The sequence below is a fragment of the Cheilinus undulatus genome, linkage group 7 (genome assembly GCF_018320785.1).
Source record: "Cheilinus undulatus linkage group 7, ASM1832078v1, whole genome shotgun sequence".
Classification (NCBI taxonomy): domain Eukaryota; kingdom Metazoa; phylum Chordata; class Actinopteri; order Labriformes; family Labridae; genus Cheilinus; species Cheilinus undulatus.
Genome location: NC_054871.1, coordinates 2,447,025 through 2,591,203, shown reverse-complemented (window position 1 = coordinate 2,591,203; position 144,179 = coordinate 2,447,025). Strand labels below are relative to the sequence as shown.

At 40.2% G+C, this 144,179-nt stretch overlaps 6 protein-coding genes and 1 long non-coding RNA gene across 7 annotated transcripts in view; 3 read left to right on the top strand and 4 right to left on the bottom strand.

Annotated features, from left to right (window-relative positions):
- The window catches only part of diras1a (DIRAS family, GTP-binding RAS-like 1a), an 18,496-nt gene extending 2,787 nt beyond the window's left edge, over positions 1–15,709 (bottom strand). The window contains exons 1-3 of the mRNA XM_041792163.1: positions 15,045–15,709; positions 3,001–3,181; positions 1,431–1,601 (exon numbers count right to left, since the gene is read on the bottom strand). Coding sequence (XP_041648097.1) covers positions 1,431–1,601; positions 3,001–3,138 — 309 coding nt within the window. The 5' untranslated portion in view covers positions 3,139–3,181; positions 15,045–15,709. The remainder of the gene's footprint in view (positions 1–1,430; positions 1,602–3,000; positions 3,182–15,044) is intronic.
- A 3,972-nt stretch (positions 15,710–19,681) lies between these two features.
- Positions 19,682–21,615, top strand: LOC121512575. The gene is made up of 3 exons (XR_005992122.1): positions 19,682–19,990; positions 20,527–20,717; positions 20,838–21,615. It is a non-coding gene; the product is annotated as an uncharacterized LOC121512575 (long non-coding RNA).
- A 19,198-nt stretch (positions 21,616–40,813) lies between these two features.
- Positions 40,814–79,368, top strand: apc2 (APC regulator of WNT signaling pathway 2). The gene is made up of 13 exons (XM_041791620.1): positions 40,814–40,981; positions 42,119–42,209; positions 43,051–43,396; positions 45,603–45,711; positions 46,191–46,304; positions 46,501–46,575; positions 64,691–64,789; positions 65,133–65,544; positions 66,836–66,934; positions 67,012–67,151; positions 67,259–67,453; positions 67,577–67,791; positions 68,824–79,368. Exons 1-13 carry the CDS (start codon positions 40,841–40,843, stop codon positions 74,369–74,371), a joined length of 7,584 nt encoding a protein of 2,527 aa, XP_041647554.1. The 5' UTR covers positions 40,814–40,840; the 3' UTR covers positions 74,372–79,368.
- Positions 79,369–79,952: 584 nt separating this feature from the next.
- On the bottom strand, positions 79,953–86,604 carry c7h19orf25 (chromosome 7 C19orf25 homolog). The gene is made up of 4 exons (XM_041791636.1): positions 86,439–86,604; positions 83,768–83,934; positions 82,385–82,545; positions 79,953–80,071 (listed from the first exon to the last, which is right to left on the bottom strand). Exons 2-4 carry the CDS (start codon positions 83,907–83,909, stop codon positions 80,030–80,032), a joined length of 345 nt encoding a protein of 114 aa, XP_041647570.1. The 5' UTR covers positions 83,910–83,934; positions 86,439–86,604; the 3' UTR covers positions 79,953–80,029.
- Positions 86,605–94,933: 8,329 nt separating this feature from the next.
- reep6 (receptor accessory protein 6) lies at positions 94,934–106,535 on the bottom strand. Its single transcript, XM_041791336.1, has 5 exons — positions 106,403–106,535; positions 97,179–97,272; positions 96,709–96,847; positions 95,155–95,323; positions 94,934–95,076 (listed from the first exon to the last, which is right to left on the bottom strand). Exons 1-5 carry the CDS (start codon positions 106,533–106,535, stop codon positions 94,934–94,936), a joined length of 678 nt encoding a protein of 225 aa, XP_041647270.1.
- Positions 106,536–109,044: 2,509 nt separating this feature from the next.
- On the top strand, positions 109,045–124,293 carry zgc:113223 (uncharacterized protein LOC541424 homolog). The gene is made up of 8 exons (XM_041792168.1): positions 109,045–109,101; positions 112,875–112,932; positions 115,335–115,459; positions 115,552–115,626; positions 115,717–115,812; positions 115,888–116,016; positions 120,130–120,291; positions 124,079–124,293. Exons 1-8 carry the CDS (start codon positions 109,045–109,047, stop codon positions 124,220–124,222), a joined length of 846 nt encoding a protein of 281 aa, XP_041648102.1. The 3' UTR covers positions 124,223–124,293.
- A 9,946-nt stretch (positions 124,294–134,239) lies between these two features.
- Positions 134,240–144,179, bottom strand: part of LOC121512184 (excitatory amino acid transporter 5-like) — a 48,832-nt gene continuing 38,892 nt past the window's right edge. The window contains exons 10-14 of the mRNA XM_041791335.1: positions 142,900–143,133; positions 142,619–142,813; positions 139,035–139,169; positions 138,277–138,379; positions 134,240–134,410 (exon numbers count right to left, since the gene is read on the bottom strand). Of these exons, the coding sequence (XP_041647269.1) occupies positions 134,240–134,410; positions 138,277–138,379; positions 139,035–139,169; positions 142,619–142,813; positions 142,900–143,133 (838 nt within the window). The remainder of the gene's footprint in view (positions 134,411–138,276; positions 138,380–139,034; positions 139,170–142,618; positions 142,814–142,899; positions 143,134–144,179) is intronic.

The window sequence follows — 144,179 nt, the reverse complement described above, 5'->3', positions numbered from 1 at the left end:
TTTCAAATAAAGACATAAAAGAGCCACACGGTGAGTATCACTGCTCTCGAGTATTTTCTACTACAACTCATTTTTAAAAAAGCTGGACTCCAAAAGATTTGAGTGAACAGAGAGATTTTCCAAAATCTTGGAAGGATATGCATACTAAGATTTTTCACTTCTCTCTTTTTACAACCTCAGTTGCAAAAATTTGGGGCGCTGCGTAAAATGTAAAGAAAAAGAAGTCTGTCAAATCTCCTAAACCCATATTTTATTCATAATAGAACATAAACAACACATCATATGTTCAAACTGAGACTTTTTGTCTTTTCATGAAAAATAATTAGCTCATTTTTACTTTGATGGCAGCAACACTTCTCAAAAATATTAGGGACGAGGCATAAAAAGGCTGAATAAGTAAGAGGTACTGATGAAAAACAGCTGGAGGAGAATCTTGACACTAATTAGGATAACTAGCAACAGGTCTGTGACATGACTGGGTATAAAAGGAGCATTTTAGAGAGGCAGAGTCTCTCAGAAGTAAAGACGTTCTCCCTCCATCTAGGAAACCACAGACCCTGTGTCCTGTGGGCTTAAGAGGAGAGGGAGCATCCAGCTTGTTCTCCTGGCTCAGGTCTAAAGCCTGCATCTCTGATGGTATGGGGTTGCATTAGTGCCTATGGCGTGGGCAGCTCTAACATCTGGAAAGGAACTATCAATGCTGAACAGTAGAGAGAGCTTTTAGAGCAACATATGCTCCCATCCAGACAACGTCAGCAGGACAATGCTAAACCACATACCACATCCATCACAACAGCATGGCTTCACAAAAGAAGAGTACAGGTCCTGAACTGGCCTGCCTGCGGTCCAGACCTTTCACCAACAGAAAACATTTGGAGCATCAGAGAAGGAAGAGGACCCAGGACTGTTGAGCTGCAAGATCATACAGAACTCCAGTAACTGGTCTCCTCACCTCCCCTACACCTACAGACTGTTGTTAAAAGAAGAGGGGATGCTACGCAGTGGTAAACACAACCCTGCCCCCACCTTGTTGAGATGTGTTGCTGCCATCAAATTCAAAATGAGCTAATATTTTCATTAAAAATATCTGGTTTATGAGGTCTGAACATTGACTTCTGTTTTCCTTCTCATTGTACACAGCACCCCAACTGTTTTGGAATTGGGAATGTACCATGATAAAAATAGATTTTGGTCCTTTTTCAGTTTTTTTTTTTTTTTTGTCACAGTCTTAAGAAATAAAGACATGCTCAGGGGAAACCAGCTTTCAAAATATTTCCAACCAAGACAGCAGGATAAATTCAAGAAAAAAAGAATTTACTCCTTATCCAATAAAACAGTTTAACCCAGCCTCAAGCCGCTGAAATATTGAACCAACTAGCAATACTGCATCCAAACCACACTGGTATGTAAAAGCCTAAAAGGCCTGTAACCTGTTGGTAAATGGGTTTGAGCTCCTCCAGCGACTGTCGGCTGGTGATGGAGTAAACCAGGATGAAGGCGTGTCCTTTGGAGATGGAGAGACGCTGCATGGCGGGGAACTGATGACTTCCTGTTGTGTCTGTGATCTGCAGCGTGCAGACGCTTTTATCACAGCTGATCACCTGCAGAGAGGATGGATGCTGATCAGTGACTGAACATGGCACCAGGAGTTTAAACACTGATATGACTCTAGTAAAATCCAAACACAGTGAAACCGGTCACAGTCACCAAAATTAAAGGAGTAGTCACTCAATATTTCAGTATTTAGTGCAATTTTGACAAAATTGCAACAATTTGGTAATAAAATATAGAAAATGTTTCTTTTTTGCACTTTAATTGGTGTGCAGGATTGTGCTATTTCTTAATGAATCCAGTCTTCTCCTACACCCCCGTCCTATTAAACAGGTTTAGTCTTCTGAAGCTTTGGTACTTTTTGATCCTACTGATTATTAAAAGAGCAAAATATTGTTTTTAAATACGATATTAAAAAGTACTGGTATCAGAAAATCTACCTCCTTTATCTGAACAGGTAAACTGTGAATGTCTCATTAGACCAGTGATACTCAACCTGTGGCTCTTTTGTGATGATTTGTAGCTCTTTTATATCTTCATTTTAAATATTATTCCCCAGAAAACTTTTTGCCATTTTCACAATTTTTGCCACTTTCCACCCATTTAAGCTATCTTTTGCCACTAAATGCCCCTTTCCCCCCTATTTTTTGCCCATTTTGCAACTTCTTTATGCCCCTTTTATCCCGTTTCTGCCCATTTTTTTTAACCATTTCTGCTACTTTTTGTCCAAATAAGCTACATTTTGCCATTAAATACCACTTGTTTCCCTTTTTCCCAAATTTTTTGCCTCTTCTTTTTGCCAATTTTTTGCCCAGTTTTGCCCTTTTTCACCATTTTTTTGCAACATGTTGCCCATTTAAGCTGCCTTTTGCCATTAAATACCACTTCTTTGCCCATTTTGACACTTCTTTTCATCTTTTACCTATTTTTGCCACTTTTATCCAATATTTGCCCTTTTTCACCATTTTTTTCTCCCCATTTTCACCCATCTAAGATACCTTTTGTAATTAACCTCTACTTTTTTCCAACTTTTTTGCCACTTTTTTTCAATTTTCCATAACATACCACTTGTTTCCTATTTTTTGGCCTATTTTTGCCACACTCGACTGCTTTTTGCCCATTTTAGTCACTTTTCACTCATTTCTTTTGCCATGTTTTTGCCACTTGTGGACCATTTTTGCCACCTGTAACTCATTATTTTGTCACTTCTCACCCATTTTTGCTACTTTCTTACCATTTTTCCACTTGTTCTCCCCTTTTTCACTCACTTTTGCTGCATTTTGACCATTTTTGCCACCCTTAACTTATTTTTATTGCTACTTCAAGCCGTTTTTGCCACTTTTCACCACTTAGATTGTGGCTCTCTCTAAGGTATTTTTCAACACTTTGGCTCTTTGGTTGAGCAGGGCTGAGTAACACTTGTTTAGACAGTGTTTGTCCTCGTCTCACCTGTCTGTAGGTGTCCTCCACTGTGGGGATGTAGGTGTCTCTGAAGGTGCCTTTCACAAACCGAAGGACCAGCGAGCTCTTCCCCACGCCTCCGGCTCCAAACACCACCACCCGGTAGTCGTTACTCTGCTCGGGCATGCTGGGAGTTTGAGTCCGCCTGCTGCTCTGGATGCTCTGAAAACTGAAGAAGGAGCAGAAAGTAAAACATGGGAAAAGTCAGGAAGAAATAAAATAGATACCTCTGCACAGCAATTAAATTAGATCGGACTAGAGAGCTGTAAGAAGTACTGAATGATTTTCATCCAAACACACTTTACTTTCACCAGGACTGAAACACTTCTGGACTATTTAGTTTGCACATTTTATGTGAAGTTTACATCAAATTTTATTAGGGGCCACATTTTTTAATTTTAGTTAGAAGAGACTTAAAGAGAGGGGAACAATTGTTTATTTTACAAACTTTTATGAAAGAGAAATGGAAAATTTTCTTGGTGATTAGACTCCAGCATGATGACTTCATGACAGCATTACTCAACCAAAGAGCCAAACTGTTGAAAAATACCTTCGCAAGAGCCACAATCTAAGTGGTGAAAAGTGGCAAAATCGACTTGAAGTAGCAATAAAAATAAGTTAAAGGTGGCAAAAAATGGTCAAAATGCAGCAGAAATGGGTGAAAAGAGGCGAAAATGGGGAGAAAAGTGGAAAAAATGGTCAGAAAGTAGAAAAAATGGGTGAGAAGTGACCAAAAAAATGAATTACAGGTGGCAAAAAAATGTGGAAAAAAATTAGTGAAAAGTGACTAAAATGGACAAAAAAACAGTCAAGAGTGGCAAAAATGGGCAAAAAAAGGAAACAAGTGGTGTTTAACTGGCAAAAGGTAGCTTAAATGGGCGAAATGTGGCAAAAAATGGTGAAAAACTGCAAAACTGGGCAAAAAAGTGGCAAAAGGGAGAGGCAAAAATTTGTGAAAAAAGGAAACAAGTGGTATTTAATGGAAAAAGGTAGCTTATTTGGACAAAAAGTTTCAAAAAATGGTAAGAAAAAAGGGGCAAAAATTGGATGAAAATGGCAAAAAAAAAGGAAAAAAAGGAGTGTTTAATGGCAGAAGATAGCTTCAGTGAGCAAAAAGTTGCAAAGTATTGTGAAAAAGGGCAAAAATGGGATAAAAGTGGAAAAAATAGGGAAAAGGTGGCAAAAAGAAGTCGCAAAATGGCTAAAAAATAGGAAAAAAGGGGTTTTTAATGGGAAAAGAGCATAAATTGGTGGAAAGTGGCAAAAATGGTGAAAATGGCAAAAGTTTCCCCTTTTCAAGGTTTTTTGGGGAATAATATTTAAAATTAAGACATAAAAAGCCACAAATAATCACAAAAGAACGTTGAGTATCACTGCTTAATGTATTTGAAGATAGGCCGACACTAGGAACAGGGTACCCCCTCTGGAGTCTAGATACTGGTGGCAGGGTTGATGGGGGATGATTAGGAGAGGATTTTTGAGAAGCTAGGACGCCAACGATGGCTTGGAGGAGGATAAGAAGCAGGGTAAGATGAGAAGAAGACCTGTGAGGATCTGGACCCGATGCTGATGAATTACATGGAGTTAGCTGGGGTGGAGGAGTGTTGTATCGTCCACACTGAAACAACTGGTTGATTTTTAAAGAGGATGACCAAAAATATATATGTTAGCTTAAAAATATTGGCTTAGTACTTAGGAGAGTGAACGCCCATAATCAGCTGATCACCAGAGAAAGAATGGAAGAAGAGAGAGAGATACGAACAGGTGGTGACCAATGAATGAGTAGAGACAGTCTCTCTGCTTGAACCTTCACTGAGCCCCATTAAAATAAGAGCAACGAGCCACACTGAGAGGTGTTCCTGACCATAAAGATGAGATCTCTCTTCTCCTGACTTGCATCAGCATAAGTTTGCGATGGTCACAGGTGGTGTTTCGTTGTACTGCCATGCAGTTTTATCACATTTCTTCATTAAAACAACAACAAATAGCAGCACTGAAAGCTTGTCTTGGTAGAGTTTTATCCACCAATAAGCTCAGCTGATCATAAACTCTGGCAGCGCTAGCCTGTAAAGCTCAGGTTGGCAGGGGCGTAGCTAGGGATTGTGGGCCCCCGGATAGAATATTACACAGGGCCACCCTGAACCAGCAAGCCATGCAACAAATGTTGTGTCATTTTAACAAATATCTATGCATTTAAATGCATTTTGAACCATAATTTCTGGATTTATGAGCAATATTTTTTTACAATGTTTAAATAAATTTGCTTGCATTATTTCACAGCACTGGGCTATACCATTTGGACATTTTTTAGGGAGGAACAGGCCCCCTCCAGCATTTTATTTCACTCTGTTTGATACAAATTTGTGTCTGTTGCTTTTGATTCAATAATGACACTAATTAATAATAAGAACAAACTAGAAAAGCACTCAGAGAGTGCAGACCTCAACCATAAGCCCTATTTCCCAATAGTAAAGAATCCTTTAAAAATCTTCAGTATCACCCAAACTTTGTGATGGGAGTAAAGCATTGGCTTTGCTACGTAGGGACTGTCATGGTGAAAGCATTGCCTGCCCATGCCAACAGATGCACTGACAGACTCACCCATTGTCTCACCAGACGACTGAAAGTCATGGCAGAGGGTGAATATTCCTCTATTCCTCCCAGCATTGTGAGTATACTCGCAACAATTCGCTGTCTTTCTCTCTGTTACGCTCCAACTCGTCTCCTCGGCCAGGCGCCCGTCTTTCAAAGTCTATAAACTCCAAAACTTTGAATAGAAACACACCTGTTACGGCTGTGGCCGTATTTTGTTGAGTTTTTGTATCGCTGTGTTTTGTAGTTTGTTCTGTTTTTTGGTGTAGGAGTGAGTGCTCTGTTGCTGTGTGGATCTTTGTCTTGTTTCGTGTGAGAGTGAGTCTTCTGTTCGCCCCATGTGTTCGTGAGTGTGTGGTCTGTCGTGTGAGTGGATCTTTGTTGTCTACAGGTGGTGATGCGTAATTGGTCGCTAGGGTGGCGGTAAAGAGACGCGGCGCCGATTGGCTCTCCACTCTTTAAAATACGGCGGCCTGCAGCTGACGAGGAGCCTGACTGACAGCAGCATCCCCTTGTTTGCTCCCAGCCTCCAAAACCTTAGAGTTAACTGTGTTTTTGCATTTCAGAATAGTTTAGCAGTAGCTTTGATTGTGTTTTGTATTCTTAGTTAGTTCCTTCTGGTAACTGTGTTATTTTTTTGGATACATTTTACTTCTGAGTGCTAGATCGCCTCCTTAGTTTGAATCCAGTCTTTTGTTTGGATTTATAGCCTATTGAGTGGCCTGTTTAATTTAAAATATTGTAAATAAAAATTGTAAAACTTCTTTAGGTTCTGACTGTTAGTTTGGGGACTGGGAAGAAACATTTACTTTTTCTACTTATATTATGTTAGGTACCTTCCCCCTAGACGGGTGCGTAGACGGGTGCTGCTGGGATTGGAGTTACTCATGTCCGCCATCTCCTGGTGTAAAGTGGTAACAGCGCAGACCTCCGCCATTAGCCCTATCTCCCAATAGTAAAGAATCCTTTCAAAAATTCCTGGATCCAGACAGTAATCTGGATCACTCCCAAAATCTAATCAGCTCTTACTTATGCCATTTCTGACATTTCCTGAAAATTTCATCAAAATCCGTCCAGAACGTTTTGAGTTATGTTGCTAAGAAACTAACGATCACATAACCTCCTTGGCGGGGTAATAAATAAAAAATAAATAAAACACTTTCTATTGCAGGCTTCCAAAGGGCCCCTTCCTATTGTAGGCCCAGGTAATCAGTACCCTTTTCCCCCCTGTGCTACGCCCGTGCAGGTTGGTGCTGCACATGCTGACCTCATTCCCATCATGAATGTCACAGATGAAACATTCGCCCAAACATCTTCCCAAGAATTTCTAGAAAAGTCCTGCTCTTCTTAAACACTTTGCATGGGAACTTTCCCAGATAAATGAAATACATCCGTGAAGTGGAGGTTTGAAACAATCTCTGGTTAGAAAATTCTCACCAGAGCCCAAAACGTCTGTGAAATCAATGCAAATCCTTCAGTGCCTGAGAGTCTAATTCTGATGTCTGCTCACAGACAGATGTGAAGACATGTTCATGAATAAAAGATGGAGGGAAACCTCGAGGAGTTTCCCATCATGCCGAGCCGTATCCCCCCTCAGGACCAGCATCGATTAGAGCTTTACATCCTGCTGAAGAGGAAACACCGCAGACACTTTCCACAGGAGACCACAGGAGTCTGGTTTTATATTCTGACAGGGATTAAAACCTTCAGTCTGCAGCAGATTTTAAAGGTTTCTCATGAGTAAACTTTCTACTTTAAACCCCTCAGATCTGACTCATGCACAGATCTTCAGTAATGCATACATGCATTCTTCTTCCTTCCATCCACCTCTACTTTAGCTCTGATTTCAACTCTCGTTAAAATTCTGTGCTTTCACTCTCCTTCAGCTTCTGTTCACTGACGTCAGCGCTCCTTATCTCACCACAGATTTAGAGCGGTGACTAATCAGCCGCTCGTTAATCAATCTGCCTCCTGATAGCATCCATTGTGTGAGTTTCCATGGTGACGCCTGCATGGGCTGTGTGTGCGGTTACGATGGCGACAGCGCTCGGAGGAGAGAGAGACGGACAGCAGAGTTTTGTACGCTCAGAGGGGAGCGCAAACATGGCATCATCAGTGGGGACGTTGTCATGGAAACATGACCGCCCACACTGTATGACATCACTTCCTGTGCGTAGGCGTGCGGCGGGGGAAACACCACGGAGGGTCCATGTAGTCTCAGAGGAGCAGGGATGCATCGATAAAGCCAAATGTACACGGAGTTCCAGAACACCGCAGGAGAACAGGAGAACAATTTTTAGATTAAAACAAACTTTAAATCTAAGCGTCAGGATTTTAAGTTAGCCTCTTTACAGACTAGACCCACTATCTGGTGGTTACCACCTCCACAAGGTCTGCAAAAACCAGACAGAGTGCAGCAGGGGGTAAAAAAGAAGGGCAGGGATTCACAGGGGTGTAGCTCGGGAATGTGGGCCCCCAGAAAGAATATTACACAGGCCCTCTTAACTGGCTAGCCAGGCAACAAATGTTGCATCATTTTTTACAAATATATTTGCATGTTAATGTGTTTTTGAAGCATAATTTCCCCATTTATGAGCAATATTTTTATGGTTAAATTGAATTTACTTGCATTGTTTCCCAGCGCGGGGCTATACCATTTGGACCAGTGATACTCAACGTGTGGCTCATTTGTGATGATTTGTTGCCACTTGTAACTCATTTTTGTTGTCACTTCTCACCCATTTTTGCTACTTTCTGACCATTTTTCACTTTTTCTCAACATTTTCGCCCCTTTTCTCCCATTTCGCTGCATTTTGACCATTTTTATTGCTACTTCAAGACGTTTTTGTCACCTTTACCTTATTTTTAGTGCCACTTTAATCAGTTTTTGCCACTTTTCATCACTTAGATTGTGGCTCTTGCAAAGGTGTTTTTCAACAGTTTGGCTCTTTGGTTGAGCGGGGTTGAACACTGGTCTAGAGTGATTACTGAACATTTTTAAATAGATGACAACATCAAGTTTTCAACATTAAAATGTAACACAATGTACAAAAAAGAGGCTTTTTACAGGTAGGAATGGGAGTGTAAGGGGTCTGCCTGTAATCTGGCGCCTTTTTCATCACTTGATGACTATTGCATAGGTCTGTGGAAAGCCTTGATATGGTCTTTGAAACAAGAAGGTTCATAACATGGAGCGCCCAGGACTTCTATTTTTGCCTCCATGGTATCAGACAGGTCTGAATGCCCTCTGAGTTTTATAAAAACCGTGTTAAAGTCTAGAATTCTAGTCTTGTGACAAACAGCGCCCAGAAATAAAGTGTTCAAATGAGTTTTTGTACAGTGTTTGTTTTCTGACATGTTAATGTTCTAAAGATGCTCCGCTCTCTAATTAACAGGCAGGAAATAATCACAGGCTAAAATAAGACGGAGCCGACTTCACACCATCAGAGCGAGAGCAGACATCACACACACACTGCAGTTTCACACCTTCAAACGTCACATTTCTCTCACTCACAGTTTGTGCTGAACATTTTCTCATTAAAATTCACCGACTAAAGTCACAAGACTTTTCTGCTGCAGCTTCAGCCTCATCCACCAGAAACAGACATGTTAGGTGGTTTCAGAATAAGTAAATACCAGCTATGTAAATGGATCACAAAGCTGAAACACAGTATAACTGAGACAGGAAGTAGCCACAATCTAGATTAATGTGTTTCTGCTATGGTCACTGACCGGAGCAGCATGGTCAACCACTTCATTAGGTACACCTAGTCATAACTGCTCATTATCACAAATATCTAAGCAGCCAATCACATGGCAGCAGCCAGTGCAGCAAGACAAGATAAGCCGATGTGCTGAAGGTCCAACTGAGCACCAGAATGAGGAAGACGCCATGGTTGTAGGTGGTGTTCTACCTCTCTCTCTAGACCAGTGTAACTCAACCCTGCTCAACCAAAGAGCAAAACTGCCAAAAAATACCTTTGAAAGAGCCACAATCTAAGTGAACAGTGGCAAAAACTGATTAAAGTGGCACTATAAATACGTTAAAGGTCGCAAAATGGTCAAAATGCAGCGAAAACGGGAAATAAGGGGTGAAATTGGGGACAAAAAGCAGAAAGGGGTCAGAAAGCTGCAGAAATGAGTGAGAAGTGACAAAAAATGAGCTACAAGTGGCAAAAAATAGTCCAAAAAAGGGCAAAAACATGGCAAAAAATGAGTGAAAAGTGACTAAAATGGGCAAAAAGCAGTCAAGAGTGTCAAAAATGGGCAAAAAAATAGGAAATAAGTGGTATCTAATGGCAAAACGTAGCTTAAATAGGCAAAATTTGACAAAAAAAATTGTAAAAAAAGGGAAAAAAAAAGTGGCAAAAAGAAGAGGCAAAAATTTGGGAAAAATAGGAAATAAGTAGTATTTAATGGCAAAAGATAGCTTAAATGGACAAAAAGTAGCAAAAAATGGTTCAAAAAAAGGGGGCAAAATGGGCCAAAAACAGGACACAAGTTATATTTAATGGAAAAGGGTAGCTTAAATGGGCAAAGTCTGACAAAAAATGGTAAAAAAGTGCAAAAATGAGCAAAAAAAGTGGCAAAAAAGAGGCAAAAAATTCGGAAAAAAGGAAACAAGTGGTATTAATGGCAAAAGGTAGCTTAAATAGATGGAAAGTGGCAAAAATGGTGAAAAAGGGCAAAAAAAGTGTCAAAAAGGAGTTGCAAAAATAGAGAAAAAAGGGGTATTTAATGGCAAAAGGTAGCTTAAATGGATGGAAAGTGGCAAAAATGGTGAATAAGGGCAAAAATAGTATAAAAGCGGAAAGAATAGGGAAAAGGTGGCAAAACTAATGTTCTAAATGGCCAAAAAAATATGGAAAAAGGGGTTATGTAATGGCAAAAGACAGCTTAAATGGGTGGAAAGTGGCAAAAATGGTGAAAATGGCAAAAAGTTTCCGATTTTTAAGATTTTCTGGGGGAATAATGTTTAAAATTAAGACCTAAAAGAGCCACAAATAATCACAAAAGAGCTACATGTGGCTCCAGAGCCACAGGTTGATTATCACTGGTCTATATGTATAACAGCTGCTGCGTTTAACTGTAAATCATTGAAGGCGGTGATGGGTTGTGGCTGTCCACCAGGTCTTGGCTGTGGCTTGGTGGTTCTAGGTGCTGGGTCTATGGGGGTCTTTGTCTAACTTAAACACTTTCCCTGGTAGGTTGGCACGACAGTTGTGTTCATTGGCTGTTTCCTCAGGAACTCCGATGATTCATGTTTCATCCCACTGATTCAAGGTCTTCATGCTTGTTTTCCAGCTCTACCCTCAAATTCCACATACTCTGTCTGTACAGCCACCTGCATGCAAAGTGAACTTCAAAGTGAACCCTTTCTAGTCTTTGCAGATCCCCGGTCTGGTCACACTCTGATCCATCTCTGGAACGTGCCAGACACAACACTCTGCTCTGCCCAAACTACATGTTACGTCTATTTAAATATAAATCTCATCACTGTATTGATTCTCCTCATTACTCAGCCAGTTTGTGAATGGCTCCCTGACATACTCTGATAAAGTGCTCCTCTTCCATCACAGCTACTTTGCTGTCTTGTTCCCACACCTCAAGCTTCTCCCACACAGAGACGTCACATTATCGGCTGTACAGATCTGTGCAAATTTTATTATCGGCCGATACCGTTATACTGCTGATAATATCGTGCATCCCTACAGAATATGACCACATTTCTTTACTAAAATAAGTGCTAAGAGCCAAACTGAAAGCTTGCCTTGGCAGAGAAGATGTTTCTGCATGTCTCATGACTGCCTACAGCTTTAATTATTCACTAAGAGACTTAAGCAGTGTTAGCTTGTAGCGTTCAGGGTAGTAGAGCTGTGCATGTCTGCTACCTCACGTTGTCCTGTTGCTCTGATTGGCCCATAATCATTGGCCGTTTTCGAATTCTCCTACCATACTAGCAGTGCGAACTGATTTGCTCAAAATGTAGTATGCAGTATGCAAACAAATGCGAAAGTTGCAGTATGCCAAAAATACCTGGATGACGTACTGATTCGGGAAAATTTTACAGTATTCATCGGACCATTCTGCTTTGCCTACTGTTACCCACAATGCAAAGTGCCAGGTCAGAGTTCATAATGGCAGAGAGTGGCGAAACTTTCACCAGAGCGACTGACAGTTACAAAAAGTTCCATTACCTTTTATCTTTACCGTTTTAACATGTACTATAGTGAAATAAGTTGTAATAAGGTCACTGTTGTTTTTGTTTAGCCGTTACGGCCAGAAAGATGCTGTCAAGTGTGTCCTTTCACTGCACTATACATGCTAAGCTAAAAACAACAGCTATAAAAATCCAGAAAAACCAAATAAAAACACTTCCCAGATTTTTTCTGTATGTAAATGGATGGAAAACACTGTAGCGTCATTTAATATTGACCAGGGTATGACGTATTCTGTACACCGGAAACCAGCTAAACCGGGCCAAGCATACTACACAATAACGCAGTACGCAGTGCGCAATACATTCTGCATACTGCATTTGGCAGGAGTATGCAGTAGGCCAATTCGAAAACAGCCAATGTGACAGACAGAAAGTTCTTCCAATAGGCTTCCAAACATTTCTGAAAAGTCCTGCTATTCTCAAATGCTTCGCATGGAAGCTTTCCCAGTTGAATGAGAAATATATCCATGCAGTGGAGATACTGTATTTCTTCTCATTTGGATTTCTTCACTGTAACGCGACATCATCTGCAAACAACCTCAAGATTTATGTGACTTACAGTTGGTCAATGGTTCCTCTTTAAACGTATTTTTCTGGGGGATTTCTTATTTATTTTTTTAGGGGGGCTTAAAAGAGGAACATGCAGCTCTGGCGCCATGTTGAGCACCACAGCTTTAAAGTGAAGGGATTTAGCCAAAGAGACGGGAACCACTGGCGCCCTGGAGCATACTGACAAGTCTCCACTGGGAGCTCTGACCACGGACAGTCCGCTACAGCAGGAACGGTCAGCAGTGCAGTAATTAATGCAATAAGAAGCCCTGACCAAGGACTGAGGGTATCAATAAACACACTTTTCAGAGGTTAAACACTTCTATGTAATAAACCCTTTCTATGTTTAATCTTATGAGATATTTTAGTTTACCCTCGCTCCCTTGTAATTTTTAGCATGGTTGAGGCCAGTATGTCCAGAAGTTGGACAAGCAGATAAGTGTTAATAAAATAATCATTTTTCAACATTTTTTTTTTACTTTCACTGCTTCAAATCTCTTCAACAACTTCAACCCTGACCACTAAAAAAAAAATGAATAAAAAATTCAATGTTACACCCTTTTTATGCCAGTTATTGTACACCATGTCACTGTTATTTTTTATGGTAAAACACAAAAACACCATATTTCCCATATTAAATGGTCTAGAAAGAAAAACTTTTTAAATGAATACAGTCTGGGCCATGTCAATGATGAGTAGTAAAATTGATTTTGATGCATTGAAATTTTTTTTTGTAGTGCCAAATTATTATTTTTAATATTTTAGCTCCATCTGTCCTTGTTTGTCCATATTCTGGGCATACAGAATACCGTTAATAAAACACTCTTTTTTTCAATTTTCTTTTTTAACTTTCACTGACTCAATTCTCTTCCACAACTTCAACCCTGACCACTAAAAAAAAAAAATAATAATGTTACCACCTTTTTATGCCAGTTATTGTCCACTATGCCTGTGACTTGGATTCAGTGAGATGGCGTCCATGCTAAACAGATGAGTCTATCAGAGCCAAAAACACAACAGTTTTACCAACCTTTTCTCAAGCCTCCTCCTCTACCAAAACATATGCGAGCAAATGCATTTGTTCATGTTAGGTTTATTTTATGTGCAGGCATAAAAAAATCAGAGGAAATATGTAGGATATGAATCACTAACACACGCATTTCCACCTCTAACCAAAATGTGACCACGTTTATCCTCATTACCCACATATATAAATTTACTGCATATTTGAGATATGATATATTCCCTCCTATTGATCGAAAGGGCCTGTGCATCCTCATGCATGTCCATCCACTTGCTATGAAGTGAGGGCAAAGTTGAAATTGTCCAAATGTTTCCCTTTCTTAGTCCCAGACTGCAGAACCCGGAGTAGCATTTTCGACTGTAAACACTCCACTTACGGCATGTCCTGCTGTAAACATAGACGCAGATTCACACCCGAGCACACACGTAGGAGCACACAAACTTTTCCTTACACATGTAGCCCACTCTCAGACATCCATATCTAGTGGCACGAATCGTTTCATTTAATTCTGATGATGTTTAGTGGGTGAAATAGAGCTTCAAACACTCTGACTCCATGGAAGAAGTCCTGCATGTGAAAGGGTTGAAATGATGCGCTGGCACTATTAGCTGGATCACTGTGGAATGGTGAAATTTAGAGCCCTGGTGATCGACTGACTGCATAGAAAAGGTTGCTATATGTTGTTCTGGTGCCATAGACACACAGTCAAAAAACGTGTTTATAATGGAAGTCTATTGTCCAGATTTTGGACCAGCAAGGATAGATGGAGCTATTTGGAGTCAGTAGAGTTCTATGGGCAACACTTTTTTTGTTTTTTCTTTTTTTTAATATATGAAAAAAAAAAAACTTTGGCCAAATTTGATGCCTCAATCTATAAAAATGTGACTATCACCTCAAAAAAATGATAATGTCCTCAAAATGGACACAGTAGGATCCAAGGGTTGGTTGATTTAGATTTTCATAAGCTGTAAGCATCAAGATTTAAACAAAAAAGGCTCAAACTATATAACCGTATGTGTTATGCATTCTCTTATATGGTAGCTTTCACTCTTTGAATTAAATAACGAGAAAAAAATCACAATATTCACATTTTTGGGAGATTCACATCTAATAATTTCATCATTTGTGATATTTTATAACTGAAATATATTAAACAGTTACTGTTTTTGCAGTTTAATTTGTAATTGAGCGTATTTATAATCAGTAAAATGCTAGAAATGACAAATACTAGATAACTAGTATTTATACTGATGGATTCAGTGATAGTAGTAGTACTCCTGTAATATTTCTATGATGATGTCTCATGGCTGTGATACAGTCTCGTGCTCTCTCGTCACGACACATAACATACTTACACAACACACACGCACGCACGCGCATGCACGCTCCGCTGACCTGCTGCTTTGATCTTCTATCAGACTCATTATCTCCTCTCATTACGGTAATCAGTCTGACTCCCTGCACGGCTGTACAGGCGCACAGCCTACCGGTGCGCGTGCAGACGCCGTCTTTGATGCTATAATACACAGACACGTTTATACGCTGGCGTGGGAATCAGACCGGATGTGGAGCTCTGCCCCCGGGCTGCTGTCTGCGCGCTGCCCCGCCGAGGGTGCGTGAGTGTCGGCGTGATGTCTGCGGACTCACCGTGTCTCCGCGGAGCCTCGGTCCTCTGTGTGCGGGCTGCCTTCACTCCAGAGCGGCTGTGAGCATCCTGAACCCCCGCTCTCTGACTCACAGCATCACCATCACCACCCTCATCCTCATCATCGTCACCATCATCATCAGACCTGCTGCTGATCGGCACACATCAGCCCTCCTCTTCCTCCTCCTCCTCCTCCTCCCCTCATCATCATCATCATCATCTCCTCCTTCAACTCACAGGAAAAACGGAGAAATAGACTCATGTTCCGGGACTTCTCTTCGGTTTTTCAAAGTAAAAGCCTTTATTTTATTAACCTGCAGATGTGAAAGCCTGGACTGCATGGTGTCTCAGTGGTTAACACTGTCACCTCATTGGGTGTAGGTTTCTGTGTGATGCTTGTGCATGTGTGTGTTAAAGGCATTCTCCTTAGGTTTATGGTTGGTTGGAGAGTAGCTCTGACTGAAACTGGTCCGTCTGCTAAACGTGTGTCTGAACCAGTGGCTTAATGGTTGTTTGCATGGTTGAGTACAGGACAAACTGGTCTAAAAAGAAAGTTTTAAATGAACAACAGTCTGAATCACTCAGTCACCCACTCTCTCTTATTAAATACCCTATAACAGGGGTGTCAAACTCAAGGCCCGGGGGCCAAATCTGGCCCGTGGTGCAGTCATACCCGGCCCACCAGATCATATCATATTTGTATTCTAACTGTCCCACCAGTCTGAGGTCTGCAGATTTCCTCCAGTACAAAAATGTGAACTTAACCTTGATGATTTATAATCTCCCTGATGAGGCATAAAAATTAAATAGTAAAGAGTAGAAATAATTTGATTAAAAGTCAGGAACATGGAAAAGAAATTTGTTTTCATTTCATATTTTCAGTGTTGTATCTCACAGTTATTACTCAAAGTTATGATTTTAACTTTCTGTCTTATTTTTTGACCTCTTAGAATCACAGTTTTAAATTTTGAGTAAAAGTTTGATCTTTTAAACACATAATTTTTTATTTTATCTCACATTTTGACCATGAAAACTCATGGTTTTGAATTTTGTCCCATATTTTGACCTTTTCATCCCATAATTTTGACTTTTTGTCTTGTATTTTGACCTTTCAGATCAACAGTTTTAAATTTTGAATAATATTTCGACTTTCAAAATTCATAATTGTGAATTTTATCTCCATATTTTGACCTTTTAAACTCATGATTTTTACTTATTCCTTACATTTTGACATTTTCAACTCCTAACTTTGACTTTTATACCATTCTATTATCTGTAAAACTAATGATTAAGAATTGTATCTTATTGTTTTGACCTTGAAAACTCAGATTTGCAATTTTTTCTTATTTTCTTTAGCTTTAAAACACACAATTTTGAATTTCATCCCATATTTGACCTTTTAAACTCATGATTTTGACTTTTATCTCACATTTTACCATCAAAAATTATGATATCAACTTTCTATCTCATATATTTGCCTTTTAAATACATTATTTTGACTTTAAATGTCATGTTTTTACCTTTTAAACCAATAAGTTTGACTTTTTCATCCCAGATTTTGAGCCTTTAGACTTATCATGTTGACTTTTTAAATATCAGAATTAATCATTCGTAATTCATTTCTGGGGAAAATAAGGTTGACATTTTATGGTTAAATCTTGACCCTGTTAGGCCCTCAGGTTAGACCTGAATCCAGGTGGTAAACTAGCCCACAGGTGAACCCTGCCTCTCATCCAGTGACACCTGGGACGGACCCCAAGCCCGGGGAAATGTTAAAACCAAAAGGCTGTGACACAGATGCAAAAAAAGTAGAATAAAATGTAAAAACCATTGGCTTTATGAGAATTTTGGTTGTTTTGTTTTTATGGCCTAAAACTGTAATTTTTGATGTCTGTTAAAAATGAAATACATAATGAAGAAGCCATAAACACAAGATAAAAGTCTAAGTTTATCTCCCTCTCTTTTAACGTCAAAGTGCAAATATGTATGACTATGAATTGAATTATTAAATATTTTGTATTGTTCTAAAATTTCTACTGTTTTCAGAGATAACAATGCTTTTATTATGTGAAACATACCAGCCTTTAATTTGTATTTAGTTTTTTAGGTGTGTATCATTATGATATTTATTTTATAAGTTAAAAATATAATCTGCCATAAACATTTCCCTGACTATAGTATTGGGTTTATATTGATCAGGAAGCTGGATAATTATAAAATCAACCTTTAAACGGCCCACTTCGTCCCACTCCTCTTACTGATTTTAGGAGAATCTTGTATTGTGCTGTCGCTATGCCTTTATGTGATACTGATTTCTGTATCACTATTATACATTACTTCACTTTTACAATTCGATTCAGTAAAAGCGAAAAATGAAAACGGTGGTAAAAATAATTGGAATCCTTTGATTTTATTTTGAAGGCTTTTGTCATCAAACCGGAAGTTCAGTGGCCAGCCCCCTCCATGGCACCTCCTCCTCCAAAATAAAAATACATTTTTCCTCCACACCTTCACGTCCATCGGCGTCACTCAGTGACGTCATCAGAAAAGAACAAAGAAAAATAGAAACCATTTAGAGTCCACTGGAAACACGCAGACTGTAATCATGAAGAAAACTGGGTTAATTCAGTTATCTGATATTTTAGAGAGTAGTCTGAACGTGGTGGAGTTGTTTTTATGAGGCTTCAATGATTATTTAAATAGCTTAAACAATGCCACTGTGTCATTAAGTCTTTTTTTTCTAATGGTACAGACACAAATGATTCAGTGTGAGGAAAAAGTGAAAAAATCGACATGTCTGTAAAGACAATAGCAGAAAATGGGGCAGGTTATTATCAATAGATAGAAAATACATTTTAAATAAACAGAAAAATAAAAGCTTTTTAATCAGAACCTTCTGAATGAAATGATCCAAATAATCAAACATTTCCAGTCATTCAAAGTCAACTTAGCGGAGGAAACTGCATTTGTAAGGAGCAGAGAAAAGTATTAAATCCTGAATGTGTGGTAAAATCCTGCTGTGGGTTGTAAATAATCTGAGTTTAGTTTATTTATCCTCTTTAATCCAGAAATCTGATCTAATCTGGCTCATTCCAGTGACTCAGGGAGGAAGCTGAGCTCTGCAGCAGTGGCTCCATCTAGTGGCGACAGGAGGTAAAAACAGGAAACTACAAGAGGCAAACATGGGGCAATAAACTAAAAATAACAAGAAAAACAAGAAGATGAGGTGTATCATTAGAATTTATGCTCTTTGCCATATTTTGTCCTATCACTGCACATCAAATTCTTATTTTACATGTCTCACATTTTCAGCTCCTCTAGGTGCTGTTTATGTATAAGATCATATTTTTACATTATGAGCCACTTTATATGGAGTCCTAAAACTTTAATAACACGCACTTTTGCATATCAGTACATGTTTAAATGTGAAACAATTACACTGTTGTTTGAGAGTAAAATATTAATATAATTTATGTTGACATTTAAAGGGAAAGAACAAAATGTTGAAAAACCTAAAAGATTTATTTTACATACTTATTACTACACGTTTTATTCCAACCCAATCTTTAAATAAGAAAGCTTGTAAAAAATAGCATTTTTTACTATTATAAATGTACACATAAAGATGATCAAGACTTTTTTCCAGTTTATAATTTCATATAAAATAATTTGTTGATCAGGATATACACGTACACAGCTTAATCAAAATAAAATTAAATATATGACTAATATACTGTCTCCTCATTGTTAAATATTGATTAATAGATATTAAGCATTAACCTAAAAGAAACAGTGATTTGGGTTTTTTCCTAAACAAGACAGGAAATCATAGTGATAGGTTTTATATAATTAAATTGTTCAATATTATAAATAAATTGATATTTTAAATACACATGTTTAATTTAGTATATATATATTACACGTGAGGTTATTGCATCATGTTATTACATCAATTCAATTTAACATCCAAATGAAGTTTTGGATGGTCAGGGAGTATTATAAAAATATAAATATATATATTTGTTTATATTTTTATGTTTTAGATACTATTTTTGACTTAAACAGAATATTAGCTACTTTTCCTGAGTAGGTACACAGATGCACAAAATAAAATAAAATAAAATAAGAATAAGAAAAAGAGAGAGGGAGAGAGAGAGAGCATGTCAAACCAAACTAATAACAATAATAATAACAAGATTAATTAAAAAATAATAATAACAATAATAACAACAACAACAATAATAATAAAAATGTTATAATAATAATAATAATAATAATAACAACAACAACAACAACAACAATAATAAAAATGTTAAAATAATAATAATAAAAAAATAATAATGTTAAAATAATAATAATAATAAAAAAAAAATAATAATAATAACAATGTTAAAATAAAAAGAATACTAATAATGTTAAAATAATAATAATCATGATTATACTCTTTCTGTTGTGTATTTCATTATTCTAAGTAGCCTCATTTGTGGTGTTTTCTGTTATTCTGGTTTTATTTTGACACTTCCGGTTCCTGTTTATGGTGATCTTGGCTAACTTCACTGTGTTTCCTCTGAGGCTGCTCCCTTCTCCGGAGCGCTAAGGATTGATTGGACTCACCTGTCTCTGATTGGTCATCATGCTCCCTTTAGGAAGCCGGCAGAGACTCTCCTCGGCGCCAGAGGATTGCCAGCTACCCCTTGTGGTAACATTGGTTCTCGGCTCTCAGAAATTGTACAAAAGGTCACCCACTTTCAGCATCTCCAGTGCAGACTGTGCCTCAGTCAGTCATCATTCTCGTGCACGTGAACAGCCCATGCCAATCACCCCTCTTTCTGGACCAATCACTGACCTCAGCCCCTCCGTGTGGAGTACCATAGCAGAGCAGGCGGCTGCACGTTTCCCCTCATTCTCAGGACTGTTGTTGTTCGTTATTCTGTGCGTCCACGAGAACGTAAGTGAATATCTCTTGTTCTGTGAAGTTTGTATTTTACTACAGTAATGCCGTAGTTCGCTCTGACATGTTTCTTTACTTCGTGTATAGCGTGCACACAGACAGCCGTCTGGATTCTGCTGATCTGTGACTGACTTATGCTAGTTCTTAGCTTGTTTATGAACCTTTATATATTCTTTCACATATAGTGATGCCTTATCTTTCAGTTTGTCATCACGTTTGTTGTATATTTAAGCTCCATTAGTTTTATTTATGTCGGAAAATTGAGCTTCCACTCGCACCAGGATAGGGACCGTTGTCAAATTACTTGACTCTCCCTGTGTGTGCACTTTGTGAAACAGCATACATACAGCTTGGAATTAGTAAATTGATGACACTCCCTTAAAGTTTAGAGGCTCTTCTGTGTGTTAGAGTCATCCTGTTGTTTATTTGTTGTTTAATAATTTCATATGTGAGAAATAGAATGAAGTATTTGTCCTTCATTCAAACTTAAGATTTAATCTGCTTTGTTTCTTTTCTGTATTCTTTATTTGTAGAAACCACACACATCCTAACATCACAGAACAAATATCAATGTGCACCATCCTCTGGCTTCATCTGAGTGAATAAGCAATAAGTGTGACTGGAGTAATTTCTTCATCTTCCTGTTCTAACCGGACAACCTGTGGCGTCTGCAGATATATTAACCAAATATTCCAAGTCATTCATCACTGAGGTCACAAGAGTGGTATTCAGCAACCATCACCTCCTTCACAGAAATCCTTTTTGTGAACATTTTCTTGAAGTTATTCTCCAGTGCTTTTTGTCACCTCCTGATTAACCCTGCCTTGTGTCTCTTCTTTTCCAGTGCCTCACTCATCCGCCTCACCACAGCCCAGCCTGAGCACTCTCTCACAGGACCCCCCCCCCCCACATAATTCTTATTTATCCAATGCTTGATTAGTTTTGTCCTTTAATATAAACTGATGTAAAGGAGGTTGATTTAATAATATCTAATCTTTTGTTGATAAATTCTCAAACATTTCAGTGCATGACACCAAACAGAATAATCAAAGGTGTTAACCATCCAAAGAATCATACATGCAGTTTAATGTAGATATTTACCATGATGATAAAGACTTTAAGAATTAAATAATTCCTCTGTTGTCAGTAAGATGAAAGTTTTTTAAATAGTTTCAACGTTAACAGACTACTTTCACATAAAAAGACTTGAAGATGACGTTTAAATAAGACAGTAATTCAAACAGGAGTCTTGAGCCTGCATTCTATAAAATGTCCAGCAGGGGGCGACAATGTATTCTTACAAATAGAAGCTTCAAAGGAATAAGGATCAGTTAACAGCAGACTGTAAAACTAAGGGATGGTTTTGATTAAGAACAGTTTAAAGAAAACTAGAAGACTTTATTTTGAATAGTTTAAAATATGTTTAGAAGAAATGTGGGGATAAACATGTTTACTCTGGGTTCTGCCTGTTAAAGGCAGTGTTTTTTTTGTTTGTTTGTTTCTGGAAACATTTGTTCTTATTCTGAACTGCCTGATTTACTGACTGACTTATTAATGTTTCTATAATGTAGCATTTACTGGACGTTTAAAAGACTATTACTAATAAAAGGTCATATACTGTATATTTGTCTGTACCACTCATTCAGAGTATTCAGACCCCCCTTCACCTTTTTGTTTTTATTATGTTGCAGGCTGATGCTAAAACTATTCAAATTCATTTTTATTGTTACTAATCTCACTCAGCACCTCATTTAAACTAAGCGAAAACAGAATTTTATTTATTCAGTTTCTTTATTTTTTTTTTGCAAATTTCTGGACTATGACAGAAGTATTCAGAGCCTCTCTAACACCTTTAAATGTAGCTCAGTTTCCTCTGTGTCTCTGATCCTTGCTGAGATGTTTCTGCACCTTGATTGGAGTCCACCTGTGCTAAATTAACCTGATTGGACATGATTCTCCCTCTCTACAGAAGGCCTCACAGCTGATAGTGATATTAGCGCAGAAACCAAGCAGCCACATGTTGATGTGTCCTCTCACAGGACAAAAAGACCCCACTGTGCTCCCACAGCTTCATCGTGCTGTATAAATGTGTATGATTGTATTTAAATGAGAATACTGGTGGTCAGTTCTCCATTTAAAGCTCTCTGCCATCAGTGTGTGAATAGTTGGGGTTTGAGCTGTGGTGCAAAAGTGCTTCAAGTAGTCAGAAAAATATGAAAACTGTAAAAAAAAAAAAACTTTTTTACAAAAAAACAACCATGACTTCTTGTAGTCAAACTAACAAAAAGCATGAAAGTAATAAAATAAAATATGTGGCAGTTTTGATCAGAAATGAAGTTGCCTGAAAGCTTTAGCCAAAGAAGTGGGAAAATCTGAAATATTTTTATAGCAGCAAAAGGAAGTGGACATTTTTGCCCATATATGCCTTATTATTAACCTGGCACTGGAAAATCACTGATAGACAGCGTTTGGGAAAGGGCAGAGCCTTCAGAAAAACTCGGAGGGTGATTGGATGAACGTTCTGTCTCACATCTTTTCAGGCCAATTAGAGCAGCAAAACACGTGACATAGCCCCGACCCAGCTGTACGCCTGTGCCCCCATAGACACGTATACTATGTCTATGGTTGTTGTCGAACTGGCTTACTGCATACTCCCTCCAAACATGCAGTATGTACTGTGTACTGCGTACTGCGTTCTACTATGACTGCCAGTCGGATGTCATTGTGTAGTATGCTTGGCCCGGTTTAGCTGGTTTCCGGTATACAGAAGTAGGTAATACCCTGGTCAATATTAAACGAGGCTACTGTGTTTTCCATCCATTTACGTACAGAAAAAATCTGGGAAGTGTTTTCATTTGATTTTTAGGGATTTTAATAGCCGTTGTTTTTAGCTTAGCATGTATAGTGCAGTGAAAGGACACACATGACAGCACCTTTCCGGCCGTTACGAGCCTTAACGGCTAAACAAGAACAACAGTTACCTTATTACAACTTATTTCACTATAGTACATGTTAAAAAGGTAAAGATAAAAGGTAATGGCACTTTTGGTAACCGTCAGCCGCTGCTCCCTCCCTTATTACAAACTGTGACCCAGTGCTTTGCATTGTGGGTAACAGTAGGTGAAGCAGACTGGTCGGATGCATACTGTGAAATATTCCCGAATCGGTACGTCATCTGGGTATTTTTGGCATACTGCAACTTTTGCACTTGTTCACATACTGCATACTACATTTTGAGCAAATCAGAACGCACTGCTAGTGTAGTAGGAGAATTCAAAAAAGGCCTATGTGTACCCCTACCAAAGGAGTGAACTCCATAAAGAACTTCATAACTCCGTGAACCACGGTCACTCTACATGTCAGTGTATGACTTTTGTTGTTTTTGAAAAAAACAAAAAAAAGCCTCTTCTTTAAACGAAGACATGTCCTGAAGTTCTGATAAAATTGGCGCTTTGATAGTATCCACATTTTTTTTAAATAGAAATTTTATGGAATACTTTTAACAAGCAGCATCCACGCTATCCTCTTCCGCCATAAATGCACCTACGTCACGACTCTGTCACGCCCGAAAGTACTGCCGCTCGACGCTGATTGGTCCTGTCTCTTTCTAACCGGCCCAAACGCTTCAGACGGGAACTTTGCAAGATGGATTCGCCAGTGAGAAAAAAGGAAATGGGCGTATCCATCTGCCTTGCAAGGTTAGCTTATCATGGAACCAAATGTTAAATCTTACACTACTAAAGTCAAGGGATCAACATCAGTACTGCTGCTATTTGACAAATACAGGACAATGCTTGATGAAAATAAAATACAAAAATAAAAATTAAACTACAAAAATAGTTTTGTGAATATTTTAATTACAGTGGGCTTCTGATACAGAACGGCTTATTATCGTAGTGTGTTTGAATGAGAAACAATAAAGAAGACGAAAATCAGCGTCAAATAAATAAAAAAGGGGACTGGTCCAGCCCCGCCTCTCTCTCTCTCCTTCTCTCTCTCTCTCTCTCTCCCTCTCCTTCTCTCTCTCTCTCAGTGATCTTCAGCTCTGCTCGGAGTCATGAGGTAAGCACCGATTTCTCCGTCTTTTTTTGCCTTTCAACCACATTTATCTCGTCTTTAATCCTCTCTAACCCGGTTTCACCGCTAAACCTGGTCCTGTTAACCGTTCTTGGCTCGACTCGGCTCGGCTCTGTTGTTGAATAAAGACAAAAGAGGCTAAATGGGCTGATTAGCGCAGAGGAGACGGGAGGAGGCTGCTTTCTAACCTGCAGTTACATTACAGCTTTAAACACCACTTTCAGGCTTCAGTCGCAGTATCAGGACTTTAATTCGCTTCTGGAAGCTTGTTTCTGTCACCTCTGCGTCGATTTATTCATCTTTGGAGCTGTTTTTTGGGGGGGTGCGTCCTGTTTTCTTTTTTGTCCTCCCTGATGCAGGCAGAGGATGGAGATGGAGGATGGAGGAGCTGATGAATCATAGATGTCGTCAGAAAAAAGCAGCATCCTTAAACCGCGTTTTAGAGGTCAAAAATGAGAATAAAGGCAGAAAAGGGACAGATTTGGGTCTCCAGGTTCTACACGAGTCTCTCACATCCTCCTGTGCTTGTTAGAAATTCATTCAGCTTTTTATTTATTTTTTTATTTATTTATTTTTTTTACATTAAATGGAGTATCTGAGCTGTTTAATGTTATTTAGTTGTTAAATGTGGATGTTTGAGGGTCAGATTGTGTATTTTATATCTTCTTGGGGATTTTTTTGGCCTTGATCGTCTCCTGCAGTCTCTCCCAGTCTGTGCTGGTTTCACTGGTGTGTGCTGCTGGGAGGCTTCAGCTCTTTAATATTCATTTATTCTGTTTGTCTCTCTGACAGAAGCCTTTTGATTCTCTGCTGATCTCATCCATGCGTTTTTAGGAGGGGTTATGTGCGTTCCATGGATTTGTTTTGGTATTCCTCTTCTCTCTATTGATGGAAAAATATTGATATGAAATTATGAGCTGACAAACAACGTTAGAGCACATCCCGTCTGATCGCTTTGGCTTTGAATCCTCTGATTCAGAGACATTTATTGGCCTTTTAATCACTGAAATAATGAGGAAACAGAGCATTCATCATCATTATAAGAAGAGATGAGTTTAAAAAGATCACTGCTGATGTTCATGCTCATTCACACACTGTTTACTTACACTTAATCACACATATATATATTCATGCTGCCCTAAACACTCACCCAAGCACCAAATATGGATTCATCCGCTGCTGAAAATAGTCCCAACAAGGCTTCTTCTCTGCTGCTTTTTAAAAAGTCTCATTTTAAATCGAAAAGGTCAAAGTTGAGAGCATCAGTGAGGCAGTAAGGCTTCAGAGTGGCTCAAATATCATCTGTCAGAGTGGTGTCAGAGTAATCCACTTGTTTTATCATTTTTTGTTTTATTTGATTATTTTTTATTATTAAGTTTATTATTGAGGGACAAGGCAAGGTTATCAGTAGTCATCCATGTTTGTTTTCTTCTGAAGTCCCGTTTGATCACGTGAGATTCTGTGAGATCCCGTGTGTGTGGGAATCTTCACCGTGAGGTCGTCGGCAGGTCTTCAGGTGTGCAGTCTGGTCTAATGTGTGTGTTCAGAGGATTGAAGATGAAAAATCATTGGGAACTCTCTTTATGTCTGTGTTCTCCCACATTTTTAAAACTGTCTTGTGCAGGGATGTCAGACTCAATTACAGCAGGGGCCGAACTGTGAATTTGGGTCTAAGCTGAGGGCCTAACTGGGTCAAAATTTCCCACAAATTGTAAACCTCATCTTCACTACGGGAGAATTATAGGGAAAAAAAACAAGCGACAACCTCCAGTCCTGAAAAATGAAGCCAATGCGGCTTGTTGTATGACAGGTGGCTGTGTTATGAACCCCTAAATCAAATTTCAGTCAAATAAACATCTCTAAGTTTATGAATTTAAGCTTCAAAATCATGAAAAACTAGAAAAGCACTCGGAGAGAGCAGACCTCCACCATTAGCCCTATCTCCCAATAGTGAAGAATCCTTCAAAAAATCATCAGTATGACCCAAACTTTGTGATGGGAGTAAATTTACTCATCTAATTTGCATATTCTGACATCACCAGGCGGACTCCACCACCATTGGTTGTGCATTTTCTCCCATGGCGTCTTCTCTAGGCTTCTATTTGCGATGTTTTGATCCCACCCCAAAGACACCCCCCACTACGTCTCCATGTGCCCCCCACCACGGCATTCGCCGATTACTCCATCCCCGGTGGGGGGGAAGCACATTGAGGCAAAGCATTGGTTTTTCTCTGTGTGGACTGTCATGGTGGAAGCATTGCCTGCCCGTGCCAACAGATGCACTGACAGTCTCACCCAAGACGACTGAAAGTCCTGGCAGAGGGTGAATATTCCTCTATTCCTCCCAGCATTGTGAGCAACAATTCTCTGTCTTTCTCTCTGTTACGCTCCGACTCGTCTCCTCCACCAGGCGTGCGTCTTTCAAACTCTATTAACTCCAAAACATTGAATAGAAACACACCAACAAATGCTGCTGAAGTTGAAGTTACTCATCTCACCCTGCAGTCTAGTCCAGCATTCAGGCCAAAACCCTGAAGTCTAGTCTAGCATTCAGGCCAAAACCCTGAAGTCTAGTCCAGCACTCAGGCCAAAACCCTGCAGTCTTGTCCAGCACTCAGGCCAAAACCCTGCAGTCTAGTCCAGCATTCAGGCCAAAACCCTGCAGTCTAGTCCAGCATTCAGGCCAAAACCCTGCAGTCTAGTCCAGCATTCAGGCCAAAACCCTGCAGTCTAGTCCAGCATTCAGGCCAAAACCCTGCAGTCTTGTCCAGCACTCAGGCCAAAACCCTGCAGTCTAGTCCAGCACTCAGGCCAAAACCCTGCAGTCTAGTCCAGCATTCAGGCCAAAACCCTGCAGTCTAGTCCAGCATTCAGGCCAAAACCCTGCAGTCTTGTCCAGCACTCAGGCCAAAACCCTGCAGTCTAGTCCAGCACTCAGGCCAAAACCCTGCAGTCTAGTCCAGCATTCAGGCCAAAACCCTGCAGTCTAGTCCAGCATTCAGGCCAAAACCCTGCAGTCTAGTCCAGCATTCAGGCTCACGGCTGTGATTGTTTTAGTCCTGTTATCTGTGCTGATGGTTGTGGAGCGGTTTCTGACAAGTTTATAACACAGTAGCATCTTTAGACCTTATTCAAGAAACTCCTGTGTGATCATGGGGGGAGTCAAAGCTTGTTTGAAAGCAGGAACATTTTAACTCTTCGTTGCAGGGAGTTTTTAGCAAAATATTCGCGCCCAGGCAAATCTCGTATTCTGGGTTAAGTGTTTGTATGAGATTTTTTAAATCCTGGCTTGTAAACAACATTGGGCTCGTGTCTTTAGCGATGTGTTGTGTTACTGCCGCCGTTATCTTGGATTTTAACGATTACCATGTGAGTTTGACCCCTTCCTTTTTAAAGTTGAACGGCTGCTCAACGCTGCAGATACAGCGCTGCTTCTCGTACGTATGTGAACGCAGCTCTCCGCTAACTCGCCACGCTGCTCTGTTTACCTTCCTCTCTCTTGCTTCTCTTGCCGTTGATACAAAAGCGCGCATGTGCGGATGGGAGAGAGAGAGAGAGTGCTCTGCTGTGAGAGATGTGTTCAGGGACAAAGGGGGAAGCAAAACACTACTAAAATTCATGCTGACAGCTCAAAACTTCCACATAATTTGTAATCGATGTTCGCGATATAGTCATTTTATACATCGTGCGTGGCAAAAGCCACGATACATCGAGTATACTCGATGTGTCGGCCAGCCCTAGTCTGAATCTAAAATTCAGTCACACGTAGATCTCAGTGTTTACACATTTTAACTGCAACCATATTCCAACATGTCTATAGTGTTAAGACAAAAACTTTGGATTTCACTTTACAGGGTCTTTGAGTCCTCCTATGCACATTCCCTTCTGAGTGACTGATTCGGCTAGTGAACCTCCGTGCCAATCAGCCTTCCCTGGCGCAGGTGGCAGAATCAGTGAAATCAGCTCCTGCTGCAGCGGCAACCTGAGAGCTGCAGTGGCAGACACACACACACACACACACAGCGCTCACACACTCGGAGAGGGAGGTAAAGTCTCCAGAATACGGCGTTGGCCGTAACAAAGTGAAATAGTGGCACTGTTTTAAACTTCAAGTCCTTTCTGCAGGCGTTTTTGTAAACCTCTGCAGTACAACTGAATATAATAATTGCAGGCTTTTATGCCGTTCTGTAATTGGACATGGTGCAGCACTGTTGGAAAGTTTAAATAAAGATCTTTAGGTGTGGTCCATTCTATTGGAGATTTATCAGTAAAAATCCTTCAGCATTGCATGAATCTCCATCACAGTATCCACAGTCACAGATCAGACTAAAACCTCAGCTGTTAGATTTTTAGTTTGAGTATAAATTTGTTTAAAAAAGTCACTTTTATCTCCAAACCAACACATTAAAGTGTATTTTTACACATTTACCAACAGTGTTAATGTGAGCGTGATTATGTCCACTCACATTAGACACTCAGAGCCTGTTGTTCTGAATCAAGGTGGTTTCTGCCCTGTCTGTGAGTCACGGCCAGCCTCAGGGACAGGAAGTCCTTTTCTGATGGTGGCTCTGATGCCTCCTTACATAACAGCAAATTTGGGATGCTGATAGATTTCCGTCGTCTCTTTGACCCTTGTCCTGTCAGGGGTTTTGGTGTTGTCGACTGCCGGTGGAGAGTTTTACCTCCATGTTTGTTTCAGTCAGACGCTTCATGTTTTTGATGGTTTACTGCAGCAGCAGGATGAAGTTTGAGTGAGTGTCCAGGCCCTGGTCTCATCACGCCTCGCTGATTTGTTTGACTTAAACTCCACCTGAGCCTGCAGGTGGGTGCTGGGGTGATTTAAAGTAAGGGCGGAGTACTGATGCAGGCAGACCTGGTGAATACAGAGCAGAGAGAGGACGGGGACTCTACAGCTTAAACGGACCACCGGTCAGGAGGATGTTTGTCAGGTGATAATGATGCACGCCAGGTGTGAAATTAATGCAGCTTGAGTCGTCTGCTGAACCACCTCACAGGTGTCTCCACTCACTGACATCTTCCTTCCTTCTTTAATGTGATGACCACATAATGCAAAAATTCTGCGTACCATAGCTGAAGTCTGTTTCGATCTGTGCACGTGAGACGCACATTTGGCAGCAACATGGCTTTATTTTTATTTTGGTTTCCATGTCAACAAGTCAGAGCATCAGACTGCATGGACAGTATGCCTCATGTCCAGAGAATCTAGAGAATAGAAGGCTCGCCTTCATCTTTTATGCAAGCCGTGCACATCTCCCAGATGAGCAGTAGACTTCTGAGAAGCTGGACCAGAAATGAGGTGGCTTGGAGGAGGAGACTGAGGTATGCAGGATGAGGATCTGGACTAGATGCTGAAGGACTGAGGGGAGGTGGCTGGGGGTGGAGGAGGGTTGCACCGTCTGCACAGAACCAACAGGCTGGGTGTAAAGGAATGAATGACAGATTTAAAGTATGACAGGTGCATGATGATTGGTCGAATAAGGTTGTGGAAGAATCTGATTGGCTGAGTACTTTAAAAAGTGAACGCCCACCAATCACTAATGAGGGATAGAAACAGTCCTTCTGCTTTAACTGTCACTGAGCTCCATTAAATGTGGGTCATTTTCACTGTGGGAGGGACGGTCAAAAGAGCTTCAGCTTTTCATTTTTTTTTAAATGCATTCAATTTTACTACTTTTTCAGCTATGAAAGTAGCAGCAGACAAAAATCAAGACTTCAGGGATTCATTTATTATATTATCATTAATTTTATTATTATTATTATTATTATTATTATAAGTTTTACTATGATGATGATAATAATAATAATTATTATTATTATTATATTTTATAATAATAATAATAATAATAATAATAATAATTATTATTATTATTATTATTATTATAAGTTTTACTATGATGATGATGATTATGATTATTATTATTTTTACTTTTAATATGATTACTATTATTGTTATTATTATTATAGTTATTATTAATAATATTAAATACTACTATTATTATCACTTATATTATTATGATTATAATTGTTTTTTATCAGTATTATTATCATCATTATTATTAATAATAATTCTAGTATTACTGTTATTATTATTGTTATTACTATTATTTTTGTTGTCATTGTTTTTGTTGTTATTATTGTTACTATTATTATTTTTTAATGATTATTATTATCATTTTTGTAACTATATTATTATTAATAATGATTTACTATTACTATTACTATTATTTTATTATTATTGTTGTCATTATCTATAATAATAATAATAATGATAATGATAATTATCATGATAATAATAATAATCACAATGATAATCATTTAACCTAGGAAAGAAAACAGTCTAAAATAAAATATAATCATGATTATCTGCAGTCTTTCTGCACTTTAAAGAGCAAAAACACAGATATTAAAAAGTCTGTGATGAATGAAAGCTTACTTTGCTTCATTTGTGCTGGTTTGATGGTCTAAACTCTCTACACCTGTTTAATTTAGGAGTTATTTAGGACTGAAGATGAGTCTTTTTTTATCCTTAGGAAAATTAGAGTATACATAAAAAATCAGGCAACACAAGGGTTAACAAAGTTCTTCTTGCAAGCCAACACTCAGTTATTCAACAATGTGTAAAAGAAAGTCAAGAAAGCCTAAGAATAAGAAGGACTTCAAATACTGTTTGGTCACAGAAAGTCTACCTGTCTACACCTTCATGAAGAAGAAGAGCTTGGGCTTACCATGAGGACTAAGGACCTTGACCTTTAACCTTCAAAATCCAGACAGTTCATTCTTCAAAGACAGAAAACATCTAGAAAATCTCTCAAAGCATTTTAGAGATAAACTGCATTTTCCAGAACATGCTGGACAGACGAACAGACGGACTGTATCAAAGCATAGCGTCTTTGGCCTCAGCTATCGCCATCATGAACCTATTAAAACACTCACAATCATGGGCGGAGTCAAAACCTCCACTTACTGAAGACTCCTTTAGGTTTTGGAGGTTTTAAGTGACTCTGACTTCAATAGTTTTGACCAAATTGAGACGTGAAGTTGTTCCTTTGACTTCAAACCAGAATTAAAAATCTGATCTTATCTAGATAATAAAAGAGCATGAAGGAGCTTGAGATTTGGGGTAGAAAATCAGCTGATAAAAATATGATTACATGGCTTTAAATGGAGGTCACTGTGGAGTATTTTGCCCTGGTTTATGTCTGCAGGTTTGACTTCTGTTAAAACAAGACACAACATCACAGTGTCTCAGCCTCTGTCATTAGGTTAGCTTCGAGCATCCGTGACTGTTTAAGGAAGTGTTTAATCATCTCAGTCAGTTTCTAATCATAATCTGATAATCTGGATTAAATTAATCTCTCCTTCACACTTTCTCAGACGATCCTGTTAAGCATCCTCACATACTGTCTGAACATTCTGTTTGTGAAAACCTGACACACAGATGAAGAGAAGGAGAAGCTTCTGGATGTCTGATTGACTCCATTTTCTCCTGCCCGACTCTCTGCCTGAAGGATGCGGTTACCACGGTAACCAGACAGTCCCAGAGGGGCGTGAGGGAGAAAGAGATGCATGCTGGGAGGCAAAGTGGGGGAGGGGCGGGAGGTGGAGGTGATCGATGGATGCTCTCTTTGTTTAGGAATCAGGCTGGTTTGACAGCTTTCTGCTTTTATCAGCTAATTCATAATTAACTGATTATTTTATTTTTATCTCTTTAATGAATTAGTTACTTTATTTATGGCTGTGACTCATGATCGGTTAGTTATTTGAGCCCTCTTTTCCATCCATCTCTGATCATGTGCTTCACTTGTTTTTTCCATCACTGCATCTCTCTCTCTCTCTCTCTCTCTCTCTCTCTCTCTCTGTTTCATCCCCTCCTCGTCTTCGTCGTCTCATATTGGGTCACACGCTTCAGAACGGTCGTCTCCATAGCAACAGCAGGTTAACGGGCTCTGTTAAGGCTCATTAAGTCTCTCTCTGATCCACGGAGCTCCCACATTTTTCTTACCCATCATGCTTTGCTGTGACTGCAGCAGGAGAGTGATGTTTGTGTGTAGGGGGTGAGTAGATGAATCAATATGTCAGGGTGTTTTTTCTTTGTTTTTTTTTTTTTTGTTTGTTTGTTTTTTTTGATGGGACACTCACCAGCTGAGGTGTGCAGAATCAATGAGACCTTCACTCAGGTTCGTTCCTCTCAGTGATTCTGGAACTTAAAAGCCCCTGATCGTGTTTACATTTAACAATAAACCAGTGCTGGTCATCAGAGACCGGGCTGACTTTAGCTCCATACTCTACTCGTGCCTTGTACAGAGCAATCCCCCCTATACCTAATGACTGGTTGTTCCATCCTTGGCAGCAACAACTGAAGCAAGCATTTGTGATTACTGTCAGTGAGTCTTTACATCACTGTGGAGGAATGTTGTCCCACTCTTCTCTGCAGAATTGTTTAAAGTCAGCCACACAGGAGGGTTTTAAGGTCATACCACAGCATCTCAATTAGATCTAAGTCCAAACTTTGACTAGACCACTCCAGAACCTTCATTTAGTTTTTAGTCCATTCAGACGTGGACTTGCTGGTGTGTTTGGGATCATTGTCCTGCTGCCCAAGAGTGCTTGATCTTGAGGTCATGAACTGATGCCGGACATTCTCCTTTCTCCTTTAAGATTTTCTGCTAGAGAGCAGAATTCATGGTTCTAGTGGTCCAGGTCCTGGTCCAGACCATCACACTACTACCACCATGCCTGACTGTTGGTATGAATGAATGTCATCCTTTGAAGATGATGTCATCCTTTGAAGACGATGTCATCCTTTGAAGACGATGTCATCCTTTGAAGATAATGTCATCCTTTGAAAATGATGTCATCCTTTGAAGATAATGTCATCCTTTGAAAATGATGTCATCCTTTGAAGATGATGTCATCCTTTGAAGACGATGTCATCCTTTGAAGACGATGTCATCCTTTGAATACGATGACATTCTTTAACAACTTGAAGGCTTGAAGGATGACATCATCAAAGGAAAATGATTGAATGTTACATTGTGAGGGATTTTTTTTCCCTTTTTGCCAATTAGTCGGCCATAGTTGATTATTTTTTAAAAGTGGGTGAAACTGTCGAGGGTTAGGATTCCAGAAAGTTCCTCTTCTGTCTTGTCAGTCCACAGAATTTTTTCCCAGAAGTCTTGGTGATCAGCAGGTTTTTTTTAGTCAAATGTGAGACAAGCCTCTGTGTTCTTTTTGGTCAGCAGTGGTTTTGGCCTTGAAACTCTCCCATGTTTGCCCAGTCTCTGTCTGATTGTTGAGTCATGAACTCTGACCTTAACAGAGTCAGTGAGGCCTGCAGGTCTTAAAATGTTGTTCTGGGTTCTTTTGTGACCTCCTGGATGAGTCGTGCATGTGCTTGGAACGTTCACTACTGTTCCAAGTTTTCCCCATTTGTGGGTAATGGCTCTCAGCGTGGTTGTCTGGAGTCCCACACCCTTAGAAATTACTTTGTAATCCCCCAGACTCATAGATGTCAGTGACTTTGTTCCTCATCTGTTCTTGAATTTCTTTTGATGGCTCCATGATGTGTTGGACATCTTTTAGTCTACTTCACTGTCAGACAGGTTCTGTTAAAGGGGTTTCTGGATTCAGCAGGATCAACAGGTTGTCTACAGTGGCGGCATGCTCACCTTTTACATTAAAAAATCAGCCTGTGCATGATTTCCTTGTCATCTTCTGCCATCAGTGGCTCTCTGTAGTCTGCAGATGTGTTAGGCTTCAGTAGGTGCACAACACAAGATAATAATTCTGATAGTAAACCAAAGTCAGCGAGAGCCTGCTGATATCATGGTTTTAGTAATGATCTTACCAGATTTCTCTGTGATGTCAGGTTTGTTTGGGGTAATTTAACCCTTCTGATCTGTTTGAAAGATGATCAGTGCCACTCTGGCTTGAAATTTTTAATGTTTAATATTCACAATGAGAAATCCTGTTGAGTTGGGGGAACACTGAGGATAGCCAAGCAGGCGTTCTTAGCTGGTAGGATTCTTACTTAGAATGGAACCAATCAAACAGGAAGCAGGTTGACCAAAGGAGGAAGCACAACAAACACAGTCATGGAGACAACAGTACCCAGACAGCAGCTGAGCTGGATTAACCTAGCATTTACCTAGCATAGAGCCTCTGCACCAAAAAGGCTGGAATCATCAGAATGACAGTCATTGATAGTTTAGGACAGTGGTACTCAACGTGCAGCTCTGGAGCCACATGAGGCTCATTTGTGACTATCAGTGGCTCTTTTATGTCTTAATTTTAAATATGGGTCTCCCAGAAAACCTTAAAAGGAAACTTTTTTGCCACTTTTCACAATTTTGTGCCACTTTTTGCACATTTTGGCTACCTTTTACCATTTTATACTACCTGTTTCCTATTTTTTGCCCATTATTGCCACTTCTTTTTGCAACTTTTTTCCATTTTATGCCACTTTTATCCAGTTTTTTCCCTTTTTTTTGCCACTTTTCTCCCATTTGACTTACCTTTTGCCATTAAATACTACTTATTTACTATTTTTTTGCCCATTTCTGCCTCTTATTTTGCTATTTTTTTGCCCATTTTTCCCCTTTTCTTCCACTTTTCACCAATTTTTTGCCATTAAATACCACTTGTTTTCTATTTTTTTACCCATTTTTTGCCACGTCTTTTTGCCACTTTTATACTATTTTTGCCCTTTTTCACATTTTTTTTTTACCCAAAATGGCTGTTGACTTCTTTTTTGCCCCTTTTAGTAAATTTCCTTTTTTTTTTTTTGCAATCTTTTTGCCACTTTTGGACCATTTTTGCCACCTGTAACTCATTTTTTTTGTGACTTCTCATGCTCCTTCCACTTTTCTCCATATTTATACCCCTTTTCACATATTTTTGCTGCATTTTGACCATTTTGCCACCTTTCATTTATTTTCAAGGCTACTTAAGCTGTCCTTGCTACTTTTCACCACTTAGATTGTGGCTCTCTGCAAAGGTATTTTTTAACAGTTTGGCTCTTTGGTTGAGCAGCGTTGAGTAACAGGAGCTGATACAGGGCAGTCCTCGCAGACCAGACAGGCTCCACCCACATGGCAAAGACATTCAGCCTAGATCGATCTCGCTTACCAGAAACTCACAAGTATATGTGGCGAGGGCACTACTGCCCTGGTTTCAGGCTCTCAGGGGGCTTTTCCACTACACTGAGGGGCTCAGCTCTACTTGGTTTACTCCGCACGGCAGCCTGGCGCAGCAGGGGATTTGCTTTGTCACCACAAGGTATTTCTAAGTCTGGTGCAGCAGTTGCTTCTTAAACTTGTCTTGGAGGCGTCCCTGAATGATGAATCTCTGTGACGTCACTGCAGCGCTTTTGGAGGCAGGACAGGCGCACAAATTCTGGACGTGGCTCAGCGTAGTCCTGCAGCCAAACTGGTGATAGAAAAGTACATCAGCACAGCTTGGTCTGGATCCCATGGCCAAAAGTCAGAGTAGAATTTTCCCATCAGGCTTACTGTGGCCTTTGTCCAGCCTTGGTTGTCATTTCAGTCTAACCAACACTCTACAACATCTCCTTATTAATCTGTCTTTGTCTGCTTTGAGTGCATGTTTATGATAAAAATGAGGGAGAAAAGCTGTTAAAAAGTTTCAGGGCCAGCCTTTAAGCTCATGTCTCTGCATCCCAGCATGCCAAGTGCAGAGACGCTGCTTGTGATGAAGATAAAGGAGGGCAGCGGAGCATCTTAAAGCATTTTAAATGTTCTGATTCAGAGCAGAGCTTCATATTTCATCCAACGTCTCATTTCCCTCAGCTGTTGTATCCTGATAAAGTGCTTTAATGAGATTGTAGCAGGGCTTCAGCTCTGCTTTATGCTCTGTAACCTGAGCACTCCTCCACTATAAATCCACTCTATCCTGATCCTGTTTCTCCTCTCAGACCCCTCCCCCTCCTCCTCTGACCCACAGTCCTCCAGGGTGGTCAGCTCCTCATTATGAATGCAGCAGTGACATTTGCTGCACTGACCGCCCACTGACTTTAAATCTGCTGCACCAGGCAGAAAAAAAGGCGACATTAGAGACAGAAAATCATCAGAAAAATGAAAACAGAAACGGGGATGTTTTCATTTATTCAACGTCTGAAACAGACGTTGGCGTCTCTGCAGCGTCACGGTGCTCACCATGTCTGCAGTGAAGGTCACTCTCTGATTCTGACTCACTGAGCATGCTCAGAGCCAACCATATGACCTCACTGTGCCCGTCTCAGGTCCACTTATTGATTGATTATCAGTTCATTTCCTCTTTAATGTGCAGCTGCAGGACTCAATAAGTGAACAATGAAGCGTTGTTGGCCGTGTCGCTGATCATGTTGGTGTTTCTAACGCTGATGTTGACGTTGCTGAATCGATTGCTTGCTTGATGTTGCTCCCTTTATTGAGAGTAGACGGCAGGAAGCTGCAGAGCCCCGGGCGTGGAGGGGGTGTTGATTGGCCAGGGTCCAAATTTCAACATTTGAGCACAATTTATGTGAATTCTGTTTTTTGCATTAGAAATATCCTCAGTGGCTGCCCTTGATGGGATGGATGATAACATTCGTTTTGCCTTGAATGTTTTGCGAGGTGGCAAATTTAAATAAGTCTCTAATCCAGGGGTGTCAAACTCAAGGCCCGGGGGCCAAATCAGGCCAGTGGTGCAGTCATACCCGGCCCACCAGATCATATCATACTTTTATTAGAACTGGCCCACCAGTATGAGCTCTGAAGATTTCCTCCAGTACAAAAATGTAAACTAAACCTTGATGATTTATAAAATCCTTGTTGAGTAATAAAAACTAGAAAAAGTAAAAATAATTTGATAAAAAGTCAGGAACATGGGGAAGAAATTCATGTTTTCTCTATATTTTCAATTTTGCATCTGACAGTTATGACTAAAAGTTATGGTTTTGACTTTTTATTTCATATTTTCCCCTTTTAGATCAATAATTTTAAATTTTAAATCCCATTTAGACCTCTTGAAGTCATTATTTTGACTTTGATCTCACGTTTTGACCTTTTTCATCTCCAAACTTTGATTTTTATCTAATTTTCTTTAATTTAATTTCATATTGTGACATTTGAAACTCATGATTTGGATTTTTACCTCATATTTTGACTATTAAAAATTATGATTTTTAATTTTATCTCAGTTTTTGACTTGTAAAATTCATGGTTTTAATATTCTGTCTCATATTTTGCCTTTTAAAAAGATTATTATTGACTTTAAATATCATGTTTTTACCTTTTAAACTTGTAAGTTCACTTTTTATCTCAGGTTTTTACCTTTTAGATTAATTTTTTAAAATTTTAAATCCTATTTAGACTTTTTAAAGTCATTATTTAACTTTTATCTCATGTTTTGACCTTTTTCAACTCCAAACTTTGATTTTTATCTAATTCTTTGACCTTAAAAACTCTTGATTTTAAATTTTATCTCATATTTTGACATTTGAAACTCATGATACCGATGTATACCTCATATTTGTCTGTTAAAAATTCTGATTCTGAATTTTATCTCAGTTTTTGACTTCTAAAATTCATAGTTTCAGTATTCTATCTTGTATTTTGCCTTTTAAAAACACTATTTTGACTTTAAATGTCATGATTTTACCTTTTAAATTTCTAAGTTTGACTTTTTAATCTTAGATTTTGAGTTTTTAACTTATTATGTTCACCTTTTACATGCGAAATCATTTATCATTAATGCCAAGATTTTTTTACCCATAATTTATTTCTAGTGAAAATTAGGTTGACATTTTATGGTTAAATATCAACCCTGGTAGGCCCTCAGGTTAGACCTAAATCCAGAATCCGGCCCCTGCTGTGACTGAGTCTGACACCCCTGCTCTAATCCTTTTTGCATGCAGGAGAAAACCAATGAGTAACGATGTTTCCTTGTAGAATCAACGCCGTGCAGCCATGATTGATGATTGAAGTTATTATGTAACATGAATGTGTATCAACGAAAACTGGCGTGCTGAAGAATCAGACAGACAGGAGGAGTGATCCAAGACTGAAACTCTTCCTCATCTGAGATGTTTAAATGTTGGGTCTGCTCTCAACAATCAGATCTACAACCACTGAATTCAGAGCAATGGGTGGAAGCCGAGACTGATTCTGGATCGGCCGAGTGGAGGTCGGAAACGGCCTCAGGTCAAACTTAGATAACATGTTATCTAACAGACTGTCAGAGCAGAAGAGGAGAAAGCGTGGAGAAGTGAACATGAAGCGACAGATGATCAGAGTCTCTGTTAGCCATCTGCAGCCAGGAGGAAGAGGAGGACGAAGACATCTTGTTCTAGCAGAGAGAACAAAGCAGGCAGAAAGAACAGTGTTTGGTTAACGGAGTCTAAAAGCGTTTTTCTGAATGGAGGATATTATTGTGAACCTGAACTGTGGATTCATGCAGACACAGCTCCTGATTATTTCCCCAGATAGATTGTTTTCTTTTCAGTCGCTCCGTTTAGGGCGAAATGGAGAACAGCATTGCAAAATTTTTTTTCTTTGTGAACTTAGCAGAAAAAGTAAGGAAATTTGTGTTTGGTAGATTATTTCTTTCTTGTAATAATCCTTCTTGGTAATAAATCTTATACCGTTGGAAAGCCTGTTTATCACCCTTTTAAATGATGCCACATTTGTAAGGATCATGCATTTGTGGGATGAGCAGCAGAGCTGAGTATGTGGGTTGCGCCCAAGAAAAATGTGCCAAATCTTCTCTGCCAATGCCAAACAGCTGATTCTGCCTTCGATTCTTGTTTGGTGTTTGGTGGAATGGATGACTGAAGTTTGAAATGTTTTCAAACAAACTTCTAAATTTTGCAGTAAATGTCCCTGAACCCCGTATTAGAGTTTTTCAGATTATAAAGTCAAAATCTGACCCTTTTTCAGTTTGGTTTCTTGTAAATTTTTTGACTCAACAGTGTTGTAAAATCATGATTTAAAAAAATTAAAATTTCTAATGTCCAAATTTGAGACTTTTTAAACTCTGAATTTTTTTAATGTAAATTCCTGACTTTTGAAACTATGAAATGTTGCAAATATAAGACTTTATAATCTCAAAAATTTGGATTTTTTTCCCAAACAAATTTTGACCTTTTTGATTAGATTTGATCTACAGACTCTCCTTGTATTTTAATCTTGGTTGGCCCTATTTACCGTTGTACATTATGTTTCTAGTCATGATGTTTTTTTTTTTAAATGAACATCTTATTTTGACAACGTCAGAGCAGACAGGGTCTGGCGCCCCCCCAGGGGTCCCTGGACCCCAGGTTGGGACCCACTGGCCTAGAGGACTTTGTGTATGTTCCGTTTCTAGTCTGATTTGGTTCAGTACAGTCTGGCAAATCCTAGAGAAGCATCAGCTCTCACAGTTTGTTTGTCTTTGTTATAAACCATTTTATGTAATAACACACAAAGCTGTTTCCCTCAGAAATTTGTATCAAATCTCCCAAAATCTACAAATAAATGTTCTAAGAAAATAACTGAAAATTCAAAACCTTCCCCACTCCCCCCAAAAAGTCAAATCAAATTCCCCAAAAAATTGAGACATATAAAAATAGAAAAGAAAAAATTAAATGCTAAAAGAAAATCCAAGGAATCCCCCCAAATTAAAATTATCTTCTTAAAATTTTGCAAATAAATTTCTCAAATTTTCATGAAATTATCCAAAACCTTCAAAGCTAATTATTTTTTTTAACATTTATTTACAAATAAATGTTAAAAATTTCCACAAAACTACCTAAAAATTTCTAAACAAATTTTGAAAGAAATTCAAATCAAATTCCCAAAAATGTACAAATAAATTTATCAAATTTTCAAGAAGACACTTTAAATTTTCTAAGCCAATTTCCCCTCCAAAATTCAATCAAAATCCCCCAAAAATTGAGAAATATAAAAATAGAAAAAATAAAAAACTAAAAATGCTTGAAAAAAAAATCAAAGCAACCCCCAAAATAAAATTATTTTCTTTAAATTTTGCAAATAAATTTCTCAAATTTTCATGAAATTACCCAAAGCCTTCAAAGCTAATTCTCACAGAAATTTGAATCAAATTTAGTAAATTTTCAAGAAGACACTTTAAACTTTTCTAAGCCAATTTCCCCCCAAAATTCAAATCAAATTCCTAAAAATGTCAAAATACATTTTTCAAATTTCCGCAGAAATATCTAAAAATTTCTAAGCAAAAATGCCCCCAAAATTCAAATCAATCTAACAAAAATGTCTTACTGCAATTATTTTGTCCTATATTGCAAATTTGATATGAATTGTAATGAAGGAAATGAGGATTTTATGGATTTCTTATTCTAAAGAAGACTAAAATATACAAAAACAAGGAAAGTTGGAATTTTTGTCAATTATGCTAGAAAATATTGAATGTTTGCATCATGTGTAGAGCGAAACACCTCTGCCACAACAAACGTATTAAACTGGTATTTTAAAACACATTTCAGGTCGAAGAATATTGCACCCTCTGCGATTTGAAAATTGCAGTAGGTCACATTGTGATTTAATCTACATTTGGATTAATTGCCCAGCCCTAATTTTAATCCAAAAGTTCTGTATGTTTTTGTTTTACTGCTGCAGTGATTGACTTCTCCTACGACCATGACCTCTTCATGATTCTCTGACTTGTTCATGCATTATCCTCAAACTGTTCCACCCTATGCCAGCCTTGACACTCTTCCTCCTCTTTGTCCTGCAGGCGGCGCTGCACAGAGTAAAAATGGCGAACGCCGTGGCTTCCTACGACCAGCTGGCCCACCAGGTGGAGGCTCTCCGCAAGGAGAACTCTCACCTGAGGAGGGAGCTGGAGGACAACTCCAACCACCTGTCCAAACTGGAGAATGAGACCACCGGCATGAAGGTAAGACCCTCAGAAACGCTGAGGACAGCGCCACAACCAGCAACGCTGACCACGACACCAGCAACAAGACCTCTAAGACAAGAACAAGAAACAGGAAACAGGAAGCATGCATATAAAAACACTAAGTATAGAAAAGATTCTTGCAGACAGACGTCCTCTCTGAGCTAGAAGGGTTAATTTGATGAGTTTATGGATTAAATGAAACAAAATGTGAATTTCTTAGTTATGCATTGTACAATAATTTTTAAAACGGTGATATAAAACATCATATTTATAAAATATTCACAGTTTCCAGGCTTCATAGCTCCGTATTAAAGACATGCCTAATCTCTGTATCATTCAGAGACATGTGAGCGTGTCTTTTCTGTCTAATGGAAATGTAAAATCTGAAAAGAAACCTTTCGTGTGTAGAATTTGTCAGACAACGATCGATAACCCGGAGTTAAAGCTAAAGAGAGAAACTGTGAAATCAGGCTAAAGCCCAAAGCCTCCTGACATAAATCCCGTCAGCCTGGCTCACATAAACACACATGAGGCGTGTACACAAACATGTGACTACACACCCTCACTCACATGTCCAGATGCTGAGAGCAGCTGGATTATCAGACCCAGCTCGGCTGGATTTTCGGACACAGACAGATCAGAGGAGAGCTAACGCTAACTCTAACGCTGACAGGTTCACCTGCTGCAGGTGAGTCTGGAAGGACGATGAAGGATTAAATTTAACCTCATATTTATCTTTAAAGTCTGTCTGAGGCGTCTACATCAGGAGGAGGAGTCTTATCCGAACATGAAGGTTATTTTTAGTCTGGGATGAAATCATATTATCTCTGCTGCTCCTGGATTTGACCTCTTTCAACAGATTTATCGTCTTTTTGGAGTCTGTATCGACATTTTCTTACATTCTTTTTTGCTCAATGTTTATTTGGATCATCTATTCATGATGTGATGTTAAAACAGAAGGTATTTTACATAGTTTACTCGTCTTTCCTGCAATATTTAAACCTTAGTAAACCTGAAGTGTCAGAAGTAAGACTGTGTGTCCTCTCTGTGATGTAGTGCTTAGTCTAAAGTTTGAACCTTGAAGGTTGTTCTTTTGTCTTTGTTTTCCGCTCACTGCTCCTTTTGTTCCTGCAGGAGGTGCTGAAGCAGCTGCAGAGTAAGCTGGAGCAGGAGGCAGGAACTCTGGCCTCGTCCGGGCGGAGCGACGTGCTGCACCAACTCAAAGGTCAGAAAGCTGCACGCTGACGTTTACATCCCTGACTGGTCTTTGAGAGTTCATCCCAGCTGAGCAGAAACAACATACCACCCCAACTCACCTGGGAACAATCATCATCTAGACTGAAATGAATCTGTTCAATCAGCTAACCTGATTGGCTGCAGCTGCTCTGCTTCATTAAGACTCAATCCAATCAGAGAGCTAATTAATGTTGTTTAGCTCGTCTGGGCAGAAAATCAATGAAGTCAGAGTGAGATTAACAGCAGAAGAGTTTGTGGAAGAGCTCTGTTGGTTAGGCTCAGGGAAGAAAGGGAAAAAACAGAGGGAAGGAAGGAAGGAAGGAAGGATGGATGGAGGAAAGGGAGAAAGGAATTGATGTAAGAGAAATAGAAGCTGGCAGATGGCTGAATGGATTTTATTCAGGTGGATGGATGGATGGATGGACGGATGGATGGATGGATGTGGATGATGGATGGATGGATGGATGCATGGATGGATGGATGTGGATGATGGATGGATGGATGGATGGATGTGGATGATGGATGGATGGATGGATGGATGGATGTGGATGATGGATGGATGGATGGATGGATGGATGTGGATGATGGATGATGGATGGTTTGAGAGCTACTGAATAGATAAATGTATCGAGTTAGTGAACATTTCTAGTAATGGAAGAGTTAATGCCATAAAATTTATCAGATGTGTGTGACGTGTGATTATGTTGATTATTGATGACTGATCAGATGTGTGTGACATGTTTGATTATGTTGATTATTGGTGACTGATCTCTTAGTGTTTATTTGAACCGTTTGATCGTATCATTGATCTTTTATCCCCTCCCCCCCAGAGCTCCACATGGATCTCACCAATTACTACGAGCTCAAACACCAACCTCACAACCTGCGGCTCCTGACGGGCAGCCTGGGAGGAGCGGGACCAGCAGGGGTCGGAGGGGCGGAGCTCGATGATCGTCTGGCTCTACCTCCTCCCTCTTCATCCTCAGTGGCGGCGGTGTGCAGAGCGAGGAGTCCGCTCAGGGCTCCGTCCCGTCTGAGCGTGGTGTCTGGAGGGGAGGCTGCTGCCGTCATGCTACCACATCACTTCCTGGACGGAGCTCCACCCAAAACAGCTGTGATCAGCGGGGCAGATGGACGCCTGAGTGACCACCACCTGGAGGAGCTGTACAAGGAGAGGTGAGCTGAAGCTCTCAGGGTACTACAGTGTTGTTTAAAGTGTGATTCTGGTTCAGAGTCAAAGATGGACAAAAGTGTTTGGCCACACCTATTAATTATTGTATTCAGGTGTTCCAGTCAGACCCACAGGTGTATAAAATCCTCACCTATCCATGCAGTCTCAAACATCTGTGATCCTAAACGTGTCATTCTAAGAGCTCAGGGACTTCCAGCGTGGTTCTGTGATGCTGACACCTTTGCAATACGACGGTTGGGGATATTTCATCCCTGCTGGATATTCCACAGTCAGCTGTCAGTGATATTATTAGAAAGTGGAAGAGTTTAGGAACAACAGCAACTCCTCGTCTCTGCTGATTCCATATCTGAAGAGTTCTGAACTTCTTCTGGCATTAATGTAAACACTAAGACTGCAGCAGGAGCTTCATGAATGGGTTTCTATGGCAGAGCAGCTGCTTGCAAGCCTCACACCACCCAGTCCGATGCCAAGCATCAGGTGGAGTGGAGTAAAGCATACTGCCACTGGACTGTGGAGCAGTGGAAATGTGTTCTGTGGAGTGATGCCTTTCTGTTTTGCAGTCAGATCTGGGATCAGGAGGATGCTGGGAGAACATTACTTTCTGACTGTGAAGTTTGGTGAAGGAGGGATAATGGTCTGGGGCTGGTTTTCAGGGTCTGGGCTAGACCCCTTATCTCTAGTGAAGGCCAATCTTCATGCTTCAGCAGACCAAGACAGTCTGGACAATGCTATGCTTCCAACTGTGTGGCAACAGTTTGAGGAAGGCCCTTTTCTATCCCAGCATGACTTTGGCCCAGAGACCAAAGAAGGACTAGAAAGACACGGTTTGAAGAGTTCACACAGAGTCCTGACCAAAACCCTATCCAGCACCTTTGGGATGAACTGGAACAGAGATTGAGAGCCAGGTCTTCTGGTCCAACATCAGAGCCTGACCTCATAAATTCTTTGCAAGAGCCACAATCTAAGTGGTGAAAAGTGGTAAAAACAGCTTGTAGCAATAAAAATAAATGAAAGGTGGCAAAAATGGGTGAAAGGAGTGAAAATGGGGACAGAAAGTGGGAAAAATGGTCAGAAATTAGCAAAAAAACGGGTCAGAAGTTACAAAAAAATAAGCTACAGGTGGAAAAAAATGGTCCAAAAGTGGCAAAAACTTGGCAAAAAAATGAGTTAAAAGTGACTGAAATGGGCAAAAAGCAGTCAAGAGCTAAAATGGGCAAAAAATAAATAGAAAACAAGTGATATGCAATGGTAAAAGGTAGCTTATTAGGACAAAAAATGGTATAAAAAAGGCAAAAATGGGATAAAAGTGGCAAAAAGAAGTTGCAAGAATGGACAAAAAAATAGGAAACGAGGGGTGTTTAATGGCAAAAAATAGCTTAAATGGGTGGAAAATGGTGAAAATGGCAAAAAGTTTAGCCTTTTTTAAGGTTTTCTTGGGGAATAATATTTAAAATTAAGACATAAAGAGCCACATGTGGCTCCAGAGCCACACGTAGAGTATCATTGCCTGACAGAATGAATGGACACACATTCACACAAAAACACTCCAGAATCGTGTGGAAAGTATTATATTTTGCATAATTAAATCTACTCTGCTCTTGACTTTTGGCATCTGCATAATCACTGTGATCAATCTCACTTCGAGAACCAACTTAAGGATTTTTTTTATTCTAACATTTATGTAACTAAAGGGCATTAAATCAGCTTAATCCTGAAGAGCTGTAAAGGAAGAAAACAACTATTTTTTTCTTGACTTCAGGATTGTATTGTGTTATTCTGCAAGTTTCCGATCAAATTTCGCCCGAATGAACAAAGAAAGTGAAGAGGAAAGAAACTTATTTATGTATTTGTCATTTTTAAAGGGCTTACTGTTCATGTTTTAAAGCTCTTTAATAAGAACTAACTTGGACTCTGCTTGTGCTTTGATTTGCTCTGCTCGTTCTCCTGTTTACGTCTACCTTCCAGTAAACTGTTGCATGCACAGATTTGCCCTTTTGAGCACTTAGAGATCAGACCCAGAGCTCCTCTGTGGATTTATTTCCACGCTGGGTTTGTTGTCAGCCTTGCTCTGATTTGTGGTTTTGTTTTGGTGGTGTGAGACTGAGAGACGGGGGCCTGTGATGGGCTGCCTGCTGAACTGTTAGCTGTCATGCTAACTGTGATTTCTGCTGCGTTTGCGACCGTCTGCAGGAACCTCCTGCTGGGCGAGATCGACCGCGAGGAGAGGGAGCGCTGCTGGTACTTCAGCCAGCTGGAGGCGCTGTCACAGCGGCTGGCTCAGCTTCCTCGGATCGACACGGTGAGAAAACACACAAATACGCACATCAGACACAGATTAGCATGACTGCATCTGACTTACATGCTCCATATTCTTATGGGATGAGCAAATTCTGAATTTTACTGACACTCATTTTCAGGATTTAATGTCAAAGCTTACTTATTATCTGTATTAGTCAATTTTTTCACCCAAAAACCCTGTTAAGCCTGATGGAGAGACAAAATGTTCTTAAAAGATGCTGCTAAGGTTTTATTTTGGTACATACAGGAAGCACAAATGAGCCTGAAGCACCCAAATTCAGTCAGTGGTTTTTTTTTTCCAAATCTTTGACTTAAAAATCAGAGACAACACAGGATTAGCATCCCAAACAAACTCTTCAGTTACCACAGTAAAGCAGACTGTTTAGGTTAGCAGCAGTGCATCATGGGATGTAGCTGAAGCTATGTCACGTTTGAGTGCTGGCTGACATTCCCTAACCTCGTTGTGTTTGTGCGCTGCAGTTCTCCCTGCAGATGGATCTGATCCGACAGCAGCTGGAGTTTGAAGCTCAGCAGGTTCAGTCAGTGATGGAGGAACGCTTCGGCACCAGCGACGAGGTCGTTCAGAGGACGCAGGTGAGAGAGACGCTGCTGATTGGATGGAAATCTGCATCTTCAGCCACAGCTTTGTGTTTCATCAACGCTAATTAACTGTCCACAACGTGGATTAGAAACAGTAATGTTCTTTATGTACATGGTTTACCCAGACAGCTGGGTGCATGAGACGGAGCACATCTGGAGGTGTCTGATCTGTATCTGTGCTCTGTTTCAGATGCGTGTTGCTCGTCTGGAGCAGCTGGAGAAAGAGCTGCAGGAGGCCCGAGGGAGTCAGGAGAGCCAGCTACAGGTCAGACATATATACGTTAACACACTTACACACAAACAATACTGGGGCAGAAAAGCAGCAGCAGACAGTGAATCTCACTGAGGCTGAATCTGTTGGCAGATTTTATAAAAGCAGGTTCACCAACGATCCGACCCACTGCAGGAACATCACACTGGGAGATGAGTCTTTCAGCTGCAGGCAGACTATTTTTGATCTTAACATAGACTCGTATGGATTTATGAAACTACACTGAAACCAGTCTGTTTGTCCGTTCATCCATGTAACTTAAGGTGCTTTTTTAAAGATTTATCTTTTGGGGCTTTTTGCCTTTATTCCAAGAGGAAAGGACAGTGGATAGTGTTGGAATTAGAGAGAGAGAAAGCGAGATTAGCATGCAGGAGAGGAGCCACAGATCTGTTTGAACCTGCACTGGTTGCTTTTACTAGATTCCTTACATAGGGTTTGACCTAACAGTGTGCATATTTTAGGCATGATGAGAAAAGAGTTGCCAAAAGAACTCAGGGTTAGGTTTACAAACATGCCTCTATATTTCCCATTGCATGCTGGATAACTTTACCACCAGCTAATAGCTGTGCCAAAGCAAAATGTTGTCCCTCATAGCTCAAACATATTCAGCATCTTTTCATTTGTATTTCCTGCAGCTTCGGTGCATGTGCATGCTGGTATACTAAGCCACTCATAGTTATGCACAAATGCAAAAATTGCAGATAGTTGTACACAGTTTTTGAGTTTTGTGCAGATCACTTTGTGTTGCAGATAATTGCAACTTGAACATAATTGCAGATATTGGCACAATTGCAATCAAAACCTTCCCCTCATGGTTCACTGCAGCAGTCTTTCCCAGTCTAACTCCACCTGACACAGCGTGACCGAGCCCTCGTAGGCCCACACCCAGAACCCCGGGTACAGAGGCTCAGAGAAGGAGGAGGTAAAGGTATGTAGGTGAACCATGGCTTCCCTAGAGACACAGTAAAACGACAGGGCCCCTGCAGACCAGTCCAGGTAGACTCTGACTCTGCGTGTGAAGGGTTGAGGTGAGGACGACTTGAACCTCTTGTTGCCGTGACACGGCGTGTAGCTTCCCTCTGAACACTCCAGACTCCAGGAGCGCACGTTATGTCCCAGCAGGCAGCTCGCCGTGTCGCCATCTCTGCAGATGTTGTTGTAGGTGACGCCAATATCTGCCCCCCCGCTCCACTCCACCTCCCAGTAAACCGAGTCCAGCAGCCCCTCCCTGCACAGAACCTGAGGACAGTGCTCAAAACGGTCTGGGTGGTCAAAGGGTCGATGATCTGACCATACGCGAGTCGCCGTTCTGTTTCCATCGGTGAGATGAAGCTCTGAGTTAGCCGTGTTTGGATCCAGGGTCAGATAGCAGGCAACTGAAAGACAAAACAATTAAAAGAGAAGCTAATTCATATTTTTGTTAATCACTGCAGCTGGCAACAAGTCTTGCATAATTAAAAAAAGTCAGACAAAAACTGGACTTCCAAAATGCACAGTAACAAATTGTGTCAAATCAAACTTCTCAAAGTCAGACTATTACATTTTGATAATGCAATCAAAGATCCTTTTACTCTGACATGCATACACATCTGTTAAACCTGAAATGCAACAAGATGTTCTGCACATGCTCCACAGTTTTTGCGCCACCAGGAGACAACAGCATAAATATGGAGCGCAGAACTTCTCCGTTTCTTAGCACACCTTCACTTTTCAGTCTATGTAGTGTTATTATTTGTGTTTTTATTCCTAAAAAATCTGTCAAGTTCCTGTTAAGGAGTAACTGAGATGCAATCAACAGTACTAACAAGGGTGATCCTGTTTTAGGAAGCATCAAGCCCCTAAACCTTTGCATACCTCTGTAAAAGTTCAACTCTGTGCAGACGATACTGTGAAATTTCTTACAGACAAAGCAGGGCAAAATGAAAGAAAAAGTCCCTAAAGCTTACAGTTTTTCACTGACCAGGGGTCCTCTTCTTTGCCATCCCTACAAAAAAAAAAGAAAAAACCCAGTCATGGATCATTAACAGGCTTTATAACGTTGTTTGGATCAGATGTGTCGGATGCGTTCAGTGTAATTCTGTTTTGGTGTAACTCACCTCATGCCGTCTTTGTCTTGGTGTTTCTGATTAAAGACCCGTATCACTGATAACAGGGACAGAGGAGTCTCTGGTGGGGATTCTTCCTCTTTCTCCTCCTCTTGTTCTTTCTCATCTGTCTCTTCTTTCTTTTCTTCTTCAGCCTCTTTTTCTTCCTCTGTTTCTTTCCTGTGTATCATCTCATCATCTTGTAACACCACGGAGGAGTCTTCTTTCCCCACTTCACTCTCACATTTCAGCTGATCTGCAAAAGTGAATATCATAGACTTAGTGTAAATGGACAGCCGAAACGGTTGATGCACAGTCTAGGACAGTTGCTTGCTTTTTTATGAGATGGTACAAGTAAAGAGAGAAGGGAAGTATGAGGAAAGGAAGTGAAGTAGGCATGCACCAAACAGTGCAAGGACCAGGAGTCAAACTTGCAGCCGGTACATGGTGGATGGTAGCCTCGGTGTATGGACACCTGCTCTGACAACGGAGCCAAACTGACACCAAACGCCTCATCCAAGTCCACTCATAGGTGGGTATTTCTGAAAATGAAGGATTTCCTCCTCCAATTTCAAAAATTTCCCTGTCCAATCATGCTTTGTTCTCAGAAACATCCCTGGCCTCATGAAAATGTAAAACTGGACTGAACCAAAGCGGAGCACTTTGTGGAAACAGACCATACACTCGTCCAGGCTTCAGACCAGTGTTACTCAACCCTGCTCAACCAAAGAGCCGAACTGTTTATAAATACCTTTGCAAGAGCCACAATCTAAGTAATGAAAGGGTGGGTTAAAGTGGCAGTAAAGAAAAGTTAAAGTGGTGAAATGGTGACAAAAACTGTGAAATATGGCAAAAATGAGTAAATAAAATGGGACAGACTGGCTAAAATGAGAAAAAGTGGTATTCAATGGCAAAAGGAAGCTTAAATGTGCAAGAAGTAGCAAAAAAAGGCATAAAGGAGGAAAAAATTTGAAAATAGCAAAAAAGCAAGTTCATACAAATATTAACTAGAAAAGTACTCGAAGAGCGCAGAACTCCGCCATCAGCCCTATCTCCCAGTAGTGAAGAATCCTTTAAAAAATTCCTGGATCCGTCCTCATGTGCCCCCCACCATGGCATTCGTTGATTACTCGGAAACACGGTGAGGCAAAGCATTGGCTTCACTATGGGTGCCAACAGATGCACCCATGGTCTCACCAGAGGATTGAAAGTCATGGCAGAGGATGAATATTCCTCTATTCCTCCCAGCATTGTGAGTATTCTCGCTACAATTCTCTGTTACGCTCCAACTCGTCTCCTCGACCAGGCATGCGTCTTTCAAACTCTATAAACTCCAAAACTTTGAATAGAAACACACCGAAAAATGCTGCTGGGATTGAAGTTACTCATGTCCGCCATCTCCTGGTGTAAAGTGGTAACAGCGCAGACCTCCCCCATTAGCCCTATCTCCCAATAGTACAGAATCCCTTAAAAAAAATTCCTGGAACCAGATGGTGATCCAGATCACTCCCAAAATCTAATCAGTTATTACTTATGCCATTTCTGACATTTCCTGAAAATTTCATCAAGATCTGTCCATGACTTTTTGAGTTATGTTGCTAACAAACTAACTAACAAACAAACAAACCCACTCGATCACATAACCTCCTTGGCAGAGGTAAAAATTAATAACAAAAAAATGATAAATAGGTGGCAAAATTGGTAAAAAGTATGGCAAAAAATGAGTAAAAAGAGTTTTAAATGGACAAAAAGTGGCAAAATGCTCCAAAACTGGCAAAGGAAGGGCAAAAAATTGGTGAAAATTGGCAAAAATGGGAAGAAAAACTGGCAAAAATTGATTAAAAAATAAGTTACAGGTGGCAAAAATGGTGAAAAAAGTGTAAAATGTGGGGAAAATGAGTAACAAGAAGAAAATAAGAAAAAGTGGCATACAATGGAAAAAGGCAGCTTCAATGTGGAAGAAGCAGCAAAAAAAGGCAAAAAGGGGGAAAAATTGCATTAGCAATTAGCAGGACAAAAAGAAAAATTGGTGAAAAGGGGCAAAAGAGGTGGCAAACTTGGGCTTAAAAAGCTGTCAAAATAGATTAAAAGTGGCAAAAAAAGGGGGGGAAATTACAAATTAACCAAAAAATAAAGGTTGATAATTAAAGCTAACTGTACAAGAGTGGGAAACAAACTGACTAATGTTACTTGCAGTGTATAATTTCTGAGGTTAAAGATGAAGTTTTTTTAAGGTTTTCTGGGGGAATAATATTTCAAATAAAGACATAGCGTAAAATACCAAATAATCGCTGGGTCCCAATTAACCGCTGGGTGCGGCAGTACATTTTGACAAAGAAACACCTGTTCCAAATAAACGCAGGGTGTAATTTATTTAAAGCTCAGATATGTGACTGAGATGAGATCCATATAGAATCAACTCTCAACTCCCCCTCCATTCCTGTTTTTCTCTGTGTTTGACTCATGGTTTGACTGTTTGAGCTCCGTAGCTCTGCCCCTCTCTTTACATACCTCCTCGCGGATGAGAATGTCCGTTGAATTGAATACTGACGGTGGCAAAGCGCTAGTGGAGTGATTCTGCTCTGCTTTACCACTGAAATCAACGGCCAATCACAGGCAAGAAAACACTTCATCTCATCATGAACAAATTCTACACAGGACTGAACACCGCTGTAATTCCGCCATTGAATCAACGTCTCACTGAGCTGAGAAATAGAAGCTACAGCAGCCAATAGGAACGCTCCCTCTGACCTGAGCCTGATTGGCTGCGAGTACTAGCCTCCTCATTGGCCGGGGCCTCCCATCCCCTGGTTTTCTCAAGTGAGATAGCAGCACCATTCCCCGGTGCAGCGAGGGAAAAAAAAGAAAGTATGACATGAACTTTAAACTGTCGTCAACTTTGTGTTTGTTTAGTTCCTTACAGTATTTAAAGTGTTTAGAGAGCGTTGAGTTGACAGAAGAAAACAAGAGTATAACTATGGTACTGTAATCTTGTCTTCAAAATGTGAAGGTGATATTCATACTGGTGTAAAGAAATACTCTGATTATATTTACCATATTTTTCCAATTTTTGCTAAGCAAGATTTTTGTGAGAAAGGAATTGAACGCTTGTTCCGGCTATTATTTGGTATTTTACAGTAACAGAGCCACAAATCATCACAAAAGAGCCACATGCAGCTCCAGAGCCACGCGTTTATTATCACTGTTTTAGACAGAGGCTCCTCTGTAGGTTTTCCCTAAACTGTTATTTTTGTGTGAATTTTTCTCTACTTTCTGAAAGCAAACGTAGCTTAACAATTAAGACTGTTTATATTTTTGCACTTGCTATAGTTGTAAACAGCTCAAAACATGACCTTATGGCAGAGTTTACAGTACTTGCCCTCCAGCAGGTGTTTTTCAGTGACGTCGTCTGCAAAGAACCGGTTAACCTTGTAAAGCTGGTGGATTTGCCAGACTATCTCTGTAGTCAGGCAAATCCATCTTTGAAATCTAAACAGTCTGTGCCGAACCGAGCGCTGTTCGGACCAATCCGCACCATTCATGGAGAACGAGGTGGTAGCTGTGGGCGGAGTTTAGTTGTATACAAAGCCATTTAGACTGGCTAGTTAGGTGATTAGCTTGGATTTTAGCTTGAGCTTAGTGTCAGCTTTACTAGAGCTGGATCGGGTTTATGTATGAAATAAAGAATAAAAACAACCCTGAAAACTTTTCATGATGTTAAAGATGTTTTTGCTCTTCTTCCGCTTTGCTTCGGTTGAGTTTGTGAGAGTTACAGGGACAGGGTTAGTTGTGAGTATGCAGTGGCTGCTAGTGGAGTGATTAGCTCGGACTTAGCCACGGCAGCACTTTTGTCTTAACTGGACGATGTGTCTTTATAAAAACAAGGGCATAGAGCAGTGCTTTCTGTTCAGCTATTGCATAGTTTTGCCAGTAAATCTATCAGAAGTTTATAATGAAATATTAATCCATACATTTATGTTTGATTGTACTCACCTGTCTGTGTTGAAGGAGTCACCTGGTCACATTGTGGTGTTTGACAGAGATTCTCAGTTTTCTCCTCAGCCACCTCTTTGTCCTCTGGTTCATTTATCCTTCCATTATTGATTTTCTCATCATCGACTGTCTCTGACTTATTTACACTCAAGCCATTGTCTGTTTGTTCCTCCCTCAGCTCTGTACCTGTCTCTGGATCTCTCTGGCTCTCCTCTGCTCTTTGAGAAGTCTGTTGGTCTCCTTTAAGCAAACTTTTAATGGGTTCATCACCTCTGTAAGCCTTTGAGGCTTTTATTTTGGAGTCTTCCTTTGCGTCTCTGTCCTTTGACAGGCTGAACCTGAAGACGCTGGAGAGGTCATCTCTAAAGAGGCTCAGACGGTTGTTGGTCTTCTCTGCAGCCTGACTGCTTTTAGACTCTGCAGACTTGTCTCTGGGCATGAAGACACTCGTCACGTCTTCTTTAAACTGATTCAGGTCCCCTTTCAGCAGCTCCAGAGTGCTGCTGACTAGTCCATCTTCTGTCCGGTCCTCAGGCTCCGTCTTCGAGTCTCTGAACACTTTCAGCACCTCCTCTTTAAACTGGCTGAAGTCTTCTTTGATAAAACTCAGTGGGCTGACCGTCCTTCTCTCCCTCTGACTCGTCTTTAGCAGATCTTTGACCTCACGGTTTTTGTCCTTTTGGCCTTCTCGGTCATTCCCATCGGTCACATCGTCCTCTGTGAGGCGCATTACAGCCTCTCCCTGCTCTGTTTCCTGTGAAGGCTGTGCTTCCTCCAAGGTTTCACTCATTTTCTGTCTGTTTTTAATCCTTTCCTTTGTGAAAGATGTTTCAGAGTTTCATTTCCTGTCTTTAAAAAGTCTCCTGGATTTCCCATGCGTTCTCTGTGGATTTTTTACTGTTAGAGACTTCAAGGAACCCCTGTTATACCAGATAGAAGAAAAATTCAGTCAACATAGACACATAGAACATCTGAACAATTTCAGTTTTGGTGAGAGTTCTCCCTTTTGCTTGACCAGGATCAAAAAGAGAGGACCAAAAATATTACAACTACTTTCAGACGGTGTCAAGTTCATCTAAAATACCAAAACTAGAGCACTGGCGGTCTAGCCATTCTGTCTGCCTAATGAGTAAAGACCCCCACAAGCAGCTCAAGTTTGAGAGTGTATCGTCAACACATCTGTGTGGGTCAGGATTTAAATGGCATAAATAGGCCTGTTAGTGATTTTGAACAGCACTCCACCACCTTCCACATTATTATGCAAATGACATTTTACTCTTATTTTCGCAAATATTAATGCAAATGACGGAATATTTTTCAAGTCATCAGCCATTAGAGCATAATTCAAATGGTTTTGAACAAACTTCATAATTATAACTATTATTTAAAAAAAAAAATAAAAACCTCAAAATGCACTGTACCACATTATTATGCAAAACAGATTTTTAAAAGATTTTATTGGTTGTAAAAAACTGAAAATGGTCTGTATTATTTCTGTGGGATATTTATGCTAAAATTGCAAAAAAAAATTAGGCGAAAATTAATTTCTTCATTTGCCATTTTGATTCTGTCTGATCTAGTAACATATATACACATATTTACACTTCTGAACAAATTTCACAAGTACCCTCTTCATTACTGTACCTTGATCATTCAAATAGACCTTGTAGTTACAGAGATATACTCATTTAAAGATGGGCTGGAAATTTTGAGCAGTAGCCCAGTGGTTCTCAGACGGTGTGGCAAGGCATACTAGTGGGCCTTGAGGCAAGTCAAGGGGTGCCTTGGGGATCTGGCTGGGCCCTGGGAAAAAAAAAATAGTGAATGGGCCTCCCTAGTTGTGATTTATTGATGATATCAGTGTGTGTGTGTTGAATCAGTAGCATTGATGCTAGCACCCTGGCTAACAGTTACCTCATTAAGCAAAAAATTATTGAATTGAAATCAGTGTTGAAATAATTATTATTCATGCTACTTTTAAGCAAGTTAACCAATTTTTCTACCCATTTTGCCACTGTTTTTGTCAACTTAAACCAATTTTTGCAATTTTGCAAATTTTTAAAAATACTTTTGACCCATTTTTTGCAACTTTTTTTTAAACTTTTTGCCACATTTAACCCATTTTTTTCTACATTTTTGACCATTTTTGCCTGCTTTTCCAATAATTTGGACTTTTTTTTTGCCATTTTTTCATCACTTTTTACCACGTTTAAGCAAGTTTAACCCTTTTTGCTGTTTTTCTGCCACTTGTAACCTATTTTGCCACCCTCTTGCCAATTTTCACTCACTTTGCCTTCGTTTGGTATTTTTTGGCCTAATTTTGCCCATTTTTGAATCACTTTTAAACCATTTTAACCACATTTTTTACAACATTTAACCTTTTGCCCACTTGTAACCCATTTTTGACTCCTTTTTTTTTTGGCCTCTTATGCCAATTGTTAACCATTTTTGACTTTGTCTTGCCACTTTTTGCCCAATTTTGCCATGTTTTATCATCACTTTAACCAATTTTTGCCACCTTTCAGGCACCTTTTGCCCACTTTTGCCATCCTGGTTGGCTGGGCCCCAGAAACCTCTCCCCTTTTTCCCCCCTTATGGGCCACCTTGACTGTTATATTATTTAAAAAGTCTGTTTTGTATTGATATGAATATGGTGTGCCTTGAGATTTTGGCTTTAACCTTAGGTGTGCCTTGGGTGAAAAAGTCTGAAACCACTGCAGTAGCCTAATAAAAGAGGCTAAGGCTTAACAGGTTAATGATAAAAAGACTCGTATTTAAATACTTCTCAACCCACCTCTAAAGTAGCTTTTCATAAACTGCATTGCTCGTGTTTTCCATCTGAATAATCTGGATATTTCTAAAATCTGTTAATGACTGTCAGTCTGAAGTAGGCATTAATAAATCCCCACAGCGCTGCCATCAGAAGTAGAAAAGCAGATCCGTGATTTCTGTAATGTAGTGTCACCTTAAACACTGAATTCAAGAGCTGAAAGAAAATCCAGTAATTAACTTAAATGTGACTGAAGAAGAAGAACCTGGAGCTTTTAAATGTTTGCATAAGAAATTAAATATCTGTCACGTCTGCAACCTCGCCTCATGTTCAAGGCTGATAACCAGGTCAGAGGTCAATCACAGCATCTCAGTCTCATACTCACAGCTGATTCAGTCTCCATCTTTGATTTTTGGATTTCTCTGTTAAAATCAGACTAAACTAAAGATCCAGTAATAGTAGTGAGATGTTTTGACGCTGTAATCTCTGTCTCTCTCTCTCTCTCTGGTTGAAAGTGACTCGGCTGTCTTTCATTCTACTCAGCGTGTTTCTTGTTCGACCAGTTCGTCTTCATTTTTTACTTTGACTCGGCTCCTGATTGGCTGAGCTGTGCAGCTGTTTGGGTTGTTTCAGCTCTCTGTAAGTCTTCTGTATTGTTTCTCTGAGAGTCTGATTCTATCTGCTGGTATGAAGACTGGAGACACGCATGCTGGTCCACCATCAGCTGCAGTCTTTGTGTTCTGCTCAAGAGCAACTTGAAAGTTTAAAAACAGCAAAGAGAGGCGTTTGTCGAAGCTAGTTTTTGGCTAAGGATTCAGTTTGGTTTTTGTAACTCTAGGATGTGTTTGTGCATGAAAAAGAACACGACATAGTCAGATTCTGGTAAAAAGAAAGCAAAAGAAAACCTAAAGCAGCTGCTCAGTGTTCATTCAGAGTTGATGGATTTTCCAGATTCCATGTCTCTATTGGCAGATCCATCCTGTAAAACTTCAAGCTGAGACGTTCAGAGAATGAGCGGACCAATCAGCATCAGTGGAAGAGAAAGAGGTGGTGGCGACAGGTGTGGTTTAGTTGAAGCGACTGCAAATGTGTAAACAAAGTCAGCTGGTGAAGAGGTTAGTGTGGATGTAGCTTTAGCAGCAGGTCGATCAGAGAACATATTTTATAAAAATATCCCTCGGATCCTACTATGTCCATTCTGAGGACATTCATCATTTTTATCATCATTATTTTGAGTTGATAGTCATATTTTTATAGATTGAGGCATCAAATTTGGCCAAAGTTATTATTTTTCTTCATATTTAAAAAAAAAAAAAAGAAAAAAATTGTTGCCCACAGAACTCTACTGACGCTGAATAGCTCCTTCCATCCTTGTTTGTCCAAAATCTGGACAACAGACTTCCATTAAAAACACGTTTTTTTTTACTGTGTTTTGACTGTTTTGCTGGTAATAAGTATTTTTTCCAGTGAGATGGCCTCATGTTCAGACAATGCAGTGCAGTTCTAGAAGTGAGCTTTTCTCTCATGATATAGTGTACTACCTCTCTCTCCAGTGTCCAGCTCTCGTTCACCATCCTGTCTCCAGAAGTAAAGGCCTTAAAGGCCAAATGCACACCATAAAAAGGGAGGCTTCACTTGTTTATGCACCTATTTAATAAATGCATCTGAAAAAAAAACCTTAGGGTTGCTTTTGAGCCTGTTTGTGTCCACCAGATGATCCAATGTTTTATCTCCACCTTCTGATGGAAGCATATGCCTGTGAAGTTAACCCTAATCATCAGCTTCTCTTCCACTTTGTCTAATTTTCCAATAAGCTAAAACAGACAGTAAGTGTACCTACATAAGAAGGTAAAAGGGGCTAAAAATTCTGTAAAAATCACTGAAATATTGGAACTAAGATCAGTGTATGTTTGTGTCTCAGAAGCTGGTAACTTTCACTAAGTATTCATGACTTGTTTACCTCCTCTACATTTACACTACACGTGAATCTGTTTCACTCTCCTCACCGTTCAAACAAAACATGAAGACTCTGAAACGTTGGAGTCAGCCGGATGGGATTGTCTCGTGCTCATCGGTCGGGGAGGGGAAGGAGAAGGTCTGGCTTGTGAATTATTTACAATCTTGAACATCTCAGCTGCCCTCATTGATTATTTAACTAGCTGAACTTAATGTGACCTCTGACCCGGAAAAACAGATCAATCATGAAAAAAACATCCTCTCATGATTTCAAATCATTTCACCGAGGAGAAGAAATTCACTGCAGAAGAGAGAAAACATGCAGGAAACTGGACTAAACATTTGCAGGACTGTTCCCTGTAAATAATGTTCCAGATGTCAAAAATGATGAGAACAAATATTTGAAACAACATAGAATTATGCAGAAACCATCTGCCTTTCATTATGAGATGGTCGTAAATGAAATATCAATTTATCTACTGAACAGCATCAGTGCTGCCCCAGTAGGGCAGTTTAACTAAACAGCAAGCAAATAATGCATTATAAAAACTAAATTCATGGGTTTTGGACCTTTAACCTCTTAGATTTTAACTAATTTTTACTGGAGATAAAGCCAGCCATTTTTGGAGCCAACTGCCTGAAACCTGAAACTGTAGTCTGACCTTGGCATTAAAAATTTGACTCAAGTTTAATAAAATTCTGCTCTAAAGCTAGAACACTTGGTCCCAGTCTATGAAGAGTTAAGTTTGCTCTGCTTGCAGAGTAAAGTTTTAAGATTTATTATTATTCTAAAAAGTGTTTTTATTTCACTCTAAAGCAGTGAGCCTCAACGTGTAGCTGTGGAGCCACATGTGGCTCTTTTATGTCTTAATTTTAAATATTATTCCCCCAGAAAACCTTAGAAAGGTCATTTTTTTTGCCTCTTTTCACCTATTTTTTGCCACTTTTTGCCCATTTTTGCCATTTTTCACATTTTTTTTGCCACATTTCACACATTTAAGCTACCTTTTGCCATTAAAATACCACTTGCTTCATATTTTCGGCCCATTTTTGCCACTCTTGACTGCTTTTTGCCCATGTTAGTCACTTTCCACTCATTTTTTGCCACTTTTTTTTCTATTTTTGCCATCTGTTACTCTTTTTTTTTGTCACTTCTCACCTGTTTTTGCTAATTCTTGACCATTTTAGCCACCTTTCACAATTTTACCTTCGCCAAGGAGGTTATGTGATCGGCAGGGTTTGTTAGTTTGTTAGTTTGTTTATTAGCAATATACCTCAAAAAGTTATGGACGTATTTTGATTAAATTTTCAGGAAATGTCAGAAATGGCATAAGGAAGAACTGATTAGATTTTGGGAGTGATCCGGATCACCGTCTGGATACAGGATGCTTTAAAGGATTCTTTACTATTGGGAGATAGGGATAATGGCGAAGGTCTGTGCTCTCTGAGAGCTTTTCTAGTTATTGCTACTTCAAGCAGTCTTTTCCACTTTTCACCACTTAGATTGTGGCTCTTGCAAAGGTATTTTTCCACATCTCTTTAGTTGAGTGGGGTTGAGTAAAACTGCTCTAAATGATGATTATGTTCTCCATGAGGAACACGAGAAAAACAACTCTACAGCAACTGTAGTCAAACCAGTAATACAGAACAGCTTACTCTTTATAGAGCAGCTTTTCACTCAATAAAGTGTTCTATATCATTTTAGCACACTTTTTCTGTCCATATAGAAATGGTTCCCACTCATAGAACTATTTTTTCATTATACAAATTAGAAATGCTTTATTTAGCGTTATATTTATTTCAGATAAATAAATCTTTCTGCTGCCCGTAAAGGCAGGAACAACAAACAAGGGTTCTTTTTGCTATGTGCAAGTATTAGACGTAATGTTCTAATATAACAACCCTGATGAACGTCGAGGACCCAGGAGCAGAGCACGAGACAAGGTAGTGAGGTTAAAGGAGTTTTTTTTACAACAATAGTCCAAATGATGGTGAGTGTCCTCACGACTAAAAGTTTGTCAGACAAGGCAAAAAAAAAACTCACTGAAAAATCCCTGGATTGAAAGGTTTAAGAGGCGCCAGATTACCACACTGTAAGCTGTAGTATACTCTGGCATATGGGGGGTTCAACACAGCAGATTTAAAGGAGATCTTGATTGGCAAGGATTAGCTGCAGCTGTGACTGTGCAGTGCTCCTGCCCTCACCAGCAGCCCTGCAGTGAGAGGAAGACATCTCTCCAAAACAAGAACGATATAAACACAGAGATTCAGACACGAGGAGAACAACAACGCTCTGACATTGATTTAACAGTCAGCTGTTTAGCCTGACCTAGCCTGTAAATTAAACACTTTATGTGTGCATTAGAATATGAACTAAACCAACCCTTATTTCACAGCTCTTTTTGATACGAGAGTGTGTGATGGCAGCTGTATTAAAGTTGAAGACGTGGGTGTGTTAAAATGTGACTCCAACAGAATTTCACCTAGGTTTTAGCTTCAACTCTGGCAGCAGCTGGGAATAAATACACTCAAAAAAGGGTCAATTTGACTATTTTTGAGGGGAATATTTGTAACTCCCTAGATTTTCCAGTGTGTAAACTTAATTGAAAGGACCTAGAATAGAGCCAGGAGGAACACCGTGGCTTATTTTACTATTTCTGCATGTCTTTGTCTTCTTAATATTAGTTAACTGTAATTCTTTGGTTTCACAGGAGTATTTCACTTTTGACAAGCCTAAAGACCAATCATGAGTATTTATGAGATGGATAAAAAAAAGTAGAAATATTTTAGATGAGCTAATTCTACAGCATCTGTCTTCTGTTCTTTGCAGTTCCGGTTCAGATCCTGAAGAACTTGTCAGTCTTCTGATTAAACATGTAGCAGGCTTTCCTCCTCCTCCTCCTCCTCCTCCTCCTCCTCCTCCTCCTGGCTCTCTCCAGCTCGTTGCCATGCAGAGACACCAGCTCTTTTCCGCCGTCTCAGCTAAAGCCGTGATTGGTTGTTGCCAGGCTGCAGGGTTGGCACAGAGCGAGAGTGTCTGAGTTAAAGGGAGCGAGTCGTTTCGTCCTTTCTCTGCTGAGAATATCAACGAGGTGGCAGCGACACCGAGACGGCTCCAACAATGAGTGCAGGAATTCTCTCGGATTACAGAAACGCTCCGCCGCTCTGCTGCAGGTCGCTCCCTGCAGACGGTCGAGGTTTCAGGGTTTCAGCGTTTATCACAAACAATCAGAGTCTCTTTTTCCTGCAGCGTTACTGCAGACTGATTCTGTTTAAAGAATCTGAAGTGTGGAGATGTGAGAGACGCCATCCCGCTGTTAGAAAAACAGAAATAGAGGCCAACCAGAGGACTTTAGTGGGTGTTGGACCAGTGTCAGCATCCAGAATCAGACCAGATTATTAGCAATGCTTCATTTTTTTTATTTTATGCAGCTCTTACGTCAGCAAACATTCAGAGTCACACAAAACAAAAACAATTTCAATCAGTAAATTTGTCTAACATCAATATATTTGATTGTAAAACACCAGGAGAAAACCAAACAGAGCTGATACATTTATTTTTTTAAGATGCTGAGAGCTAAAACCATTTCTTGCTCTATTCTCGGATATTTTTATGAGTTAAAAAACCATTCAGACTTTATTTTTTCTTTTATTTAATCTTTTATGACTGGCTAAACAGATGATATTCAGCTCAACTTTGGCCTGGATAACCATCGAGGGGGTGGTTTGGTGTGAAGCTTCTCCCAGATGGTTATTCATCCAAATAATCCTCAGGTGTGTGGTGTCAACACCATTACTGCTCCCTAGTGCCAAGAATACCTGGATGCATCCGAGGATGTCCACTTCACACCGGAAGTTAGAAAATCGCCGCAATATCTCGTCTTCTAATACCAGAAGTCACTTGAACTGAAAGTCTTTGTCGTTGTTTCTCTGTGTCTCAGCCATGTTAATAGAGGCAAGTCCGCCAAGTAAGGAAATACAAGTAGATGAAAAATTTGCGAGTTTTCGGGTTAACAAGCACAGCGATAACGTTTAACATTTATTTTAATGAATCAATTTATGATCCAAATTCACGTATCACTGAGCACGGACATTATATACGGCAGGAGATTGGCTGGCCGGACTTTGGCATCGATCGTTTTGCATTAAGACAACAGTTTTTGCCTCCTTTATCCTGCTTTTTGCAAAATGCATTTTTTCCTTTTTGCAACTTTTTGCATTTTTTTTGAAATTACATGTCACTTTTTCCAGTTTTCCCCCAACTTTTTGATGTTTTTTTTACCAAATTTAGTCACATTTTCACTCATTTTCCCCCACCTTTCTAGTACTTTTTGCCAATTTTTGGTCATTTTTCACTCATTTTTTCCCCACCTTTTCAGTACTTTTTGCCAATTTTAGTAATTTTTCACTCATTTTCCCCATCTTTTTGTTACCTTTTGCCAATTTCAGTCACATTTCACTCATCTTCCCCCACCTTATAGTACTCTTTCCCAATTTTTGTCACTTTTCACTCATTTTCCCCATCTTTTTGTTACCTTTTGCCAATTTCAGTCACATTTCACTCATCTTCCCCCACCTTATAGTACTCTTTCCCAATTTTTGTCACTTTTCACTCATTTTCCCCCACCTTTTCAGTACTTTTTGCCAATTTTTGTCACTTTTCACTAATTTTCCCCCACCTTCTTAGTACTTTTTGCCAATTTTTTAGCATTTTCACTCATTTTCCCCATCTTTTTGTTATCTTTTGCCAATTTCAGTCACATTTCGGTCATTTTCCCCATCTTTTAGTTACTTTCTGCCAATTTTAGTCACTTTTCACTCATTTTCCCCCACCTTTTCAGTACTTTTTGCCAATTTTTTGACACTTTTCACTCATTTTCCCCACTTTTTTGCTGCTTTTTGCATTGTTTTGTCACTTTTTACTCTTTTTTTGCCAAGTTTTTGACACTTTTTTACCATTATATCCACCTGTAAGCTATTTTTTGTCACATCTCACTCATTTCTGTTATTTTTTTCCACATTTTCTGCCTATTTCACCCCCATTCACCCATTTTCTGGCCACTTTTTTTGCAGCTTTTTCAACTATTTTGCCGGCTTTAACTTGTTTTTATTGACACTTTCACCCACTTTTAACCACTTAGATTGAGGCTCTTGCAAAGGGATTTTTCAACAATTTGGCTCTTTGGGTGAGCAGCATTCAGTAACGCTGTTATAGACCATGATGCATTGCTGCATGAACCTCCCCAAATGAACATGAAGGAGATTAAGAGGAAACAGGAGAGTTCGCGCTGCAGCTGAATCCTATCAGATAAAAACATACATGGAGATGATGGGGTTTATTTTCTCGTCTCACTGGCGTCCATTTTGTCGTCATGTGAGGAGCCAACGAGTTTAATGGAGGAGGTTTGGATCAGAGCCACTCGCAGTCAGCCTAATACACACACACACACACACACCTCCACACAAATACCCAAACATGCAGGGAAGAAGAGGAAAATATCTAGGTTTCTTTTGTCAAAGAGGAGAAAAACCCAAACACACACACAGACTGAAACCCACAGAGAGTCGAATCAAAGCCTATACCCCCCTTATCATCCCGTCACCATGGCAACGCCTCAGGGTGGGATGTGTGTGAGTCTGCAGACAAAGAGGAGGGTCGTGTTTATGTGTGCTCATGGACATTCAGTAGGTTTATACCAGATTCTTAATATCAGCTGAAATTTTTATTATTTATCTAATGACCTTCTATGCTCACAATATGCACGTCTATTTATATTAACATTTTATCCTGTTATACTCAGTATCAGGGAAGCTACTTTAAAACTGTGTGAGCTAAGCTGCTAGTTACTCTACAGAAAATGAAGTCTACACTACAGCTACAGTAGGAGCAAGCTGAGCTACAGTAGGAGCAAGCTGAGCTACAGTAGGAGGAAGCTGAGCTACAGCAGGAGCAAGCTGAGATACAGCAGAAGCAAGCTGAGCTACAGTAGGAGAGAGCAGAGCTACAGTAGGAGCAAGCTGAGCTACAGTAGGAGCAAGCTGAGCTACAGTAGGAGCAAGCAGAGCTACAGTAGGAGCAAGCAGAGCTACAGTAGGAGCGAGCAGACCTACAGTAGGAGAGAGCAGAGCTACAGAAGGAGCAAGCTGAGCTACAGTAGGAGCAAGCAGAGCTACAGTAGGAGCAAGCTGAGCTATGGTAGGAGCAAGCTGAGCTACAGTAGGAGCGAGCAGAGCTACAGTAGGAGAGAGCAGAGCTACAGTATGAGCAAGCTGAGCTACAGTAGGAGCAAGAAGAGCTACAGTAGGGGCAAGCTGAGCTACAGTAGAAGAGAGCAGAGCTACAGTAGGAGCAAGCTGAGCTACAGTAGGAGCAAGAAGAGCTACAGTAGGAGCAAGCTGAGCTACAGTAGAAGAGAGCAGAGCTACAGTAGGAGCAAGAAGAGCTACAGTAGGAGCAAGCAGAGCTACAGAATGAGCAAGCTGAGCTACAATAGGAACAAGCTGAGCTACAGTATGAGCAAGCTGAGCTAAAGCAGGAGCAAGCTGAGCTACAGTAGGAGCAAGCTGAGCTACAATAGGAACAAGCTGAGCTACAATAGGAACAAGCTGAGCTACAGAATGAGCAAGCTGAGCTACAATAGGAACAAGCTGAGCTACAGTATGATCAAGCTGAGCTAAAGCAGGAGCAAGCTGAGCTACAGTAGGAACAAGCAGAGCTACAGTTGGAGCAAGCTGAGCTACAGCATCTTCCCTACAACCCAGCTACCAAACAAGGGTACAGTTGGCCGTGTAAACACGAGCTACATCAGGGTTTGCTGTGCAGAAAACGCAGTGAACCAAAGTAGACCACATGGTGGAAACACATCTTAGTGTCCATCTGTACTCTTCCTCTTTAAAAACCATTGAATAAAACAGAAGCAGAAGTAGGTCAGTGTTGTTTTTCCTCTATCTGCTCCGACCCTCTGGCTCAAACTGGTCTCACCTGCTGGGATCAACTTTAAAGACTGATAATGCATATAACTGGGAGCATAAACCACACAAATATACAAAAACAAAATGGAATAGTGAGTGATCAGTCAGTGAAATACTGATACCAAGTGGTCAGGAAATGTAGTCATCATTCTGACTGGACAGATCCTGAATTCTCAGTGATTTTAACCCATCAATTTTTAGAGTGTTCCTCTGAACTGACTGGGTGATCACTGATAGGAAGTCCAGACACTGCTGAGAGCTCTAAGAAAATGTCTGCTCAGTTTCTCTGCCTCATCCTCACATCTTCTTCTTCCTCCTGTTTGTGTGTCTGCAGCTGTCTGGAGCAGAGAAGCCCCCTGCTGGAGAACCGGAGAACAGCACATCATCGGCTGCTGCAGCAGGAACGGACGCTCCTGCAGACGGAGGCAGCAAGGTGACACTTCACTGCAGCATAAAGGGTTTATAAAGGGTTACTCTGTGGTACCCAGTTGGCTATGATACCAAAACTACAAACTTACTGTCTCATAGAGAATCATTACAGAGTAGAATCTTATGTTACGTATATTTTACCAACAGAAAACACCCCTGTGTGCAGAGTTAGAACCTTACTGATAGCCTAGAGAGCAGGAGAGAATCCGGCTTCACATAAAACCCTCCTGAATGACTCCTCATTTAGAAAAAAAACACTGATATTACTGTGATCAAACACCTTTTTACCGACTACAGTAGAGTTTAAAGCAGGTGGTAAACTGTTAAACTGTTCTCTCCCTCTTCAGGTGGAGATGGTGTTCTGGCTGCTCTCCATGCTCGCCAACAGAGACAAGGAGGAGATGTCTCGGACTCTGCTGGCCCTGTCCAGCTCCCAGGACAGCTGCATCGCAATGAGGAAGTCTGGCTGCGTGCCCCTGCTGGTCCAGATCCTGCACGAGGCTCCCGTTGGCAGCGGCGGTCAGGGGGAGACGGCGGCAGGCGGAACGATGACGACGACAGGCTGCAGCCGCGAGGCTAAGTCCAGAGCCAGCGCCGCTCTCCACAACATCATCTACTCCCAGCAGGACGAGGGCCAGGCCCGCCGGGAGATGAGGGTTCTGCACATGCTTGAGCAGATCAGGACCTACTGTGACAGCGGGTGGGACTGGATCGAGAGCCATGTAGGGACACCTTCACCCGGAGGAACCAAAACTACAGGTGAGTTCAGTTCTCGCCAAGATCTGAAAAGTGCCTGGTATGTTTACATGCATAAGTCAAGATGTGATCATGACTTGATATGGCCACTCAAAAAGAGTGTAAGTATTTCAGACTCAGACATGCTAGTTGGTGATGTGCTTCCTCTAGATCCAGCTGACAAGTTAGCAAGAAGCTAACCAGTTGTATGTCGAAGGCAAACACATGAACAATTTTACTGCTCCATAATTTTGTGCATGCTCCTCGTCATACTTTTGATACAAAAATGATGCTAGCACCCTTGTTTCTGAAGATATCCAAGGACAGATGACCATGCATTTACTGCAATGCTTAGCACTTATGTCGTTTGACTTTTGGCTGTGGAGCATGTGCAGAACACCTCGACCAATGTGGATCTGAATGCAAGCATGACTTGGCCAAAACTGCCCAACTGGTTTCCTCTTAACATCTGGAAACTAGAACCACAAATAAGTTCTTTTCCTACTTAATCAGTAGGAACTAAAACCACCTATACCTTTGATTTGATCTGAATCAAAGGTAATCTGCTCATCTGCAGACCTCAGACTGATGGGCCAGTTATAAAAGAAATATGAGATCATCCTGCCTGCCGGATTTAACTGTTCCACGGGCTGGACATGGCCCCCGGGCCTTGGGTTTGACACTTGTGCCATAGAGAACTGATCATCAACCGGAGGCCCGGGGGCCACATCAGGCCCCCCACAGCTTCTATCTGGCCCTCAGAGGCTTGATTAAATTCAGAAGAATTGCTCAGAAAAATCTTTCCTTTTTTTTTTCCTGTAATCCCTGAAGATATTTAAGTAACTCCAAAAACAAGTGAGATTGAAACAATTTTTTAAAAATTGGCTTAATGTTTGATCTGTTTTACAAAAATCCAACGATTATTAACCACTAAATAAGATGCATGACTAGCAAATACTCTGAAGTCCATTCTTAAATGAAGCACAGATTTTTGTGTAAATTAAACAATCTGGGGGGTGAAAGTTTATTTTTAACTGCCTGAAAATCAGAACAAAAGAACTTTTTCTTCATGTCTTTTTATAAATTGTAAGCTGACGTTTTTATATTTCATATTTACCTCCGCCAAGGAGGTTATGTGATCGGGTGGGTTTGGTAGTTTGTTTGTTTGTTAGCAACATAACTCAAAAAGTTATGGACGGATTTTGATGAAACTTTCAAATGATAAGTACTAAAAATAGGAGTAGTTTTTGCTCCATTCAAAGATGTACATATCTTCAACACCCACCAGTTCTGTTTTTTGTGTTCTTCTCTGCAGACATCCCTGAACCTGTGGACCCCCAGATTTGTCAGGCCATGTGCGCCATCATGAAGCTTTCCTTTGAAGAGGAATACAGACGCGCCATGAACGAATTAGGTTTGTAGAACATTTTAGACATTGTTTTATCCAAAAACATTGACACACTTTGCTAAAAGTCTCATGTTTTCTTCTAGGTGGTCTGCATGTGGTTGCTGATCTGATCCAACTGGACCAGGACATGTATGGCATGCAGAATGACCCCATCAACATGGCGCTACGCCGCTATGCAGGGATGGCAGTGACTAATCTCACCTTTGGGGATGTTGTCAACAAGGTACATGAGCAGGAAGCTGCAGTGTTTTATTTTTAGAAGATTGTTTTAAGATGAGATATAAATGAGAACATGAAATTCAGCAAATTCTTTACCGCCTCCTTCTTTAGGCCACTCTGTGCTCAAAGAAGAGCTGCCTACAGGCTCTGGTGGCTCAGCTGGCCTCAGACAGTGAGGAGCTCCATCAGGTGGTGTCCAGCATCCTGAGGAATCTGTCCTGGAGAGCCGACATCAGCAGCAAGAGAGTCCTCCGAGACATCGGCTGTGTGTCTGCACTCATGACTTGCGCCCTGCAGGCTACCAAGGTAACCCCCCAAAACCCGACCCAAGGTTGATCTGAAAAGGCTGTTCTGAATGTCCTTGTAGAGACAGTGCGACAAAAGTCTGCTTGGAATATTTAACATGTGAATCTTTTGTTGGTTTACCAGGAGTCGACCTTGAAGAGTCTCCTGAGCGCTCTGTGGAACCTGTCTGCTCACAGCATCGACAATAAGGTGGCGATCTGCTCAGTCGATGGAGCTCTGGGCTTCCTGGTCAGCACGCTAACATACCGATGTCAGACCAACTCACTCGCCATCATTGAGAGCGGCGGAGGAATCCTTCGGAACGTGTCAAGTCTGGTCGCCACTCGAGAAGACTACAGGTATGATTATGGGAGAAAACGTCCTTAATAGATTTGTGATATAACGAGATGAGACATGCCATTTCCCAAAAAATTTTTCGCCCAATTAAGCTACCTTTGCCATTAAATACAACTTTTTCCTATTTTGTGGCCCATTTTTGACACTTCTTTTTGACACTTTTTCCAATTTTTTTCCCTTTTTCGCCTGTAGATGCCACTTTTCGGCATTCAAGCTACCTTTTGCCATTAACTATGCCTGTTTTGCTCATTTTTTGCCACTTTTGCCACTTCTTTTTGACACTTTTTCCCGTTTTTTTCCACTTTTCACCACTTTTTCACATTTTTTGGCCCATTTAAGCTACCTTTTGCCATTAAATACTACTTGTTTCCTACTTTTTAGCCCATTTTTGACCCTTCTTTTTGATACTTTTTCCCAATTTTTCCCCCTTTTTTGCCACTTCTCTTTTTACACTTTTCCCATTTTTTCCACTTCTATCCCATTTTTGCCCATTTTCACCATTCTTTCCCAAATTTTTGCCAAATTAAACTGCTTTTTGCCATTAAATACCCCCTTTTTCCTATTTTTTGGCCCATTTTTGACACTTCTTTTGACACTTTTTCCCAAATTTTTTTCCCTCTTTTGCCTTTTTTTGCCAATTTTTACATATTTAAGCTGCCTTTTGCTATTAACTATGCCTTTTTTCCTAATTTTTTACCCATTTTGACACTTCTTTTTGACACTTTGTCCCATTTTTTTCCACTTTTATCCCATTTTTGCCAATTTTCAGCATTCTTTCACAAATTTTCACCAAATTATGCTACCTTTTGACATGTATTACCCCCTTTTCACATTTTTCTGGCCCATTTTTGCACTTCTTTTTGCCACCTTTCCCTCTTTTTTCTTTTTCATCCCTTTTTGCCCCTTTTCACCATTTTTTCACAATTTTCGAGACGAGACATGCCATTTCCTGAACAATAAGTCCAGAAAGTAAAAGTTTGCTTCAGTTGGGTGTAAGGATGTTTTGTAACATATTTTGTTTTCCTTTACAACAGGCAAATCCTCAGGGACCACAACTGTCTCCAGACTCTGCTTCAGCATCTGCGCTCTCACAGCCTGACTATAGTGAGCAACGCCTGTGGGACTCTCTGGAACCTTTCTGCCCGAAGTCCAAAAGACCAGGAGTTATTGTGGGACCTCGGAGCAGTTAGCATGCTGCGCAACCTTATCCACTCCAAGCACAAGATGATAGCCATGGGCAGTGCTGCAGCTTTGAGGAACCTTCTCACCAATCGACCCCTGAAATATAAGGACGCTGCTGTTGTATCCCCCGGCTCCTGCATGCCCTCGCTCTACATGAGGAAGCAGAAGGCTCTGGAGGCAGAGCTTGATGCAAAACACCTTGCAGAGACTTTTGATACCCTTGAAAAACAGAGCCCCAAGCACCTGACCCTCAACAAGCCGCTGAGGCACATTGAAAGTCTTGCAAAGGATTACGCATCCGATTCTGGTTGTTTTGATGATGATGAGGCACCAAACGTTTCTAGCAGTCTGGACACTGGAAGCTTCTCTATGCTGTCCATGTTCCTAACCAACTCTAACTTCCAACAAAACCATCCAAGAAAGAAAGACAGTGAACCGGAGAGGGATGTAGACCCTCCACAGATTGCAGAGAAGAGACATGCCCCGCCTGATGATGCGGTATCTGCCGCCGCAGAGAAGCTAGCTAAAAAGATCACCCACACAGTAGCAAAGATCGACAGGTTAGTGGAGGATATTACAATGCACACGTCCTCAGAGGACAGCTTCAGCCTCAGCTCTGAGGACCACCTTGCTGACTGGCCTTATGGACTGGATGAACACCATGAAGCTCGGGAAAAGTCATGCTCTCCCTGCCGCCTCTCTGATACAAGCAGCTTGGCCCACAGAGAGCGCCTCAGTAGAGCCCATGCTCTCTTGCGACTGAAAACTGCACATACCAGTGTATCAACAGACAGCCTGAACAGTGGAAGCACTAGTGATGGCTACTGCGGTAGCAAAGATCAGGTGCGACCTGCTCCAAGAGCTCTCATGATGCAACAACGACCCAACCAACTGGATCTAAAGGTGGCCCATCAGGATTACCTTAATACTGGATCGACTGTTCTTAATGACACAAACCAGCATGATATTCCTGAGAGGGATTCAGTGGACAACAAAGACCTGAAAGCATTAGAGCTCAGCAGCACAGATGGAGAAAAGAATCAGGATCAGCCTGCACACTCACCTGTCAGTGCATCCACTAAAGTGTCCTCAGATGTCAGCATGACTTCAATTAAACTCTCGCCATCTTATCAACAAGTCCCCCTTATTCAGAGTGTGGCCAAATTTGGAGTAGCAAAGACCACCATCAACGTTCAGGCTGCCCAAGCGATGAGGAGGCAAGCATGGGTGCCTACTGTGATGACCGGAGGAAGTATTACAAAGTTTTCTCCAATGACGTCCACGAGAAGCCCAACTATCGGGACGATGGAGACGGTTCAGAAATACTCGGTGGAGAACACGCCAATTTGCTTCTCACGCTGCAGTTCACTGTCTTCCTTGTCTTCTGGCGACGGAGGACTGGATGGACAGAATGAAAATGAGCTGGAGAGTGACTCGTCATTAGACATAATTGAGGTGGAAGATGAAGAGGTGGTGAAAAGAGCTGAAGAAGATGAAACCTTGGAGGATTTGAGTGATAGCCAACTGCTAATGACTGACTCTAAGACTTTCCCCAGCAAAGAAACCAATCCCATTGAGATCCCCTGTCCTGCCAAACGGGAAAAGGTGTTCCTGAGAACAGCTTCACCAGCTGTACTTGAAGACAGATCCCCATCCAGTTCATCTGAGAACTACATCCATGAGACGCCGCTGGTAATGAGTCGCTGTAGCTCAGTTAGTTCACTGGGCAGCTTTGAGAGTCCCTCTATTGCCAGCTCGATCCAAAGTGATCCATGCAGTGAGATGATTGATGGAACAATAAGTCCCAGTGATCTCCCTGACAGCCCGGGACAAACAATGCCTCCAAGCAGGAGTAAAACTCCTTGTTGTGTGGAGTCCAGTGGACCAGAAACGCAGACCACAGGGATAGCAGGCCAGTGGGAAAGCAGCCTACGAAAGTTCATGGAAATTGCAGATTCTAAGGAAAGGTTCAACCTTCCACCTGACCTGGACACTATGATCTACTTCACTGTGGAAAAGCCCACAGAGAACTTCTCTTGTGCTTCAAGCTTAAGTGCTCTGCCTCTCCATGAACACTACATACAGAAAGACGTGGAACTGAAACTGACACCTCTACTCCACCAAAATGACAAGAATCTTCCTTTCCCTGATGAGGATGAGCAAGGACTGGAGCATGGCGAGAGATATAGCGAGGGCAACTCGGATGATGACATCGAAATCTTAAAGGAATGCATCAACTCAGCAATGCCCTCCAAGTTCAGAAAAGTTAGACCTTCCCTTATGACTACTATCCCTCCTCACATTCTCAATGCTCAGATCAGAAAACCCATCCATCTTCCTGTGTACATGATGCTTCCAAACGGTAAGACCCAAATGTATCCTGGGAGAAGAATTGTCATCCCACAAAAGGACCACAAACTAGATGATTCATCCTATACTGACTCAGCAGAAGGCACACCAGTCAACTTCTCCAGCACTACATCCCTGAGCGATGAAACGCTTCAGTATCCGGTGAAGGACCGGGGGGCTAAAGACTGCACCGCTAGGGGCATGAACAAACAGGAAATGCTCAATGATGAGGCAAAGAGGATCGAAGACTTGAGGATTTTCTCACACTTTCACAAACCCAACAGAATGAACTACCCGCCCGAGATACAAGCTAATCGAACAACAAAGCATGTGGTTCCAACTCAGAGAGTCCTGATGCAGAGCAAAGAGGTAGCAGATAGAGTGGCCAGCCAAAGAAATCGTGATCAGTCTCCAAACCAACAAAAGAAGAGGCAAGGTCAAGGCTCTGTCAGGAAACTGGAACTGCCTGTCATAAAGCAAAACCCAGAGAGTAACCTTAATATGGGATCACATAAAGGAAATGCGTTCTATCGCCAAATGACTCGCTCTTCAGAAGACAGTATCGGCTTCTACGATGATAATGAAAACGATGAAGCAGTGAAAAGAACAAGTCGAAAACAAATGAGGGAAGCAAGTAGAAATAATCTCTCTCGAAGCATGACGAATATTGGCAGGATTGATAACTCCCAAGGAAAGTCTAGAGGGTTCCAGCGGATTAAACAGAACCTGATAAAGGATGAGTCCATGGCATGCTACTCACTCAGTTCTTCCCTAAGTTCCCTGAGTGATGCAGAGTTTGAAGATCATAAATCAAAAGCCCATCAAATATGGTACAAGAACAGGCACAACAAAACACTAAACATGGTGCAACAAAGCAAGCCTTTGACCATTCACAGCCAATATGATGACCCAAGCTCGCCTAGCTCTGTCAGCATGGACTCAGAGGACGACCTCCTTCAGAAATGTATAACATCTGCCATGCCCAAGCAGAGAAGGAAGCTTGCAGCCAGAAAGAAGAAAGAAAATGCCCAAAAGCTAAAGCAAAAGGCCTCTGATGCCTGGAACATGGATGAGGAAATGGACAGTGATGATACAGCATGGGATAAAGACTCAGATCTCAACAGTGTTGAATGGAGAGCCATTCAGGAAGGTGCTAACTGTGTTGTCACTGGGCTGCAAGCATCGAAGTCTCAAGAGCCCTCATCTGAGGAGACTGAATCAGTCCTGTCATTCATGTCAACATCTAGCTTCACACCAAAAGAAAGGAAGTTTGCTAAAGAGAAAAAGCCCAACAAACCTCTCGACTTTACTCAACGCAAGCCAGTTCAGAACTTACCTGTGGTTTTCAGAGGTAGGACAGTGATCTATACTCCGAAAAAAGAAACGGCTCCATCACAAAGACCTCCTCCAAGAAAAGTACCAACCAAGACAGACACTCCAAAGAACCCGGATCTAGCTCAGCACCGATCAAAGAGCCTGCACAGGCTCGGCTACCCACAGGACAACGAACTGTCTCTGCCAAAGAGGAGCTCGACACCACCTCCAAGGATACCAAAAAGTTCCTCCTCTGGTTCATCACAAAGCTCTACACCATCCAAACAGTCCCAGAAGAAGATAACATCCCCTACTCAGACGAATAAACCAGTCCAGAAAAAGAGCGCCTCACCAGCTACTAGCCCCCCGGCCACTAGCCCTCCTGAAAGAAAGGGGCGCTCTCCTGTTGTTAATCAGAATGAAAAATCCCCACCACCTAAAACCCAGAAGTCTCCAGTGCGAATCCCTTTCATGCAAAATTCAGTCAGACCCAGACCACTGTCCCCTCTGGTAACAAACCAAGCAACCACGAAGCAAACCAATCAGGTTAATGGGAGAAGGGTGGCAGCCAATAATCGATTCGAACTGGTCAGGATGACTTCTGTCCATTCAAGTGGCGGTGAGTCTGATCGCAATGGATTCTCAAGACAGCTTACTTTCATAAAGGAATCAAAAACTGTGCTGAGACGCGATGGATCTGCAAGGAACATGCCTGGATCACAGAATGGGTCCCCCCGCAGAGCAGTTCCTGGAGCTTCAGCTGTCTTCCTTTGCTCGTCACGCTGTCAAGAATTAAAGGCAGCCGTGCAAACCCAGAGAAGAGTTCAAGTGAAAAGCCCAGTGCAAACACGGCAAGTCCAGAGACCTGACAGCAGCCTTCAGAAGCAGACTACAACTCTTTCTAGAGCAACCTCCAGTGAAAGGGACCTATCTGCAAGGCGTCCTGGCAGGAGAACTAGCTCAGAGAGTCCCTGCAGGGTGGCTCAGCGAAACGGGCCAGGCAGAGCACCAGGAGCCAGGCAGAAAGTCGACACAGATACCTTTAAACGACATGCCTCGTCACCAAGTATCAACATACTGAGCCGAGTGACCAGCCGTTCTTCCCTTCGCTCTTCGTCATCTGATTCGAGTGGTAGAGCAAAGAGTGAGGACGAAACAAAGAAGAAGGGTCAAAGATCTGGATCCCGACTCAAAGACGGAGTCACCTGGAGGAGAATCAGGGATGAAGATGTACCTCAGATCTTGAAAAGCACTCTGCCAGCTAATGCATTACCTCTGGTGCCTTCTCCTGACGGGGAAAAGCCAAAGCCACCAGCTCTTCCAGGAAAACTGCCGACTATTCTACTTGCATCTCGCAAGACAAGTGACGCAACGGTCCAGACAGAAGATTTTTCACACAAGACCAACTCGAGCACTTCTCCATCAGTCGAATCTACTCCTGTGATCTTGGAGGAAGTTGCAAGACTAGCACTGCTCAGAAAGTTTAGTGCCACCTCTGGGGGAAATCTTCAGGATGGAGATTCGGAAGGCTCCCTGAGGAGTCACAGCACTGTCTCTACTGGAACAACAGACAGCCACGTGGGCGGAGTCGTGCATTTCCGCCAAGGATCCCCCAGCAAGGCTGCCCGGGTCACCCCATTTAACTACACCCCGAGCCCCATAGCCTGCAGCCAGCAAGACGCACAGAGCGAAGCAGGCACAATCAATGAGAAGTCAGGAGAAAAAAGTGAGTCCTAGGACATTTAGTGGAAACATGGACAAATCTACTGTGTTCCTACATGAAACTCAGCACTCAGGTGGACAGACTAGGAGTGTGCTGGTCCCTATACCTCGGGTTTTGACCCTTTACTTTCCCTTTTACTGCATTTATGTTTTTCTCACTGGACAATTGATAAAAGCTTCCATCTCCATTCATACAGGGTTGGATGTATGCATTGAGGCGGGTCTGAGGAGAACAGACCTCCAATAACTTTTAGAGATGCACTTCAGAGGAACAGGAGCGCATCTTTTTGTACTTTTTTTGTATTTGTAGATTAATCATTGCCTGGTTAACGAAAAAAAAGTGAAAAAGGAAAAAAACAACTTGATTTCAGCACATAATTCACCATTGGTCTCCAGGATGAAATTGATGTAAGAACTATATTATGCAAATTTCAGAAGGACAACTCAGCTGGACTCTATCTGGCAAGGTACAAACTGTGGCGGACTGTTGACAGACTCTCACCAAGGACACTAATACACTAACATTTAAAGTCTTGCATTCAGTACATCAATGCTTGGAGCTTTTGCCTCACCATTCAACTTAATAGGATACACAGTTAGCCTGTCCTGTTAGATATGGAGCCCAGTGTGGTCTGGATTTACATTTTGAGAAAACATTCAAACACCTATACTTTATTTGTCTTTGTTGTCATTGGAACGTTGATGTTCTAGCAACCAAATAAACCTTGTGGGCTGAAAGATGAGTTCTTCATGAAGAAGCCTGTTATACTAAACGGCTCTTTAATGTAGCTAGCTCCTGTTTGAGTTCCAGTTTCCTTTCCACCATCCATTGTTGTTATTTAATCCACATTTAAAAAGCCAAACTGTAACCAAGTGAAGAGTCATTTGGGAGCCAAAAACCAGCCAAGGAAAACACGGGAAAAATCAGAGTTTACTGCACTCAACTGTAACATAGAATACAGAACCAAACCGGTCATGGAAACAGACTGTACACTAGCATTGTGTGACATCGCTCATCCAGGCTTCAGACAGAGGATTTTTAAAGTGTTGCCTGCTGCCGTTTCTCTGTGAACTTTTAAAACTTTTTTGCCTGAATATATCAAGACACAAAAGTTGCTTAAGAATGTTTACATTTTCGCACTTTGAACTTTTGGCATAGTTGCAAGCAGCCCAAACATGGCCTTTTTGGTAGTGTTTCTCTTTGCAGAAATCAGAACTTGCCCCCCATCTGCAAAGAACCTATTGTTTTACTTTAAACAGCTTAATTTCAGTATTTTTGAAGCTGAGCTCTATCGGGTACCTGCTACCCAGTCTGCTTGGTCTTACTGGGTGTTATGGGTATTCCTCTGGGGGCAGTCCGACCTTAAGGGCGCATTCAAACCAGGGCTGTTTGGTCCGTTTTCCCGGATAGTCCGGTTTGTTTGGATTGGTGTGAAAGCCCAAAGAACTCTGGTTCGGACCAAACAAGCGGACCAGAATCCGCTTGAAAACAGGGGGTCTTGGTCCGCTTCCAAACCAAACCTGGTCCTTGAGGTGTGACAGCAAAGCGAACCAACTTGTGAACCAAAGGCAGGAAGTGGCATAAACCGTAATGATATACGGATTTATATGTGGTTTAATACACTCAAACACATGTCGGTACCTCGCTTGGCGTCTGTGTAGCCATAGAAACACGTCGTAGTCGGTGCTGATTTATTCGTCTCATGTAAACAACAACATGCTGGACAGCTCGGCGCCTCGCTGCCTGCTTGTAACGCCCCAATGCAAAAGCAGAAACCCCAATGCAGCATGAATTCTGTGTTTTTCATTGTTTATGTGGAAGTAAAGACCGGCGGAAGGAGATGAATTTCTGGTTTCGTCTTCTTCTACACCGTCTTTTCTTCTTGGTCGCCTTTTGTTTGTGGCGACAGCGCCCCTAACAGGCAGAGGTTGTAGGTGTTCAGACGGTTTGGTCCGTTTGGCCAAGAGCAGTGTGAATGTGAACCAAACCAAAGGAAAGAGCAACGACCTTAGGTTTGAGCCTCCAGGAGGCTCTGTCCTAGTAGAGATCTGTAAACCAATAGTTGACACCTACACTTCAGGATTATTTGGACAAAATAAACTTTGGTGACAGCCATTGACTTGGGGCACATCCTCCTGATTGTCACAGGGGAATCTGGCCCAAAGTTTGCCTCAAGATCCCTAAGTGTATGGCCAGCTTTTGCCAGACTAACACATAATTTATGCATAATTACTGTACTGAGAGGTGCAAAAATCCTCCTAAATCTCTCTGCATATTCATGAAATTGGCCTTACTCAGTAAGAAATATCATTGGATTTGTATCTGACAACAAAAATGATAGCTAATTCAATATATATGGTGTTCATGCCAGGGTACAACTCAAAAATGTTCTCCTCGACCCCCACTGGGCTCCAGAACCATCTAGAAAACCTTTTAGCAGTTACTGTCATTTTCCAAACTGATTCTGGTTGACTTCATACTAGTCTTTGTCTTCAACAATACTGTAAATAACATGCAAATATACAAAATCTCCAAAGCTTCCTGGTGGGCAAAAGAATCTGTGTTACTCCCTGACAGCATGCTCGTATATCCACTGACTGCATACACACTTGTAAACACTGGATAACCAAGAAGTTGTACAGTGATGAAACGCTTTCTACAGCCCGATGAGAGCCTAACTAGCCATCAGTTTAAGTGCTGCAAAGACCTATACTGCTATGAACTGTCAGCGTAGATGAACAACTGTTAATCAGAGTCAAAGGCGTCGTTATTTGTGTTGCTACTAGATACAGATACTGTTTGCTGTTGAGTATTTCCTGTCATGAAACGAAAACATCTGTTTCAGCGATGGTTGGGTTTTGGGTCCATGGACGTCTGTCCTAACAGAAGTTATCCTCTGAAAGTCCTTATAACGTGTTAATATCTGCTTAACTGTGTTGCTGTAAAAGTAGTGATAGGTTGAGAAGAAGTCAAATATAAAGACGATGAATATTCTCTGTAGTGTACCATCACTCCTTCATGTGTGCTCTGAGATAAAGACAGAAGCAAGCTAAAGAAACAAACATGAATCTACGTAACGGGGCTGTTTGATTGAAAAACAAGGTTTTGTATTTACGACTACTACCCTGATGTATTTCCAAAGCATGTTTTGACTCTAAATAACGCCCAGGTAGTTTTTGAATGCAGACCTATAAGTCCCTTTTACCATTTTGAGATGCAAAGTGATACACCACTGAAATAAGCTGCTTCTTTTGAGTCATGAAGCCTCATCTGTTTTTTTCTCTTAATGATTATTTTTGGGTGGGAATATATGGAGCCTGGGGGCCACTGCAGACACCCATCAGGTCCCTGCAAAACCAAAGTGAGAGCTGAGTTCACATTCTCAAAGTCGGACATGTTGCCAGTGCTTGTTAACCTTCACCAGGGCTGACCCTGATTCTGTTCGTGATTTTCATAGACAGGATCTCTGGCGCAGCCAGGGGGAGGAGGAATCCAAAATTCCATCTCTGCTTTTAGCAGATGATGTGGTTCTGTTGGTTTCCTCAATCAGGCACTGGGGCAGCTGGGTGTGAATCTGTCAGGATAAGGGTCAGTACCTCCAAGTCTGAGGCCATGGTTCTCTATGGAAAGCGGTGGATTGCTCCCTCCAGGTTAAGATGGCGCCTTTGCTCCAAGTGAGGGAGTTCAAGTATCGCGTGTTTTTTTTCACAAGTGAGGCTAATAGGGAGAGTGAGACTGACAGGAGGATCGGTGCTCATCAGCTCTACTGCAGGTGTTGAGTCGGTCCATCGTAATGAAGGAGCTGAGCCAAAAGGCAAAGCCTTCAATGTACCAGTCGATCTAACTCCCAACCCTCACCTATGGTCATGATCTCTGGGTAATATCCAGAGATCAAGGGTACAAGCCAAAATGAGTTTTCTCTGGAGGGTAGCTGGGCTTAGCCTTAGGGACAGGGTGAGTTCAGACATCCAGAGAGAACTAAGCATAGAGCAGCTGCTCCTTCCCCTTGAAAGGAGGCAGTTGAGGTGATTCAGGCATCTGATCAGGATGCCTCTAGGGAGCCTCCCTTTGGAGGTCTTTCAGCTGGGAGGACACCTCAGGGAAGACCCAGAATGTGCCAGAGGGATTATATTTCCTGTCTGGTCTGGGAACACCAGGATCCCCAGAAGGAGTTGGAAGGTGTCACTGGGGAGAGGGATGTCTTGGTTAACTTCTCAGACTGCTGCCACCAGGACCCCGCCCCAGATAAGCGGAGGAGAACGAATGAATGGATCAGCAGAAAGTAGATAGAGCAGTGAACCAGGAAGAGAGTCCTCCGAGGACCACAGTCTCCAAACAAGGTACTTGTTCCAGCTGAATGTCACCCCACCTATTTTATGTTTTGATTGAAAAGGTTACAGTTTCAGCGTGTGAAATGATAAATAAGGAATCATTACAAATCGTAAAAGATCTTTCTAAAAGATTTTTACATTTTTGAATAGTTGTTCCTTCTTTCAGCCGACAGATTGAGCTCAAAGGCTTGAAAGTTGAGCATTTCATACTTAAAAGGCAGATTTTCAGGTGGATAATCACTAAAACAGCCCCAGTGAGGTAAAGTCAGGATGAAAACGGTGGAAAACGTATGAATGAGATGCATGGGGAGTTTGGCTCCATGTTTAAAAGCCATCAGAAGGTCCTGGGAATTTGTACGCCATACCAGTCCATGGCCTCGATCACGTCTGACTGGAGATGGAGGCTTAGACATGTCCACACTGATGTGACATCTAAATAATGGGTCTGATACTCTGCATTTAGTACTATCTCACTAAAATAAACTTGTACATGTCTGAATCAGCCATTAAAGACAGATCAGACGGTCTTTAGCTTCAGCTAAACCTTTAGTATTCTGGGTGAGTTATTTATTGATGGTTCAGGTCCAACCCTTTCGAGCGTGATCGAGGCCTCAGACGTGTCTGGTGCCATGTGACATAGGCAAAGCAGCAGAGGTGTGTCATTATAAATGTTTCATCCAATAAAAAGTGACGTGTTTCATTAAACCGCCGTGTAGATTTCTTTGCCTTGTTAAAATACTGAAATACTTTTATAAACCCATGTTTATGGAGATGTGTTTTTATCTTAAGATACATTGATCAAAAAGTAATGAACAAGATGCAAAATCCTGCATATTGTCCAGATTTTACATATACAGTGGTTAAATTTATTGGACCACCTGTCATATTTGTCTCAGAGACCATCCAGCTTCATGAAGTGCTTTAATGCGGACTGTTTCATTTTCAGTCAGCTCTCCACATTTTACCATTTTGAACAGGAATGAGGAATTTCAAACTGAATTCACCCAAATTTGAGCCAGCTCACTAGGCTTCTCTGAGAAGTCAGAAATGAATCAAGCATAACATTCAACCACTAAAACTCATTTTTCTCTTCAGGAATGACAGTAAATAACTATAATTTGACATATTAATCAAGAAATAATAATGTGCTTTACTAGTCCAATGAGGTTCATTTGGTCCACTAGTAACTTATTCTGCTTAATTTCTTTTAACAGACCAGAGTGTTATCTTTTTTTACCTGACAGTTTTGACTGCTCACTTGCAGTCTTCCTCAGAGTGGTCACATGATGTTGCTGTGACGTGTCTCGTCAGCTGGTTTATACAGGTTTTGGCGCTGTCTTCCTACCAGTAGGGGCAGGACGACAGCGCCATCTGCAGTCTGACCTGAAAAAAAGTTCAGCAACGGTCACATTACCGTACATCAGGGGTATCACAGAAAAAGTGCAGAGGGCAATGAAAAAACACAATATAAACACACCAGTAAAACCATACAAAAAACTCAGACAACTACTCGTCCACCCAAAAGACAGAATAGAACCAGCATACAAATGTAACGTCATTTATGAAATACCCTGCATGCTTGCAATAAAACATATGTTGGTGAAACAGGGAGGGCATTCAGCACACAAAAAAAGAAACGGATCAGAATGTGAAAAGGAAACAGCGAGAGCGTACACACGAGCAACAAAACAAGGCAGAACAAGAACAACTCAAATCTGCCATTTCCGACCATTGCAAAAGAGAAAACCACATCATGGACTGGGATGGAGCAAACATCATTGGGACAGAAGACAACAAACACCGTCACTGGATAAAAGAGGCAATAGAAATACGGAAGCGTGCCCACAGGACTATCAACCGGGATGAGGGGGCTTTTTTGCTCTCACACACTTGGGATGCGTTCCTGAAGAGGTCAGACTGCAGATGGCGCTGTCGTCCTGCCCCTACTGGCAGGAAGACAGCGCCAAAACCTGTATAAACCAGCTGACGAGACACGTCACAGCAACATCATGTGACCACTCTGAGGAAGACTGCAAGTGAGCAGACGAAACTGTCAGGTAAAAAAAGATAACACTCTGGTCTGTTAAAAGAAATTAAGCAGAAAAATGTGCTTTACTATTTTTTCATTTTTTTTGTAAATCAGTAAATTAGAGATGTTCATGGATAACAATAATAATTCTATTTTAGCATTAAAAATATCATTTTGTTTAAAGAGCTTCTACATATTGGTGTATTAACCATTGCAGAAATATAAAAAATGATTTTGGTAATTACCAATGCTGTTAATTTAGGGCAGCTGTGGCATAAACCTTACTTTGGTTAGGGTTAGGGTGGTCCAGCAAATTTGTTAAGCACTGTATGTGGCTGTAAGATGAGGATCAGATGAAATCTAATCCAAGGATCAGGCTTCAGGACAGTCAAAGATGGGAAGAAAAGAGAGCCAATGTAGAATAAACATAATATATTGTCATTAAATAAAGCAAACTCATAACATCTTAACACTGATCTGCTAAAACCCAAGGTATGTGATGTGATGAGGTAAATCACAATGTCAGTCAATGTTTCACAAAAATCAAAAACGATTATTTATGTGGCTGAAATGTGTCTTTATTTCCTTAAACATGATAAATTGTTAGCCTGAATTTCACAACAATATATGAAAGTGTTGGATTTTAGAATATAAGACCATGTTTGCACAACTATTTCAGCTGTAAATGGCAACCTTTTGTTGTGTTTTGGAGGTTTGTTTACATGCTAAGAGCGTTATGAGTGCTTGAAAATGGACAGGATTTGCGATCGGGTTACAGAGTGCAAACTTTTCAAAACTGCACCATTTCCATCCCCCTCTAACCTGTCAATACTGAAAGACTTCACCTACATGCTCATTACAGGTCCAGTAAAAAGCCATGAGAGAGTGGATGGACTACAAGAACTGCTTAATTCGGTTTATGCTGCTCACTGAATCAACGTTTTTTATCATTTACTTTCTTTATCGTTCAGGATCACTTAAGAGTAGCAACCCAAACGCAATGTCCGTCTATTTAACACTTCCATGTTTGATATTTTTGGACGTTTACACCTAACCACTCCGTAGAAGGAAGAGGATGTGCACATGCATGTGTGCTTTCATTGTAAAATCACACCCTATCAGCCAGGAATCAATTCTACAGTCATTTTTGCAAATGCATATGCATGTTAGTCGTTTTCAAGATGTTGTCTCATGAATATAGAACTTATATAGAGAACAATGAGTTTGTTCAGGGGATCATTCCCATGTATACATGGCCTGAATCCAAGTTTACACCATAATATAAAACTCATAATTTGTGAAGACTTTTTGGCGATTAAATCGTGAACTGAAAATTAAATTGCAACATTAATGAAGCATGAAATTAATGTTATTATCAGACCTACATGTCTGTTTACTCTCAGCTGTTTCTTATTACTGCTGACAAAAAAAAAAAACAAAAACAAAAACAAAGTATCTTCCTGCTTCATTCAGCAACATGTTTAGGTCAACAGTGAAGATGCCGATGCACCAACAGTGACCGTCTCAGTCTGTTTCACTTGGCTTGGGCGTGGTCTGTCCGACACATCGGCCCTCTGCACAGAGAACGTGTTAAACAGTCCTGCACTGAGAGGTAGAGGAGAGTCTCTAAGAGAGGGAGTGTTCAGTCAGAGTTCTTGAGCTCTGACCTCATCCACGTCTCTCTGCAGCTGCTCCCCCGCCGCTCTTAGCTCCTCCCTCTGCTTCAGCAGCCGTCCTCGCACCTCCTGCAGCCGATCGTTCAGCTCTAGATACTGACGACACTGCTGGAACCGGGACTCCACCTCGGTGTCGGGGGGCCGCGACAAGTCTGAGGGAGAGACGGACCAATAACGAATCAGGGGAAAAGCAGATGGTAAACTAATGGATTAACCTTTAATCATTGAATTCAGTGGTTCTCAGCCTTTTCAGCCCAGGACCCCAAAAATAAAGGTGCAAGAGACTGGGGACCCCCACAGTACCTGAAGGTGGTTGAACACAGCCATGCAAAATCTAGAATAGTCATGTGCAGACAAGGCTGCCTATAAGGGGATAAAGGGAAGAGCTTTAACCTAAAAAATAACCACTCTTACCAAAGAAGTAAGTATAATTTTGTATTAATTTGTGTGGTAGAAAGCCTTGAAAATGGGCTCACATCCCTTTTGTTAAAAACAGAAAAAATGGGGTAAAAATGGCTAGAATAAGTTAATGTCAAAAAAAAAAAATGGAGAAAAGGGTGGTGAAATCAGATTTTAAAAGTAGCAGAAATTGGTTAGAAGTGGCAAGAATGTGTTAAAATTGTCAGAAGATAGGCAAAAAGTGTCAAAAATTGGTTAAAGTGGCATAAACGGGCATAGACAGTGGGAAGGGGAATTTAAAAAGTGGCTGAAATTACTTTAAATTGGCAAAAAAAAACTTGGTAAGATGGGAAGAAAATTGATATATACTGGCAAAGAGGGTTAACTGACAGAAAAATTGGCAGAAATGGCTTAAACTGGCAAAAATGAGCACATCAAATAGTGAAATGTGGTTGAAATAGGTGTAAAAAGTGGTAAAAAGTAGTTAATAGAGGCAATAATGGGTCAACAGAGGCAACAATAGGTGTAAAGTGGCAAGACTTGGTTTAGAAGTGGCAAAAACAGGCAGAAAAAAGGGTTTGAAATGGTAAAAAATGGTTTTCTACTAGCAAAAATGTGTTAAAACTGTCAAAATGGGTGGGGAAAAGTGATTAAAATTGGTGAAAATGGGTCCATGGGGGTCCCGACTGTAACGTTGAGAACCAGTGATTTAATTTACAGTCTACAAACATCACACAGCAAACTACATGAGAAACACTTGGTATGAACCAAAAAAACGCAACCATATTGAGAATATGTGAGCTTAAAGTGTTATACATGTCAGATCTGTCATTAAGACTCTGATGGAGTCCAGTTTGAACACTATTTGATGGATAAAATTTAAACAACATTAAAAATCTAAGATTTGCATTGTAATCCATTTATGACAGTAAGTGGAGCCATAAACTCTTTAAAGTCTTGTCTGTTGGCCTTCACCTTGCCCAGTCTGCTCCAGGATGCTGAAGAGCGGGTCGTTGGCAGCGGCTCTGTTGATGTCCTCCAGGATCTGATCCACAGTGGGGGGGTCAGGGCGGCTGGGCAGGACCTGCCGCTTCTTAGTTTTGGAGCCAATGTTCATCCTGATACAGACTCAGCTCTGGCTCCTGAATTCAGAAAAGCAATTCAGAAAGGAAATTTAGAGGGACAAAATACTGACTTTTCATAAATGCATATGGCTCAAAACACAGTAAACAAATGCTCCTGCAATTCTTCAGAGCATTTTTGGATATGTCCCCCTTAGTGCAGCAAAATTAATCTAACAACGATCGTAATGTCAGGCTGTGCAAGTACATAGTCACATAAAAAGCTGCAGTTACTTTTGTATTAGGTTTTACTTGTAAAGTTTAAGAAACTGCCTGCAGCACAGCCTTTAGGTTTACGATATCAAATCAAATTGATTTATATAGCACATTTTTAAACAGCAGCAGCTGACCAAAGTCCTAAACACTGAAGAAGCAACTACAAAAAAAAGAAACAATCACAAAAGAGACAAATACATGCAAAAACACAGATAAGGCAGGTAAATGCATGTGCATAAAACACATACACAAATATATACAACATCCACATCGGCATATAAATATATAACATATAAAAGTAAGTCTTGAGGTATTATCTGAATGTGTCAACTGAAGTGGTGGCTATGACTGTCGAAAGAAGACTTCTCCACAGTTGAGGGGCCATGATTGAGAAAGCACGATCACCTCTGTTTAAAGTTAGAATGGAGAACTTCCAGGAAGACCATATCTGAAGATCTGAAGGTCTGCTGGTTTCGTTTGTCCCTTAGGAGGTCAGTTTTGTAGGATGGAGCTAGTCCATTCTAGGACTAGGCAATTAATCGCAACAAACGAACTGCAAAATTTGCAATATTTCTTTAACTTGAAATGTGTCAAAATACCATTTTGTAAACATTTAAGTATCATTTTTTATAATGGTTTACAAAAGTCCTCCTTTTCGTGTTTTATGGATGTTTTTCTTAATCAAAATGAGTGACATTACAATGATAATGTCCTTAAACAAAGCAAATGACATCACATTTGTAATATGAGCAAAAATAGTTAGCTCATTCTGACCAAAATGATGAAGCCTAGCGTTACTTCATGAAAGTCATACCCCACCTGTGGTCAGCTGGTAGCCAGCCTCACCTCCTCCACCCCAGCCGCCTCCTTTATAGCTTAAAGCTTGTTGCACCCTCATATTCAGATTCATGCTACTATGGATTCATTGCTTCAGAAATAATTTAATTGTTTTCAACACACATGGCCTTATTTATGGCTTGAATTTGTCGAAAAATACACAAAATTAGCCTAAAAATAATCGCATATTAAATCGCAATATTGGGGGAAAAAAATTGCAATCAGAATATTTTTGCAAATCGTTCAGCCCTAGTCCATTTAGGGCTTCAAAAAAACTGTGCCATCTAAAAATGTGTCCTATAGCAGACTGGGAGCCAGTGAAGAGAAGCTACAGCCAGGTTTCTATGACCCTGCTTTCTGGAGCCTGTCAGCAGCCACTTGTAGTAATACCTTTATTTGTTTTTCTGTAAGGGAAAGTTCTTATTTTTAGAAGATATTAAGCTATTTTGAAATTGATACTGTAAAAAGGGCTGGTTTTGTGTTTTCCATACTACCTTATATATATTTTGAGACTGAAAATAAACACTTTAAACTATCATTACTCTCTGCATTTTCATTAAAAACCAAGTAAGTTGGCTTCTGATACCATTTATACAATAAATCACGATCAACATCGAAAAACGCAATATCATCCAGTCTTAACACAATCATAAAGCACTATTTGCCAACCCAAGCTGATAAATTTGAAGACAATTAATCAATAAAATAAGTCCATTGGCAGGTGTTTTACAAATTGGAGGCAATACAAGCATTAGTTCTTGTGATTTATATCTTAAAATCAAATATTTATCCTGGATTTGCCAGTTGAATTTGACTTAAATTTAGCACAGTGACAAGAAATGAATCAGAAAAAAAATGCACTGGCTTACTTGTTTTTTTTGTAGTGCATTAGCTGCATAATCTTTATATTTTTACTCATTTAGATTGTATTGATTTAACAATTACACCCGTAGAAAATGTAATATTAACTACACCATACAAACACGTGAATACGCCTCGTACCTACACCAGATCTCTGTTTATTAGCGCATCAAATTAAGATTAACAAATACATGGTTAAACGATAACAACTCGCAGACACAGTTTTCATATTTGTTATAGTATTCGTAGGTGTTGCTCGCATTCCGGCGTGAAAACTACCTACCTATATAAACGGTAACTCAGTTTGAACAATCAACTGTGGTTTAATGGTTCACCTCAGTTAACGGCCATAAGAACGAACAAGGTTCAACGCTGACAAGACTGACTACTCATTCAGTAGCTCACATGTGGAGATTTAATTCAACACTGTGACATATTTTGTTGCCGAATTTACAAAAATATCCTTATAAATCATAAAAGATCTTTCCTGAAGACATGGTTGATTGTGATGTTAGCAGACGGGAAGTTAGAGTTGTAGTTCCAACATTGGTAGCTGGAGTTCGGTATTATCATAAAACGTGCCGGTATAATGACATTTCCTGGGTACCTACCCGTGTTTAGCCGACCTGTTGAAACAAAAAGCCAATCCCGATACTTATCCAAACTGCCTTCTCTAGCTTAAACCAAAATATAAGACGGAAAATGCCCGTATAGTGCTGAAAATATACAAAAAAACCTAGCAGCGGCTAAAGCAACAGGACCAAAACACTGCAAGCCATTACGTTAAGTGCCACGTCAGTACGTAAGCATCGTAAGTATAGTGACAGTGGGCTTCGCCAATCAGAGACGTCGCGCTGACACTCTAGGATTGTGGGTAGTGTAGTGCTCGCGTATGAATCACCCTGTATCTTCCACAGCAGCAATATATTATATTATATTATATTATATTATATTATATTATATTATATTATATATCACTATCATATTATATCATTATCATGTCATATCGTATTATATTGTATTATATTATATAATATTATTTTGTATTATGGTCAAAATTAAACTCACTATGGAGTTGAGTCGGATTATTACTCTCTGAACCCATCACACATTTCATTTTGTCTGGAATTTCTTTTTGGGATTGTTATGCCTTTATTTAGAGAGGACATGCAGGAAAGGAGCTGCAGGCTGGACTTGAACCAGGGCTGCCCACATAAATAGGGTCCACCCACATGCATTTTTTTAAATTTATCTTTATATTCAATCTGAGGTTCTCTGGCTCCCTCTGCTGGTTCAATGGCATTTTACTTCATCTCAGACAGCAGATGGGTAGCTATGGTGATGATGGTGATTTCATGATTTATTTAGGCTCATCTCTGTGACCGAGCAACAATGCCAAAGGTCAGTATTGGATGTTGGTGGTCTTGGGGCCCTCAGGGGCCACTGCATTAAAAACAGGCATGATTCTGTACTGAAATCACTGCATGGGCCCAGGAACATTCCAGAAATCATTGTCTGTCAACACAGTTGGCCGTGCCATCCACAAATGACAGCTAAAGCTGGATCATGGAGAGAAGAAGCCATATCCAGAAACAGCGCCGTCTTCTCTGGACCAAAGCTCATTTAACATGGACTGAGGAAACATGGAAAACTGTTCTGTGGTCAGAGGAAACCACAGACGTCGTGTCCTGTGGAGTAAAGAGGAGAGGGAGCATCCAGCTTCTTCTCCTGGCTCAGGTCTAAAGCCTGCATCTCTGATGGTATGGGGTTGCATTAGTGCCTATGGCGTGGGCAGCTCTAACATCTGGAAAGGAACTATCAATGCTGAGAAGTAGAGAGAGCTTTTAGAGCAACATATGCTCCCATCCAGACAAAGTCTCTGTCAGGGAAGGCCTTGACTATTACAGCATGACCATGCTAAACCACACACCACATCCATCACAACAGCATGGCTTCACAAGAAAAGAGTCCAGGTCCTGACCTGGTCTGCCTGCAGTCCAGCCCTTTCACCAACAGAAAATATCTGGAGCATCAGAGAAGGAAAAATCCAGTAAAGACCCAGGACTGTTGATCAGCTAGAATCCTACATCAGACAAGAATGGGACAACATTCCTCTCCAAAAACTCCATCTAACACTGAACAGATAAGTCTGCCATTTCCTTAAATCTGATGATGTTTTTATTCGTAATTTAATTGTCATATCAAGATCATGATCTCATTTTTGTTCAAAAATAAAACAAAGATAAAATGTAAACAGCAATACATGTAATAAATAAAAAAACAACGCAGACCTCCAGATATGCAGACATGAACAGCCCAGCGCTGCTGATGACAGAGCTGCAAATGTTAACAGAGGAATGGCTCCAAAAAAACAGCAATCAGCCAAATGTGGTGCAGCCGTCCTGATGAGTGTTCAACAAAACATCCTCTCACTGACCCCAAAACATCAAAATAAACATGAATAAATAAAATTCAAACAAAATAAGAAAGACAGCTGTGGAATCAGAGTCTGTTTGTAGAGTCTGTGGACTAAACTGTGACTTTTATAAATTAACTTTATTGCAGACTGATGTATAAATATATCTGATATAAAAAAGACTATTTTTCTTCTCTTTCTGGGACCCATGATGATGAAGGAGAATGATCTTCTTCTTCTGACATGAAGCTCCTCCTCTTCCTCTGCCGCTAACTTGCGGTCTGAAGGAAGACAAAGAAAGACAACAAAGTTTATTAATTCTAGAAGCAACATAAATGAAGAATTAAAAACTTTTTGTTGTGAAGACTAAAGCGAAACATTTTCTGATTCTGGATTCAGGTCTAACCTGAGGGCCTAACGGGGTCAACATTAAACCACAACTGTCAACCTCATTTTCACCAGTAATAAAATATGAAAAATAAAACAGCACTGATGATAAATAATTTGGAAATTCAAAAAAGTAAAAATGATAAGTTTCAAGGCTCAAGTCTGAGATCAAAATTCCAACTTATTAGTTCAAAAGATCAGAACAGGATTTTAAAAATAGAAAAATACATTTTTAAAGAGCAAATATATGAGGAGAAAGTTGAAATCATAAGTTTGAAAATATGAGATCAAATTTAAAATCATGAGTTTAAATGTCAAAATATGACTTAAAATTTTAAATTGTGTCTGATAGGTAAATATATGGGATTAAAAAGCCTAAAGTAGGAGTTGAAAACGTAAAAAACGTGAGCTAGAATTCAAAATGTTGACTTAAAAAGTTAAAATAACACTTAAATTCAAAAATTAGGAGTGCAAAAGGTCAAAATGTCAAAATATGAGAACAAAATTGAAATCATGTGTTTAAAGGTCAAATATGGGAAAGTAAGAAGTTGAAAAGGACAAAATATGACTTTAAATATAAAATTGGGAATCTGAAAGATAAAAATGTGACATATAAAGTCCAAATTCTGAGTTGAAAAGGCCAAAGTATGAAATGAAAAGTCAAAATCAAAGTTTGAGTCGTAATCTTGAGATGCAAAATTGAAAATATGAAATAAAATACATATTAATTCCTTTCCCCAAATTTTGAGTTTTTATGAAATCTCTTTTTCAGATTTTTATGGCTCAACAAGGATATTTTAAATAATCAAGCTGAAGTTTACATTTTTATACTGGAGGAAATCTGCAGACCTCATAGTGGTGGGCCAGTTAGAATACAAATATGGTATGATATGATGGTATGAGGAACTCTCCCATGATGCCATTGTTGCCCAGTGTCTTTCTGATGGCTGAGTCATGAACTCTGACCCTAACTGAGGCCAGTGAGGCCTACTGGTCTTTGGATGTGGTTCTTGGTTCTTTTGTGACCTCCTGGATGAGTCGTTGTTGCACTCTTGGAGTCATTCTGGTTGGCCGACCTCTCCTGGGAAGGTTCACCACTGTTCACAGTTTTCTCCATTTGTAGTTAGTGGCTCTGACCGTGGTTCGCTGGAGTCCTAAAGCCTTGGAAATGTCTTTGTAACCTTTTCCAGACTGATAGATTTCAGTCACTTTGTTTCTCATTTCTTTGGATGGTGGCGTGATGTGTTTCTCTCTGAAATCTTGTAGCCTACTTCATTTTGTCTGACAGCTTCTATTTAAGGGATTTCTTCATTCAACAAACCTGGACGTAATCAGGCCTGGGTGTGGCCAGTGAAACTGAACTCAGCTTTCCAAGAACTGTGGTTAATCACAGTAAACTCATGATTTAACAAGGGGGGATTACATTTTCACAAAGGGCCAGATAGGTTTGGGATTGTTCCATAATTTGCTGCATTCATTTTCCCCTCTACCTTTACAAGCCTTCCAGGGTCGGCTGTTGAGAAGCACCCCCACAGCATGATTCTGCCACCACCGTGCTCCACAGTGGGGATGGTGTGTTTGTGTGTTTGGTGTCTTGTCTGATGGTCTAAAAGCTCCATTCTGGTCTCATCAGACCAAAGAACTTTCTTCCTCTTGACCATGGAGTCTCCCACAGTCCTTTTGGTGAACTCTAGTCCAGATTGAATCTGAGTTTTCTTCAACAGTGTCTTTCTCTTTGCCACTCTCCCATAAAGCTCTGACTGGTGAAGAACCCGGCCAACAGTTGTTGTCTGCAGAGTCTCTCCCATCTCAGCTGCTGAAGCTTGGAGCTCCTTCAGAGTAGTCATAGGTGTCTTGGTGTCCTCTCTCACTAGTCTCCTTCTTGCACGCTCACTCAGTTTGTGAGGACGGTCTGATCTAGGCAGATTTACACATGTGACATACTCCTTCATTTCTTCATGATGGATTTAACTGAACTCTGGGGGATGATCAGAGCCTTGTAAATGTTTCTGTCTCCATCCCCTGATGTAGACTTTTCAATAAGCTTTTCTCTGTGTTGTTTGGAGTGTTCTTTTGTCTTCATGGTGTAATGGTAGCTAGGAATACTGATGAACCAGTGACTGGACCTTCCAGACTCAGGTGTCATTCATAGACTGTAGAAAGAATTGGACAAACCCCGTGTGATGTCAGTCGTCTGCTTACAATAGGCGGACTCAGACGGCTTTTGAAGCCCATTCGTGGATGCTGCCATATTGAGATCGCGGTCTCAGCCGAACTTTAGATCAACCTAACAGCCCGCCCACTAAGCGCGACTTCCTGTCAGCCTGCTAGCTAGCATTCCGGTTGACAGAGACGGAGTCTCTGTCTGCCAAGCTATCTGTCAATCAAATGAGACATGCCAATCACCGTGAAGTGAGGTTTATCCTAAATATAATCCAAATGATCGTGGTACAAAAAAATTCACCCCCCGTACAGTGTGAGCACAATAAGACACTAGCTAATGAGACATGTTAGGTGTTTTGAACCAGGCTGTAAACCAGTTTATTTTGTGTGTCAAAACCAGCTGTTTAACATGTGTGCAGATGGAACTTCCTGTTTTCCTGCAGCCAGCCTCAAGTGGACTTGCACTTCCGCATTGGCTTCATTTTTTTAGGACCGGAGGTTGCCACTTGGTGTCATTATACTTCAATCACTGAGACACATTCAATGAGCTCAGGTGATACCCATTTCACTAACAGTGAGACTACTAGGCACCAACTATCTGGACCTCTGTAGAATTTGATCAGTCACTTTAAAGAATGTGAATATTTATGCAGTCACTTATTTTACATCACAGATTTTCATTTAATTGACATTACTTGGCAGAAATCTGTTTTCCCTTTCACATTAAAGAGAGTTTTTGATTTTTTTCTTTCAAAAATCCAAATATTATTGACCATGATTGATTTATAAAATCAATAAAAAGTTTAAAACATCCAAGAGAGTGAATACATTCTATAGACACTGGATAAGACGTAAGATAATTCAAATCAAGCATCAGAATGGGGAGGAAAGGTGTTAGCAGTAAATCATGTGCCAACTGTCACGTGTGCTCTGGCATTGCTGTTGTGGTCCACTGAGATCATTTAGAAAGCTATAATCAGGTTTAAAAGATCAGTCAGAGAAGTTGATCTCTTAGCGCTGATGCTAGCAGCCTAATAAGGAGCGGCAGGTGAGGAGGGGGAGGTTGCTTCAGGTGTTCATGTCTGCGTGGAGGATCCTGTCAGCTCCATCTGCTGCTACCCCTAAATCTGCAGCCTGATATGCTACTCACTAATTCTCCTCTCACAACACTCACTGTGACATGCTCCAAGCAGCTGACTTACCGTGCTGTTAACCCAGGAAAGGCTGGAACAGGCAACACCACGGCTAGGTTAGAACATTCATTCCTTTCATATACAATGAGCATTTAAAGAATAAACATAATAGCAATGCATTTAAACAGACTGATGGAGAAAAAATCATCTTCCTCTTTAACCCTTAGGGATTGTTTTAATATTACTCACATTCAAGCTGCCAAGCACAAAAAATGCTCTTTTGAAACAAATACATTCATATTTCATTCTACTTTCATTGGACTTTTTTTCACCTACAACTGACCTAATTATTGATATCAAAAGTCATTCATTTTTAGAGATTTTAACCCTTTGAATGCCGTTTTTTTTTGCGGTGATGCTACCGTGTTTTCTCATGAAAAAATTGTTTTCAACATGCAAAGTCATTTTTGTGTTGAATTTCTACAGTAGGATTTCAACGATTTGCAGGAACACTGATTTTTATGCAGTATTATTTTTTGCATGATTAGCATGTTTTTTCCAAGAGTACCTGGATGCATCAGAGGACCTCCACTTCACACTGGAAGTTGGACAATCACCGCCATATCTCGTCTTCTAATACCGGAAGTCACTTGAACTGAACGTCTTCTTCATTGTTTTCTCTGTGTGTCGCCTCCATGTTTATAGAGGCAAGTCCGCCAAGCAAGGAAAGACAAGTAGACGAAAAATTTGCAAGTTTGTGGGTTAGCAAGCACAGCAACAACATTACATCTATTTTAATGAATGGATTTATGATCCAAATTCATGTATTTCTGAGCACATATATGATATGTGACAGGAGATTGGCTGGCTGGACGTCAGCGTCACCGCCATATTGCCAGAGGCAAGTCGCTACATCATTCAAAACACTTGACAAGGACCGTGCACGTTCACAGAATTAAAAGCTCAAACGAATATTACACGGATTACATAGATTTTAGTGAATCATTTATAACAAATGATCCGTATAAAAATAATAACTGATAGTGAAATATAAGTATATATAAATAAGTCGTAAATCATTTTTCGTGCAGACGGTCAATTTTGGCAGAAGTGGTCCGGCACAATAAACACTGAAACACAAAAGCAGAATCTGCTTTCTTATATTTTTTCAGTTAAATGAAAAGATTTACTCCATGATCTAAAATAAAATAATTTTATATATAATACAGTTTCATATATGCAGAGATATTTTTTATTTTGATTCTATATATACATATCTATATATGTATTAATGTGATTGTTCTGTCCTCAATACATGTGCCATATATATCTTGACCGACAGCTAAACTCTTTCCTAACTTCAAGACTCTGAAGACCTTGTCTATTGAAGGTGTTGAAAAGTGTGAACATACAAAAAGCACACCTCGGTTTTCGGCTCCCTTTAACATGTACACAAGCACAGCGTAATATGCAAAATTATATGAATTACATCTGTTTTTATCTCCTCTCTCATAATGAACTTAAGTATTTATTTCTATGTATTTTTGTGTATTCCTGACAGCTAATGAAAGTTAAGCTAATGAGCAGAAAGCATCTTAAACAAACATGGCATCAAACTTCACCAAATGAAACATTCCTCCTAAAAATACTCATCTGAGGATAAAGATTACGAACAAATTAACTAAACATACCCACGATGCTTTCAAAGGCTTATGATGAATGGCAGATGTTACAGGATTCTCTCACATGAGTCACATGCCATGATACACCTCGATGTCATTTTTCTCTCTATTTCCTGGTTTAGTCACATGACATCACTTCCTGTGGCTGATTCCCTGAACTTCTTAAAGCAACAGTGCAAAACAGAAACTAAACGTAAACACTGTCTAAATTAGAACTTAAAATAGATCAGTTAACTGTGTAACAGCACACTGATCGTTTGACCTTTTTATTCAGATAACTTCCATAACAAGGCCTTTTTCACGCGTATACGAAGTACTTCTGGTTCAGCGTTTATTGTGCTGGACCACTTCCGCCAAAATGGACCGTCTGCACAAAAAACGATTTATGACTTATTTATTATTATATGCTTATATTTCACTATCAGTTATTATTTCAACATGGATCATTTATTAAATGATTCATTAAAATCCATGTGATCTCGCCGTTTTGGCTTTTTATTCCAAAAACGTGCACAGTCCTTGTCAACTGTATTGAATGATGTAGTGGACTTGCCTCTGGCAACATGGCGGTGACATCAGCATCCAGCCAGCCAATCTCCTGTCACATATTATGTAAAGTGCAAAGTGATACTTGAATTTGGATCATAAATCGATTTAGTAAAATTAATGTGATGTATTCACTGCGCTTGTTAGTCTGAAAAGTCACATATATTTCGTCTACTTATATTTCCTTATGTGACGAACTTGCCTCTATTAACATGGCGGCGATGCACAAAGAAAACAACAAAGAAGCCGTTCAGTTCAAGTGACTTCCGATATTAGAAGACAAGATATGGCAGCGCTCGTCCGGTGTGAAGTGGAGGTCCTTTGATGCATCCAGGTCCCTCTCTGGTTTTTTCGCTGTATGCCAAAAACGGTTAAAATGGCACCATCTGGTGGAGAGTAGTAAAAATGATCAATTCCAAGGCAAAGGCTACCAGGTTGACACCCATTATGATAAAATGCATGTTTTATGCTTTAAAGGAAGTGAGATCAAAAATGTCAGTTTGAATGGGTTTCAATGGGGCCTTTTTTGCTCCTAACAGCATGAGTGTGAATCTTGCTTGCAAACAGTTTATTTTAGACTTTCTGTAGAAGCTGTGCTGGAAATAACGAGATCAAACAAAAATACACAATCTTGCCTAAATTCATTCCGTATACATGAACACAGCCAGAATTATCAAAACAATAAGAATATAAAGCGTTTAAAATGCGCAAGACCTCCCCAAAAGGTTATCTCTAAAGGGTTAAGTCTAAAGTGAAGAGTTAAAAGGGAGTATGCAGTGCTAACGTACCTCTCTCTCTTCTTCCTGTTCTGATGGAGCGACCTTACCCGATGATGTGCTCGGTAAACTCTTGGCTTCAGACTGAGAGACAGCGGGCTGCGGTGGACTCACCAGAGCTTTGTTCTTCACCAGAGTGGTCAGGACTGCAGAGAGAAGGAATGATCTGGTAAATATAAAAGATGGTTGTTAGTTTATTGTCCTGGTGTATCTTATCTCTGTACCTTCTCTGGTGAAGTTCTCTGCCACGCTCATGGCCTTCCCGCCGAGGTCGCTCACTAAGTTGTCCACCGTGGCTTCATGGCGGAGGAAGATAGGCCGAACCACTCTGTTGTAGATGATCTGGGAGCCGTTCCACGACATGGGAGCCATGCACCACAACAGGAAGAGACACTGGATCCACAAAGACACCAGTTTGATTTAGTATTTATATAAAAGTACTGATTTATGTTCTCTGAAACCCTGGCTGCCTATCAGATCAATACTTCATATTGTAGTTTTATAGAGTGGGTATTATTTTCTCTAAAAATGAGAAGATATATCTTGTGCTTCGTAGGATTACTGGTAAACTCACATTTTGAGTTCTTGAGTAAATCTACACCAAGGTAGCAGTATTTCAGGAACAAACAGGCTACCGTAGGTTCTTCAGTGGCAGACAAGTGCAAAGGTTGGCAATAGCCAAGATGACTTCAGCCCAGTAAGGACCAAACTTTAAACGCTTGTGATGGCATGGTGCTTTATCTGTCTCTGAATGATAGATTTCTCTGTTTTCTTCACCATCATGGTAGTGATGATTCCTGCATGAGGATGATGCAGTGTAACCTTTCAAAGCAGATGGATTGGCGAGATTCCATGTCTGTCTTCAGTCAAATCCATCTTGCAAAGCTCCAGTCTACAATGCTTATGCCAAGTCTGGCCAATCAGCATCATTGAGGAGAACGAGGTGGTAGCTGCAGGCTGAGTTAGTGATCACTGGTGTATACAATGGCTGCAGATTGAGAGAGAATTTGGCATGTAGCTGTAGTGTGTTGTCGTATCGACACCATTTAAACTTTAAAAAAATCATTTCTTTTGTAATTCAACTGCTATGACTTTTCTCATTTCTAACTTTTATAATTTCTAAAATATAGCTATTTTCATGCAATTTTCAGCTATTTCTATGCTTTTTCAGCCATTGAATGCAATTTTTAGCTACTTTTAGGCCTAAATCAGCTATTTATATGCTATTTTCAGCTACTTTAAGGCTACTTTCAGCTATTTTTATCCTTTTTTGAGCTATTGAATGCCACTTTCAGCTACTTTTATGCCATTTAATACTATTTATAAGATATTTTCAACTTGTTTAGGCTACTTTCAGCTATTTTAAGGCTATTTCAGCTTTTTTTAAGGCTACTTTCAGCTATTTTTAGGCTATTTCAGCTGTTTTTAAGGCTACTTTCAGCTATTTTTATGCTACTTTCAGCTATTTTTGTGCTTTTTGCTATTTTCAGCAGTTTTTTCACAAGTAAGCTCTTAGCATCCCCACGCAATTTCAGCTGAAATTGCAAAACAGAAAGCGAGTCTGATTTAAATTGAGCCTGGTGTGGATTTGGACACAAGGGATGAAATGCTGAAGTGGGTTCTACTGAATTACAGCGTAATACAGTTGTGAATGGAGTCTATTTTTGTGCATTTATTCAATGTTGCTGTTGAATTTGTTTGAAACTTTGTGCATGTGCCTCTGATTTTACGCTGCATGTTTTTGCTTGCAGCTGTCAGCTCCCGTAGCGTCCTCTCACCTTAAAAGCGTAGTAGAAGGGGAACCAGTAGAGGAAAATATCAGAGAAGAACTCGCCCACGCTGAAGACGCCGTACACCACCCAGTAGGTCAGCCATTTGGTGTCGTCTTCTTTACTCGTACTCTCGATGGCTTTGATTCTGCACAACAGGGTAGACACGCATTAAAGAGAAAACATATTTAGAAGTTACCAAAAACAATGAACAATGATAATAGGACAAAAGCTCATGTTGAGGCAAGACTACACGCGTGATCATAGCCTGATGCAGCACGCTAAGGGTGTCAGTTCTGAAGGCTGATGGTTTTATCCCATGCAGAGAGTCATAACGACCGATAGTCAAGGCTACATCCTTGGGCTCCTCAAAACTACCTGACCTATGACAGTAAGGCTCTCTGGGACTAGTAGTGGAGCTGAAATCTCTCTGTGAGTAAAGGACTCAGTTAGAGGCCTCCTAACTGAGGAATACTCACGAATAATAGGCTGGATAAACAAATCCAATCAGGTTGCAGAGCAGGGAGGCACCATATCCGTACACCAGGTAGAGTCCTGTCAGTGAGACGGCACCTGGACGACACAGAGGACTCACAGGTCAGTTATGGCTCACCTTCAGTGTATTAAAGTCAGGAAGACCACTCCAGTGTAGGTTGAGACAGTGGTTCTCAAATGGTGTGGCAAGGCAAGTCTAGGTGTGCCGTGGGAATTTGTACCAAAGGTTATTACTACACCTTTATAGCAAGTACTGTAACGAAGCCTGCACACAGATCAGGCTGGACCCCTGAAAACCTCCAGAGAACAAGAACAGTAACCAGGCCTGCACACAGATCTGGCTGGACCCCTGAAAACCCCCAGAGAACAAGAACTGTAACCAGGCCTGCACACAGATCTGGCTGGACCCCTGAAAACCTCCAGAGAACAAGAACTGTAACCAGGCCTGCACACAGATCAGGCTGGACCCCTGAAAACCCCCAGAGAACAAGAACTGTAACCAGGCCTGCACACAGATCAGGCTGGACCCCTGAAAACCCCCAGAGAACAAGAACTGTAACCAGGCCTGCACACAGATCTGGCTGGACCCCTGAAAACCTCCAGAGAACAACCAAGTTAACCAAGTTTTCTTGCCATTTTTGCCACTTTTTTTTGACAACATAAACCAGGTGTGTCAAACTCAATTACAGCAGGGGCCGGACTCTGAATTTGTCTAACCTGAGGGCCTAACAGAATCAGGATTTAACCACCAACTGTCAGCCTCAGTTTCAAAAAGGTAATAAATTATGGTGAAAAATTATTCTAAATAATTCTGAGATTTGAATAAAGTCTAAATGAAAATTTTAAAATCTCAAAATCTGAGATAAAAACTCAAAAAAAGTTTTATAACAGGCAAATATATCTTCATGCTGTGAAGGTCAAAACATGAGTTGAAATTTTAAATTGTGAAAATTTTAAATTGTAAAAGATCAAAATATGAGAAAAAGTTAAAACGTGAGATTAAATTTAAGATATTGAGCTAAAAACGTTAAAATATGACTGCTTATTTAAAACTGTCAACCTAAAAGATCAAAATATGAGATAAAAAGTCAACATGATAAGTTTTTATTGTAATTGTGAGATGCAAAACTGAAATTATGAAATGAAAACACAAGTTAATTTATTGTCCTTTTTGATTTTTTATGACTTAAGGATATTTTAAATCATGGAGGTTAAGTTTACATTTTTATACTGGAGGAAACCAGCAGACCTCATACTGGTGGGCCACTAATAATTTTAAAATATGAAATGATGCTGCCATCCGGGTGTGACTGTATCACTGGCCAGATTTGGCCCCCGGGCCTTGAGTTTGACACTCCTGACTTAAACCATTTTGCTGCTTTTTTTTAAAAAAATTTAAGCATTTTTGACACTTTTACTACTTTTGACCCATTTTTTGCCACTTTATTAGACCTTTTTGTCACATTTAACCAACTTTTGCTACCTTTTCACCATTTTTCACCCTATTTTGCTATTGTTTGGCTATTTATTCCCATCACATTTAACCCTTTTTATCACCTTTTAGCAACTTTAACCCCTTTTTATCACCTTTTAGCAACTTTAACCATTTTTTGCTACTTTTATGCACCTTGTGATCTATTTTGCCACCTTTTGCCTTTGTTTAACCACTTTTTTGCCTTTTTAAACTATTTTAACCCATTTTTACCACCTTCTTACAACATTTAGTCCTTTAAGACCACTTGTAACCCATTTTTGACACTATTTTGACATTTTCAACAAGTTGTTACCAATTTCAAGTCATTTTTGGCCACTTTTTTTTACTAGTTTTCACCCATTTCTGACTTTGTTTTGCCACTTCTTGCCCAATTTTGCCATCTCAATGATCCTGCAGTTGGCCTGGGCCCCAGAAAGCCCTCCCTGTTATCTCCCCTTATTGGCCACCTTGACTGTAACATTATTTAAAAAGTCTATTTTCTATCGATTTAAATATGGTGTGCCTTGAGATTTTGGCTTAACCTTAGGTGTGCCTTGGGCGAAAAAAGTTTGAAAACCGCTGGGTTAAGATAAGATTCATCATAGCTTTACATTAATAACTAACAAGCCAATCGTTGTTGAGGATTTTGGGGTAGCCAATCAACCAGCTCCGCCCCTGATAAGGATGGGAATGAGGCTCCATGCAGCAGAGAGCATAGATGCTGATGGTTCAGCTCCACATTCAGACACAAAACAAGAGCAAACTGCAGGAAGCAGACAAACCTTATAGGAGTGATGGTGATGAAGATGATCAGGCGATCAGTCCCTCTGTACCAAAATGTTTGAAAAACACATCAAAAATGCCCTCTTGGACATCTTTATAGTAGAATAAAAATATATAAAAATATAATCTAATCTAATATAATCTTTTGTTCCTTCTACGCTGACACAATTTGACTAAACACCCTTTTTTGTGCTCCATAAATGGAAAACAGGCAAACTGTCCCCTTTGGGGCCCCATAGGTGGACAAAGTATGACGTAATGTCCTTTTTCACCCCTCTAAGCTGACAAAATTGGGCAAAATACTTTGTTTGGTGCCCTCTTGGTGGACAAAACATGATGATGTGGCCTTAAGGGCCCATGTCCAAAAGCAGAGAAAATACAGTAAAGCAGTGATATCCACGCATGGCTCTAGAGCCACATGTGGCTCTTTTATGTCTTAATTTGAAACATTATTCCCCCAGAAAACCTTAAAAAAGGAAACTTTGACCTCAGAATTTATTCATTGCAAGTCACGTTAATCAGTTTGTTTCCCACGCTTATACAGTAGGCTTTCATTGGCCACTTTTGGTCAATTTTTGCTGCTTTTAGCTCATTTTTGCTACTTTTGTCCTTCTTTTTGCTATTTTTTCCTCCTGCATTTGTCATTTTCTGCCACTGTTCGCCCATATAAGCTGCCTTTTTCCATAAAATGCCACTTTTTTTCCCAAGTTTTACCACATTTTTGCCCATTTTTACCACCTTCATGCTGCTTTTTGCCCATTTTGTCACTTTTCACTGATTTTTTTTGCTACATTTTTGCCACCTGTAACTCATTTTTTTTGTCACTTCCCACCCATTTGTGCCTGTTTCTGCCCTTTTTTCCTCCTTTTTCACCCCATTTTTGCTACTTTTTTGCTGCATTTGCTGCTTTCCACCTATTTTTGCCAATTTTGTCCTACATTTTGCTACTTTTCCCCGTTTTGTCATTGTCTGCCACTTTTCACCCATTTCAGCTGCCTTTTTCCATGAAATGCCACTTTTTCAAGTTTTGCCACCATTTTACAGCTTTTTGCCCATTTTAGTCACTTCTCACTGATTTTTTGCTACATTTTTGCCACTTTTTGCCATTTTTGCCACCTGTTACTCATTTTTTTGGGTAACTTCTTTTAGCCTGTTTCTGCCTGTTATTGCTTCTCAATTTTTGCCCCTTTTTTGCAGCTTTTTGGCAATTACTGCCACTGTTAACTTATTTTTACTGCCACTTTAACCTTTTTTGCCACTTTTCACCACTTAGATTGTGGCTCTTACGGGGAATTTTTTAAACTATTTGGCTCTCTGGTTGGGCAGAGTTGAGTAACACTGTTCTAAATCCACGTCTGAAGCATTAGAAGTAAACTCAGATGTCTACCTCATATTGAGTCTCAGCTATAGACTCTATCTTTAGGTTCTCTGGTGTGCAAGGCCCCAGGAAGTTGGCTTCCTTTGCCTCATGGTGAAATCTGTGCTCAAGTGTGGCCAACTCTCCAAACAATAATCAAACAGAAATTCAGCCTGGTGGAGTCAGCGGAGCAGACATGGATGTTAGAATCCCTCAGAACCATAGAACTATCTGGAGAGAGCTGCAACACCAGCATCACTATTTCCCTAAGCTGTCAGCTCATTTTCATAAATATAGACCAGCATCACAAACCACACGTTTCTCCATAAACTTTCTAATAGAAAATTGTGTCTTAACCTTGTAACCTTGTATTTACCCAACCTAAACCTTTGCCTTATCTGGAGAGTAATGAAGACAATGTCTGACCAGCTGTTCCCCCCAATGAAAGTTTCAGGGGCAACCAAGTGAGGTAAACAAAGGAACTTTGATCTGAGGGCTTCTAGACCAGGACGGGTTAAGTGTGGAGATACGTGTTTGCCCAGGAGGGGTTAAGTGTGGAGATACATGTTTTCCCAGTAGGGGTTAAGTGTGGAGATACGTGTTTGCCCAGTAGGAGTTAAGTGTGGAGATGCATGTTTTCCCAGTAGGGGTTAAGTGTGGAGATACGTGTTTTCCCAGTAGGGGTTAAGCTGTGAAACAGGATTTTTACGACATATTTTAAAATCTGTGTGTAACCTGAATTGTATGCATGCAAACGAGTGTTGTAAACTGGAGTATAAAAGACCACTGGACGAACGGTTCAGGGTACATTCTGCCATGGCCACTCTGTTGTCCACCAGCAGGTGTCAAAATAAATCCAGAGAGTTTTCTCCTGCTGATGGTTGTTGGTGTCTTAATTTCCCTGTCTTTTTAGAAATTCCCACCAAGCCTCAAAAATCTACTGACTTTAAAATTAGAGAAAAACTTGAGGAGAGGAAAAACCTAATGGTGAGCATCAGAAAGAAAATCCACACGGAATTAGCATAAACCAGCATGATAAAACGACCACAGGGACTATCAAAAGGTTGCATTTTTAAATATCAATCAGAAGGAAAGGATTTGTTAACGCTACATCTGCAGAAGCTCCCCTAACTCTGCAGCTGCAGCGTGTGGTTTAGTGAATGCAGCTCACAGGTATCACTCACACATGGCTACAGGAAGTGTTGTAGAAAGCGTCCTACCTCTGATGAGCTTACGTGGCCGTTCACACATGGAGCCGCTCTGCTCGGCTGTCTCTGATAATCTGATTTAAGAGAAGCAGCAGGGACGCCGGGCGCCAGGCACCACAGTGACATCATGTTACTGATCTGCTGTATGAGCAGCACGGAGGCATGAATAGACCCTGTTCACTGCTGCACGCTGCACTCAACTCACTCTTTCACTCCACTTTTACTGTTCCCTTAGCATCCTATTCATTCACAGTGTCGCTGGAACAACCACTCCATAGACAGACATAACCACCTCCACAAATCCATCAGCAGGAGTCATGATTAGGCAGCGTTTGTTTCTGAGAAAGAGAGTTAAGTCTGTGGATAAGACAGCAAACAGGCAGAGTGAATATTGATGATGTTGAAGCACCCTGCAGACATTAAGACAAAAAAAACAAGATCACCATATTCTATTCACATCACTGATCTTCAAGAATACCATCCATCCATTTGTCTACATTGTTCATCCCACTCTGGGTTGCCCGGCTGGATCATAGTGTAGGAGAGGCAGAGGTCTGTTGTTGACCTGCCGATTATTTCAGGGTAGGTGGAAAAGCAAGGAGAGAGACTGGAGGTCTGAGAACCTGTGGGAGAGAGAGAACCAGGAGAGGTGGAGGTGTCCAGAGAAAGGAGAGGGAATGAATAGGACACAGATTCACGTTTAAGGAAAAGAAAGTAGGAAAAACGGGCAGAAACAGGAAAAATGGTTAAGAATTGACAAAAAAATAAGTTACGGGGGCAAAAATATAGCAAAAAGCAGCATAAAGGTGGCGAAAATAGTGGCAAAACCTGGAAAAAAGTGGCATTTACTGGGAAAAAGGCAGTTTATATGGGTAAAAAGTGTCAGATAATGGCAAAAAAGGGGGAAAAATAGCAAAAAGCAGGACAAAATTGGCAAAAATAGGCGAAAAGTGGCAAAATGGACTAAAAGCAGCAAAAAAGTAACAAAAATGGGTGAAAAGGGGCAAAAATAGGTGAAACAGTAGGAAAAATGGGCAGAAACAGGCACAAATGGTTAGGAAGTGACAAAAAAAAGAGTTACAGGGGGCAAAAATCTAGCAAAAAAAATCTGTAAAAGTGACAAAATGGGCAAAAAAGCAATGTAAAGGTGGCAAAAATGGACAAAAAGCTGTGGAAATGTGGTAAAACTTGGAAATAAGTGGCATTTAATGGAAACAAGGCAGCTTATATGGGTGAAAAGTGTCAGAAAATGGCAAATTCAGGAGAAAAAAATAGCAAATAGCAAAAAAGCAGGACAAAAGTGGCAAAAATGAGCTAAAAGCAGCAAAAATTGACCAAAAGTGGCCAATGAAAGCCTACTGTACAAGCGTGGGAAACAAACTGATTAATGTGACTTACAATGGATAATTTCTGAGGTCACAGTTTCCTTTTTTAAAGGTTTTCTGGGGGAATAATATTTCAAATTAAGACATAAAAGAGCCACAAATCATCACAAAAGAGCCACATGTGGCTCCAGAGCCACGCATTGAGCATCACTGGTTTAAGGTGTGTGTGTAACAGTAAGGCCCAAACACTCTGGCGCAGCAGTGTTGCATCGTATCATGTGATGCGCCTCAAGCACACAATAGCAGCACGTCACCGGTCACACTCCCCTGGAGCCTGTGAGGGTCCAGCTGCTTGACACCACTCAGCCTCTCTGTCTGAAACATAACGATGAGCTCAGAGGTATTTCACCAGCAGCCATGGCCTGACACCTGTTCTACACCTGGAACAGTAGACGGCGCTAAAATGTTTCCTCTGGGCTACAGAGAGCTGCTACTACAGCAGCTAAGATGAACAAAACAGCTGTTCATTAATAAAGATCCTGTCTGCTCAGCCCTGACGGGTTAAATGACAGTCGGGCCCCTGAGTTAGCTTCTGCTTTCTGACTTTGGGTTCAGTTTGGGTTCAAGGATTATGTTGTCGACAATGGTATGAAGAAGAGAACAGCGGTATGCAAGGTCTGCAGCTAAAAAAATCAGTGACACGACCACCACAACGTCCAACTTCATCCGTCACTACAAAACCCACAAAGAAAGGTAAGCTGTGTCTTTTAGCTAGCTGTTAAGGCTGTTAGAAAGCTAATGTTTGCTAACACCAACGTAGCTAATGTATGTCTTCTCAATAAAATGTGCAGTTAAAGTGTCTTTATTGGCTTGTCACATGGGTCAAACGTTAACTAGAAAGAATGTGTTTGCATGTATGTGTGTGTGATATGGATGTGTTTGCGTGTGTGTGATATAAAGTTTATGTGGATTTGCTTTTCGTAAGCAGTTTGATTCAAATTTGATTCATATTTGTTGTCCGATGTGGACAGATTGACTGGCGCCTTTCTGGGTTTTTTACATTGATGACATTGATTTACATTTTTTTGCTTTGATAAGGGTGGTTATTATTCAGTAAATACATAAACACTATACTGCCAAAAGTATTCACTCACCCATCCAAATGATTGAAATCAGGTGTTCCAATCACTTCCATGTCCACAGGTGTATAAAATCATCACCTAGGCATGCAGACTGTTTCTACAAACATTAGTGAAAGAATGGCTCGCTCTCAGGAGCTCAGTGAATTCCAGCGTGGTACTGTGATAGGATGCCACCTGTGCAACAAGTCCAGTGGTGAAATTTCCTGGCTCCTAAATATTCCACAGTCAACTGTCAGTGGTATTAGAACAAAGTGGAAGCCATTGGGAACGACAGCAACTCAGCCACCAAGTGGTAGGACACGTAAAATGACGGAGCGGGGTCAGCGGATGCTGAGGCACATGCTGAGCAGAGGTGGCCAACTTTCTGCAGAGTCAATGGCTACAGACCTCCAAACTTCATGTGGCTTTCAGATTAGCTCAAGAACAGTAGTAGAGAGCTTCATGGAATGGGTTTCCATGGTAACAGCTGCATCCAAGCCAGACATCACCAAGTACAATGCAAAGCATTGGATGCAGTGGTGTAAAGCACGCCGCCACTGGACTCAAGAGAAGTGGAGACGCCTTCTCTGGAGTGACCAATCGCACTTCTCCATCTGGCAAATGGTAAAGTTTGGTGGAGGGGGGATTATGGTGTAGGCTTGTTTTCCAGGAGCTGGGCTTGGCCCCTTAGTTCCAGTCAAAGGAACTCTGAATGCTTCAGCATACCAAGAGATTTTGGACAATTCCATGCTCTCAACTTTGTGGGGACAGTTTGGGGATGGTCCCTTCCTGTTCCAACATGACTGTGCACCAGTGCACAAAGCAAGGTCCATAAAGACATGGATGAGAGAGTTTGGTGTGGATCAACTTGACTGGCCTGCACAGAGTCCTGACCTCAACCCCATAGAACACCTTTGGGATGAATTAGAGCGGAGACTGAGAGCCAGGCCTTCTGGTCCAACATCAGTGTGTCCTCACAAATGTGCTTCTGGAAGAATGGTCAAAAATTCCCATAAACACACTCCTAAACCTTGTGGAAAGCCTTCCCAGAAGAGTTGAAGCTGTTATAGCAGAGGGTGGACCGACGTCATATTAAACCCTATGGATTTAGAATGGGATGTCACTTAAGTTCATATGCCAGTCAAGGCAGGTGAGTGAATACTTTTGGCAATATAGTGTATATTTTGCTATCACATCTTAATTTCATTAAAGGACCATAACCTCCATGAGCCCCCAGTTTGGCTGGGCCTCAGAAAGCTCTCCCCTTTACCCCCCCTTATGGGCGGCCTTGTCTGCACATTCTTGAATGTGCTCGGCTGTGTTCCACCATCTTCAGCTACAGTGGGGGTCCTGGTTTTTGGGGCACATCAAATATGACAGAGGTTCCTGTTCCCGCAGGAATGAATGAACTTCTGGCTAGCTTACCTCTGTAACCTTAGAGAATGAGGGCTTGTGAACACACATCGGCTTATAGAGATCAATGACAAGCAAAACTGGCACCAAAAGTTAGCCAAAGGCTTCCTGGACTGCTCTCCTCATGATCTGTGTCTCTTCTTTGAAAGCCTCCAACACTAGAGCTGCTGTCTCTACTATTTCTGCACTACACAGTAGATTTGTCACAGAGCTATTATTGGCATATTGATCTGTTTTCATTATAGAGTGTGATAAAGCTGCTGCTAAGTTCATATGTTTATTGATAATAGACAGTAGCTGACCTAGAAAGGTTCATGAACATCTCCAGGTCGGTGTTTACAGACAGCAGCTGTTCAGTGGGGCAGCCTTTATGTTCACAGGAGGATTATCTGAATCCTCTTCAGATTTACACTAACATGCACCGTTCACAGGTAAGAATAAACATCAAATATAACAGAACCACCCCAGAAACTTCCAGAACATGTTCACGTAACAAAGCAGAGAGGACCGGGACAAACCTGACGTACCCAGAGCGATAATCTTCTTCTTTATCCCCGTTTTCTCCTCCAGCTTCCCCAGAAAGTCTGTCACCATGTTCTTCTCATTCAGGAAGCTCTCTGCTTTGACTTTGATGGACGTGAAGATGTCCATCAAACCCATTGTTCTCAATCAGGTCCTTAAATAACAGAGGAGACACTGGGAGATGACCTGGAGCCGAGAGGAAAACAGAGCCAAGTGTAATCCTCTGACAGAAACAATCTGCTTTAAAGAGAGCAGCAGGAAGGACGGGAGGGAGGAGGAGGAGGAGGAGGAGGGGATGGAGCACAGAGGAAGAGTTTAAATCATTAAGGCATATTCCTGAGTTCAATTACAAGAAATGGAAGATGCTGGGAGAATGTTACCTGTCTGACTGTGAAGTTCCAACTGTGAGGTTGGATGATTAAATAGGCAAGAAAGTGGCAAAAATGGGAAGAAATGGGCTTAAGTGGCAGTGAGCTGCATAAATAGACAAAAATTGTCAGAAATGAGTTTAAAGTTGCAAATTATGGCCAAAAGCAGCATAAAGGTGGTAGGAATGGGCAAAAAGCTGTAAAATGGTGGCAAAACTTGGAAAAAATGAATGGAAAAAAGCAACTTATATGGGCAAAAAGTGGCAGAAAATGGGCTAAAAGCAGCAAAAAAAAAAGCAAAAAGGGGTAAAAAGGAGCAAAAAGGGGGTCAAAAGGTAGGCAACACGGGCAGAAATGGTTGAGAAGTGACAAAAAGGGGGGGCAAATGGTCAAAAGTGGCAAAAATTTAGCAGAAAAAATAAGTGAAAAGTGAGTAAAATGGGCAAGAAAGCAACATGAAGGTGGCAAAAATGGGCAAAATGCCGTGGAAAGGTGGCAAAACTTGAAAAAAGTGGCATCTAATTGAAAAGGCAGCTTAATTGGGCAAAAAAGTGGCAAAAATGGCCAAAAAGATGCAAAAAGGTAGCAGAAATGGAGAGGTAAAGCGGCAACAGGCAGAAACAGGTGTAAATGGGTGAGAAGTGACAAAAATTGAGTTACAGGTGGCAAAAATGGCCAAAGCGGCAAAAATGAAGCAAAACATCCGTGAAAAGTGACTAAAACAGGCAAAAAGCAGCGTAAAGGTGGTAAAAATGGGCAAAAAGCTGTAAAATGTTGGCAAAACTTGGGAAAAAATGGCATTTAATGGAAAAAGGCAGCTTGGATGGGCAAAAAGTGGCAGAAAATAGGCTAAAAGCAGCAAAAAAGGGGGACAAAAGGTAGGCAACACGGGCAGAAATGGTTGAGAAGTGACAAAAAATGAGTAAGGGGGGGAATGGTCAAAAGTGGCAAAAATTTAGCAAAAAAAATCAGTGAAAAGTGAGTAAAACGGACAAGAAAGCAACATGAGGTGGCAAAAATGGGCAGCTGTGAAAAGGTGGCAGAACTTAAGACAAAAGTGGCATTTAATGGAAATAGGCAGCTTATTTGGGTGAAAAGTGGCAGAAAATGGGCTAAAAGCAGCAAAAAAGTAGCAAAAAGGGGCAAAAATGGTAGGCGAAATGGGCAGAAGCAGGCAAAAATGGATGAGAAGTGACAAAAAAATGAATTACGGGGGGAAATGGTCTAAAGCTGCAAAAATGTAGCAAAAAAATCATTGAAAAGTGAGTGAAACGGGCATGAAAGCAACATGAAGGTGTCAGAAATGGGCAAAATGCTGTGAAAAGGTGGCAAAACTTGAAAAAAAAGTGACATTTAATGAAAAAAAGCAGCTGAAATGGGCGAAAAGAGGCAGAAAATGGCAAATTCAGGAGAAATAATAGCAAAAAGCAGGACAAAAATGGGCTAAAAGCAGCAAAAATTGATTAAAGGGGGCCAATTAAAGCCTACTGTACAAGCGTGGGAAACAAACTGATTAATGTCACTAGCAATGGATAATTTCTGAGGTCACAGTTTCCTTTTTTAAGGTTTTCTTGGGGAATAATATTTCAAACTAAGATATAAAAGCCACAAATCATCACAAAAGAACCACATGTGGCTCCAGAGCCACACGTTGAGTATCACTGCTCTACAGATTGAATGGACACACATTCCCACGGAAACACTCCAGAATCTTGTGGAAAGCCGTCAGAGAAGATTGGAGACTGTTAGAGCTGCAAAAAGGGGACAACTCCATATCAAAGTACATGGATTTGAGGGCACTGTCATTACAGTCCCTGTTGGTGGAATGGTCAGGTGGCTGAATACTTTTGTCCATACTTTTTGTCCAGTGTGTTAACGACACACACGAGTAAACATTCAGGGCTTTCTCACATACCCTAAATTGGAATCGTACACAGTCGTGAACATCTCCAGTTCTGGAGAAGTCTAAACAGTCTAACAATTCTGTGTTGTTGCTGTAGTGAACTCATCAGCCTCTCGGGGGCGCTCTCATGACCAGGGACTGTAATAAAGTGCAGTTTGTGGTTGGAGTAGCAGGTGAGATGTGGTCTGACAGTGACAGGCCTTCACCTCCTCCCACGGTGTGATGACAGGACGTCACTGAGGTGTGGATGAATCTGGAGAGAGGAATGCTGGGAGCAGGCCGCCACACGTCCTCATCCTCACGTCAGGGAATAAAGAAAAGCTCCAACAGACTGTGAAAGTGCAGTCTGACAGAAAGAAAGAGCTGCTGAGAGGAGATGAGAGGATACAGAACCATCAAATACACACTCTTCATCTTCTGCTACCTCTTCTGGGTGAGTAGGGACAATTTAAAAGTTCAATACAGAACTTTAAAATCTCCTATCTGGATCGCTTTCAGCACATTCCTGAACTTGGCGCTGCACAGTATTCACACTCCAAAGCATGAGAAATGTCAGCCGGAGAGAAGCTGCGAAAATGTTGAAGTTCCACAGATTTTTAAAAGTTAATCCTCACTATATAGAGTGGGAAAGCTCTAAAAAAAAACCTGTACTGGTTAACTGACAGTCTTTATATGAACTTTACTACAAGTCAAACTGTACACTCCCACTGGCAGAATGCTCTCAGCAGTTGCATTCACATCTGTGTTTATGCTGTCATGAAGGCTCATTTCTGCATGGAAAATTTAGAAGAACTTAAACAATTTGAGCCAATTTGTAATGTTGAAGCAAGATTTATAGTTTCTTTATCCAAGACACAAAAGTAGAGGAAACATTTCCCTCTAAATGTCTCTGATTTCCTCTAAAACCGAGACAGACCTGGATGCATCAGAGGACCTCCACTTCACACCGGACGAGCACCACCACATCTCGTCTTTTAATACCAGAAGTCACTTGAACTGAACGTCGTCTTCATTGTTTTCTTCGTGCATCGCTGCCATGTTAATAGCGACAAGTTCGTCACATAAGGAAATATAAGTAGACCAAATATATGTGACTTTTCAGACTAAAAAGCACAGCGATTACACAACATTAATTTTAATAAACCGATTTATGATCCAAATTCAAGTATCACTTTGCACAGACATAATATGTGACAGGAGACTGGCTGGCCGGACGTCCGTGTCGCCGCCATGTTGCCAGAGGCAGGTTGCTATGTCGTTCAATACAGTAGACAAGGATCGTGCACAATTTTGGAATATAAAGCTCAAACGATGAGATTACATGGATTTAATGAATCATTTAAAAATTATCCGTATAAAAATAATAACTGATAGTGAAATATAAGTATATATAAATAAATTGTAAATCATCTTCGTGCAGACGGTCCATTTTGGCGGAAGTGGTCCGGCACAATAAACGCTGAACCGGAAGTACTTTGTATATGCGTGAAAAAGGCCTTGTTGTAGAAGTTATCGGAATAAAAAGCTCAAATGATCAGATTAATATATAAATATGTAGGCTATATATGTAACAGAGACAAAATACACCTCTGTGGTTCATTATTCATTGTTATAATTATACAAAATTACCTGGCATTTAGCTGGTTTGTATCAGCCTTAGAGAAACTCATTAATCCATGTGCACTGTGTTGTTGTTTGTAGCCCCTCCTTCCTTTGTTTTCTTCTTCGTTGGTCATTTGTAAATATTCTTTTTGCCCCCTCCCCTCTCCCCTTTTGTTCGAATCCCTGTGGGAGAGGTGGGTGTCCATTGTTTTGTTCAAGTTTCCATCCGTTTCCATCCTTGTGTTAAACGTCATGTCTTGTATTTATTTTAGTTCTTATAATGTCCTTACTTATTTTTCCAGCTGTTTACATGTTTGTATCGATTAAATTTCTTGTATTATTACTTTTATGGATGTTTGTTTGCTGCGCACGGTGGGTTAAGCTAGCTCACGTGCACATTGTACACAGCTAGCTTATGTGCAAGTTATTTCAAGCTAACATTTTGCGTACTGTATTTTTGTTTTGTGTAGGATCTGGAGTGGGCTGAGACACTTAAGGGAGTTTTTCTGTCTTGTTATCTTTTGCCAGAGATTAAACGTGATTAAAGAAATCCAGTGTCGCAGTCTCCTTCCAATCATCACAAACACAACGCAGATATTTCCACCAGTTACATATATAGATTCAAAATAGAAAATATCTTTACATTTATGAAACTGTATTGTATATATAAAATTATTTTATTTTAAATCATGGAGTACATCTTTTCATTTAACCGAGAAAATACAAGAAAGCAGATTCTGCTTTTATGTTTCACTGTCAGTTATTATTTTAACATGGATCATTTATTAAATGATCCATGAAAATCCATGTAATCTCATCATTTGAGCTTTTTGTTCTGAAAATGTGCATCTTTGTCTACTGTATTGAATGGCATAGCAACCTGCCTCTGGCAACATGGCGGCGACGCCGACGTCCGGCCAGCCAGTCTCCCGTCGCATATTACGTCTGTGCTCAGTGATACATGAATTTGGATCAAAAATCCATTCATTAAAATAAATGTAACATTATCGTTGTGCTTGTTAACCCAAAAACTTGCGAATTTTTCATCTACTCGTATTTCCTTACTTGGCGGACTTTCCTCTATTAGCATGGCGGCGACACACGGAGAAAACAGCGAAGAAGCCCTTCAGTTCAAGTGACTTCCGCTATAGAAGATGAGATATGGTGTGATTTTCTGACTTCCGGTGTGAAGTGGAGGTCCACGGATGTATCCAGGTACTAGGGCTGAACGATTTGGGAAAATAATCGAATTGTGATTTATTCTTCATGTTAAAGGTGCAGTGTGTAATATTTAGCCTAGTAGCATTTTGCAAAACAAGCTTGGTTAAAATGAAACATAACATTTATAAGTAGATTGATCTAAATTAGTGTTGACATCTGATAAAACATTTTTTAAATTTATGTTTTAAATTAACTCAGAATAAGCCTTTTATTCATACATAGGGAGGGTCCCCTCCTAGGACGCTGCCATCTTGGATTTTTGCATTTTGCCTGTTTCTATGGCACCATAGAAGGAACCAAATAACAGTTAAGCATGTATTGATTTTTAAACTTCACTGGCTCCCACAGTTATCACCAGTGAAATGATCATCACACTCCAGAACTGACTGTTAGATGTTGATAGTCCCAACTTTACACACTGCACCTTTAAATGAAACATTTCATTTATGTCTGTTAAAAACTGCTTTAAACAAGGTGGAAATTTAAATATAGGACAGAATTACAACATTTTAGACTGGTGCAGGTCTGAGTCAAGAAACAAACATATTCTGCAAGGATGCATGAATGAGTATTGGTTTCACATCAGTGTCAGCAGATACTGACCTGATCTCAGCGTAGAGGTGTTTCTGCCAGGGAGATCTATTTAAAGTTGGTCATTTAATTTCTGACTCTAAAGAAGGGGTGTCAAACTTAAGGCCCGGGGGCCAAATCCGGCCCGTGGAACAGTTAAATCCGCCCGCAAGATGATCTCATATTTCTGTTCTAAGTGGCCCATCAGTCTGAGGGCTGCAGATTTCCTCCAGTATAAAAATGTGAACTTGTCCTTGATGATTTAAGATATCCTTGTTAAGTCACAAAATCTGAAAAGTAAGGAGTAAAAATATTTAGATAAGAAATCAGGAATGTGGGAAAAGAAATTAATGTGTTTTAATTTCACATTTTCAATTTTGCATGTCACAATTAGGGCCGTAGACCTTACTGTTCCTGTCCTCTCAGCTGTTGTACAGGAAACGTTCCTGTTCTAATGTTCTGGACACTTTCTGTCTTTATTGTTAACAACATTTCCTAAACAGCTCTCAGACCTGATGAGAGGTTGTCCTGTCAAACATGTTTCCACGGTTTCATCCTCTCACCTTTACCTGCAGAAACACGTCCACACCTCCATGGATAGAGTCTTTGACTTTGTTTGGTTATGAGTTTGAGGATTTCATGTCTTCATGCCTGAACAAACAGCTCCTCTCTGTGTTTTCTTTATTTAACCAGATAAAACCCGTTGAGATCGAGATCTCTTTTAAAGGGGTGACCTGGCCAAGAGGTCAGCAGCACAGAAAGAGTTCCTTATGTTGTTCATGCTCTCCTCATTAAACATCTCTCTCTCTGCAGGTCGTCAGTGCCATCCTCATCGCGGTGGGGATCTACGCCAAGATCGCCAAGGAGAAACGTGGGTCATAGATCATTCTAGCAGACTCTAAATTCCTACTGAAACTCTATTCAGTATCAGCAGAACCCTCCTTCAGGAGCAACGGTTTGAGAACTTTACCGTCACGCTGAGATCTTTTTTCTTTATTCATCCTCATTCTTTAAACTTTAAAAGTTTGTTCTTTTTTTCATCCTCAAACCTTAAATTGTGTTCCAAGGACTGAATTTTTAGTCATGTAAAACATATTTGAACCTCAGTATCAGCTAAAATTAATCTGTAAATATCGGCATATCAGACATCAGCAAAAATCCAATATCTTGGATCCCTGTTTGGGAGTTTAAAGACCCTGTAAAGTGAAATCTAAAGTTTTTGTCTCAACAAACAAGAAATGTATGAATCTGTTTGCCGTTAACGTGAAAACACTGAGATCTATATGTGACTGAATTCTGGATTTAGACTGTTGGAAAGTTTTTCACCTCTTTCCTGGCTGAGTTTAATGTGGGCGGGGCCAATATGTGGGCTCATGATGTCACCAGCCCACAGTAGGGCATGACCCCGCCCCTCTAACACTCCAATCTAAAACCACAGAGCAGTTCATCTCAGTCCAGTCTGTTGTTAGCTGATGTCACTGCCTTTATTAAAGTTAACAGTCAGATAAATGCTGTTTTTTTTGTTTATTGTGAGGTAAATTTACCAAATCTATCAGCTGCAGTGGTCTATGGATCATTGAAAGCATCAGAACAGAGACTGGAGACAGGAAACAGACTGTCTCTTCTCTGGACCCGAGCCAGGCAGCTGTACTCTGATCATGAGGTCAACGTAAGGTCATGGGGTGGGGCTAATAGGATGAGTGATTCATCCAGTCAGATTTTAGCTTTTTTTTTTTTGCTTGTTTTTTTTATTCTGAGAGTGGGTGTGGCTTCAGCTCATTCAACAGACACGCCCACACCATCCTGGAGCAGATTTAACTGCCTCATTTTTATGATTTTGAAGCTTAATTTTATAAACTCAGAGATGTTTTATTTGACTGAAATTTAATTTAGGGGTTCACAACACAGTGAGCTGTCATACAACAAACCTAAATACAGATTTATTTTCACTTCACAGGGTCTTTAAAAAATCAGCTCTGAGTAGTTTAACCTGGAGATATCAACGCTCTAGTTTTTGCTGTTTTTGGATGTGATGGAGAATCTTTCTCTCCCTGTGAGCTCACGGGGAAAAAGTCCAAGAGTGCAGTACTCTGGTAAAAGTACAGTTACTGTGATCAAAACTTACTTAAGTAGAAATAAAAGCATTGATTTCAAAATTTACTCAACAAAGCCCAATTACCCAAAACAAACTCCTCACTAAAAGTAATCTGAGTAAATGTATTTAGTTACTTTCCACCCCCTGTCCATTATAAGCATGTTTATGATATAATGAGGGAGAAAAGTGGTTAAAGAGGCTCAGCTAGCCTCTCAGCTCAGTCCTAGACTCCCCTAGACCAGTGGTTCTCAACCTTGGAGTCGGGACCCCCTTAGGGGGGATCTCCAGATTCCCTAATAAAACTAAGAATATTTTTCAAATTCCACTGTTGCCACTTCACACCAATTTTGCCAGATTTTAACCAGTTTTCATCATTTTTTCCCACAAATTGTAACACATTTTTGCCATTTAGCACCTATTTTTGCCATTTTAAACCCTTTCCACCACTTGTTTTCTGCCTGTTTTTGCCACTTCTAAACCAATTCTTGCCACATAAGCCAAATGTTACCTCTGTTGACCCATTATTGCCACTATTAACCCCATTTTACCACTTTTTATGCCCATTTTTTCCCATTTCAACCACATTTCACTGACCGTCCGCTCTGCCCATTTTGCCAGTTTGACAATTTCTGCCAATATGTGCCTTTTTCTTTCTCAGTTAGCACTATTTTGCCAGTTTATATTGCTTTTCCTTCCTGGAAACATCCAAGACTGTCTTTGAAAACGTGCGTTTGTTCAGGTCTGATGGAGGGAGGAGGAATCATGACTTTCAGAGTCCTGGTATTAAAACGCTGCAGGCTTCATGATGATAATATGAAGGTTTCATTGTCCTCACTCTAACCTAAACTGATGATTTTCTACCTTCTGATTATGAAACTCACTCGTTCTCGTTGGATCTTAAAAGCTGAAAGCCACAAATCACAGCTGGCGTGTTTATTTTTACATTTTTAGTAACTCAGATAAACATGTGGCTGCCTCGTGTTCTTTCACATGAATCTACATGTATTAACACTGAGACAGCCGTGTGTTATTAAAACAATGCTCTGCTGATAACATTCCTGAAGATGAGCCAGGAGAAGAGTCAACCAGACAAGTTACAACCTTGCCTCTGTGTTTCCCGTGAGGTTCAGCCTGGGTGTGTTTGTGTTGTGTGTATTTCTGTGTGTGCGTTTGTGTAGATGTGGTGGACACTCTGATGGTCGACCCGGCGCTCCTGCTGATCGTCGTCGGCTCATTGATGTTCCTCATCACGTTCCTCGGATGTCTCGGAGCGCTGCGCAACATCACCTGCCTGCTGAAAACGGTACGATTGATGACTGATCAACTGGATCTGTCTGACATGATGGATTGATCTGGACTTAATTTGGCTGACTTTTTGGCTGCACCATCCCGCAGTTCCTGGGAATCCTGACAGTGATCCTCCTCCTGCAGATCGCTGCGGGGGTTGTGGGATATCTCTTCACGGACATGGTAACCTCACACCTTTTTCCTCGATATTTAAGATGAACTAAAGAAGCAAACAAAGCCATAAATGTTTTTTTTTGTTTGTTTGTTTTTGAGGTGATGGAGAGGACAGAGAAGCTGATGATGAAGGCCATCGACCGCTACAGAGAAGACCCTGACCTGGAGAACGCCATCGACTTTGTCCAGAAGAAGGTAAAGAGGAAGAATGCATGCATCCAGAGTTACAACTATTGTTTTTGTTGGTATTCATGGGTGCTGTGTTCTCAGTTTCAGTGCTGTGGGGTGGAGAGTTATAAAGACTGGTCCCATAACGTCTACTTTGAGTGTTCAGACACCAACCCCAGCGTGGAGGCCTGTGGAGTTCCATTCTCCTGCTGCATCGGTCTGAACAACCAGGTCAGAAATACTGATGATCACATTCTTAGAACGACCGTTCTGATGGCTACAGAGAGATAAAACCACAGCTGAATGCACCAGTCTGCATCCATCACAACCTACACTTCACCTAAGCTTTTCATTGTACAACCCCAGTTCCAAAAAAGCTGGGGCGCTGTGTAAAATGTAAATGAAAGCAGAATTCAATGATTGTCAAATCTCAAAAACCCAAATTTGATTCACAACAGAACAGAAGCAACATATCAGATTTTAAACTGAGACATTTTACCATTTCAGGAAAATATTAGCTAATTTTGAATCTGATGGCAGCAACACATCTCAAAAAAGTAGGGACAGGGCCGTGTTTACCATAGTGTAGCATCCTCTTTTCTTTTAACAGCAATCCATTCAAGTCTGGGAAGTGAGTCTGCTGGAATTTGGGAGAGGAATGTTGCCCCATTCTTGTCTGATGTAGGATTCTAGCTGCTCGACAGTCCTGGGTCTTCTTCCTTTTCTGATGCCCCAAATGTTTTCTATTGGTGAAAAGTCTGGACTGCAGGCAGACCAGTTCAGGACCCGGACTCTTCTCCCATGAAGCCATGCTGTTGTGATGGATGTGGTATGTGGTTTAGCATGGTCTTGATGAAATAGTCAAGGCCTTCCCTGACAGAGACGTTGTCTGGATGGGAGCATATGTTGCTCTAAAAGCTCTCTCTACTGTTCAGCATTGATAGTTCCTTTCCAGATGTTAGAGCTGCCCACGCCATAGGCACTAATGCAACCCCATACCATCAGAGATGCAGGCTTTAGACCTGAGCCAGAAGAACAAGCTGGATGCTCCCTCTCCTCTTTAGTCCACAGGACACGGCGTCTGTGGTTTCCTCTGACCACAGAACAGTTTTCCATGTTTCCTCAGTCCATGTTAAATGAGCTTTGGTCCAGAGAAGACGGCGCTGTTTCTGGATCCTGTTCACATATGGCTTCTTCTCTCCATGATCCAGCTTTAACTGTCATTGGTGGATGGCACGGCCAACTGTGTTGACAGACGATGATTTCTGGAATGTTCCTGAGCCCATGCAGTGATTTCACTACAGAATCATGCCTGTTTTTAATGCAGTGGCCCCTGAGGGCCCCTTCAGCCTTGTCCCTTGCTCTCAGAGATTTCTTCCATTCTCTGAATCTGTTGATGATATTATGGACTGATGGAGGGGGATTCAAAGTCTCCACACTTTTATGTGTGGGAACATTTGTCTGAAATTGTCCCACACTTTTTTTTAAAGATCTTCTGATGTTCTTTACTTCTGAGAGACTCTGCCTCTCTAAAATGCTCCTTTTATACCCAGTCATGTCGCTGTTGCCAAATAACCAGTTTGCTGTAAAATTCTTCTTCAGCTATTTTTCATTAGCACAATTTACTTTTCCAGCCTTTTGTTGTCCTGTCCCTACTTTTTTGAGATGTGTTGCTGCCATCAAAGTCAAAATGAGCTAATATTTTGATGAAATGGTTAAACGTCTCAGTTTCAACATCTGATATGTTGAGATTTGAAGATCATTGACTTCTGTTTTTCTTTACATTTTACACGGTGACCCAGCTTTTTTGGAATTGGGGTTTAGTTGATTGTTTGATCCTTTCCCATACCTTGCATTTTGAAATGATAAAATGTGTTATTTTAGTTCTTCCAGTGGTCATCGTAGTAGGAGTGGTAGTGGGGGTTCACATATACGAAAGAAAAATTAAAACACTTGTTGATTAGGTTTATTTATCGGAGCAGGAAGGGGGAGAAATATGATTTATAATACAAAAAAATGAAAAAAAAAACATGTATTTTTAAAGATAAATGAAAGTAAATTATTAGGAGAGTTATGGATCTATCTAAGGCATGCAGACTCCTGCACATTAACTAAATTCCACAGAAATCACTGCACTGAAACGCTGCCATTGCTGTGTGAGTAGGAGTTTATCTGCAGTTTTTGATCATAAAAAAAACAAAGTTCCCAAAATAAGAAGCTTGGGACTCTGTTGATCCTAAAGTACAGAAACAAGTCAGTAGTATTTAATATTTTTCCTAGACCAGTGTTACTCAACCCTTCTCAACCAAAGAGCCAAATTGTTAAAAAAAACTTTGCAAGAGCCACAACGTAAGAGGTGAAATGTAGCGAAAACGGGTTAAAGGGGGCGAAAATGGGGAGAAAAAGTCGAAATGGGGTCAGAAAGTAGCAAAAATGGTTGAGAAGTGAAAAAAAAAATGAGTTACATGTGGAAAAAATTGTCCAAAATTGGCAAAAACATGGCAAAAAAAAATGAGTGAAAAGTGACTATAATGGGCAAAAAGTAGGAAACATTTATGCCAAACATGGTATGTAATGGCAAAAGGTAGCTTAAATGGACAAAAATGGTGAAAAAAGGCAAAAATGGGTAGTAAAAATAGTTTTAAAAAAGTGGTATATAATGGCAAAAGGTAGCTTTAATGGGCGAAAAGTGGCAAAAATTAGGGAAAAGTGGCAAAATGGTCAAAAAGCAGCAAAAAATTGGTGGAAAAAAGGCAAAACAGGTATAAATTACACATACTGAGTTAAAAAAATGGCAAAAATGGGAAGAAAAAATGAGTCAAAGGTGGCAAAAATGAGTGAAACGTGTAATTGGCAAAAAGCAGCAAAAGTTGAAATGGGAAAAATGTGGCAGTCAACTGCAAAAAGCAGCTTAAATGGGCGAGAAGTGGGAAAAATGGCAAAAATGGGGAATGGGGGGTGCAAACAGCAAAAGCACAATAAAAGAGGCAAAAACTGGTATAATAAAAAAAGGAAAGAAAAGAAAGGGCCAAAAATAGGATACAAGTTGCAAAAATAGGACAAAAGTGACAAAGAAATGGCAAAATGGGCCTAAAAAGTAGAAAAGTGGATTAAAAGTGGCAAAAAATGAAAAACATGGGAACAAAACGGCAAATAAGGGCAATGGAAACAGTCAGATAAGGGTTTTGTGGACATAAAGACTTTCAAATGAAGACATAGAAGAGCCACAAATCAGCACACGTTGAGTATCACTGTCCTAGACTGATAAATGAGTTTAAACTCTAGTGACCTTACAGCAGCATTTCATCTACTGACATGTAAACAACACCTGTTGTTGTAATAAACTGTATATGAGGAGAGTCTGAAGGCCTGCTGGCCCCCTCTAGTGGCTGCAGAGTTTACTACAGCAACAATCTGTAAATATCACACTTGTTAGTCAAGTTTTTCACACGTTAGATCCAATATTTTTAAATAAATCCACATGCAAAATTCTGGCTAAGAGATATTCTTGTCATTTTTAACATTTTTTCTTCAGAAGTTAAACATTTACTCTAGCGTTTAAGTGTTAAACAGTGCCACAGATAATTAACATAAACTGTTATAAATCCCATCTGGTCTGGGAGCATCATCAGATCTCCTGGAACAGGGGTGTCAAACTCAAGGCCCGGGGGCCAAATCTGGCCAGTGGAACAGTTAAATCCGGCCCCTAAAATCATATGATATTTCTGTTCTAACTGACCCATCAGTCTGAGGTCTGCAGATTTCCTCAACTCATGACTTTGACTTCTTTCTAATATATTAGCCTTTAAAAAGAAAGAAATTTCAATTTCAAGTCTGGACCTTTTTGAACAAATATATTTACTTTTCTCAGATTGTAAGCCTTTAATCTCAAGTGCAAAGTTTTTTGTTTTTGTTTTTTTCACATTTTATTTCTGGTGAAATGAGGTTGACAGTTTATGGTTAATGTTGACCCTGTTAGGCCCTCAGGTTAGACCTGAACCCAGAATCCGGCCCCTGCTGTGATTGAGTTTGACACTCCTGTCCTAGAAGGAGATAGAAAACATGCTTCAGGATAACTTCTGGATTTTTACCTGCAGCCCACCAAAAATAACCCGGGACAATGCTGAGAAATGGAAGGATGGATGTCGGCATCATTATCCGCTGCTGATGCAGAGCTCATTCAAATCCTCCAAGCATAGTTTAGATATCGATATTTTTGTCACCGGTGCTTTCTTCCTTCCTGTTTTTGTCATGTTTCTATTAAAACAGTTTAGAGAAATGGACAGAAAGGACGAGGAAACAGTCATTTTGAACCCCTCTCCTCTGTGTTTCTCTGTTATTCAGACGGTGTTGAACACCATGTGTGGGTATGGGATGCAGCAGCTGGAGGAGAGCTCGGCTAGTGTGGAGGTTTCCACCATCGGCTGTCTGGAGAAGATCATCTGGTGGGCGAAGAACAACCTGCTGCTGGTGGCCGGTCTGACTGCCGGCCTGCTGCTGCTGGAGGTAAAAACACACAGGAGCAGAGGACAGGATGCTGGTTCTTTAGGTCAGTGGTTCTCAACCTTTTCAGCCTGCGACCCCCAAAATAAAGGTGACCAGGGACCCCCAGGTCCCAGCCAAACTGGGTGCCAGCGAAATCCTGGTCCATTGTAAAGTGAAGCTGTGATATTTTATATTTAACCTGAATAATAACAACTCTTTTTAAAGAAACACATTTTAATTCATTTGAGTAGTAAGTAGCCCTCTAAAAAATGTAAATCCTTTTGTTAAAAACAGAATTAAATACGTTAAAATTCAAATTCAAAATTCAATTTTAGAGGTAGCAAAAACGGGTTAAAAATGCCAAAAAATAGATAAAAGTGCCAAAAAATAACCAAAGGTTAGGGGGGGTTCAAAAGTGGCTGAAATGGCATTAAAGTGGTGAACATGGGGAGAAATTTTGCGAAATGGGATGAAAATTGATTTAAACTGGCAAAAAAGGGTTAGCTGAGGCAGAAATATTCAGAAACTGGCAAAATGGGCATAGCAAATAGTAAAACTTGGCTTACAAAGTGGTAAAACAGGTTAATAGTGGCAATAATGGGTCAACAGAGCCAATAATAGGCAGAAAGTGGCAAGATTTGGTTTAGAAGTGGCAAAAACAGGCATAAAAAAAGTGGTGGAAAGGATTTAAAATGGACAAAAAATGTGTTTTTAAGTTGCAAAAATGTGTTAAAATTGGTTGGAAAAAGTGATGAAAATGGGTTAGAATTTGGCAAAATTGGTGTAAAGTGGCAACAGTGTCATTCAAAAATGTTCTTAGGTTTTTTTAGGGCATCTGGAGACCCCCTCTCAGTGTCTCGCGACCCCCAGTGGGGTCCCGACCCCAACGCTGAGAACCCCTGCTTTAAATCACACAAGCTGATTGGCTGATGAGGTGATGTTTTTCAGTGAAGACATTCAGATTAATCTTTAACATGCAGCACCGTGAGGGTATTGTCCCGTCAGTCCTTTTGGCTAAAGGACTAAAGATATGAAAACAATGAGCTTCAGAGTATGCAACCTAATTCCAAAAAAGTTAGGACATGTAAAATAAGAAGAAAAAACAGAAAATAATGATTTAAGAAAAATCAAGCGATTCAACTGAATACAGAACAAAGAAGAGATATTTGATGTTCTATCTGATCAACGTTGTTTTTGAAGTTCTGGATTTGATGTTCATTATGCTCCAACAAAGCTGGCACAGGAGCATGTTTACCACTTTGTTCTATCAGCCTCTCTTTGCTACACTGTCAGCATCTGAGGACTCAAGGCTCTGATTGTTAAAGTATCAAAGTGGAATTCTCTCCTTCTCCTGCTTAAGTACATCATGATCAACTATATGGAGTTTCTGATGTATTTTAATTATTCTCAAGACTTTCTCAATAGGACACAGGTCTGGACTGCATACAGACCAGTCCCTACCTCCTTTCTTGTGAAGCCATGCTGTTGTAACCTGCTCAGGATGAGTCCTGGCACAGATGTTTTTTTTTACTTTGATAACAATCTTGGCTGTCCTTTTCCTCTTCAGCCCAGAGGTCTGGATGGCTTTTATTTCCAATAACAATGTGAAAGGTGGGCTTGTCAGACCAGAACCCCCTCCACTTTAGGTCAGTCCTTCTCAGATGAGCTCAGGCCCGGAGACATAGGAGGAAGGTGGGATGCAATCGCAGACCTAGGTGTCTTAAAGTTACCCTAAGGCAGTGATACTCAACGTGTGGCTCTTTTATGTCCTCATTTTAAATATCATTCGCCCAGAAAACCTTAAAAAAGGGAAACTTTTTTGCCCTTTTCCACCATTTTTTGCCATTTTTCACCCATTAAAGCTACCTTTTGCCATTAAATACCATTTTTTTCCTACTTTTTTTTTGCTCTTTTTTGCCACTTTGTCGCCACTTTTATCCCATTTTGCCTTATCGACATTATTTGTGAATTTAAGCTACCTTTACCATTAAATACCACTTCTTTTCTTACTTTTTGCCCATTTTTGCCACTTCTTTTTGTCACTTTTCCCTAATTTTTGCTACTTTACGCCCATTAAAGCTACCATTTGCCATTAAATACCACTTTTTTAACTATTTCTTTACCCATTTTTGCCCTTATTCTCCATTTTTGCCCATTTAAGCTACCTTTTGCACGTGTTTCCTATTTTTTGCCCATTTTTGCCACTTCTGACTGCTTTTTGCCCATTTTAATCACTTTTCACCCATTTTTTTTTTTTTTTGCCACCTTTTATGCGAATTTTGGACAATTTTTGGCCACCTGTAACTCATTTTTTTGTCACTTCTCACTCATTTTTGCTACTTTCTGACCCTTTTCCACTTTTCTCCCCATTTTCACCCCTTTTCACCCATCTTTGCTGCTTTTTGACCATTTTTGCCACCTTTAACTTATTTTTATTGCTACATCAAGCTGTTTTTGCGACTGTTCACCACTTAGATTGTGGCTCTTGCAGGGTGTTTTTCAGCAGTTTGGCTCTTTGGTGGAGCAGGGTTCAGTTACTCTGGCCTAAGGGATAACCACCAGAATCACAAATGATAATTGGAAGAAGGGAACTAAAGCAAAGTCAGAAAAATCCCAAACCTACGGCTCCTGTTCTGATCATCCCTGAGGAAAAATGACCACACCTGGTCCAATCAAGGCCAGTCAGCCTCACACACCTGAGTCTGCAGTGAGCTGATTCTCTCACCTGTCTCAGTGAGCAGCAGGAGTGAGTGCCCTCGTAGATGTACGGCTTTAGACTTGAATCATAGAGTCTAAGCGTATATTAGTAGATGCAGTAACATCCTGTGTTAACTGACAGTAGTGTTCTGAAGAGTTCCTGAGCCCATGTTGTGATATCAGTCACAGAATGATGACTGTTTTAAGGTCACATGTTATGCAAAAATCACTTTTTCAGGCTAATCTAGCAAAAATATGTGCCCCTGGCCCGTCCGCAATGCCCCCAAGAATCAGATCCCCCCCCACCTTTCAGCTGAAACAAGCCCGTCTCCTGATCTTCTGAGAGGAGGAGAGCCACATCCATTTCCTGAGAGGGGCGGAGTCAGAGAGCTCATTAACATTTAAAGCCACAGACACAGAAACAGCTGGTTCTGAGCAGGGCTGAAACGGGAGGGGGGTTCAGCAGCCAACTTCACAGGCATGTTTTGCCTCACCAACACTGATTGTAGATGGGCTCCTTTTATCCCCAGTCACCGTACTATCACTTCTTATCAATGAACTTTTTGCCTATGAAATGTTCCAGGTGTTTTTAAACAGTCTTTTCTTGCTCCTGTCCCAACTTTTTTGGAATGTGTTGCAGGTATCAACTCCAGAATGTGTGCACATTTCCAAAAAACACTAGAATACATATGTTTGAACCTTCAATCTCATGTCCTTGTGCTGCAGGCTATATAACTAAATGTAGATTATATTCTGTCGTAAACTTTCCCAACTTTTTTGGGATTGGAATTTGAACGATCCATACCTGATCTGACCTTTGAAATCTTTTTGAATACAATAAATAAACCATTTATTTAGCTGTAAAATAAACAGAAATCATAAATGCCAGCTATAATGTTTTATGGACAACAGAAGAATGAAGTTATCAGCTGAGTTTGTTTTGACCTGACTGTTACAATAAGTAATACTAGAAATGTTTCAGATGGAAAATCTAATGTTGTGATGCCACAAAGAGGCTTTGAAGACCTTTTGAAACATTGCACTATCAGGAAATGAAAACTGAGCAGGGTCTGAGAGTGAGTTTGTAATCCGTTCTCTCTGGCGTCTGCAGGTTGGGATGATCTGTCTGGCGGCGGCTCAGATCTCCAGGATCAAAAAAGTCCAACAACAGAAGAAAGAAAACGCAGCTAGAAGCAGATCAGAGAGGAGGGACAGCTACTGGTATCCTGCTTTTGCAAATTTTGATGATTATTAATCCAGATTCTGTTCTAAGCTGAAGGAAAAAAATCTGGAAAAAAAGCCAAATACTTCTCCTGTAAGCTGTTTTATCTGTGGAAGCCCATTTTCACCCCCCCCCCCCCGAAAAAAAAAAAATGTGCAAGTAAGGCAATTTGTGAAAAAAAACAACAACCTATAAGCCATAATTATCAGATGAAAAGTCAAAATTATGAGACAAAAATTATGAGATAATAAGCTAAAATCATGACTTTCAATGACTCATAATTTTGACTTTCAATTTCAGAATTACTTCTTTTTATCTCACAATTATTTTAAAATGCCTAACTTCCACATTTTTCTTTTTTAAGTGGCAGAAATGTGCTTCCATATTTACCTGTGGTAAGAAAAATCCAAGCTGAAATTGTGTTGAGATTTGCTCTGTTCAGGCTGTGAATTCATGGTTTTATGTTAAAGTGTTGGATTCAGGGATCACTGTGTGAACAGCTCAGCCGTCTGCAGTTTAAAACTACCTCACAAAGACCTTTAAATGCTGTTTTATTCAGTGAATTTTAGCCTTTGCCAGCCCTGAACAGCTGCTCAGAGTCTGTGTACTCTGGTGCACTGTTTGTGCCAAAACTTCTGTGAAAAGAGTTATTGTTATATTTTTAAATCATGATTAGAAAAAGGACTTTTATGGGATTTTTCATTGAATAGGTCATGTTTTTGTGTACTGAATGTGCAGGATAATTCTGTGAGAATAAAGCTGTGCATAGTTCTCTCAGACACAGACTCGTGTGTTCGTTTATTGCATGAGAGACAAACACAAGGCCCGGGGGCCAAATCCGGCCTGTGGGACGATAATATCCGGCCCGCAAGATCTTATCATGTTTGTGTTCTAACTGGCCCACCAGTATGAGGTCTGCAGATTTCCTCCAGTATAAAAATGTAAACTTCAGCTTGATTATTTAACATATCCTTGTTAAGCCATAAAAATCTGAAAAAGTAGAGATTTTATAAAAACTCAAGATTTGGGCAAAGAAATTAATATGTGTTTTATTTCATATTTTCAGTTTGCATCTCAAGATTACAACTCAAACTTATGATTTTGACTTTTCATTCCATACTTAGAATTTGGACTTTCTGTGTCACATTTTTATTTTCAGATTCCCAATTTTATATTTTAAGTCATATTTTGACCTTTTCAACTCCTTTCCTTGGCTTTTAATCCCATATTTTGACTTTTAAACACACGATTAAAATTTTTTCTCATATTTTGACATTTTGAATGAATAATTTGTACTTTTTATATCATATTTTGACCTTTTACACTTCCAATTTTGAATATAAGTTATATTTTTAGCTTTTTAAGTCGTCATTTTGAATTCTAGCTCATATTTTGACATTTTCAACTCCTCATTTTTATCTTTTTAATCCCGTATTTTGACCTATCATACTCACAATTTAAAATTTCAAGTCATATTTTGACTTTTAAACTCATGATTTCAAATTTGATCAGACTGATTTCATATGACTTCAACTTTCTCCTCATATATTTTCTCTTTAAAAACATTATTTTTCTATTTTTAATATCGTGTTCTGATCTTTTTAACTAATAAATTTTTATCTCAGATTTATTATTGTGACTTTTTTGAATTTCCAAATGATTTTTCATCAGTGCTCTTTTTTCATATTTTATCTGGTGAAAATGAGGTTGACAGTTGTGGTTAAATGTTGACCCTGTTAGGCCCTCAGGTTAGACCTGAATCCAGAATCCGGCCCCTGCTTTGATTGAATTTGACACTCCTGTTTTATTTCAAAACAGTATAATTTAAAAAAAAAAAACTTAGTGGATTTATAAACAGAAATATGTGTGTGTGTGTTTGTGTGGGTGTGTGTGTGTGTGGGTGTGTGTGTGTGTCTTAAAGGTTTGATAAAAAGAATAAAAAATGTAACAAGATTTTTTTGTAAAGTGTATTTCTGTTTATCCTGTCAGGTCCCTTTAAATTGTCTCGTTAGAGAATAAAGAGAGCTCACCTGTGAGCTATCGGCTGCTGACCCCTAGTGGCTGCAGAAGGAATTACATTAAAATCAGCCTAAACAAGCACCTGGTTGTCCCACTTCTGCACTGAAACCTTTTCACTGTTTAGAGGTCAGAAAAACAATCAAAGAAGTCCTGCATTCTTAAATCAAAGTAGATATTAAATCACTGAAAAATAAAGTAATTAACAGACTCAGTCGCTCTTAAAAGGCTGTAAAAAATACTTTTAGCTGCATATGAAATTCCCCATCTTAATATGTTTTAATGTTATCATGCTTTGTGTTTTATTAATAGATTATATTCTGGATTATTGATCAGGACCTGCAGAGTAAATGAAGTTGATCATTGAGTTCAGAGCAGAATAAAATGGGATTATTTATGTACTTGGAATCATCAATAATGCATGACTTCCTCATCTAATCTGACCTGAAGTTGTAATGAAATAATCCCATAGATCAGCATCTTTTATCTAATATGCATTCAGTGTGAAGTGTAAAATGACCCCTGGAGTCCTTGAGAAGGGAAACTCCCAGCATGCTCGGCTCGGAGACCCCCCCTCAGTAAACCCGGTTAATCCCCGTTGTTCCCTCGTCACTCATGAAGGCTTCATTGTGACTTTAATCTGTGCTGGAGGATAATCAGCCCAGGCACCTGTGGCTGCGTGTCGTCGCAGGGATTCGGTCCCGTGCGGCCTCACGCTCGCTTTATTGGATTAATAACTGCAGTGTTCTCGCTGTCAGATAAATATAGACACGGGACAGTTTCCTGTGGAGTTCTGCATACGTTTCCTCTGCTGGTTTCTGACACGGCCTTCATACTAATAATACAATAATATTAATGTAAATGTCTGTTATTCTCTTGGTAATACTAAAGTTTAATATATTTTATTTGATCCTACTTTTATCTAAATACGCCATTAAACCTGACATTCTTACTCAAAGTTTAATTTACAGACTCATATCGACCTGACCCAGCTTTAAAGGAAAGTTAAGGAACATTTCATCCAAAATGGGCTATGATAAAGGTTTGAAATGATGTTTGTAAAGGATAGAGCAAAGTTGGACCTCAGATGGAGACGTAAACAGAGAGACTGTAAAAAATCTGAGAGGGTCTGGCAGCAGACGGCTCAGCTGGTTGTTTGTTGGTACATATATACAGTCATGGCACCCCTGGAATTTTTCCAGAAAATTCACCATTTCTCCCAGAAATTGTTACAAATGTTTTTGGTATCCATATGTTGATTTCCTTCATGTGCATTGGAACAACACAAAAAAGCAGAAGAAAAAAGACAAAATTGACATAATTTTACACAAAACTCAATGAGCCGGACAAAATGATTGTCCCCCTTTTAAAACTGTGGGTAAATCATTTTATTTCCAGCATGTGATGCTCATTTAAACTCACCTGTGGCAGTAACAGGTGCTGGCAATCTAGAAATCACACCTGAAGCCAGTTAGAATGTCTAAAAGTTGACTCAACCTTTGTGTTGTGTGTCTGTGTGTGTCACACCAAGCATGGAGAAGAGAAAGAAGAGCCCAGAATGGTCTGAGGACTTAAGAAGCAAGACTGTAGAAAAATATGAACAATCTCAAGGTTAAAGACCATCTCCAGAGATCTTGAGATTCCTTTGTCCACTGTGTGTAATATAATCAAGAAGTTTATAACCATGGAGCTGTGGCTGATCTCCCTGGACATGGACAGAAGAGAAAAACTAACAAAAGAATGCAACACAGGATAGTTGGAATGGTGGATAAACATCCTCAGTCAACTTCCACACAAATTCAGGCTGTCCTGCAGACTCAGGGTGCAAAAGTGTCAGCTGGGACCATACGTGGTCATCTGAATGGGATGAAGCGCTATGGCAGGAGACCCAGGAGAACCCCACTGCTGACAAAGAGACAGAAAAAAAGCCAGACTGGAGTTTGCAAAATTGTACCTGAGTAAGCCTCAATCCTTCTGGGAGAACATTTAGTGGACAGATGAGACTAAGGTAGAGCTTTTTGGAAAAGCACATCATTCTACTGTTTACAATAAAAGGAATGAGGCCTACAAAGAAAAGAACACAGTACCTACAGTCAAACATGGTGGAGCTTCAAAGATGTTTTGGGGTTATTTTGCTGGCTCTGGGTACCTTGACTGTGTGAAAGGAATCATGAAATCTGGAGATTATCAAAAGATTTTGGGCTGCAATGAAGGGCATAGTGTCAGAAAGCTGGGTCTGGGTCAGAGGTCATGGGTGTTCCAGCAGGACAATGACCCCAAACATACCTCAGAAAGCACCAAGAAATGGTTGGAGACAAAGCTGGAGAGTTCTGAAGTGGCCAGCGATGGGTCCAGATCTAAATCCTGTTGAACACCTATGGAGAGATCTGAAAACTGCTGTTGCAAGAAGCACCCTTCAAATCTGAGAGACCTGGAGCAGTTTGGAAAAGAAGAGTGGTCCAAAATTCCAGCTGAGAGGTGTAAGAAGCTCGTTGATGGTTATAGGAAGTGATTGGTTTCAGTTATTTTTTTCCAAGTGTGTGAAACCAAATATTAAGTTGAGGGTGCCAACAATTTTGTCTGGCACATTTTTTGAGTTTTGTGTAAAATTATGTAAATTTTGTCTTTTTTCTTCAGATTTTTAGTGTTGTTCTAATGCACATAAAGGAAATAAACGTGTGTGTACCAAAACAGTTGTGATTCCAACAATTTCTGAAAGAAATGGTGTATTTTCTGGAAAAATTCCGGGGGTGCCAATACTTTCGTCCATGACTGTATATATACAGTGCTTAACAAATTTATTAGACCACCTGTCATATTTGTCTCAGAGAACGCTGCAGCATTGTGACGAACCAAAACATGGCGGCCTCCTGGTGAGTTTATAAGCTCAAATTTACTCAAAATGCAGATATCTAGCGAGATTTATAGTTTCATACACATTTGAGAGATACAGATATTTATCCAACAAGATGAACTTGTCTGATCATGCAGCGTTCCTTTTAAGAATGCTTCAGCTGTTTCTATGGAGGACGGAGGCCAAAATGAAATACATAAATACTCAATTTATTAAATAATTAAATGTGTCATCAATTATTTGATATTGGAAATAAATCAACAAAATAATTAATAATAAATAATTATTTAAACATATTTAATAATTTATATATCTAATAATTTATTTAACTTTATATTACCAATTTTAAATAATTAATGACACATTTAGTTGATTATTTAGTTATTCAATAACACATGCATTTAATTAATTAAATAATTGTGTATTTATTTATGTAGTTGTTGTTTTATTTCCAATATTAAATAATTGACACATTTAATTATTTGATTAATTATATATTTGTATATTTCATTTTGGCACTTTCAGTCCTCCATACCAGCGGATCTTTGTGCCAAGCCCGGCTCATTTTTCTCCTGAAACACATAAACAGAGATTCATGTGTTCACACATAATTCATCACAGCACGACTGTACAGAAGAAATAATCAGGTAAGTTGGTGTTTATTTAAAATATAAATAAACATAAATAAAGTCCAAAAACACAAACATTATATCAGGTAAAAAAGAACAAGTAAAATATTTACATGATGCATTTTGACAAAAGTTTCTTTGGTTGCTGGTGTGCGTTGGCAGATCAGTATTGAGGTTTGTGGGTTTTAAAACAAAAAAAGGTTCAAACAGTGAATTTAAGGCAGCTCTACATTTTCACCTGTCCCGTCTACTGAAACAAAAACACTTTCTAAAACACCGAGAAAAGGTCAAGGGGCACTTCACCAACAGAAATGAAGTCGTTGTTTTAGCCACTTAGCATCGTTTGGCTAACAGAAAAATCATGCTAATGTACGTTAATCCATCCTGACATTTTCTGAGTTGTTTAAGTTGTTTTTAAAGCCCAGTTCAGACCAAAGATTCACCACGACGTACGGAAACTCACAGCTAATGGTGACAAGCTCTGCAACGCGCTGAGAGCCTGGCGGTCCACACCGCTGCAACTGGAGTTTTCAACTTTGACTTTTTATCTAATAGTTTGACCTTTTCAATTATCAAATTCACTTTTTAACTCATATTTTGACCTTTCAATATATAATTTTGACTTTTTATCTAATAGTTTGACCTTTTCAATTTATTAAATTCACTTTTTAACTCAAATTTTGACATTTTCAATTTATAATTTTGACTTTGATCTAGTAGTTTGACCTTTCCAATTTATAATTATGACTTTTTTAATCAGTAGTTTGATCTTTTCAATTTATAAATTTCCCTTTATATCTAATAGTTTGATCTTTTCAATTTAAAATTTTGACTTTTTGTTTAATAGTTTGACCTTTTCAATTATTAAATTCACTTTTTAACTCATATTTTGACCTTTCAATGTATAATTTTGACTTTTTATCTAATAGTTTGAATTTTTCAATTTATTATATTCACTTTTTAACTCATATTATGACCATTTCGATTTATAATTTTGACTTTTTATCTAATAGTTTGAACTTTTCGATTTATAATTAGGACTTTTTTATTTTAATAGTTTGAAGTTTTCAATTTATAATTTTGACTTTTTATCTAATAGTTTGAACTTTTCTATTTATAATTAGGACTTTTTTATTTTAATAGTTTGAACTTTCCAATTTATAATTTTGATTTTTTATCTAATAGTTTGACCTTTTCAATTTATTAAATTCACTTTTTAACTCAAATTTTGACATTTTCAATTTAGAATTTTTACTATTTATCTGTTTGACCTTTTCAGTTTATAATTTTGACTTTGATCTAGTAGTTTGACCTTTCCAATTTATAATTATGACTTTTTTAATTAATAGTTTGATCTTTTCAATTTATAAATTTCCCTTTATATCTAATAGTTTGATCTTTTCAATTTAAAATTTTGACTTTTTGTTTAATAGTTTGACCTTTTCAATCTATAATTATTACTTTTTTAATTAGTAGTTTGAACTTTTCAATTTATAATTTTGACTCTTATCTCATATTTTGACCTTTTAGGTGCACCATTTTAAATTTTAATTCATTTTTTTGCCTTACAAACATGATTGTGACTCTCTTTTTTATATATTTGCCTTTTTAAAGCATTATTTTAACATCTAATTTTGTGTTTTGACCTTTTGAACGAATAAGTTTGACTTTTTATCTCTGATTATGAGCCTTTTAACTAATCATTTTGACTTTTTAAATCTCAAAATCAGTTATAATCAGTGCTAGTCTCTTTTCCCCAAAATGTATTACTGGTGAAAATGAGGTTGACAGTTTGGGTAAATGTGGACCCTGTTAGGCCCTCAGGTTAGACCTTTACTCAGAATCTAGTGATTGAGTTTGACACCCCTGGTTTACGTCTTATATCTACATTTTTATTTTATAACAACAGTCTTTGGTCTGACTGGAGCTTTAGAACAAGGTTTACTGTGTAGGTTTGTGCTGGTTTCAGTTTCTTTTTTTTTTTTTCAGTGTGAAATCTGACGATTTATCGTCAACCTTCCGCCTCTCTAACGTCAGCTGTAAAGACTGAACAACTCGAGGTGCAGTGCTTAGAGAGACTAGCCGGTTTAAAAGCCTATCAGCATGACTAATGATGTGTCCGGTATTTACCTGAGAGGAAAAAAGGTGGATCACCTGGAGTGTTCAAATGTTTGTTTCATATTTAAAAATCAGCTAACTTGGATAAACATTTTCACTTGGGTGGTTTGTGGCTCTGAGATCAAGAACTAAATCTAATTAAATCCTGAACAACACGTGAAACTGAAACCAATCTACCATCTGTTCACGTTGGCTTCGGCTGACGTTCAGTGAAATGTCCTTAATCCCTACAGCACTTTGTTTACTTTGCAACATTCAAGTTAGAACACCAGAAGAAGAAGAAAAAGATAATAAAGCACAGGGACTTCACATGAAGCCAGTAGGAACGCATGCCTGCATGCTGTCAGATACATTAAAACCACAGAAGAAGAAGAAGAAGGTCTGTCAAAGTCTGCAGGATGAAGAGCACTTGGAATCGTTGTATCGGATGATTACCTGTTAACCCTTTGACCGTTCTGGGCTTCAGCAGCCAATAAAATTCAGAGTTCAGTCAAAGGTTTGTTAAACCGAGGATGGATAGGGCTCCCAACAAACAGCATCACAAAGAAGTCCGTCCCATCGGTACATCCGAGAAAAAGTTTGGAAAATATCCAACAGGGTGTTGACTTTTCAGCATCCAAATGTCCAGGACTCTGAGCTGATTGGCTGTTTTTATGTGGACATGATTTTTAAACTCCATCCAGCGTGGTCTTGTAGGCCGTCCTGGGAAAACCGATTTAGTTTGGTTCAGGATTTAAAGTCTGAGTGAAGATGACAAGAAGGTGAAAGTTGTGTTAAATTCAGATCCGACTCTTTACCAGGATCAGGAACATCTGATCAATCGTCAAACAGCCAACTAAAAGGACCCGGAAATGTCGGACAGCTGGAGGGATGATGGAGTTTCAACCATCCACCGAACCTCCTTCTTGTCCCTGCTGTCCTACAGCTCCTCCTGGAAAATCCTTAAACTGAAGGGATAAAAAAGTACATCTGAGCATGGTCCCCCAAACAGAGTGCTGCAGGAATTAGCCTGAAAACCAGGAAACTAATTTTAGCAATTCCTGTTCCATCATTTTGAGGTCCATGGGGTTTTTGGGCATGTTTTTGTTTAGCTGCATGAATTAAGATCAGCAGTAACCATAAGTTTAAGAGATTTAACTCTTTTTTTATCAACAAGAAGCATTAAAATCTGCACACCGAGAAGCTCCAATTAAAGGGCTTGTTCAAGAAGAAGAAGAAGAAGCGTTTCAGGCCAGCATGCTCTTCCTTAGACTTGCAAATTGATCCAGGCATCGCCATCTTAAATATTCATAAGTGGGACCCAGCCAAAGAAACAGAAACATGCTAGTCTGCCCTTTTTTTTTAAAACCACTGTGTTTGAGCTCAAACTACTCAGAACCAAACTTTACCATTTGTTCATTCACACAGAAAAGAAAACCTTTTCTAGGAGAGGTAAAAGAATGGAATAAAGATTGGAAATGGTGTCGTTAAAGTCAGTCGACCCTGGTGTGGTTCCTTTACAGCCTAATTTTACTGTTTCACTTTCTCCAGTTGTGTTTAAGCTCTGATTTATGATAAATGGTTCATTATTGAGGATTATCTTGATGGACAAGAGGCATATCCATTCTTGTCCAAAACCAAATGGAAAAATACATCAGCGTTTTGGTGATGGAACCTGTGGAATGCTAACTTCCAGGCTGACATAGAAAAAGAAGCATCATCCCTGCAGCACTCTGTAGACACGACTGGAAAACCTCCAAGAGGAATCAGAGTCCTGGAACAAATATTGTTCTCCTGTGAGCCCTTCAGCTGTTTCAGACATCCTTGCATTGATCATTAGCCTTTATTTCCACTGATAGGTCAATGCTTGCCCTCTGCAATAGCTGCATCCATGGATAATCAGTTGAAGTTGAACCAAAAACCTGATCCAGAAGGAGATGACATCCTGGTCATACATCCACAGGGTTTCTGGTGTTGACAACATCCTGAAGTTATGATGCCAAATCCACCTAAACTCCCTTATTTTCATATGATAGTTGGCGTTGTCGGCAGGCCTCAAACTCCCTCTTCTGTCAGTCACAGACAGACCAAAAGATGAACCCAGACGCTGGCCTTAGAGGGCTCCATGCACCCATAATCCTCTGGTGCAGATGTGGCATTTGTAGATTTTAGTCTTCATCTGCAACCAGATAAGTTGTCGAAGTTCGCCGCTTTATTGGCGAATTTACATCCTGCTCCTTCAAGATAATGTTCTTCCCAATCCACGTTTGGCCAAGTGAGCCAGAGTCACCTTTAAAAACTGAAAACAGTCATCACTGCTCAGTTTCCCTTCCTGTTAAGACTCTGTTATCCCCGAGTCTGTCTCTTAACGCTCCGAGTCAGATGGCACGGTGAGTCCGGACCAAACTCACACAGACTTTGGTGGTTTGAGAAAAGCTGCTCCATCCCGTCCCATCACACCTGACAGATGTTGTAGTAGACGGTGTGTGCGTGCCTCTCGCTCGCCGAGTCGCCCATCGTATCGTAGATGCTGTATTTGTGCGTGTGGATCTCTGTCATTGGAACGTCTACGCTGTGGGAGTTGTTGTGAGCGTGAGGATTCTGGGTACCGTAGGATGGTACGCGCTGGGAAAGAAACAGAGATACGTGTTAGCGTCAGACATCTAGAGCAGTGGTTCTCAACTTTAGGGTCGGGACCCCCTTTGGGGTCGCGAGACACTGTGAGGGGGTCACCAGATGCCTTAACAAAAACTAAGAATATTTTTAAATTACACTGTTGCCACTTTTCACCAATTTGACCAAATGTGAATCTTTTTTTTATGACTCTGTAACACCAATTTAGTCAATTTTAGTACATTTTTGCAACTTAAAAACCATTTTAGTCAATTTTAAACCCTTTCCACCACTTTTTTCGGCCTGTTTTTACCACTTCTAAACCAATTCTTGCCACTTTCTGCCTATTGTTGCCTCCATCATCCACTTTTTACATTCATTTTTCATCCATTGTTGCCAGTTCATATCCATTTTTCATTCCAGTCCACCTAATTTCCACCCATTTTTTGCACTTAAAAGCCATTTCAGCCACTTTTTAAGTCTCTTTTACCACTTTTTGGACCCATTTTTGCTACTTTATCAAATTTTTGCCACTTTAAATGCATTTATGTTCAATAAAAATCTAATTTCACCACCTTTTCCACCATTTTTTTGCCATTATTAACCAATTTTAGCCATTTTTAACCCATTTTAATTATGTTTTTAACATTTATTACACAAATGAATAAATAAAGATATTTGTTGCTTTGATAAGAGTGGTTATTATTCAGGTCAAATATAAAATATGGTTTTCACAGCTTTACTTCACAGTGGACTATAGTTTTGCTGACCTCCATTGGCCCCCAGTTTGGCTGGGTCTCAGAAATCTCCCCCTTTATCCCCCCTTATGGATGGCCTTGTCTGCACACAACTATTCCTGATTGTGCATGGCTGTGTTCAACCACCTTCAGGCACAGTGGGGTCCCCGGTCTCTAGCACCATTATTTTGGGGGTCGCGGGCCAAAAAAGGTTGAGAACCCCTGATCTAGAGAGCATCTGTGATGTTTGACTTCTGTGGAGCATGCTCAGAATGACTAGTCCAGTTCGAGTCTGACTGTGGTCTACAGTGGAACCACATCACCTCGGTGAGTTAGTCTGACTTTAAGGAGTTAAGAAGTTCAACCTGGTACAATTTCAGACTATGATGGTTTTAAAAGTCCAGTTTAGTCAAACTAACACAATAATCTAAGTTCTCCTGTCTGAGTTTAAAAGTACTAAATTATTCTTACAATGTCTATAAAAGTATTCAGCCCCTTAGATGTTTTACCCTTTTATTGATTTTATAAATTAATCATGGTCAATATGATTTGGCTTGTTTGACAAAAACAACTCCGTAATGTCAAAGTGAAAACAGATTTCAACCAAGTATTTCAATTGAATAAAAATCTGTTATGTAAAATAAGTGACTGCATAAATATTCACCCCTTTAAGGTGACTGATCTAACCTGAGGTCAGTGAATGTGTCTCAGTGATTGTAGTATAAACACACCTGTGTCTGGAAGGTCAACTCACGGGTTAATAGAGGTGGGAAAAAAATCAATTCAACATAGTATCTCAACCACCAAGAATCATTTTTTTTTGCAAATTAATTGCTAATATGAACTGAAGCCTATGATAATGGAAAAATGAAATCAATTGTTTGGAAAAATGTTTCTCCAGTGACGTCAACAGAGGTGATGGTCGTAGAGCAGGAGAGAGTTAGTACAACAAACATGGCAGCACCAGGGGAAGGACTTTAGGAAACACTGGGAATGCAAGCAGGGCCCAAATAAGATGGACACGACACATGAGGTTTGCAAGAAGTACTAAATAAAAATAAAATACTGGGCTGACAGCTTCAATTGGATTGGTCGGTTGTTTGGCTAAAAAGCTTTTGTTCGACCAAGATCACTCTGGTCAGTGAGTCACCTGCCCCCCTCCCCCAAGACGCTGGTCAGGGGGCAGATGCGCAGTGCGCAGCTGGCTGGTAGAGAGATGTGCTGCAGGGGACAAGGAGCAATGCAGCTCTAGGAATTACAGGTAGAGAAGCACACAGAGCTAGCAGAGTGGGATATTTTCTGATATTTCACAGCACTAATGCTCAGAAACAACACATCAACTCGTCACAAAGTTGCAGGCTGTTTGTATTAAAGTGGCGTTGCTGAGTCTGTCTGCTCTGCCCTCCCTCACTGCATTAACTCCCATCTCCCGCGGTCGGTTTAAATTCACCTGTCGGTAAATAGGTTTCGTGGTATCATCTCCTTTTATAATCTCCTTAAAGTGTTCAGGTTAGCGTTAGCTTCTCTTGCAGACAGACAGAAAGCAGAAGACATAAAAGGCGATGCCTGCTGGTCATTAAGTCCCGACGAGCAAACATTTTTCCTCTCACCCCCCTATATAAATGTTGCATGCTGTCTACTTTATGCTCATAAATGACATGGCGCAGGCTGGATCAAGTGATCCTGGTATTAGTTACTGTTATAAATGAATGAAAAACAATGATCTGAGGTTATTTTGTAGGCTGTACGAGTTCAAAGAGATACTGCGCCAGGATCATGGAGATCAAAGACAGGTGCGAGCTGATCGTCTCTCAATTAATTATATTTTTATAAGACGTGATGAGCCTAAAAAAAATATTAATGCTTCAAAAGGCTTGTTATGTTCATTTAAGGATCATTTAGAGTACCAAGCAGGTGCAGTGAGGAACCTGTATGGATTAAACAGGTCCCCAGCAAGGTGATTTTTAAAATTTACTTTTCTTATTATTTGTAAGAAAAGTTGAAAAAATGGTTTGGATCATAATATATGGTATCGCAATATTCACTGTATTGCAAAATGTTTAGAATTGCAATAATATGGAATCGTGACCTAAGTATAGTGATAATATCGTATTGTGGGGTCACTAGTGATTCCCACCCCTACTGGTTAACCTACTGGTCAGTATTCCTTGCTACCATTGCACCATCATCTCACTCCAAGCACTTTAGAGAAAAGGTTATGGAACATCTAAGACAGGTACTGTAGACAGACGCATTCCAAGTCTCAGAACATCCCCCAGAGTTCAGTTAAATCCATCATGAAGAAATGAAGGAATATGTCACGTGTAAATCTGCCTAGATCAGACCGTCCTCACAAACTGAGTGGGCGTGCAAGAAGGAGACTAGTGAGAGAGGACACCAAGACACCTATGACTACTCTGAAGGAGTTCCAAGCTTCAGCAGCTGAGATGGAGAGACTCTGCAGACAACAACGGTTGGCCGGGTTCTTCACCAGTCAGAGCTTTATGGGAGAGTGGCAAAGAGAAAGACACTGTTGAAGAAAACTCAGATTCAATCTGGACTGGAGTTCACCAGAAGGACTGTGGGAGACTCCATGGTCAAGAGGAAGAAAGTTCTTTGGTCTGATGAGACCAGAATGGAGCTTTTAGACCATCAGACAAGACACCAAACACTGACATCACCACAAACACACCATCCCCACTGTGGAGCACGGTGGTGGCAGTCATTTGTTTTAATTCGCCGGTCTTTCTCTGTTGGTTATTAATGAGCTTTTCTGTCCAGAAACAGAGAGAGTGGGACACGGCGAGGATCAGCACGGGATCAGGATGAGAGTCGGAGTGCTAATCTGTTCTGGATGTTTGTCTTACTGCAGAGACGTTGTGCTGTAATCTGATCTAACCCGACAGGTGTGAATGAAGCCCCAGCTCCGTGGTGTAAAAGGAGAGCTTGGTGTTTCATGTCAGAGGTTTTACAAATGCTAGTTGGGTTTAGGATGCATGTTTTTCTGCAGAACGTGAAAGCAAGCACAAAAAATCATGTCATTCTAAAACCAGATTGTCCAATTAATGAAAAACATTTTAACGTTCAAAATACTCCTTCTTAAGCTTTTACTATGGTCAGAGCTTCAGGTGGTGGTTTTACCTTTCCTGTTTCATTGAGGGGGAAATCTTTCCGACAGAGGTGAGCGATGATTCCTGCAGCCAGAGCGTCGCCAAGAACATTGATCATGGTTCGAAATCGATCTCTGCAGAGACAAATGAGACCAGGATACAAGCTGAAACACGGGACAAGAGGTTCTGGATCATGGTTTTTTATAATACAACAGTTTATTTAGCTCTTGTTATCCCCTCTATCAGAGACGTTTGACAAAAATGGAGATGCATTTTAATTAGAAGCACATCTAAAATTTTAAATAAGATGTACTTTTAAGAACTCAAATGTTAAACTAGCAGATTCAGCAAGCAGCCAGTCAACTGATCTTTCTACATAATCAATTTATTCATATGGTACAATCATTTGAGATGCACAGCCTCAGTGTACTTTCAGAGTAAAAGCAGACAGCGTATATGACAAATCTTAAATAATAAATTAAAATTAAATAATGACAACATACTGTAAAAGAAATGTACAAAATGAAACAGGTAGGAGTAGGAAGAAATACTTTATTCAGGACTTTTGATTCATTTTAAAGTGAATGATGCACTCCAGTCATTGAAGATTTATCTAGAAGCTTGTGCAAAACAATGTTTTTTAAAGTTGCATGTAGACCAGGGCTGGGTGATATAACTTAGAAATAAAGTTGCTGATTATTTCCTACCGAACCTGATTTACTATTCTAATTCATTTCATTTATCTACGTGAGAAGTAGGCAGACAAATGCCACTGTTAACGCTACTTACAGTATCCAATCAATGGCCACGATGAGTGTGATGTCATCTGGAGGCAGTCCCACTGATGTCAGTACGATCACCATGGTAACCAGACCGGCCTGAGGAATCCCTGCTGCACCGATGCTGGCCGCCGTAGCCGTGATGCTGCAGGACGGACAAATACACATTTAACACAGAATCCAGTTTAAAATCTAAAATAATCCTCTGACACCAGCATCAGACCAAGGTCTGGCAATTCAGACCAAGGTCGAATCACTTTTTTTGAGCTGAATGGTGAGCTGAAAAAAATTCTCGATGTAACACTGGTTATAACTCCAGAAATGTAAACTTTGATACAATTCCTCTAACCTCCTGAGGTCTGAGCTTTAGACTGGAATTCTTTTTGAGTTTCATCCTCTTATTTTTAATCGTAGGGCCTTATCAGTCTAAAAGCTCAACCTCGACTTTGAACAGGAAGTAGTTCAGACCAAAAAGGATGTCCACAAATCTCCTGAAGATCCTGTTTCTGCAGAAAATCCAGACCTGGATCAGTTTTGGAGCAGATGTTTAGGCTTCATGTAGACCAGTTAGTCAGTGGTTTGGGGTCTTCTGTCAGTCAGAGATGGTGGGGGATGGGGACTCATTTTGATGATGGACTTGATAGCACCGAGCATCAATAAAATTTACTTTAAAAGTTCTGATTTCTGGGGAGCAGGTGGACTAGTGGTTAAAGGCGCTCCCCATGAACGTGGGCGGCCCGGGTTTGAATCCTGCCTGAGGCCCTTTGCCGCATGTCTCTCCCCCACTCTTGACCCTGTTTCCAACTCTATCCACTGTCCTCCTCTATCTAATAAAGGCACAAAAATGCCCCAAAATAAATCTAAAAAAAAAAAAAAAAAAAGTTCTGATTTCTTAGAACATTTCCTTTCCAAAATCCAAACAAATTCCCTAACACTTCAAAGAAGTTGCCACTAATTTCTGTGAACATTCTTGGACGTATTTTTAAATCATCCCATAAAACATACCCCAAATTTCTTCAGATATTCCCCAAACGTTTCAGTGAAACTTTAGACTAAAGCCTAAACATTCAACATCAAAATTTCCCCCCAAAAATCCTAAAATTTCTTTTCAAGTTCCAAATGTTCAAAAATTAAATTCCCCCAAAATGCATGAAAATGATGGAAAAATATTCATTAAAATAGTGCAAATTTCACAGGACTGTCCCACTCAAAAATTTTGAGGGAAAACAAACAAACAAACAAACAAAAACAGAGCAAATTACCCCCCACCCCAGAAATCAAATTAAATTCACCAAAGTTAAAAAAAAATGCATGAAAATGTCAAAAAACTTCAATCAAACTCCCAAAAATTTTGAGAAAAAAATCAGAGCAAATTACCCCCAAAAAAATCAAATTAAATTCACCAAAATTAAAAAAAAAAAAAAATTGCCTGAAACAAAAAAAAAAAAAGAAAGAAAAACAACTCCAATCAAACTTCCAAAAATTAAACATCTATTTTCCAAATTTGCATAAAAATTGCCAGGAAATTTAAAAATGGAAATACATTTCCCAAAATAAAAAAAAATCCCAATTTGCACGAAAATGCAAAAAAAAAAAAGAAAAAAAAAAAAGAAAAGAAAAATCAAAGCAAATCTGAAACCTTTCTGAAACCACAATAACAATAATGCTATATTTGTTTAATGCTTAGTGTACATCCTGTTGAATTTAGTCTGTTTTATAGCTGGATCATGCATAGAGAGCCTAAGACACAATTCTCGCTGTGGGCTGATAAAGTTAAATTCTGATTTCTACAGACTCTAGTCAGGTTTATTCCTCACCATCCTCCTGGTGTGTGGAGGTAAACAATGGAGAGGATCTTTTGGCTGCAGCTATCTGTGTGTGTGCAGTTGTTTGTTATTTTGGCTGTTTGAGGCTCTAAAGTTAGCAGAGTTAGCATTAGGGGCTAACAGGCTTATCAGTAGGCATCTCCTCTCATCCTACCCCAAACTTCAGAGCTCCTCTGTGCCAGCGCCGTGCCCTCACGGCAGTTCGGCACCCAGCAGCAGCGCTATTTTTATAGAGACAGCAGGACTCAGCAGAAGGGTTGCTGCTGGGGAAAGTTTGGCTGTTGGTCACTGATTTAATTCATGATTTAATACAGCACCACAACCCTGCACACCCAAAGGGCCAGATGGTTGAAAAATACATTTGCAAGAGCCACAATCTAAGTGGTGAAAAGTGGAAATCAAAATAAGTTAAAGGTGGCAAAAACGGGCTAAAAGTAAAAATGGAATTAAAGTAGCAAAAAAAAAAAATTGTAAATAAGGCCAATGGAAATATGCAGACAAATACAGAGGTTGAAAATTAAGTTGGACAATTAAAGCCTACTGTTTAAGTGTGGGAAACAAACTGGTTAATGTGACTTGCAATGTAAAATTTCTGAATTTTAGTGACTTGTTCTTTCTAGCTAATAAATATTTAACTATAAAGTTTCCTTTCCCTTTGAGAAAACTTGACTCTGAGAATTTGTGACAATCTGACCAAGAGTTCAGCTCTTCTAACCCAGTGGTTCTCAACGTTGGGGTTGGGACCCCATAGGGGTCGTGAGACACTGAGAGGGGGTCTCTTGATGCCTTAAAGAAACCAGGAATATTTTTAAATTTACACCGTTGCCACTTTACATCAATTTTGCCAGATTTCAACCCGTTGTTGTCACTTTTTTCCGACCAATTTTGCGAACTTTAACACATTTTTTTCCACTTAAAAACATTTTTTGTCGGTTTTAAACCCTTTCCACTGCATTTTTCTGCCTGTTTTTGCCACTTCTAAACCAAATCTTGTCACTCTTTGCCTATTGTTGGCTCTGTTGACCCATTATTGCCACTATTAACCCCTCTTTACCACTTTTTACACCACATTTCACTATTCTATATGCCCATTTTTGCCTATTCCTGCTTCAGCAAACACTTTCTTGCCAGTTTATATCAATATTTCATCCCATTTCACCAAATTTCCATCCATTTTTGCTACTTTTATGCCATTTCAGCCACTTTTAAATCCTCTTATACCACTTAATATGCCTGTTTTTGCCACTTTAACCCATTTTTGGTTATTTTTTTTGTCACTATTATCCAATTTTAGGCACTTCTAACCCATTTCTCCTACCTTTAAACTCCAGTTTCACCACCTTTCCCAGCATTTTGCCATTATTAACCCATTTTAGCTATTTTAAATGTATTTTAATTTTGCTTTAAACTAAAGGATTGACATTTTTAAGGGCTACTTACTACACAAATGAATTAAAAAGATATGTGTTTCTTTGATAAGAGTGGTTATGATTCAGGTTAAATATGAAACAGCACATCTTAACTTTACAATGGACCATTATTTTGCTGGCCTGCAGTTTGGCTGCCCCCCCCCCAAATATACAGCCGTGTCTCCACATGACTAATCTAGAATGCTCATGGCTGTGTTCACCCACCTTCAGGTACAGTGGGGGTCCCCGGTCTCTGACACCTTTATTTTGAGGGTCGCGGGTTGCAAAGGTTGAGAAGCCCTAATCTGACCAATCTTGTTTAAATCTCAAAGAAAGTGAGCATTTCTGCACCGGTTTACCTGATTGTGACCAGCTGGCCAAAGTCCAGCTCATAGTCGTTAACTTGAGCGATAAAGATGGCCGCCACTGCCTCGTACAGCGCCGTACCGTCCATGTTGATGGTGGCGCCCACAGGCAGGACAAACCGAGCAATCTGTCGATCAACGTTACAGTTCTCCAGCAAACATTTCATGGTGATGGGCAGCGTGGCAGAGCTGTGAAGAGAGAATTCAAATGAACCTTTAATAAAAACAATAACACAGTGACAGACAAGGATGAGGGAAGACTATTGAGCTCTGACCTGGAGGAGGTAGCCAGAGCGATCACCATGGCCTGCAGCAGCCCGCGGATGAAAGAGAATGGGTTCTTTCTGGTGAGGATGAAGTAGAAGAGAGGGAGGAGGATGAGTCCATGGACGAAGAGGCCAGAGAGTACAGTGACGCCGTACCAGCCCAGCTTCTTTCCCAGCGTGCTCGGGTCCTGCATGTCCAGGATCTTCCCCGCCACCAGGAAGATGATCCCAAATGGAAAATACCTGAGCAGGACACAACAGACGGTGTATAACGAGGTGTTTCTCTTTGGTTGTTTTAACACCTGATAGTCCCGTTCGTTCGCATTCACACTGCTCTTGGTCAAACAGACCAAACCGTCTGAACACCTACAACCTCTGCCTGTTAGGGGCGCTGTCGTCACAAACAAAAGGCAACCAAAAAGAAAAGGAGGCGTCGAAGACAACGAAACCGGAAATCTATCTCCTTCTGCCGGTCTTTTCTTCCACATAAACAATGAAAAACACAGAATTTACGCCGTCTTGGGGTTTCTGCTTTTGCATTGGGGCGTTACGAGCAGGCAGCGAGGCAGTGAGCTGTCCAGCATGACATTCTTTACATGAGACGAATAAATCAGCACTGACTACGTGTTGCTATGGCTACACAGACGCCAAGCGAGGTATCGACATGTATTTGAGTGCATTAAATCACAGATAAATCCATATGTCATTACACTTTATGCCACTTCCTGCCTTTCCTTCCTTCACAAGTTGGTCCGCTTTGCTTTCACACCAAGCTGTGCATCAAGCAAGAATGGCGAAGAAGACTACAGCAACCAGGGTCTTCAGTCCCCCAACGCTGACACAGATGTAAACATTCTCCTGTCCCAGTTTTTGAGGAACTTGTTGCAGGCACAAATTCATGATGTGTATATTAAAGTAATTAATAATTTTAAAAAGTTTCAGTTTGAAAAACAAATATTTTTGTGACTTATTCAGTTGTTTATAGGTTGAAAAGGATTTGTAAATTACTGTGTTAACTTTTATCCACATTTTACTCAATGTCCCAACTTTTTTAGAACAGGGATTTGTACTTACATGAGCAGACCAGGCCTTATGTACTGGATTTATAAAGTATAAGCTCTTCTTCTCTGTGTGAATGGCATGTATTTGCAGGCAGACATTTTTGCATGTGAAAGTCAACTTTAAAGCATTCTTCCTTCTCTTCTATCTATTTGAGTCGTGATTTAATGTAATAAATAAAACCATGCATATGTGCAGGACGACAGATTTATCAGTAACAGAGCTAACAC

What these genes read in the sequence shown, in the direction of transcription:
- zgc:113223 (XM_041792168.1), top strand. Translation starts at nt 109,045, where the DNA reads ATGAGAGGATACAGAACCATCAAATACACACTCTTCATCTTCTGCTAC. An exon ending in CAAGATCGCCAAGGAGAAAC is followed by an intron (nt 112,933 to 115,334) that starts GTGGGTCATAGA and finishes GCGTTTGTGTAG; the next exon opens with ATGTGGTGGACACTCTGATG. An exon ending in GATATCTCTTCACGGACATG is followed by an intron (nt 115,627 to 115,716) that starts GTAACCTCACAC and finishes TTTGTTTTTGAG; the next exon opens with GTGATGGAGAGGACAGAGAA.
- reep6 (XM_041791336.1), bottom strand. Translation starts at nt 106,535, where the DNA reads ATGGGTTTGATGGACATCTTCACGTCCATCAAAGTCAAAGCAGAGAGC. An exon ending in GAAGAAGATTATCGCTCTGG is followed by an intron (nt 97,273 to 106,402) that starts GTACGTCAGGTT and finishes TGTGTCGTCCAG; the next exon opens with GTGCCGTCTCACTGACAGGA. An exon ending in CCTTCTACTACGCTTTTAAG is followed by an intron (nt 95,324 to 96,708) that starts GTGAGAGGACGC and finishes TTGTGGATCCAG; the next exon opens with TGTCTCTTCCTGTTGTGGTG.
- apc2 (XM_041791620.1), top strand. Translation starts at nt 40,841, where the DNA reads ATGGCGAACGCCGTGGCTTCCTACGACCAGCTGGCCCACCAGGTGGAG. An exon ending in AGGTCGTTCAGAGGACGCAG is followed by an intron (nt 46,305 to 46,500) that starts GTGAGAGAGACG and finishes GCTCTGTTTCAG; the next exon opens with ATGCGTGTTGCTCGTCTGGA. An exon ending in GCGCCCTGCAGGCTACCAAG is followed by an intron (nt 67,454 to 67,576) that starts GTAACCCCCCAA and finishes TTGGTTTACCAG; the next exon opens with GAGTCGACCTTGAAGAGTCT.
- c7h19orf25 (XM_041791636.1), bottom strand. Translation starts at nt 83,909, where the DNA reads ATGAACATTGGCTCCAAAACTAAGAAGCGGCAGGTCCTGCCCAGCCGC. An exon ending in CCTGGAGCAGACTGGGCAAG is followed by an intron (nt 82,546 to 83,767) that starts GTGAAGGCCAAC and finishes TCTCTCCCTCAG; the next exon opens with ACTTGTCGCGGCCCCCCGAC. An exon ending in TGCAGAGAGACGTGGATGAG is followed by an intron (nt 80,072 to 82,384) that starts GTCAGAGCTCAA and finishes ACTTTTTTTCAG; the next exon opens with GTCAGACTGCAGATGGCGCT.